This window comes from Panthera uncia (genome assembly GCF_023721935.1).
Source record: "Panthera uncia isolate 11264 chromosome C1 unlocalized genomic scaffold, Puncia_PCG_1.0 HiC_scaffold_4, whole genome shotgun sequence".
NCBI lineage: Eukaryota > Metazoa > Chordata > Mammalia > Carnivora > Felidae > Panthera > Panthera uncia.
In genome coordinates, this window is record NW_026057585.1 from 77,668,399 (window position 1) to 77,777,667 (window position 109,269).

At 42.9% G+C, this 109,269-nt stretch overlaps 3 protein-coding genes across 6 annotated transcripts; all 3 read left to right on the forward strand.

Moving 5' to 3' along the window:
• Positions 1 to 35,773: 35,773 nt before the first annotated feature.
• On the forward strand, positions 35,774 to 67,187 carry CLSPN (claspin). Its single transcript, XM_049617529.1, has 25 exons — positions 35,774 to 35,903; positions 39,168 to 39,276; positions 39,794 to 40,239; positions 41,027 to 41,188; positions 42,930 to 43,007; positions 44,191 to 44,263; positions 45,043 to 45,151; positions 45,336 to 45,913; positions 51,254 to 51,445; positions 53,529 to 53,752; positions 54,691 to 54,869; positions 54,967 to 55,031; positions 55,598 to 55,797; positions 56,128 to 56,282; positions 56,865 to 57,091; positions 57,910 to 58,021; positions 59,871 to 59,952; positions 60,170 to 60,267; positions 63,042 to 63,206; positions 63,311 to 63,432; positions 63,676 to 63,803; positions 64,120 to 64,222; positions 64,942 to 65,024; positions 65,289 to 65,450; positions 65,759 to 67,187. Exons 1-25 carry the CDS (start codon positions 35,880 to 35,882, stop codon positions 65,867 to 65,869), a joined length of 3,987 nt encoding a protein of 1,328 aa, XP_049473486.1. The 5' UTR covers positions 35,774 to 35,879; the 3' UTR covers positions 65,870 to 67,187.
• Positions 58,290 to 58,813, forward strand: LOC125912786 (ATP synthase F(0) complex subunit C1, mitochondrial-like). Its single transcript, XM_049617528.1, has one exon. It carries the CDS (start codon positions 58,321 to 58,323, stop codon positions 58,654 to 58,656), a length of 336 nt encoding a protein of 111 aa, XP_049473485.1. The 5' UTR covers positions 58,290 to 58,320; the 3' UTR covers positions 58,657 to 58,813.
• A 13,920-nt stretch (positions 67,188 to 81,107) lies between the features above and the next one.
• CC1H1orf216 (chromosome C1 C1orf216 homolog) lies at positions 81,108 to 104,991 on the forward strand. 4 transcript variants are annotated; one of them, XR_007454829.1, is made up of 4 exons: positions 81,108 to 81,190; positions 83,613 to 85,514; positions 88,271 to 88,476; positions 104,947 to 104,991. XR_007454829.1 is itself a non-coding variant. In XM_049617531.1 (3 exons), the coding sequence occupies exon 2, from the start codon at positions 83,618 to 83,620 to the stop codon at positions 84,302 to 84,304; it is 687 nt and encodes a 228-aa protein (XP_049473488.1). In that variant the 5' UTR covers positions 81,108 to 81,190; positions 83,613 to 83,617; the 3' UTR covers positions 84,305 to 84,306; positions 84,891 to 85,587. The 4 variants fall into 4 exon arrangements, 2 of the variants coding, with proteins under 2 accessions (XP_049473488.1, XP_049473487.1); XR_007454830.1 differs by lacking the exons at positions 88,271 to 88,476; positions 104,947 to 104,991 and having other exon boundaries at positions 83,613 to 85,099; positions 85,335 to 85,587; XM_049617531.1 differs by lacking the exons at positions 88,271 to 88,476; positions 104,947 to 104,991 and having other exon boundaries at positions 83,613 to 84,306; positions 84,891 to 85,587.
• Positions 104,992 to 109,269: the final 4,278 nt, after the last annotated feature.

Sequence of the window (109,269 nt, forward strand, 5' to 3'; positions counted from 1 at the left end):
CGGCCCAGGGTCCCGGCTCGCGGAGGGGGCGTGCGCGGCCCCGGGCGCCGGGGGCGGGGGCGGGCGCGCGCCCGGAGGGGGCAGTGCCCCGAGGAAGTGTCGGATGCGCGCATGCCCGCCCGCACTGCCCTGTCGTCCAGGGCGGCCAGGCCCTGGACCTGGCTTCGCGCCGTGGTCCCAGAGCCACCCGGCAAACAGTGCCCCGCAAAAGACCGGGATTCCAGAGCCCACTGATACGCAGACACAGTTCTTTACTTCTGGGGGTGGTAAGTGTCCTATGATTCACGTCAGGCACCTCTCCTTCCTCTCACCTCGGACCCCTTCTTTCTCCTCTGTCTCCTCTTTCTCCACTGTCCTGGGACAGAGAACACCAGGGTAGCACAGATGCAGTACTTTTCCTCCATTGCTTCATCTTAATCACACTCCCAAGTTGCCCTCCCCATGCAGCCCGAAAGCACCCGGGAATGGACCATGATGCATGGTGCATTCTCTTGCTGGCCCCCCACCCCAAGCACCTCTGGTCAGCAAGTCTCCTCGTAGCAGCCAAGAGCCAAGGGAGCAACACCCAGTCCAGGGCAACATGGCCAGCCCAGCAGGACCAGCGCCTTTGGGGCCTTTAGCTGGAACTTTGAGTTGGATGGAGAGCACAGCACTTACAGGCCGAGAAGCAGTTTCTAGCCAGCAGAATGAGGGAGCCGTCCGCTCACCCTAAAAAGATACAATGTGTATGTGCTGTATTAGCTTGCTAGGGCTGCCATCACAAAGTACCACAGACTGAGTGGCTTCAACACTTAAGTTAATTTTCTCCCAGTTCTGGAGGCTGGATGTCCAAGATCAAGGATTGGTTTCTTCTGAGATCTCTCCTTTTTGCTTGTAGATGACCGTCTTCTCGTTTTCTTCACATGGTCTTCCCTCTGTATATGTCTATGTCAAAATGCCCTCTTCCTGTAAGGACACCAGTCGGGCTGGATTAGGGCCCAATTTACAGACTTCGTTTTAACTTAATTACCCCTTTAAAGACCTTATCTCCAAATACAGTCACATTCTGAGATAGTACGGGTAAGGATTTCAACATATGAATTTTGAGGGGAACACGGGTCAGCTCATAACATGTAAAATGAGATATTCATTTGAGCACCTACCATGTGCAGCCAGCCAACCAGGTAACTATCACATGGAATGATTAAAAATGTTAGGGGCACACCATGGCCAGGCACTGTATTGTGGCCTTTATGCGTCATTTAATCTTCACAACCACCTATAAGGTAGGTATTTTTAAGGAAGGTATTTGTACAGATGAGGGAACTGAAGCTCAGGGAAGATAAGGAAGTCAGTGTCTGCATCATATGATGCGGCAGTGGAGGATGGAAAAATTGGAATTCTAAATTCTGCGTTCTAGTTCTAGCTGCTTCCATCCCTGACTGGCTATGGAAGTGGAACTTTTAATTGAGTGACTAGATTTTACAGTAACTGATAACGTACGTATTCCAAGTTCTTTCCATAGCCCCATGCTACTTCTCTGCTAAACCAGATATTAACTGGAAACAGTAATAGAAGACGGCAAGTTTAAAGACGAGGAAGTGTTCACTAAATAAGCAGACTGGTTTACAGTTAATATAGGATTAGAGGATAAGAGGATAAGAAAAACCAACTGGAGGTCAGTCTTTGAGTTAAAGCTAGTAGCCACCTCCCTTTTTCTCCATTCCAGGCTAAATTCCTCCCATAGTTTAAACAGTGCTGGTGGCTTCCAGCCTGAGTTGGGGCTGACGTTCCCTCTTGCATTTCCTAACAAATTTCCCCCACGTTCTATTTGATACCCCAAGCAAAGACAATATAGCTTGTTTCCTGTACCAAAAATAGCCTCGGAAACCAAAGTGTGAAATGTATTGACCCTTTAGTTTCGGTTGGAGCTGCAAAACCTCAATCCCTGTGTCTCAGTCTGTCATTCTTGACCACCCTGATCATCTACATTCTCATTTCCAAACTCACTCTCTCACCCACTGCTCCCTTTCCCAAGACCCTTCTGACTGAGCCCTCCCACACCAAAAGTCTGTAGTCAGTAACTCCCCTGAGCCTTGGCCTGTTCAGCAAGCCCTCCCTCCACTTCCTGCTGTGGCTCAGAATAAGCCAGGCCCCAAAATACCACTTCCCCCTCAGCTCTTTCTGATGGTGGTTACTCATTCTCCCACACCCCACACATCTATAGGATAGGGTGGGGGGTGGGTAGAGAATTTGCCCCCACTGCCCCAAACCTTGAATTTTCATTCTCATATTAAAACCACTTGCTGGGCACCTGGGTGCCTCAGTCGGTTAAGTGTCCAACTCTCGATTCAGCTCAGGTCATGGTCTCACGGTTCAAAGGATCAAGTCCTGAGTTGGGGTTTGGATTCTCTCTCTCTCTCTCTCTCTCTCTCTCTCTCTCTCTCTCAAATAAATAAATAAATAAAGATTTTAAAAACAAAACAAATGAACAAAGAAACTTGCCATTTCGCCTAACCACCATAGGGCCTCCCTTAGTAGTATAATTAATTTAGCTGCTGGTTTTATGTTCAGTCCAGGATTAGCTACCATTATTATAAATCCTTGAAGGCAGGGTTTAAGCCTTATTTGGGTATTCAGGTTTGTGTCTCTGTTGCTTAACACATTATCTGGCACCAAGTGCCTACTCAGGGAAATTTATGGGATGAATGAATGAATGAATGAATGATCAAGTAATATATAAACAGCAGGAGCTAGACATAATCCAATGGAGGAGCCTCAATGAAAACCTCTGGGTGAACTTCCAGCTTCTTCAGAGCACATATTTTCAAATCTCATGATCCTGGGTTCAAATCTCAGTGCAACAACATACTAGCTCCAAGTACCTGGGACAGTCCCTTCACCTACTGCTAAAGGAGTCAGTAAGGAGGAAGTTAAATCATATATGAGCATGTTCCTGTGTGTCTGGCACAGAGTAAGTCCCCAATAGTCACTAATGTTTTCTTCCCTTCCTTCCCAACCCACCCACTCCCTGCTCAGCTAAAAGCTGCTCCCTGCCACTGTCTCCCTGTCCTTTGAGAGACAGAGAACCCAAGGTCTCAGCTCAGTCCAAGAGAGGGGAGCAAAACTGTCAGGGACTGAGCATCTTTACACATCTTGTACCTGGGCCACCAGAGGACAGGGACTTGGCTCACCCATCCCAGGGTGAGAGCCAGAACATTCTCACTCGAGGTTTATGAATGAAACTAAACCTCTCAAGTGTGTCAATGCTCCCCTGAGACCAGATCGAGCCAGAGGAAGCCTTGCTAGTGGACACTGTCAGAAGGCAGGGCTCCAGCCCACAGCACTGCTTGTGACACTCCAACCCTTGTCTGAGCCGCTGCTCTCTTTTGATGTTTTGACTCCCTGGCCTCTCCTCACAGAACACTCCACAAGTCTGGAGCTTAGAAGTTGGGGAGGAGCTTCTTGGCAATTGATCAAGGGCTTTCATTCTTCTTTAGCTGGGGAACCCCTTATTCAAACAAAGATCTCAAGTGGGAGCTGAAGTGGAGCCACTTGGCTGAGGAGAGGAACCTGCATTGGACACTACTGAACCAGATAGCTTGCCAAGAGACACCACCTGGCATCCAAATGGAATTTCTGCCCACCTGCTCCTCCTCCATTGGCAGCCTTTTGCATTTTTTTTATTGGGATAAAATTCACATACTATAAAATTTGCCATTTTAAAGTAAAATTCAGTGGTTTTTAGTGTATTCACAAGGTTGTGCAATCATCACCACTATTTAATTCCAGCACATTTTCATCATCCAAAAAGAAACCCTATACCCGTTAGGAGTCACTCCCCCTTCCTTCCTCTCCCCAGCCCCTGGCAACCACTAATTTACTTTCTGTCTATGGATTTTCCTGTTCTGGACATTGCATATAAATGGAATCATACAATATGTGCTCTTTTGAATCTAGTCTCTTTCACTTACCATAGTGTTTTCAAGGTTTATCCATGTATCAATACTTCATTGCCTTTAAGGAAAATCTGTATTTCAAAGAACCTTTCTCTGCAGTAGATTTTGCACAGTTACACTTGAAAATTGTTAACTTTTTTGGCAGCTCAATAGGAAAGTTCAACTTTTTTTTTTCACGTAAACTGCTCGCTTATTAGCATTGGTACTGCAACATAACAGTTTCCAGAAGATATGCTGAGCTGCACAGAGGTGGCAGAATGAGGCAAGGCTCAGGTGCATGAATGCTGGGCTCCCATTTCTTCCACCTGTTCTTGTAGTTGTCCCACTTGGTTGAGAAGCCCTGGGTCAGGCTGACCTTCATGTCAGGCATCCGAGAACTCAACATTTTAAACATGGTTGCACTGGAAAAGTTGACAAGACTTTTACTTCGCACTTAAAAATATGTATAAATGTACATAAGACAAACCTAATAAGCATGACCTGGGGAAATGGTCAGAAGTTGTGTTGTGTTTTTGGCTTTGAGAGTAACAAGTGACTAGAATCTGCCATAGCAACAGGCTTTAAAAAGACCCTTAAAAAGACACTGTCTCAACCATGGTGTTAGCACCAGCCAGCTCTCGGTACATTTGCTAGCTTGTAGTTTTCTAGGACTGAGTAAACTTCTTTAAAAAGTGGGGGGTCTGGTTTGTAACTTTCCTTGTACTTAATTTGGTCATAGTCTTTTCCACAAACCACCATCTACTTTGTGAACACTCATCTTTTACTTGGTAAATTATGAACTGGTATAAATTTGTATAGTTCATGTATATTGATTGTGGCAAAGTTGGAAATATTTCTGAATTTTGGATTGGAAATTTTTCTTCTCTTTATAATAAATTGTTTCTTATCTTGGCATTAAAAATACTTCATTGCTTTTAATGCTGAATAATATTCCATTGTATGTATGCACCATATTTTGTTGATTTATTCATCAGTTGATGGACATTTGGATTGTTTTCATTTTTTGGCTATAATAATGCTGCTATGAACACCCGTTACAAGTTTTTATATGGATATGTATAAGTTTTATGTAGATATATAAATTTTCAATTCTTCTGGGTATGTACCTAGGAGTAGAATTGCTGGGTTATATGATACCTGTATGTTTGACTTTTTGAGGAAATGTTTTCCACAGTGGCTACACTATTTTATATTCCCATCAGAAATAAGTGAGAGCTCTAATTCTCCACATTCTTGCCAATATTTGTTATTTTCACATTTAAAAAATTATACCTATCTTTGTGGGTAGGAAGTAGTATCTCATTGTGTATTTGGTTTGTGTTTCCCTAAGGAGTAATGGCATTGAGCATCTGTTTATGTGCTTATGGGCCATTTGTATAACTTCTTTGGAGAAATGTTGATTCAAATCTTCTTTTTTTAACTGAGTTATTTATCTTTCTTCTTATTGAGTTGTAGGAGTCCTTTATACATTTTAAGCTTAAAAAAATTTTTTTTAATGTTTATTCATCTCTGAGAGACAGAGACAGAGCATGAGAAGGGAGGGGCAGAGAAATAGAGAGATATAGAATCTGAAGCAGGCTCCAGGCTGTGAACTGTCAGCACAGAGCCCGACATGGGGCTCAAACCCACAAACCGAACTGTGAGATCATGACATGAGCCAAAGTCAGATGCTTAACCGACTGAGCCACGCAGGCACCCCTAGATCTTTTTTTTAAGTCTGTTTATTTTGAGAGAGAGAAAGGGTGCATGTGCACATGTGCAGGGGAGGGACAGGAAGAAAGTGAGAGAGAGAATCCCAAGCAGGCTCTGTGCTGTCAGCACAGAGCGCAATGCAGGGGTCAAACTCACAAACCTTGAGATCATGACCTGAGCCAAAATTAAAAGTCAGATACTTAATCGACTGAGCCACCTAGGCACCCCTATACATTTTAGATCTAAATCCCTTATCAAATATATGATTTCCAAAACTTTTCTCCCATATTGTGGGATGTCATTGCATTCTCTTTTATGGTGTTCACAGAAGTTTTTAATTTAGACAAAGTCCAATTTTTCTTTGATTGCTTGTGCTTTTTTGTTATCATATCTAAGAAACCTAATCTAAAGTCATGAAGATTTATTCCTATGTTGTCTTTTAAGTGTTTTAGAGTTTTAGCTCTTACATTTAGGACTTTGATCTCTTTGGAGTTTACTTTTGTATATGGTGGGAGGTAGGGTTGAAATTCTTTCTTTTGCATGTGGACACCCAGTTGGTCAAGTACTATTTGTTTAAGACTGTTCTTTCCCTCATGGTCTAGCACCCTAGTCAAAATCAATCAAATGCAAATGTAGGGGTTTATTTTGGGGGATTTCAATTCTATTTTGTCAATCTTTGTGTTTTGTTATGCTAGTATCACACTGTCTTGATTACTGTAGCTTTGTAGTTTGGAAATCAGGAAGTGTCAGTCCTCCAACTTTGTTCTTTTTCAAGATTGTTTTGGCTCTTCTGGGTCTCATACATTTCCAGATGAAATTTAGGATCAGCTTGTCCACATCTGCAAAAAAAAAAAAAAAAGCAGTTGGAATTTTGATAGGGATTGCATTCAATATGTAGATTAATTTGGGGATTATTGCCATTTTAATAATATTAAATCATCTAATCCATTAACAAAGGATATATTTTCATTTATTTAGGCCTTCTTTAATTTCTTTCAACAGTATTTTGTAGTTTTCAGAGTGAAAATTTTATACTTATTTGGTTGATTTTACTCCTATTTTATTCTAGTGTAAGTGGAATTGTCTTCTTAATTTCATTCTTGGATTACTCATTGCTAATGTGTAGAAATACAATTGAGGGGCAGGGACCTGGCTGGCTCAGTCAGAAGAGCGTGTGACTCTTGATCGTGGGGTCATGAGTTTGAGCCCTATGTCAGGTGTAGTGACTACTTAAAATAAATAAAATTTTACAAAAGAAATACAATTTATTTTTATATTAATCTTATGCCTACAACCTTACAGAGTTTGTTTATTGCCTCTAGCAGTTAATTTGTGTTGGGGGGGGAATTTTTTAGCATCTTCTATATATAAGATCATGTTATCTGCAAATAGAGATAGTTTTACTTTCTCTTTTCCAATATGGATGCTTTCTCTTTTATATTCTTGCTTAATTGCCCTAAACCTCTAGTACAATGTTGAATAGAAGTGGCTTTTTTTTTTTTTCAACAAACTGATGGTTACCAGAAGGGAGGTGGGTGGGGAGATGGGGGAAATAGGTGATGGGGATGAAGGAGTGCACTTGTTTTGATGAGCTTTGGGTATTGTATAGAAATGTTGAATCACTATATTGTACACCTGAAACTAATATTACACTGTATACTAACTGGAATTTGAATAAAAACTTTTTTAAAAAGTTGCCCTCTTTTCTATTTTGCAGGCAGCTTTCTACATATTCATGGTCTAGGGCCAGGAATAGAGAGACTTGGCAACTATATTTGATCTTGCCATCTCTGTCAATGAGCTGGCATAGCTACCAAGGAGAGCAGAACATGAGGCTTTGACAAACAAATCAGTTAATATGCTTGCTTTTACTCTCAGCCTTTATTTCCCCTACACTTTTGAACTGGGACATTTGACTTTGTTTCACTCTCTTCTTTAAGATGAAATAAAGGGAATGAATTAGGGAATTCAGATTTGAATTTCAGTTCTATATTGTAATTCTCAAATTTCAAGTCTATAGGCCACCTGACATTGAGTAAGTCACCTTACCTCTCTGAGCCTCAGCTTTCTCATCTGTGAAACGGAGATGACACTAACTGTTTCATAGGGTTATTTAGAGGATCAAAGAAGATAATGAATGGAAAGCACCTCACACAGTGCCTGGCACTTAGGGCTCAAAAAATGCCCAATCCTTTTGACTTTCTCCCCAGCCCTGAACAAGCCTTCTTTAACCTACAAGTTGGGAAAAATTATTAATTTATTATTTTTTAATGTTTATTTTTGAGAGAGAGAGAGAGAGAGAGAGAGAGAGAGATGGACAGAGCATGAGCAGGGGAGGGGCAGAGAGAGAGGGAGACACAGAATCTGAAGCAGGCTCCGAGCTGTCAACACAGCCGGATGCGGGGCTCGAACTCCCAAAATGGGGAACTGTGACCTGAGCTGGAGTTGGACGCTCTACCAACTGAGCCACCCAGGCACCCTAAAAATTATTAATTTAAAAAAGACTTTTCTAATGCCTAGACTTATCCAAAGGGAGGGGTTTTCAGGAAGTAGTGAGCTCCAGACTCTGAGAGTATTGAAGCAAGTTTGAAATGATGAAAAGGTAAGGTCAGATGGCTTTTATGGTTCTTTAGAGTCTATTAAGTTAATATGAAAATATTCATTGACTTATATGTTACTGAGGTTTTTTTTAAAGTTTATTTATTTATTTTGAGAGAGAGAGGGAAAGCACAGTTGGGGGAGGGGCAGAGAGAGAGAGGGAGAGAGAGAATCTGAAGAAGAATCTGTCAGTGCAGAGCCCAATGTGGGGCTCAAACTCACGAACTATGAGATAATGACCTGAGCTGAAGTTGGACACTTAACTGACTGAGCCACCCAAGTGCCCTGACTTACATGTTACTGAGTTTTTTAGCAACTATTTATTGAGTATTTGCCATATGCCAAACCCTAGGTGGGCTAGGTAATGAAGACACAAGGATGAGCCAGAATAGCAGGCTTCCCTAGACTATTCATGCAGCTCATTGTCTAGAAGTGAGACTAACAATGAAAAGAAAATAAACCAAAAGAATAAGATAATTACAAATCATGACAAGAGTTGTAGAATAAATAAAGAAAATGAGATAAAGTACCTAGGGGAGACCATTTTAGAGAAAGGAGGAAGGGATAGCCTCTCTGACACAGTGACATTTCAGCTGAGAACTTGTGGTGGTTTTAAAATATGGCCACAAATGCTTTGACCTTTCACCTATTAAGAGGTGGGGTCTGTGCCGCCTCCCTTTGAATATGAGCATGCTTGTGACCACTTTGACCAACAGAGAACTGCAGAATTTTTTTTTTATTTTTTTTTAACATTTATTTATTTTTGAGACAGAGAGAGACAGAGCATGAACGGGGGAGGGTCAGAGAGAGAGGGAGACACAGAATCTGAAGCAGGCTCCAGGCTCTGAGCTGTCAGCACAGAGCCTGACGCGGGGCTCGAACTCATGGACTGCGAGATCATGACCTGAGCCGAAGTCGGCCGCTTAACCGACTGAGCCACCCAGGCGCCCCAAGAACTGCAGAATTGATGCCATGTAGCTTCCATGGCCAGGTCATAAGCGGTCATGCAGTTTGTACCTTGCTTGTTGGAGCCCTGTCTCATAGCCCAGAGCTGCTATACAGGAAGTCTGACTACCCTGAGGCCATCACGTCGGAGAGGCCATGTGTAGGTGTTCCAGTTGACTGTCCCAGCTAACACCAGCTTTCTAGGTATTCCTGCTGAAGTGCCAGACATAAGTAAAAAACCCTTCAGATGATTCCAGCTACCTGCCATTTGAGTCACTCCTATCTATTTGAGTCTTGCTACATGAGGCTCCAGAATACAGAAAAACATTTCCACTATTATTTCTTTTCTTTTTTAAGTAAATTTTATGTCCAATGTGGGGTTTGAACTCACAACCCTGAGATCAAGAGTTGCATGCTATATTGACTGAGCCAGCCAGGTGCCCTCCACTGTTATTTTGCTGAATTTTTGACCCATAGAATTCATGAACATAATAGAATGGTTGCCTTTTTTTAAAAAATTGAGATAGAATTGGCATAGAACATTATATTAGTTTTAGGTGTACAACATGTTTTCAATATTTGTATATATTGCAAAATAATCACCACAATAAGTCTATTTAACATCTGTGACCACACATTGTTACAACTTTTTTCTTGTGATGAGAACTTTTAAGATCTACTCCCTTAGCAACTTTCAAATATATAGTATAATGTTATTTGTTATTTATTTATTTATTTGAGAGAGAGCGTGTGCACATAAGCAGAGAGAAGGGTCGAGAAAGAGAGAAAATCTTAAGCAGGTTCCACACTCCTCATGGAGCCTAATGTGGGACTCGATCCCATGATCCTGGGATCATGACCTGAGCCAAAATCAAGAGTCATATCTTCAACCAACTGAGCCACCCAGGTGCCTCTAAATATACAGTATAATATTATTAACTGTAATCACCATGCTGCACATTATATCCTCAGGACTTATTTATTTTATAAATGGGATTTGGGACCTTTTGACCCCCTTCACCCATTTCACACTCCTCCCTAACTCCTGCCTCTGGCAAGCACCAATCTATCTATTCTCTGTATCTAGAGTTTCTTGTTTTTGTTTGTCTGACTGTTTTAGATGCCACATATAAGTGAAATCATACAGTATTTGTCCTTCTGACTTATTTCACTTAGCATAATGCCCTCAAGGTCCATCCATGTTATTGCAAATAGCAAGATTTTTTATAGGCTGAATAATATTCCACTGTATATATACACAACACATTTTCTTTATTCATTCATCCATCAATGGACACTTAGATTGCTTCCATTTTTTTTTAACGTTTATTTATTTTTGAGACAGAGAGAGACAGAGCATGAACGGGGGAGGGTCAGAGAGAGGGAGACACAGAATCTGAAACAGGCTCCAGGCTCTGAGCTGTCAGCACAGAGCCCGACGCGGGGCTCGAACTCACGGACCGCAAGATCATGACCTGAGCCGAAGTCGGCCGCTTAACCGACTGAGCCACCCAGGCGCCCCTAGATTGCTTCCATTTCTTGACGATTATAAATAATGCTGCAATGAATGTGAAGGTGTGTGTGCATATATCTTTTTGAGTTAGTGTTTTCATTTCCTTCAGATAAATACCCAAAAGTGGGTTTGCTGGATTGTATATTTCTACTTTTAATTTTTTGAGTAACCTCATTACTGGTTTCCCTAATGGCTGCACCAATTTGCATTCCCACAACAGTGCACAAAGTTTTACTTTTCTCCACATCCTCACCAACACTTGTTATGAAATGGTTGTTTCATTATGCCATTAACTTTTGGGGTGATTTGATACCCAGCCATAGATAACTATGACAGCAACAGATAAGTCTCTTTTCCTTTCCTTTCCCAACTCTAAATCTCATTCCTACAAGTAAAAATGAGTGAAGACATGACCTAAGGGTTGTAAAGAGAAGGAGGAAAAGGAAGACAGTAAAGATCAGAGGAAAATGTAAAATGTGGAGGAAGAAGTTGAGGAGGAACATGAGGAGGAAGAGGAAGAGCATGAAGAGGAAAGAATAGGAGGAAGAAAAACCCCTACAATATCAAAGCAATGTGTGGGGTGGGGGTGGTGGTAGAGAGAAGACAATTAAATTCTCTTCTTGAAGCTGTAGCTAGTGGGAAATATTGAAGGAAGGAACCCTGCCTCATTTATTTCTGCATCCTTAATATTTAGCACATGGCATAAGACCTTTGTACTTGTAGGCTGGGACAATTAACTGGAGCATCTACACACAGCCTCTCCAGCATGGTGGCCTCAGGATAATCAGATTTCTGACATAGCTGCTCAGAGCTCCCACACAGTGTTCCAGTGAGCAAAGTGGAAGCTGCATGGCCTTTTATGACTCGGCCTCAGAAGTCATATAGTTCCACCATATTCTATTGGCCAAAGTGGTCACAAGCCCACTCATATTCAAGGAGAGGGGATGTAGACCCTACCTCTCAGTGAAAATGATGTCAAAGAATTTATTGTTATACTTTAAAATCATCATAGTAGCCATGGTTAAGTAGCTTGGAGGGAGAGGAAGAAAACTGAATGCTAGGAGATTAGAGATGTTTTAGTGCCTAGCTTCTCTTCTAGTTAGCTTGTCTGGGAAAGGAAGATATTCTACTAAAATGAGAGGGGAAGGAGTACCTGGCTGGATCAGTCATATAGCATGTGACTCTTGATCTTGGGGTTGTGAGTTCGAGTCCTATGTTGGGCTTAGAGCTTAAAAAAAAAAAAAAGTCCTATTTTGGATCTGTTTAATTTGAAATTCCAATTAGCTACCTGAAAGGGGCTGTCAAAGAGGCAATAGTATATTGAAGTCTGGAGTTTAGAGGCCTGGTCTGGGCTGAAGATATAAAGTTGGAAGCCAATTTAAAGAGGATTACTCACTGGACATTTGTTAAAGATGGAAGGTAGATTTTATTCAAGACTATTGCAACAAGGGAGAGAGTCTGAGGTCAACTTTGAATACAGCAAAGACAGCCCGGGATTTACAGCCAATGAAAGTATGGGGGTCAATTTTACTAAGAGGAGGCATCAAGGGTAGGGGGATTCTTGATAAACTGGATTAACAGGATTCTTGCTAAAGACAAGCCTAGGACTTAGACAAAAGTGTGATATGAGAACTTGATCAGGTATCAGGGGTAGGAGGATTGTCACTAAACTGATTTAGCAGTATTCTTGCTAAAACTAGGCAGGCTGAGAATAGGGCCCAAGGATGAGGCCTAGTCAAAAGAGGATTCAGAAGAGACTGTCTAAATCTTGATCAAGGATAGAGTCTTTGTCAGCCATCAGGTGTTGAAAACCAAACTACTTGGAGGGGCAGCTGGCTCAGTGGATGGAGCATTCGACTCTTGGTCTGGGGGTTATAAGCTCAAGCCCCACGATGGGCATAGAACTTACTTAAAAAATGAAAGGAAAGGAAAGAAAATAAGAGAAAGAAGAGAAGAGGAAAAGAAAAAAGAAAAGAAAAGAAAAGAAAAAAGAAAAGAAAGAAAACCACTGGAACTGGATGAGATCACCAAAGGAGTGAGAAGACAAGAAGGCAGAGAATGGAGTTCTGAGTCACTCCAAGATTTAGAGGTTGGCTTAACAAGAAGCAGCAAAGGAGACTGAAAAGCATCAGCCAATGAGGTAGGAGCAAATGAGGAGAGTGGTATATTATCAAGCTAAGAAAAGGTGTTTCAAGAAGGAAGTGGTTAACCGTGTTAAAAACTTCATAGAGGTCAATTAAGATGAGAACAAAAGAGAAGTGAATTTGGCAAACTAGAGGTTAATGATAGCTTTGACAAGAGCAATTTCAGTGGAGTGCAGAGGCTAAAAAGTTGGTTGGATCATTATCAAAGGTTAAGAAGCAGAGAAAGCAACTATAGACAACCTTTCCATAAGTTTTGTTATGAGTAGGAGTAAGTGGAATGTTAGCTAAAGTGAGATATGCTGTCAAGGGCGTGTTTTGCTTGTATTTATGTGTATTTTAAGATGAGAGGTCCTCAGGCATATGAATTTGGTGATGGAAATGATCCAGTAGAGAAGGAGAAATTGATGATACAGCAGAGAGAAGGAATTTGACCCTTGGGAAAGCAGAAGGATGTAGGATAAGAGTGTAGGCCCAGGTGAAAAAGCAAAGAATATGGATTGTAATACAGATCAGAACAGTTGGTAGAGGGGTGCCTGGGTGGCTCAGTTGGTTAAGCCTCCAACTCTTGATTTCGGCTCAGTTCATGATCTGGCAGTTTGTTAGTCCGAGCCCTGTATTGGGCTCCACACTGAGAGTGCAAAGCCTGCTTGGGATTCTCTCTCTTCCCCTTCCCGCTCACACACATGCACACACACTCTCTCCAAATAAATAAATAAACTTTTTAAAAAGTTAAAAAAAAAAAAAAAAAGAAACGTTGGTAGATTAGGTGGGAGGAGGATGAATCTCAATGAATTACAAATTAAAGTCATATGAAAGTGAAGGGGGATCAGGTATGTTGAAGGTTTGAAGGGAGAAGAAAAGGTCATATTGGACAGTGGGAAAGCAAAACTATCAGCGGAATATTGCAGAATTGCTGGACTGTACTGAGTCTCATTTAAGGTTTGTAGTCAGAAATTTCATTTGAAAAACAAACTCCAGTTTCTGCAGCCATGGACTACTCAGTTAGTTGGGTTTAGGAGGATTTGGAGTTCTGTCAGTGAGTGTAATGAAGAGAAAGTGACAAGAGAATTACGAGTATTTACAATATTGTGATTGCAATGATGTACCATGGAATCTAGAGTGGAAAAGAACATGAGGAGAGTGGGATAATTACTGACAAGTGATGATGTTGATGGATCAGGGGACTCCATGAGGTTCTGATTCAACACTAGGAGATGTATATTGATTTCATTCTCTACATAGTGGAATAAAGGAGAAAAGTCATACAATTATCCCAAGAGATGCTGAAAAAGCATTCAGTAAAATCCCACACTCCTGTTAACACACACACACACACACACACACACACACACACACACACACAACTATTAGTAAGCTGGGAATAGAAGGAAACTTTCTTTTTTTTATTATTAAAAAAATTTTAATGTTTATTTTTAAGAGAGAGAGAGAGCACACACACACACACACACACAAACACACAAGCAAGTGGGGGAGGGGCAGAGAGAGAGGGAGGGAGACACAGAATCCGAAGCAGGCTCCACTTGCTGAGCTGTCAGCACAGAGCCCGATGTGGGGCTCAAACCCACCAACCACAAGATCATGACCTGAGCCGAAGTCGGACAATTAACTGACTGAGCCACATAGGCGCCCCAAGAAGGAGATTTTCTTTTTTTTTTTTTTTAATTTTTTTTTTTCAACATTTTTTATTTATTTTTGGGACAGAGAGAGACAGAGCATGAACGGGGGAGGGGCAGAGAGAGAGGGAGACACAGAATCGGAAACAGGCTCCAGGCTCCGAGCCATCAGCCCAGAGCCTGACGCGGGGCTCGAACTCACGGACCGCGAGATCGTGACCTGGCTGAAGTCGGACGCTCAACCGACTGCGCCACCCAGGCGCCCCAAGAAGGAGATTTTCTAAATGAGTTAGTAAATATAACTAAATGAGTTTACATATGAAGCACTTTCAACAGTAACTATCACAAATATATGGTAACTTGTGCTATTGTTATTATCTTTCCACAATGTGATGAAAAGTATCTACCAGAAACCAAAGGCAAACATTATACTTATAGTGGAGGTTTCCCATAAAATGACCTCTATAAAGGCAATCATCCAGAGTTAAATAGGTATGTAAATATTATATACAGACATATTCTATTAAATCAAATGCTTAATATTAAATGCAGGTGCCTCCTATTAAGTTGAACATGTTACTGTAATATGCACAAACTGTGTTAATCATTTAAGGAAGGGGTTTAAAGAGTAACTAAGAAAGTATTTGGGCAGGTCCTTAGTCTACATGAAACTCGCCTCAAGTCAACTGTTAACATCTTGTTCCTCTGGTTAGGACGTTTCTATGGGACCAAGGGGAGTCAGCTGCAGAATATCTCTTCTATGATGTCTTGCTATCTGTTGAAGAAAGCAACTCTAAGTCAACAATTTGTTTAGATGATACATTCATGCTTCTGATAATTGAGTCTACCTACAAAATTACCTATCACAATAAAAATGACAAACCCCACTAAAGAACAAGAAAAGCATGCCAATGATCATCTCTACTAGTCAATATCATATTGGAGTACTTAACTATTGCTGAGAGACAAGAAAAGATGAGGTATAAAAATTGGAAAAAAGACACAATACAAGCATTTTTTAATTAAAAAAATTTTAATATTTATTTATTTTTGAGTGACAGAGAGAGACAGAGTATGAGAGGTGGAGGGGCAGAGAGAGAGGGAGACACAGAATCCAAAGCAGGCTCCAGGCTCCGAGCTGTCAGCACAGAGCCAGATGCAGGGCCCAAACCTATGAACCAAGAGATCATGCCCTGAGCCAGTGTTGGAGGCTTAACTGACTGAGCCACCCAGGTGCTCCAATACAAGCATTATTTCAAGATGAGAGATAGTGCCTACAAAATCTAAGTGAACCAACTGAAAAATAATTAGAATTAATAAAAGAGTTAATAATATGGTTATATATACAATTATCATATAGAAATCAGTAGCTTTTCTATAGACTAACATTAATTTATTAGAATATGTCACAGAAAAGAAGAAATTCACAATTGTTGCAAAATCTATAAAGAATCAAGAAATAAACTTAGCAAGAAATGTGAAAGTTCTATATGAATAAAATTATGAAGTTTTACTATAAGATATAAAAGAATATCCAAATAAATAAAGAAATATGGAACACCACTTATTTTAAAGATGCCATTACTGGGTGCCTGGGTGGCTCAGTCAGTTAAGTGTCTGACTTTGGCTAAGGTCATGATCTCACAGTTCTTGGGTTTGAGCCCCACATCAGGCTCTCTGCTGTTAGCACAGAACCTGCTTCGGATCCTCTGTCCCCCTCTCTTTCTGCCCCTCCCCTGCTCATGGTCTCAGTCTCTCAAAATAAATAAATAAACTTAAAAAATTAAAATACCATTACTACTCAAATTAATCTGTTTTTTAAAACGAAATTTGGACTCTTATGTGGATCCTGAGAAACTTAACAGAAACCCATGGGGGAGGGGAAGGAAAAAAAGAAAAAAAAAAAAAAAAGAGGTTAGAGTGGGAGAGAGAGCCAAAGCATAAGAGACTCTTAAAAACTGAGAACAAACTGAGGGTTGATGGGGGGGTGGGAGGGAGGGTAGGGTAGGTGATGGGCATTGAAGAGGGCATCTTTTGGGATGATGCCTTTTGGGATCCACTTTAATGGATAAAGTGTCTAAGACCAGATTCTTTCCTCCACCCATCTATTTATTGGAATTTTTGTAAGTTAAAAAAAGTGTTTATTGGGGCCTCTGGGTGGCTTAGTTGGTTAATTGTCCGATTTTGGCTCAGGTCATGATCTCGCAGTTCGTGAGTTTGAGCCCCGCTTTGGGCTCTGTGCTGACAGCTCAGAGCCTGGAGCCTGCTTTGGATTCTGTGTCTCCCCCTCTCTCTGCCCCTCCCGTGCTCATGCTTTGTCTCTCTCTGTCTCTCAATAATAAATAAATGTTAAAAATTTTTTTAAGTGTTTATTTATTTATTCTGAGAGACAGACAGAGGCAGAGAGAGAGGGAGAGAGAGAATCCCAAGCAGGCTCTGCACTGTCAGCTTGGGAGCCCAACTTGGGGCTTGATCCCACGAACCCACGAGATCATGACCTGAGCCAACACCAAGAGTTGGTTGCCTAACCGACTAAGCCACTCAGGCATCCCTATCTATTGGAATTTAGTATATGAAAAAGGTGGCATTTCAAATTAGAGGGGAAAACAATGGCTGTAACAAATATTGGGACAACTGGCTATCCATTCAGGAAAAATAATATGCTCCAAGCGTTCTTCACACCACACACAAAAATAAATTCCTGTTTGATTAAAACAGATAAACCTCAAACACAAAGTAATAGTGCAAGCTATAGAGTATTTCTAAATTTGGGGGGTGGGTGGGTAGGAAAGGCATTCTTAAACATTTTGTTTACATGAAAAATGAAAACTTCTCACACACAAAAATACCATATAATTAACTATAAAGTTCTCCTACAAATTCATAAGACTGACAATACAGTAGAAAAATTAGCAACTCACAGAAGAAATACAAATGCTAACAAATATGAAAACATGTGCAATTATTAGCAATGAGAAAAGCAAAGTACAGGGGTGCCTGGGTCGCTTAGTCAGTTAAGAATCTGACTCTTGATCTCAGCTCAGGTCTTGACCTCAGGGTTGTGAATTCAAGCCCTCTTGGGCATGGAGCCTACTTAAAAGAGAGAGAGAGAGAGAAAAGCAAAGTACAAAAATGAGATATTTTAGACATCCCTAGCTTGAAAAATATTTTAAAAATAGATTACATCTAGTTGGTAAGAGTGAGGGAAATTAATATTCTCAAACAGTGTTGGAGGGATTGTAAATTGGGACAGCTCTTTTGGAAGGTACTCAGTGTTTATCAAAATTTAATCGTGCCTTCCCTTAAATCCTTAATTCCATTCTTGTTCTCTGTTTTGATAAACGTGAGCTTCTGTACACACATAATGTACAAAGATGTTTATTCATTATAGCATTGATTGCAAAAGGAAAAAATAGAAACAACCTTAACATTCATCAAAGGGAATTGTTAAAAAGTGGGTTACAGTTATATAATAGAATAATAAGTAACAATTAAAATGTATGAGATACATCTACATGTATTAGCATTAAAGGATCTCTAAAGTTTATTCTTTTTAAAATATATATATATTTACTTATTTAGTTAGAGAGAGAGAACCCTTGTAAGAGCGGGGTAGGGGCAGAGAGAGAGAGAGGGAGAGAGAATCCCAAGTAGGTTCCTAGCCTCCAGCACAGAGCCAGACCCAGGGGCTCTATCCCATGAACCCAGAGATCATGACCTGAGCCAAGATCAAGAGTCAGGTGCTTAAAAAAAGAAAAAAAAAAAAAAAAAGAATCAGGTGCTCAACTGACTCAGCACCCAGTCACTCTTATCTAAAATATATTATTAAGGTGAAAAAAATCCAGTTGCAGAATTAGATGCACAATATGATCTTGTTAGTATAAAATGTAATATGTACTTGTATTTGCACAACTATAAATGCACAGAAAAATGTCAGTGTAGTCGTGCATTGAAGAAAAAGTTTTCAGACATTAGACTGAGTGGATGTCCAGGGTTGCCTCTGCGAGAGAGCCAGCAGCAGCACCAGCCTGCATATAGCCTTTATTTCATATTTTATTATATAGAAGTATCAAAGAATATCAAAGCAAGGGAAGAGAACACAAAGGATTTTAGACATTAGCCAGACATACATCTGGTGGCTACATGAAGGCATGAAGGGAATGCGTGTGGTTTCGAGGAATGCCAGGGAGTTATAGCAGATGTTGTAGCTAAACTGTCCTTTGGGGGATCGTGGGGCTCTGTAGCTCATAATGCTATTTCATTCGACAGCCTTGAGACCAGAACATTGCTTATGTTTCAGCTGTTACTGCATTTACCTTCCAGGACTTACAATACACTCTCTAGAAATAACTCCACAGGTCAGGAATTAAATGTACACATAAAGTGTTAATAGTGATTACCTCTAATGAGAGAATTAGGAGGTAGCTAAAGAGGACTATACATTTTATTCTATATATACTCCTATTTTCATAGAATGTTTAAAATAAAGGCAATGTATTCATATAGTATTTGCATAAAACTAAAATAAAGAGTAATAAAATGAAAGATAATTATAGAAAGTTTGGAACATAAAGAGAAACATCCTTTTTTTTAAAGTTTATTTATTATTTTGAGAGAGAGAGAGAGCAGGGGAAGGGCAGAGAGAGAGGAAGTGAGAGAATCCGAAGCAGGCTCTGCACCAGCAGTACTGAGCCTGATGAGGAGCTCGAACTCACAAACTGTAAGATCATGACCTGAGCTGAAACCAAGAGTTACGCTTAGCTGGTTGAGCCATCCAGGCACCCTGAGAAATATCCTTTATAATCTCTCATCTAAAATCAGAATGGAAATTTTATTCAAGTAGTCTATGCCTGTTGTTTAAATGTTCCATACCTCTACATCTCAAGAGTCTTGTTCCCCAAAGGCAACCATTTTCAACTCTTTTGGGTGTTTATTTGGATATTTACTACCGTATTTTGAAGTAATGTGCTTAGAATAATGTTCGATTAATCAGTAAAGCTATCTAATGACTACTGTGGAAGATGTGAATTTAATGCTGTTATCTATATCGCCTTCCCTCCTTCCATTTTCCCAATAGTTATATTACATTTTTTGTTAAAATTTTGCCTTGTTTTTTTCACTACAGAATAAAGCATCCAAGATTCCCCACTCTCTGTCTCTCTTACCTATCTACTGAAAATTAGTTCATGAAAAAAGACGATGTTTCAAACTAGAGGGACTGGAGGTTGAGAGAAATAATGGAGAGGTTGGTAAACTTTCAGCCATAAGATGAATAAGGTCTAATAAACGTGATGATTATCATTAATAACACTGTGTTACATAATTAAAATTTGCTAGGGACACCTGGGTGGCTCAGTTGGTTAAGTGTGCGACTTCAGCTCAGGTCATGATCTGGTGGTTCTTGAGTTTGAGCCCCGCGCTGCATTCTGTGCTGACAGCTCGGAGCGTGGAGCCTGCTTGGAATTCTGTGTCTCTCTTTCTCTCTGTGCCCCTCCCCCTCCAGGCTCCGAGCTGTCAGCACAGAGCCCAACACTGGGGCTCAAACCCATGAACCATGAGATCATGACCTGAGCTGAAGTCGGATGCTTAACCAACTGAGCTGCCCAGGTGTCCCTATTAATATTTATTAATAAATTGACATTTATTAAGATGAGGAAGACTTTGGCAGGTGCAGATTCTTGAAGGGAACACCAGTAGTACATTTTGAACACATTAGTTTTGAGAAGCCTATTAGGTCACCAAGTGGAGAGGTTGAGTAGACATAGAGATACACAGTCTTTACTGAGGGAAGAGATTGGTCTAGAGATATACATTTGGGAATCAACAGAAAATAGACATTATTTAAAGCCATGAGGCTGGATAATATCACTAAAGGAGTGTGTGTAGATGGAGAAGAAAAGAGATTCTGAGACTGGTAGGACCCCAGCACTGTCGCATTTAAAGGTCAAGGAAATGAGGAAGACTCAGCAGAGGAGATTGAGAAGAAATGGCCAACGAGGTATGAGGAAAAGAAGGGTGTGTGAAATCCAAGAAACGAAGGAAGGCAAGTATTAGTCCTTTATTTTTGTTTGTTTTAGTCTCCTTCATTTATTTTGGAGGCTTTCATCAAATGTCTGCTGATCCTTTTTGTCCATTCACATTGAAGAGTCAGGTATTAAAAGGTTGATTTGAATTCTGTATCCACGTGGGGAATTTGTCATTTGGTGGCTTTCCTGATAGAAGCTACAACTTAGGTCTCTGAGGCTGTTCAGTCTCTCTAGAGAAAATTTCCCTATTTTCAAACCTAGGGAGGGATGAACCTAACCACCAAATAAGGAGACTGGGAGATGGGGAGAGAGTAGACAGAGAAGCATGTTTTCTCTTTTTCAGTATATACTACAATGAGTTTCCTTTCTTCTAGTAAGGCTCCTCTCTGGTTCAATTGCTCTGCAGACTAACCCTCTAGACTCCTGCCAGGGAGGGGCTGTCATTTCACAGGTACAAGATTGTAGATGGACCTGAAGGGCTGATGGGTCATAGAGACTTTTGTCCAGTTCTCTTGTCTTCAATCCATTCTTCTCCCTGGGTCTTTCTTCCTGGGTTTCTGGGTCCTCTAGTACTGAGCTTAGCTGGCGTTCTGTGGCAGGAAATGCCTTGCTTCTCATTAGCACCACCTCTGCAGACACTTGGTATGCAGCTTTCTCAGCCCTGCTAATTTTTCCACTTGGCTTTCCATCTTCTTATCCTCTGATGCCTCCTCTCCCACTCTCTTTATCCTTGTGGGTTTATTCTGGTCTTATTCACTTGCTGTCATTTTTGTGGGGCTCCAAGAAGGAGAAGAGATAAACATATGTGTTCAAACTACCAGTTCTCAACAACAGTATTTTGAGATCACCAAATGCGTAGCAATTTTCTAAGTTCTGGGACCAGAATTTTAGGAGAGATGTGAATTCTTCCCTGGAGAAGCCACATTCTTTCGAGTTCTTGGTACCTCTGGTCTTCCAGAGTATCTCTTGTTTTCTTTTTTTCCAGAGGCTAGAACAGGGCCAGAAGTATTTCGGCCTGGCCCATCCATCTATTTTCCAACTACCTGACTGTGATGACATTTCCTACTTGCCAAGGGGCCAACTCAGGTCAACTCCTCCAGGTTGTCAAGCCTTCTACGTTCATAATATCTACACATGAGGAATATACATACAACTATATTAAATCCTAAAAGTGATGATGGTCATAAAAAGGATTCTCCAAGCTATATGGGGGAAATATTTGGAAACTTTGGGCAGAGAGTATGTATATGGAGTGGGTAGTGGTGATCTGGGCCACAAATTTAATTTATAGTGTTGCCCACATAATATGGTCTTAGGTTGAGACTAGTCTTTCTATATCCATTACATCATTCCATTTTATTGTTTAATGATAGTGAAAAGAATTAGCATTTATTTAGTGCCTAATGCATGTCAGTCTGAACATATACCATTTCATTTAATCATGATTTCATTTGGGGAAAACTGAATTTGAGAAAAGGGGAGTAACTTTCCTGCAGTTACACAGCTAATAAGTGGTAGAGCCAGCATTGGAACGAGGATCTCTCTGATGTCCGTACCCAGGCTTGTTCCCTCTGACTCCTGCCTCACCTCGCCTATAATAATAACCCCATATTCCTGTCTCCAGTATTTTTCTTCTCAGTCCATTCTTTAGACTGTAGAAAGCTGGGGGCGCCTGGGTGGCGCAGTCGGTTAAGCGTCCGACTTCAGCCAGGTCACGATCTCACGGTCCGTGAGTTCGAGCCCCGAGTCAGGCTCTGGGCTGATGGCTCGGAGCCTGGAGCCTGTTTCCGATTCTGTGTCTCCCTCTCTCTCTGCCCCTCCCCCGTTCATGCTATGTCTCTCTCTGTCCCAAAAATAAATTAAAAAACGTTGAAAAAAAAAATTTAGACTGTAGAAAGCTGAACTTCCTGAAACACATTTTACCTTGACTTAACATTGGTTGACTTCTCTTTGGTAATGCAGGTCCAAATTGTTTGGTATTTAATGGTGGCAAGAATCAATTTGTTATGTAATCTTGGGCAAATCATCTTCCATTCCATACTGACCCAAGCCAATTTAATCACTTATTAATTATATCATATTAATAAACTACTAATTATTGAGTGGGGTTTTTTTTTTTTTTTGGTTGTTATTGTTGCAAGGATGAGGGACAGATAGTAGCCTTCACAGTAAGAGATGGGCCACATGTGCCTTCCTCAAATCGTACCATCAAGTGGTATGTTATAATGAAAGCAAGTTTCAGACTAAAATCTGCTACTTACTCAAATATTTATTAACAAGCAAGCAAAACCAGTCATACAACTTGTTAGCTCGCTGAAGTCGTAGCTCCTGATCTTTTTAGACACTTTGCCAAGCACTTCGCATGAAAGGTTTACTTTAAGTAAATAAGACAATATTCTAGGAGCAGAATTTATCTAAACCTGCTAGTCAGAATCAGGTAACAGAATCCCCCACTAAATGGGAAGAAAAGGATTGAATAAGTCCTAGGCCATAACATCACTCTAAAAGAACCTAGTTGTTGGGGGCACTAGATTCTTACATTTTGGTTAGGCCAGGGTGGGATTGCTTGTACAATATAATGCTTCAACCCAAATCACATATCTTGATGCCACTCATTTCACCGATGAAAAACTGTATCTAACATCTAACCATATTTAACAGCTTTCTAGTGCTGATTGGAGATAAAGATAGTTGACTTCTTATAACTGCTATTGGAATGTAGACTATTGATTAGAATTTCACAGATACTAACCACTCCTAAAGTGTATTTCTTATTAGGATACTTCATTATTAATAGCTTCCAAGGTTTACCCTAAAACTATTAATATACATGCATATCAAACTTTCTAGCCTGAATTATTTTAACACCTATTAACATATATCATATTTTAATTTTTTTTAACGTTTATTTATTTTTGAGACAGAGAGAGACAGAGCATGAACGGGGGAGGGTCAGAGAGAGGGAGACACAGAATCTGAAACGGGCTCCAGGCTCTGAGCTGTTAGCACAGAGCCCGACGCGGGGCTTGAACTCACGGACCGCGAGATCATGACCTGAGCCGAAGTCGGCCGCTTAACCTACTGAGCCACCCAGGCGCCCCAACGTATATCATATTTTATATTAAATACTATATTATAGTCAATTACAGACATAACACTTTCTCTAGAGTTCAGTTTATTGGCATGAGGAGATAGGATGAAATGACTTCTAAAGTTTCTTCTATGATTCTATAAATAGAATTTAATGCAGTTGGAAGGATCTGGGTTAGGATCAAGAAAAGACTTATTGATAGTCGGTAGAGGGTCATCAGCATGAAACTTCTTTTCTAGAACACTGTCATGTTTTTTTCAAAGGATTTATTTTTCTAAAATTGCAACTCTTCTCCTTAGCTCTCAACCAAACCTGTCATCTTTAACCCCCCCTCCCCGTAATAAGCTTTTTAAAATTGAGGTATAATTGGGGTGCCTGGGTGGCTCAGTCAGTTAAGCATCCAACTCTTGATTTCAGCTCAGGTCACAATCTCATGGTTCATGGGATCGAGCCCCATGTTAGCCTCTGCACTGACAGCACAAAGCCTGCTTGGGATTCTCCCTCTCTCTCTCTTTCTGCCTCTCCCCCACTCATGCTCTTTCTCTCCCTCTCAAAATAAATAAACATTAAAAAAATTGTGGTATAATTGACATATAACATATTAGTTTCAGGTATACAGTGTTATGATTCAATATTTGTATTGAATTGTTATTGTATTCAATATTTGCTGTTGACCTTTGATCAATAGGAGTTTGAACTGTGTGGGTCCACCTATATGCGCATTTTTTACAGTAGGGTACTCTAAATGTATTTTCTCTTATGATTTTCTTAATAACATTTTCTTTTCTCTAGCTTTATTGTAAGGATATTGTACATAATACATATACAAAATATGTGTTGGTGGGCTATTTATGTTATTGGTGAGGCTTCTCTGGTCAGCAGTGGGCTAATAGTAGTCAAGTTTTGGGGGAGTCAAAAGTCATATGTGGATTTTCAACTGCATGTGAGGGTAAGCACCCCTAACCCTCCACATTGTTCAGAGGGCAGCTGTATATTTTGAATTGATCACCATGGTCTGTCATCATGCATAGTTACAATTTTTTTTCTTGTGGTGAGAACTTTTAAGATCTACTCTCTTGGGCCACCTGGGTGGCTCAGTTGGTTGAGAGTCAGACTTTGGCTCAGGTCATGATCTTGTGAGTTCGAGCCCCACATTGGCTCTCTGCTGTCAGCCTGTCTGCACAGAGCCCACTTCAGATCCTCTGTCCCCCTCTCTCTGCCCCTCCTCCACCTCCCTGCTTGCAATCTCCAGCACCCCCCCCCAAAAAAAAGATCTACGCTCTTAGCAACTTTTGTATATGCAATACAGTATTGTCAACTATACTCACTGTGATGCACATTACATTCCCAAGACTTATTTATTTTATAACTGGAAGTTTGTACCTTTTGACTCCCTTCACCCATTTCATACACCTTCCACTCTTCCTCCCCCATGTTGGGCAAATACCCATCTGTTCCCTGTATCTATGAGATCTATGAATTTGTTTTTTTAGATTCCACATAAAAGTGAGATCATATGTTATTTATTTTTCTCTGTCTGACTTTTTTCACTTAGCATTATGCCCTGAAGGTCCACCCATGTTGTTGCAAATGGCAACATTTTATTCTTTTTTATGGCCGAATAATATCCCATTGTGTGTGTATGTATGTATATTCCATTTTTTAAATCTATTCATTCATCAACGGAGACTTAGGTTGCTTCCTTATCTTGGCTATTCTAAATAATTCTGGGGGTGCATATATCTTTTCAAGTTAGAGCCGAAATCAAGTTAGTGTTTTCATCTTCTTCAGCTGAATACTCAGAAGTGGAGTTGCTGGATCATATGGTAGTTCTGTTTTTAATTTTTTGAGGAAGTGGCTGCACCAACAGTGCACAAAGTTTCCCTTTTTTCCCACATCTTCACAAACACTTGTTGTTTCTTGCTTTCGTGATAAAAGAAATCTTTTTGTGTTTTTGATAATAATCATTTTAACAGGGGTGACATGATATTTCATTGTGGTTTGATTTGCATTTCCCTGATAGTTAGTGATATTGAGTATCTTTTCATGTATCTATTGGTCATTGTATGCCTTCTTTGGAAGAATTTCAATTCAGAGTCTCTGCTTACTTTTTTTTTTAAATTTCAATTTCAATTTATTTTTAAAGTAATCTCTATACCCAAGGTGGGGCTGGAACTCACAACCTGGAGGTCAAGAGTCTCATGTTCTATCAACTGAGCCAGCCAGGCACACTTCTCTGCTCATTTTTTTTAATGTCTTTTTTTTGGGGGGGGAGGGGGTGACTTTTTTATTATTATATTATTTTTTTAACTTTACATCCAAGTTAGTTAGCATATAATGCAATAATGATTTCAGGAGTAGAATCCAGTGATTCATCCCCTACATATAACACCCAGTGCTCATCCCAACAAGTGTCTTCCTTAATGCCCCTTACCCATTTAGCCCATCTCTCCACCCACAACCCCTCCAACAATGCTGTTTGTTCTCCATATTTAAGTCTCTTATGTTTTGTCCCCCTCCCTGTTTTTGCATTATTTTTGCTTCCCTTCCCCTACGTTCATCTGTTTTGTATCTTAAATTCCACATATGAGTGAAGTAATGTAATATTTATCTTTCTCTGACTGACTTATTTCATTCAGCATAATACACTCTGGTTCCATCCATGTTGTTGTAAATGGCAAGATTTCATTCTTTTTGATTGCCTAGTAATACTCCATTGTATAAATATACCACATCTTCTTTATCCATTCATCTGTTGGTGGACATTTGGGCTCTTTCCATGCTTTGGCTATTGTCGATAGCACTGCTATAAACATTGGGGTGCATGTGTCCCTTCAAAATAGCACACCTGTATATCCTTTGGATAAATACTTAGTAGTGTGATTGCTGGGTCATAGGGTAGTTCTATTTTTAATTTTTTGAGGAACCTCCAGACTGTTTTCCAGAGTGGCAGCACCAGTTTACATTTCCACCTCTCTGCTCAATTTTAAATCAGTTTGTTTTGTTTTGTTTTTATATTGAATTGTATCAGTTATTATATATTTTGGATATTAACCCCTTGTAGATATATGATTTGCAAATATTTTATACCATTTAGTAATTTGCCTTTTTGTCTTGTTGATGGTTTCCTTGGCTGTGCAGAAGCTTTTTAGTTTGATATCATCCCACTTCTTCGTTTTTTTCTTTTGTTGCCTTTGGTTTTGGTGTCAAATCCAAAAAATCATCACCAAAAAACAATGTCAAAGAGCTTACTGACTATAATTTCTTCTAGGAGTTTTATGGTTTCTTATATTCCAATCTTTGATCCATTTTGAGTTAATTTTTGTGTGTGGTATAAGATAGTGGTTCAGTTTCATTCTTCTCATGTGGCTGTCCAGTTTTCCTAACACTATTTATTTATTAAAAAATGTTTTTTAATCCTAATACTATTTATTAAAGAGATTGTCCTTTCTTGTTGTTATATTCTTGGCTCCTTTCTTGTAAGTTAATTTGCCATCTATTCACAGGTTTCTTTCTTTTTTCTATTTTAACTTTTTTTTTTTTTTTTTTTTTTATTTAAGCTTTATGCCCAACACAGGGGTTGAACTTACCATCCCAAGATCAAGAGTCACATGCTCTACTGACTGAGCCAGCCAGGTGCCCCATTTGTAGGTTTATTTCTGAGCTCTCTATCCTGTTACATTCATCTATGTGTCTGTTTTTATGCCAATACTATACTGTTTTGATTATGATAGCTTTATAATATAGTTTGAAACCAGGGAGAGTGATGTTTCCAGCTTTGTTTTTTCTCAAGATTGCTTTAGCTATTCAGGGTCTACTCTCTAACCCTTTATCATCCGTTATTTCTCTTCCAAAACATTCATCACTGACATTATATACTTATTTATTTGTTTATTATCTATCTTCTACTACAAGAATATCATCCCTGTAACAGCAGAAACTTTGTTTAAAATTGTATTTTCTATGCCTGGCTCATGGAGGTCAGGAGGTAAGAGCTTGTTTCAATTATTCCAAACTCTACTAAAAGGTAGTCCCACGTTTATTCACCCATGATTCTGTAATTTGGCGAGGCTTAGTTAATCAGTTCTTTTCTTGGTGTCATCTTTGGTTGCTCACATGGTTGCGTTCATCTAGAGGCTCAATACGGCTGGATGATCCAAGATGGTCAAGTCTAGCAGTTAACTACTGTCCAAAATGCCTTGATTCTCCTCTCTTTGACCCATACAACAAGATACCTTGGGTTTCTTAAATGGGTGTCACAGTATTCTAACATAATGATAGTAAAAGCTGCAAAGCTCCTTAAAGTTTAGTCTCAGAAGCTATATATACAATGTTACTTTCACTATATTTTTGTTCATCACTGCAGGTAACAAAGACAGCCTTGTTACAAGGACAGATTTAAGAGACCCGAGAGACCTGAGAATTAGATGGCAGAGGATACAAAGAGCTGTGATTATTCTAGCAATCCATCACAATGATCAATAAAGCTTTGTGGAGTAAATGAACAACTGTCTAAAGTTCCATGCTGCATATTCAAGGTCTGCTGTGATCCCGCTTCCCAGAGCACAGATTTCATATCTTTCCCATAGCACTTATCACAATCTGCTCTGTAATTTATTTGTGTGTGTGGTTTATCCTTGCATATATATTCCGTGTATCTAGCAGGTATTCAGGCTCCAAAAAGACACTGTAGATCCTTCTTGAGTTGAATTTAATTCAGCAATCTCGACATTCTATTTCCTACCTTCCATTCCATCATTATGAAGTCACGGGTTAAACAATTCTCTGAAAATCTTACCATCATTCCTGTCTCAGTGCTGTTACCCGTTCCATCTTCCTTACCTAAAATATTCTCCTTTGGGGTACCTGGCTGGCTTAGTCAGTGGAGCATGGGACTCTTGATCTCAGGGTTATTAAACTCCAGCCCCACGTCTGCAGAGATTATTTAAATTTAAAAATTTTTTAAAAAAGTATTTAAATTTAAATTTAAAAATTATTTAAATTTTAAAAATTAAAAAAAAATTAAAAAAAAATCATGGGGTGCCTGGGTGGCTCAGTCGGTTAAGTCGGTCCAACTTTGGCTCAGGTCATGATCTTGAGGTCTGTGGGTTCAAGCCCCGCATTGGGCTCTGTGCTGACAGCTCAGAGCCTGGAGCCTGCTTCAGATTCTGTGTCTCCTTCTCTCTCTGACCCTCCCACGCACATTCTCTCTCTCTCTCTCTCTCTCTCTCTCAAAAATAAATAAATAAACATCAAAAAAATTTTTAAATAAAATCTTAAAAAAACCTCAAACTCTCCATCTTCCTCTATGCTTATTTCAGTGTTTCTCACTGACATTAGCAATGTTGGCCCTACCCTCTAGATTCTGGTAAACGTGGGGTCATTATGACAACTGTGATAAATCCCCTGGTTGAATATCACTAATAAAACCATCCTTTGGGCTTATAGTAGGAACAATGTTATTTTGTCTCTCCAGTACCACCTCCTGTCTTAGGAAGTGTTCCTTCTCCAACTATATTGTGCTTGAAGGATTTGCTATATTCCTATAAGATTCTGCCCTTCTAGGTGCAGTCGAACTACCTGACATGTCTGAAGTAGGCATTAGCCTTCCCATAAGTAAGTACTGAAATTTAATAGAAAATAGGAGTGGAGCAGATCCCTTTTATCCTTCTGTGATGGAATCCCCGTCCCTAGACATACACATAGGGGTCTAGTCTTCCTAAACTGGTTGAGGAATATGTGATTGAGGTATAATTGACCAAGTGCTGAGGATGCTGATGTCCAAATAAACACTCTTGGCATCACCGAGCCATTAAGTCTATAGGGCTTTAGGGGAGGGTTGGGTCATGAAAATACTTGGGTTTCTGCGAAAAATGAAGCCAAAGCCTGAGGAAAAAAGACTGAATAAAGCAGGGCAGAGGAATTTTTCTTACACATTTTCCCACCCTGGGTAGGTAGCCAGAAAGGAAAAGAAAATTAAGGAAAAGATATATGAATGGAACACAAAAAGCTGCTGAGTTGAGGTTCTGGATACTGCACGGATAGCAGTTTGGAAATGGAATAGAGAGATGGGCCTGTGCCTGGGGAGCACCTCTTCAGTCACCAAGAAAGCTAAGAGAGAGAGCTCCAGTTTGGATAATGTGTCAACAGGGATCACCTAGGAAGGGGAAACCTTTTATTCTACATTTTAACCAAGCTTTTGTGCCAAGATAAACTGAGCCTGTATTTGGAATTAATTGCCTATATTCTCAATTTTGATGAGTTGCACCATAATTGGTCACTCACCAATCCAGAAACCTGAGAGTCACCAGAGTTCCATGAGTCTACTGTCGCTCGCCCCTCAAGATAAATTATTCAACAAGCTCTCCTCTGTTTTGCCTCCTTTCTTCCTCCATCCGTCTCCTCCTCTCCATTGTTACTACCATTGACCTAGTTCAGATCCCTATAATCTTCCACCTAGACAACTGGTCTTCCTGCCTCCAGTCTAATCCCCTTCCAATCCAGCCTTCATACCCTGCCAGAATAATCTTTCTCAAACATATATCTAGCCATGTTTCTCTCCTTCTTAACACTCCCCACCCCCAGCTGCCTAGTTCATATTGTCTAAAAACTAAAGTCTAAGCATAGCACTCCAGACTTTTTGTTCCCTGTTTAACTTTCAGCCTTCATTCGGGCCATTTCCCCCCTCCCCCCAACACATACCCTGAGCTCCAGTCATACTGACCTACTTTCAGTTCCCCAAACACAACATGCTTTATCAAGCCCCTACACATACCTGAAATGCCTTCTCCTCTCTGTACTAGCCTAGAGAACTCCAGTCCATCTTTGAAACTCAGTTCAGGAGTCCTTTCCCCCTGGCTTACCCCAGGCAAAGTCAGTTGCCTTTCTCGGGGCCCCACAGCTACTTACACACACTTCTACTATTACACACGTGTATTTATTTGCCTCTCTCCAACCAGCAATGGGAGTTCTCTGAGAACAAGACTGAATTTTATTTATCTTTGTATTCTCCATGTTTAGAATAGGCTCAAAATAGATGCTTAAGGTCTGTTGAAAGAGTGGATGAATATTTGATAGGTACTTGAGCTTGCCAAAAGTTGCAGTAAAGGACCTTCTACATACAAAAATAGTTGATGGTGTGAATGCTGCCATGCCTTGGGAAAAGGCCCTGATATTTTTTAGGCCACAGTATTTTAATCATTCATTCAACAATTACTTAGTAAGCACCCATTATGTGTCAGGTCCTGTGTCATTTTTATTTATTTATTTATTTATTTAACATTTATTATTATTATTATTTTTAAATGTTTATTTATTTTTGAGACAGAGAGAGACAGAGCATGAACGGGGGAGGGTCAGAGAGAGAGGGAGACACAGAATCTGAAGCAGGCTCCAGGCTCTGAGCTGTCAGCACAGAGCCGGACGCGGGGCTAGAACCCACAAACTGTGAGATCATGACCTGAGCCAAAGTCGGACACTTAACCAACTGAGCCACCCAGGTGCCCCAACATTTATTTATTTTTGAGAGACAGAGAGATGCAGAGCACGAGCAGGGGCGGGGGAGAGAGAGAGGGAGATACAGAATCTGAAGCAGACTCAGGAGCTCTGAGCTGTTTGTTAGCACAGAGCCCAACGTGGGGCTCGAACTCACGAGCTGCGAGACCATGATCTGAGCTGAAGTCGGATGCTCAACCAACTGAGCCACCCAGGCTCCAAGTCCTGTGCCCCAAGTCCTGTGCCAGTTTTAAAGGTCAGGGGTACTTACATTAAGCCAGAAAAATAGCCCTTGGCCTTTTAGCAGGGCACCCTCCAGGGGAAGATTTAAACTGGAATTACGGTATGAAATTATTTTTGAAAGAAGATTCTTTAAAAAGAATGATGAAATTATCTCACCACACCAAGGAAAAATTTAAACAACTCTTTGAATAATTTTAAAATGAAAAAAAAAATTTTTTTTTTTTTTTAGAATAGAGTGGCTACAGGCAATAGATAGAATGACATGACTGAGGCCTGCCACATGGTGGCAGTGTTTCTCCAGGGATAAAGATTTAGCTGCCTAGGACTTTAGAAAAAGCAAGCCATTTCTCACACTTAACTCCAGAGGAATAGTAGTACTAAAATTTAACATGGGAGGCTTTCTCAGTGTTCAGAAAGAGTGAAAGAAAACATATAATTTAATCAACTGTTCCCTCTAAACTTTCATAAGCCTTTGGAAACTGCTTTTGTTTGTCTGCCAGTGAGCGATTATAAATACAACCTTCAAATAGGCTGACCACGTTAAATCCTGTGACTTATTTTTTCATGGATATGTAATGTCAGGATTCCTTTTTTATTTTTTCATTTTATTGTTTTTTTAAGTCTATCCATTTATTTTGGAAGAGAGAGAAGAGAGTGCACATGCACGAGCAGGGGAGGGGCAGAGAGAGAATCTCAAGCAGGCTTCACAGCATCAGCACAGAGCCCGATGCGGGGCTCAGTCCCATGAAGCAGGAGATAATGACCCGAGCTGAGATCAAGAGTCAGACACTCAACTGACTGAGCCACCCAGGTGCCCCAGAATTCCTTTTATTTTTATAATGTTTATTTATTTATTTTTGAGAAAGAGAGCACAAGTGGGGGAGGGGCAAAGAGGCAGAAGGAGACACAGAATCTGAAGCAGGCTCCAGGCTCTGAGTTGTCAGTGCAGAGCCCAACACTTAACCAACTGAGCCACCCAGGTGCCCCCAGAATTCCTTTTTTTATATTGATTTCATGTGACATAAGGATAGATACTAGTAGTGTCTAATTTCTATGACCAGATTAGGTGTGGTCAGTACTGCAAAGTATTTCCTGTAGACATACTTCCTGGTGATCTGCCACTTAAATCCATTTGAAATTCAGTCTGATCTGATTGGATTGGATTCAGTGTTTTCTACTTAAATATAATGAAAGCAAGGCTCTGAGAAGCTAAATGACTTACCTAGGTTTACAAAGCCATTTCTTGGACAGGTTTAGGCTAATCTCTGCAAAGTGAACACCCCAGAGCTTTCTCTTGCTGCTATTTATCAACTTCATAAACAGAGCTTGTTGGATGATAAACCTTGAGAGTCAAAGGAGAGAGAAGAGTCAAAGTGACTCCCAGGTTTCTAAATTGGTGAATGATGGATTATGGTGCCAACCACCAAAATTGAAACTGTAGATTGTTAATTCCAAATACAGACTCACTTTAGATTAGCACAGTTAATAAATAGAATAAAAGGTTTCCCTTTCCTAGCTCACTCATTCCACTCATTGTCCAAATCAGAACTCTCTTTTTATGTTTTTCTGGTGGCTGAATAGGTGTTTTTCAAAGAGAACAAAATGCTAATTAGTTCTGAAAATGCTAATATCAGGACTATTATCTCAATTACTCACTTCCAAAGAGAGTTCAAGAATAATATACTTGTTGGGGTGCCTGGGTGGCTCAGTCGATTAAGCATCTCGCTGATTTTGGCTCAGGTCATGATTTTACAGTTAGAGAGATCAAGCCCAGCATCAGGCTCTGTACTGACAGAGTGGAGCCTGCTTGAGATTCTCTCCCTCTCACTCTGTCCCTCCCCCACTCTCTCTCTCTCTCTCTCACTCTCTCAAAATAAATAAATACACATTAAAAAAAGAATAATATTATAATTGTCAAGTGATCAAGTTAGTTCAACAAATATTGACTGATTTCCTTACAATGAGCCAGATATGTTCTTTTTTTAAAATTTTTTTTAACATTTATTCATTTTTGAGAGACAGAGAGAGGCAGATCATGAGCAGGGGAGGAGAGAGAGAGAGAGAGAGAGAGAGAGAGAGAGAGAGAGAGATGCAGAATCTGAAGGAGGCTCCAGGCTCTGAGCTGTTTGGTAGCACAGAGCCCAACATGGGGCTCGAACTCACGAACTGCGAGACCATGACCTGAGCTGAAGTCAGGCGCTCAACTGACTGAGCCACCCAGGAGCCCCAGCCAGATATGTTCTAAGCCCTTGCTTCTCAAAAAAGCATGGTCACCATACCAGCAGCACTAGCATCATCTGTGAACTTGTTGGAAATGCAAATTCTTTGGCCTCACATCAGACATAATGAATCAGTAACTCTGAGAGTAGGGTTTAACAATCTTTTTTACTAGCCCTTCAGATCATTCTGATGCATGCCCAAGTTTGAGAATGACTATTCTAGATAGGATATGGTGTTAAAGGAAACAAAGTGCTTGTCCTCTTGGAGCAACAATATACAAATAGCTAAAAATAAAATTGCAGGGATGCCTGGATGGCTCAGTGAGTTAAGCATTGGACTCTTGATTTCAGTTCAGAAAATGATCTCAAGGTTCTTGGATTCAAGCCCCGTGTGGCATTCTGTGCTGACAGCCCACATCCTGCTTGAGATTCTCTCTCTCTGCCCCTCCTATCCACCCCTCTCAAAATAAATAAATAAACATTTAAATAAAATAAAATTGCAGCAGAGGTGTTATTGGGGAAACCAGAACATGGGATAGAGGGAGAATGTAGAGGGGACTCAGTCAAGGTCTCTCTGAAGAGTTTGAGCTCTGGAGTCAGACTGAGCAGGATATGAATATTGGCTCCACCAGTTACTAGCGTTTTTAAAAGTTAGTTTCCTGCTAAAATGGAGATAGTAGTATTACTTACCTTATAAATTTACTCTGGGGGCGCCTGGGTGGCTCAGTCGGTTGAGCATCCGACTTCGGCTCAGGTCATGATCTCATGGTCTGTGAGTTTGAGCCCCACGTCGGGCTCTGTGCTGACAGCTCAGAGCCTGGAGCCTGCTTTGGATTCTGTGTCTCCCTCTCTCTCTGCCCCTCCCCCGTTCATGCTCTGTCTCTCTCTGTCAAAAATAAATAAACATTAAAAATTTTTTTTTTAATTTACTCTGAAGATTAAATAAGATGTTTGCAAAATTCTTGCAACTGTTTTTGTCACAGGGTAAGTAAGCCCCTGATAAATATTAGCCCTCCAAATATGAAGGAGGAGCACTATGACGGATATTTGTAAATCATCAATGTAGCAATTAATAGTAAAGTGGATGAAAACGTGGCTAGACAGATGCGAGAGAAGAGGGTGGAAAATGGGATCTTGTTGGTGTGGCAAAAGTGGGTTGGGAAGTGGTGAGGAGGTAAAGAAAGATGAAGAAAGAGAACTTTTATCTGAACCCAACTAAAGCTGGAAACTTGGAAGAGGAGGCCAGTGGATAAGGTAATTATCCTGGTTTGCCTGGAACTGATTTTCTTGGGAGATGGGATTTTCATTGCTAAAACTGGGAAAGTCCTGGGAAAATAGGGATGAGTTGGTTACCCCACAAGTGGATAGGATCACGAGAATGAAGTGGGGATGGTAACTACCATGCCTTTCTTTCTTGGTGCCCTCTGATCTTCTCCCTATAGTAATCTTGTAAAGTACTTTCCAGGGGCTTGATTGAACCAGGAGCCAGAGGGCAAGGGAGCTTGGGTAATGCAGTGGGGAGAAGTCATCCTTTGCTGGACAGAGCAGGATAAGGAAAGACAGAGAATGGACCTGGAGGGGCAAAAAGATAGTAACTAGCAAAATGACAAGAGATTAGAATTGTTTGGGATTAGTCTGACTCCAGACCTTTTATTCTTTTTCCTGTCTTGTCCAAAAAGTCTAGAAATGGTATGGGTGCATGTTTTCTGCATCCTCAAATTAAATTTAAGTAAAATTATAAAGGTTATCCAAGGATATTCTTTGGTATCCGAGCAGCCCACAAAACTTGTCTGTTTGTTCAGTGGCATGAATGCTATGTACAAGGAGGAAGTAGGATCTAGCTGCTCCAGGGATGGAGGTCCTGGAGAAAATCCCCACAGGTGCCTTCGGTTGCCCTGGGATCTTCTCCCAGCTCACCTCCATCCAGCCCAGAAGGCTTACTCCTCACACTGCGCTGTGGCAAGGGTCAAAGGTCAAAGGCCACCACTCTCCTGGTACCGCCTTGCGAAGCCAGAGGGCCCCGACCGCCTGGCAGCCAGGAGAATCTCAGCCTCACTTAGGTTCAATAGACGAGAGGAACAGAGACCCGCCAACCCTACCCAGATTACAGTCTCCGGGCTCGTCAAAGGTGCTTCGTGATTGGTAGGACGGCATGGGGGCGTGGCCTCATGTAGAAACCCTCCTCCGGATTGGTGCAAATCGGCAGGGCGGGGCCTCCACTCTGGCTGGGCGCGAAACCTCGAACGGTGTTGCCGGGCTGGAGACCGCGGGAGCGGCTGCGCTCCGGCTAAGGGACCAGGAGACCCGCTCCGTCACAAGCGAAGCGCTAGGAAGCCGGAGTCATGACGGGCGAAGTACTTTCTGAGGTGGGTTCGTGCACTTGCCGCCATCCGCGGCTGCGGAGGCCTGGCTCCGAGGGGCGGGTTGGGGTAGGGGTCGAGTCGGGCGGAGCGGGTCGCGGAAGCTGGGAGGACTACAGCTCCCGGCGGCACCGTGGCGGCGCGGCGCGCGGCCGGGCCTGGCGGGATGGCCCCTGGGGCTCGCGACTCTGGCGGTCCGGTCCCGCGGTGGACTTCCCGCGCCTCGGTGAGCTAGGCGGCGTCGCTTCTGGTCCCTTCCGCGCGCGCAGCTGGCCGCCCAGCAGTTCCTCAGCCGGCCACGCCCGCCCACCTCCCCTTTGGCGCGTTTCCTGCCGCCGGAGTTCTTCCTTGTCCAGCTCCCCAAAAGAGGAAGGCCTGGGCAGACCCGGGCCGCTGGGATGCGGGGCGGGGTTCTCCGGAAATGGACGGCGGCAGTCTTTGGGAGTTCGGAATTGGATCTACAAAGGGCCTGTGAGGTCATCCAACGCGACCCCGAAAGAAGTAGGAGTGTCGGACCCTCTCGGCTTGTGGCTTGATTGCTGGCAGGATTGGGCATAGAAGCATCTGTTTCCAGAACCCTGTTCTTTTCTGGGGCGGGGACTAGTGTGGGACACTAGCCTTGGGAGCAAAATTTAAGAGGGCTCCCCAAACTCAGTAATTAAGATAATATTTTAATGCAATTTTTAAAAATAAAAGTTAAAGCAAAAATTCCATTATATGGTTTGGAACAAAATATAAAACTTTTAAATAAAGACAAGATCTGACCCTGCGCTTGCACTACTCCACTTCAGGTGCCTATAATCCTGGCCCTGGTTCCAATAAAACTTTATTTACAAAAGTAGTAGGCTGACCTCATGAGCCATGATTTGCCAGTTTGATTTTTTGTTTGTTTGTTTGTTTTTAATGTTGTACTATTATCTCAATTCCAGGGGTTTTTCAGACTTGACTCTGTTCTTGCCCTGTTCCTGGCCCTGACTGTGGCAGATACTGCTAAAAATTGCATAGAAGAAAGTGATTAAAGCATGTATTGAGTTATGTGGTTATCTAAACTCAGTTTCCACATCCACAAAGAATCTTACTGCTTCAGGTGTTGGGAGAATCATCAGCACATATGTGATGATCCTCAATGATTCCTTAATACCTGTTATCTTTGGTTATTATTTTAGTAATTATACCAAACATTTAAAACAATTTAATAGTTGTTAGAGAAGCCATTAGGGTGAGTAATGCTCGACTACATTACAGATGTTAATATCTGCCCCCCTATTAAGTCAAGTCAGAGCCCTAAGAACACCAGGGATGTAGGAGACCTGGCCTCTAGGGTCAGCCTGGTCACTTGACTGGTCATGTCACCTAACACACCCATCCTACTTATACTTTTTACTTGTGATTTTTTTTTTTTAAATGTTGTATTTATTTTTGAGAGCCGGGGTGGGGGGCAGGGGCAGAGAGAGACAGAGATACAGACTCCAAAGCAGGCTCCACACTATTAGCACAGAGCTCTGTGCAGGTCTGGAACCCAGGAACTGTGAAATCATGACCTGAGCCAAAGTCAGAAGCTTAACCCACTGAGCCACCTAGGCACCTCTACTTGTGACCTTTAAAATGGTTTTATTTGAGGGGCGCCTGGGTGGCTTAGTTGAGCATCTGACGTAGGCTCAGGTCATGATCTCACTGTTTGTGGGTCTGAGCCCCACATCAGGCTCTGTGCTGACAGCTCACAGCCTGGAGCCTGCTTTGGATTCTGTGTCTCCCTCTCTCTCTGCCCCTCCCCCACTAGCACTCTGCCTCTCTCTCTTAAAAATAAATAAAAACATTAGAGAAAGACAAATATATGACTTTGGTAATATGTGGAATTTAAGATACAAACCAGATGAACATAAGGGAAGGGAAGCAAAAATAATATAAAAACAGGGACGGGGACAAAACATAAGAGACAAACGTAGAGATCAAACTGAGGCTTGTTGGAGGAGTTATGGGTTGGGGGATGGACTGGGCAAGGAGCATTAAGGAAGACACTTGTTGGGATGAGCACTGGGTGTTATATGTAGGGGATGAATCACTGGATTCTACTCCTGGAATCATTACTACACTATATGCTAACTAACTTGGATGTAAATTAAAAAAAATAAATAAAATAAACATTAAAAAACATTTTAATGGTTTTATTTGGAAATTTTCAAACATATGCAAATGTAGAAAGGCTGTATAATGAACCTATCACCTAACTTAAATAGTTATCAAATCATGCCAATCATGTTTCATTTATAGCTCATCCACTTTCACCCTCACTGGATTATTTGGAGGCAAATTCCAGATATCATTGCATCCAAAAATATTTCTTTATGCATCTCTAAAAGATAAGGGCTTTCCAAAACAGGTAACACAAATATTACCACACCTAAAAATCTTAGAATTATTACTTAATACTAAATAGATAGTGTTCAGATTTCATTGACTCAGATGTATACTTTCTGTTTATTTATTTTGTTTTAGAAAGAGAGAGAAAGAAGTCATGAGCTGGGGAAAGGGGCAGAGAGAAAGAGAGAGAATCTCAAGTAGGCTCCACACAGCGTGGAGCCCAACACAGGGCTCAATCCCATAACCCTGGGATCACTGCCTGAGTTGAAATCAAGAATCGGATGCTTAACCAACTGAGCCACCCAGGTGCTCTGTTTATTTGAGTCAGGATCCAAAGTCTGCATATTGCATGGGATGCCTGGCTGGCTTAGTAGAGTATGGGACTCTTGATCTCTGGGTTGTGAGTTCTAGCCCCACGTTGGATGTAGAGATTACTTAAACAAAATTAAAAACAAAAACAAAATGTGCATACTGCAGTTGTTGATATGTGTGTGTATGTGTGTATGTATCTTAACTCTATATAGGTCCCCCTTCCTCTCTTTCTCCTTTTCTCTTGAAGTTCATTCCAAAAGTAACACACGGTTTGTCCTATAGATTTTTTTTTCACATCAGGATTGCAATTCTGTGATGTTATTTAACATGTCATTTGGATACACTGAGAAGCAGTTCAAACAGAAAATGTGTAATAAATGCTTGATTCTTTTTATGTACCATTACTCAAAATGAATCATTGCTTCTATAGTATCCTTCAAAGGTGAACAGTGAATTTTTGTGTTTTTCTTTGTCCAGTAATTCTTAATGTTATCCCTTCATTTCAGCCTGCTGATCCTATGATGATTTGTGTATCATTATGTACTCAGAGCTTTCTGTCACCACCTGGTTAATGCAAAGTGTGTTCTCATTTTCTAGGTTCATCTAGAAATCAATGATCCAAAACTTATCGCACAGGAAGAACCTGATAGTCCTTCAGACAGTGGACAAGGCAGCTGTGGAACAATTGTGCCCTTGAGTGATGGAGGTTTGTAATAGTAATTTTATTTTTAGAAATAGAATGTGGGGGCCTGGGTTATAAGTGGATTGGATTAATTTCATTATTCTCTTGATTCTTTAAATTATTAATGCCTAGCCTTATTGTTTGTCTTATTTATTATAAAAGCAAAATTATAGTGCATATACTCTTTTGAAATTAACCATTTCTATTATTAAATGTGTAAAATATCTAGAAGCTACCACATTGCATGGTTGAAGGCATTCATCCTTTAATAAATGATTTTTAACACCTACCAAAAGAATTAGAACAACTTTACACTTTGTAAATATATATAATTACATTTCTCAGTAAGAGACATTTCCAGGGAAAATGGTTCTTAAAACCTATTTTTAGATTTGCTTTGCTACAATCAGTTCTTACTGGTAGTTACATAATTTCACAAGGTGACACAGCAGTTGGGTAATTGGATGTTTTTTAGGAGTAGTGGGACCAGGAGGAGGACAAAATAATAGTAGATCTCTGAAAAAAATTATGTTTTCTCCAGATTCAGATGAAGAGATATTTGTGAGTAAGAAATTGAAAAGCAGGAAGCTGCTACAAGACAGTGATTCTGAAAGAGAGGACACAAATGCTTTTCCAGAGAAAACTTACGACAGTGTTGAGGAGGAAAATAAAGAGAACTTATATGCCAGAAAAAATGGAAAAGTCAGAAGGATTTACAAAACTCTGGCAGACAGTGCTGGAAGTGACATTGAGGAGTCTTTGTATCAGGAAAATCTTGAAACCCAGGTGACACCTTCCTTAGAGCTGAGTCTCCAATCTGAAAACTCTGTGGACTTTACAGTTGACAGAAAGATTTCCAAAAAACCCAAACATGATAAAGAAAGAATGGAAGGAAAAGCAAAAGTAAAATCAAAGAGAAGACTTGAGAAAGAGGAAAAAAAGATGGAAAAAATCAGGCGGCTAAAAAAGAAGGAAACAAAAAATGAGGTATATTTAAAAGAATGAATTTGTTCTTTTTCTGTTTTTTATTTTATTTTGAGAGAGAGAGAGAGACAGAGTGCGAACCAGGAAGAGGCAGACAGGGAGATACAGAATCTGAAGCAGGCTCCAGGCTCTGAGCTGTCAGCACAGAGCCTGACGCACGGCTCAAACTCACAGACAATGAAATCGTGACCTGAGCCAAAGTCCGATGCTTAACTGACTGAGTCATCCAGGTGCCCCTAAATTTGTTCTTTCTAAGGCAGATTAACATCTTAGAAAAAATTGCTTTTAGTTCTTGAGGTTTCTGCACTTAGAATATAGCTTCAAGTTGATTGGTTTGTATTGCGAGTAATGAGGTATGTAATTTAAAACTTGTTGGTCTCATTCTCCGTAAATGGATTTCTGATTTTCTCTGCAAGCACATGGAGTGCTGCTTGTTATCTGATGAAAATGAACTTTCAGAGGAGTATTTTTTTAGGCATCCATAAGTCAGAAGTCTTGTTTGCTAACTAGAAAAAAACATCTTTTTATAAACTAGCTGTTTGATAAGTATTTGAGTTTTTTAAAAAAAATATTTACTTTTTACTAAGTTGGTTTTGGACAGTGGCATAAAATCACAGCATGGACTTCAAAAGATGGCTGTGGGTAGGAACCAGGGAGAATGTTCTAAAATGCCAAATATTTGTCTACTGATACATTATGGGCTTTTTATGGCCTGGTCCAAATTACCTTATGATGTGAAATATTGGAGTTTGGGTGATTGGATTTTGCTTTGTCTTTATGCATTGTCCAGGAAGATGATGTGAAACAGCCATTTAATGATAGTGGCTGTCTTCTTGTGGATAAAGACCTTTTTGAAACTGGATTGGAGGAAGAAAATAACTCTGCATTAGAAGACGAAGAGTCATTAGAATCGATAAGGGCAGCTGTGAAAAACAAAGTAAAAAAGCACAAGGCAAGTAAAAGATGATTGCAAAAGAGCTAACCCACTGCTCCTAACCTTTGCTTTATTTTCTCTTTCTTTTTTTAAATGTTTTTTAATGTTTATTTTTGAGATACAGACAGAGCACAAGTAGGGGAGGGGCAGAGAAAGAGGGAGACAGAATCTGAAGCAGGCTCCAGGCTCTAGCTGTCCACACAAGGGCCCGACTCAGGGCTTGAATTCACGGACCGCAAGTTCATTGACCTGAGTTGAAGTTGGACACCCAGCTGACTGAGTCACCCAGAAGCCCCTTCTTTATTTTCTGATTTACTATTGGAACCATTTTTTTTTTAATGTTTATTTATTTTTGAGACAGAGAGAGACAGAGCATGAATGGGGGAGGGTCAGAGAGAGGGAGACACAGAATCTGAAGCAGGCTCCAGGCTCCGAGCTGTCAGCACAGAGCCCCATGCGGGGCTTGAACTCACGGACTGTGAGATATGACCTGAGCCGAAGTCGGATGCTTACCCGACTGAGCCACCCAGGCGCCCCTGGAACCATTTTTTTTTTTTTTAAGAGAGAGCACGTGAGCAAGGGAGAGGAGAGAGGGGCAGAAGGAGAGAGAGAGAGAGGGAGAGAGAATCGTAACCAGGTGCTGAGCCCAACACAAGCCTCGATCCAACAACCCTGGAATCTGTGCCGAAATCAAGAGCTAGACACTCAACCGACTGAGCCACCCAGGCACCCTTAAACTTTTTTTTTTTAATGTTTATTTATTTTTGAGAGAGAGAGACAGAGCACAAGTGGGGGAGGGGCAGAGAGAGGAGACACAGAATCTGAAGCAGGCTCCTGACTTTGAGCTGTCAGCACAGAGCCTGATGGTGGGGCTCGAACTCATGAACCATGAGATCATGCCCTGAGCCAAAGTTGTCATTTTTAACTCCAGAAAAACATGTGGCAATTGATTTCAGTTTTTTGGCTGTTAATTTTAGAATCAGGCAATGCAAGTGATAGACATGCTAACTTGTATGGAAACTAGTATTTTAATTGCCCTCATCGGAATGTTAGGGGGAAAAAGTAAGATACTTTATATTGTGTAAGAAGCAGGTAAGTAATGGGACAGAGGTATACATTTTATAATCCTGTGGCCTCTAAGAAATGAACCTAAAGTGTTTCTGGAGGGGTATCAAAGAACAGCAGTCAAAACCTCATTGTCCTGAGTGTTTGGAAGCACAGTTGTTCTTGCTAAGATTACCTTTAGCTCCCTGGGAGTCATTGTCCCTCCTTAGGGAAACATGAAATAAAGAAGTATGAGAAATTAGGGCCCAACCTTGACTTGAGATAGCAAATTTTTTTCTAGGCATTATAGGATGCTGTATGTTTAAAACTTTCTATTTGATAATTACTGACTTTTTATTAACATAGCATGATGTGATGTTGGGGTACAAAAGCAGTCTTTTTTTTTTTTTATTTTTTTTATTTTTTTTTTTAACGTTTATTTATTTTGGAGACAGAGACAGAGCATGAACGGGGGAGGGTCAGAGAGAGAGGGAGACACAGAATCTGAAACAGGCTCCAGGCTCTGAGCTGTCAGCACAGAGCCCGACACGGGGCCCGAACTCACGGACCGCGAGATCATGACCTGAGCCGAAGTCAGCCGCTTAACCGACTGAGCCACCCAGGCGCCCCCAAAAGCAGTCTTTTGAGTAAGCAACGTCTCTTATTTCGGTTTAATTTTTGTCCGTATTTTTCAACTTGTAATCTTCTCTTTTAGAAAAAAGAGCTGTCTTTGGAGAGTGGGGTCTATTCATTTGAAGAAGAAACTGAGTTATCGAAAGGCACCATACGGAAGGTGGGATAGAGCTCTGTATGTTGTCATGTTGGTTTCTTTCCCCAGGAGATTGTGGATTTCTGAGGGATAAATGTTTTATCAAGTCTATCATATTTTCCTGGTACCCATGGTATTGCTTTGTGTACAGTAGGGACACAGATATGGATTGTATTGAATTCAATGTGATATGCAAATAAATGCTCTCCCTGTGTTTATTTTTTAATTTACTTGTTTAAATTCAAGTTAGGGGCGCCTGGGTGGCTTGGTCGGTTAAGCGTCCGACTTCAGCTCAGGTCATGATCTCACAGTCCGTGAGTTCGAGCCCCGCGTTGGGCTCTGTGCTGGCCGCTCAGAGCCTGGAGCCTGTTTCAGATTCTGTGTCTCCCTCTCTCTCTGCCCCTCCCCCGCTCATGCGCTGTCTCTCTCTGTCTCAAAAATAAATAAACGTTAAAAAAAAAAATAAATGAAAAAAAATAAAAAATATTCAAGTTAGTTGACATATAGTGTAGTATTGGTTTTAGGAGTAGAACCCTGTGATTCATCATTCATATTATAACACCCAGTTCTCATCCCAACAAGTACCCTCCTTAATACTCTTCACCTATTTAGCCCATCCCCCACCCACCTCTTCTCTAGCAACCTTCAGTTCTCTGTATTTAAGAGTCTTATGGTTTGCTCCCTCTCTGTTTTTATCTTATTTTTCCTTCCCTTCCCCTATGTTCATCTGTTGTGTTTCTTAAATTCCACATATGAGTGAAATCATATATTTGTCTTTTTCTGCCTGACTTATTTTGCTTAGCATAATACAGTCTAGTTCCATCTATGTTGTTTCAAATGGCAAGATTTCATTCTTTTTGATTGCCAAGTAATATTCCATTGTGTGTGTACATTGTGTATACATGTAAATACACACACACATATATATACACACCACATCTTTATCCATTCATCAGTCAGTGGACATTTGGGCTCTTTTCATAATTTGGCTATTGTTGATAGCACTACTATAAACATTGGGGTATGTGTGCCCCTTTGAATCAGCATTTTTGTTATATCCTTTGGATAAATATTTAGTAGTTTATATTGTACTGAATTCATTAGTGCTTACTTTTCCCTCTCCTCTTTTCGTGGAGAGGGCAAACTCTTGAAGGATGAATGTCTTTCTGGATAATAGCATTAACATAGTCTCTTTGTTTTCTTTAAGGAACGGAAGGCAGCCAAATTAAGTAAGGAAGCGTTAAAAAAACTGCACAGTGAAACTCAGCGCCTTATTCGAGGTAATATAAACCAGTACAGTAACTTTGTGGCAAATCACAATATTTCTTTGTAAGCTCCACTTGGATATTGGGGAATTTTGTTTTTTTTAATATTCTTAATATAAATTATAATACCAAGTTTAAAATTGATCTTGGTGAATGGCCATTGTTCTAAAGCCTCTGGAACATAAGTATAAAGTGAGAAAATTTCCAGAACTGTATTAGTGCTAAGGAGGGAGGGTTTTTTTAATGTTTTTCTGTGGATCAGCTGTATCAGGATTTGGGAGCTTTTCAAATGTGTAAGGTGTTAGGTTCCACAGAAATTTTGATTCAGTAGGCCTGAAGTGGGGTCTAAGAATCTGTATTTTTTATTTTTTAAATGTTTGTTTATTTTTGAGAGAGAGAGACAGCATGATCAGGGGAGGGGCAAAGAGAGGGAGAGACAGATGATCAGAAGCGGGCTCAGCACTGATAGCAGAGAGCCTGACAGGGGGCTTAAACCCACAAACCACGAGGTCATGACCTGAGTCCAAGTCGGTCACCCAACCAACAGAGCTACCCAGGTGCCCCAAGGATCTGTATTTTTTAAAAACTTCCTGGATCAGTTTAATTTCACAACTAGGTTTAAAAGCCACTGGTCTCCAGGGAGTTCTTTTGTAGTTAGATCCTGTCTTTATTAAAGCCAGGATTGTTTTCTGTTTCTGGTGATGGCTTTCACTGTGCTGTTTAGTTGACTGAACATGAAGTGACATTTCAGAATATACAGTATGTGTATTTGCTTGTTTTGTTCCATTTTGTAGAATCTGCACTTAATCTTCCATATCATATGCCAGAGAATAAAACCATTCATGATTTCTTCAAACGTAAACCTCGGCCCACTTGCCAGGGAAATGCCATGGCGCTACTGAAGTAAGAATTCTCTTTCCTTGAGATTATAATTTTTGTAAATTTTCAGTTTTGTAGCAAACATCTGATGTAAGAAAGTTCAGATTCCTCAGTCTCTTAAAACTGTTATAATGGATTCATTATGTGCTGAGATGAGAGTTTCACACTTAGGATAATTTTCAACTTGAGCTTATTTTCCCCTCTCTAGGTCATCTAAGTATCAATCAAACCATCACAAAGAAACCGTAGACACTGTAAATACAAGTGAGATGAATAATGGCCACCATAACAAAGATTCTGAGCAGACAGTGTGTGTGGGACATGAACTGGAAATTAACGCACTCCCTGCAGTTTCAAAGGAACCCCAGATCACTACTGGATCAGGGGAATCTTGTAGTAAGGATATGATGGGAAGTGAAGAGCTAGAAATTCAGGAGAAACAGAAGCAGGGTGATGGCAGACCTCCACCTGAGGACAGCTCAGTGGCACATCAGGAATCCAGCTTCCTCAGGAATGAGGACAATGAGGTGTGTCAGGCTGGAGGGCTTATGGCACCTGAACCGCGTGCCCTGGAGGGAGAAGAAGGCCTGAAAAGAACAGAAGAAGCAGATGAGAAGGTGGAAGAGCCCAGGCAGCAAACTAAATCAGTAGTTGTGCCACCTGAAAAAGCAAGGAGGTTCACTCTGGATAGACTTAAGCAACTGGGAGTAGATGTTTCCATTAAACCTCGGTTGGGTGCTGATGAAGACTCCTTTGTGATACTTGAAGAACCTGAAACCAACAGAGGTAATCCTTTGAGTTGTGGGGAGCCTCCAGAGTGATTTGTTCTGGCAGCTTTTTGTTATTTGCTACTATTTGGGGATACGGAACATAGGAGAAACCAATAACTGCACACATGAGCTTACTCTATAGATACCCAGATGTGGGTACAATTCTATTTAGATAAATTTGGCAGGGCATCAGGATGTCCTCAACCTTGTTTAAAATAGAAGCCTATTGATAGGTTAACATACAAAAGAAGTACATTGCTGTCGCGTTATTGTATGACATTCAAAAAAGCATTATTCATGTTTTTACTGTTAAAGGAAAACATTTTGGTTCAGTAAATTGTCTGCAAAACTGAATTTCTTTTTTCCCCACGTCATTTAAGAAATACTAAACTATCCACGACATGCAAGGTGCTGTAGGGCATACCAAGAGAAATGTTATATTTATCGTACATTTAAGGTACTTACACTCTTGTAGGGGAGATAATAAGTATGCAAATAACAGTAATACAAGAGAGAAAGTGGAAAGTGACTTCTATAATGAGCATGTATCACTGATAATTGGAAAAATTAAATGAAGAAAAGGGAAAAATAGTCTCTGCTGAAAGAAACATTTAGAATAAAGTGCTATGGCAGTTTAGAGGAAGGATAAGTTTCTCCCAATAGGTGGTTAAAAGAAGGCTTAAAGTGTAGGTGGATGTAATTACTTGTTCACTGCCTTTCCCTTTATACTTTGAATAGGGATCTTCTGGCTTGTTCCCTACTCTATCACCGGTGCTTCCGCAGAGGATGACACATTGTAGGCATTTATACTGGATGAGTGATGAATGAATGAATGATCCTTCAAGACAGAGCTCAAGTATTACCATATTAGGTAGACTTCCTGACTAGTAGATAGAATTGGATATTCTCTCCTCTGCATTGAGGCAGTTTGGCATGATAATTAAGAGCTTAGGCTCTGTAGCAAGAGCAAGGTTTGAATCTGGGTTGTGCTATTTACTGTTTAACTTTGAATATGCTATTTGACCTCTCTGAGCCACCTTTTTAAAAATTTTTTCTTTAAAGGATATCTGGTTCATAGGGCTATAGTGAACATCTGTTGAAATCATGCATAGAAATGGATAACATAAAGAAGCATTCAAATGCTTGCTCCTACTTATGTTATTAGTGAAATTATTTGTATTAAAACTATAAGAGCTTATGGTTGGTGGGTGCTCTGTTATCCACAGTATCTGGTGTGTAAAATATGCTCAGTGAGTCTTTGTTGATTGAATGGGTGGGCTTTGTGGAAGTGGAGAGAAGGACATTCTTGGAAGGGACAGAAAGAGTTCTGCATGGTATTATTGGAAGGATGTTATAAATCCATTTGACCAGAATAGGAGATGGGTTGGAAGGGTTGTTAACAGAACTAGCATAGATCCATTAGCAGAGAAATAGGAGATTTTTAAGTTTATTTATTTATTTATTTTGAGAGAGAAAGCACACAGCGGGGGCAAAGAGAGGGGGACAGAGGATCTGAAATGGGCTCAGAGAGAGAATCCCAAGCAGGCTCCATGCTGTCAGCGCAGAGCCCAGCAACAGAGCTCGATCTCATAAACCATAAAATCATGACCTGAGCTGAAATCAAGAGGCGGTCACTTAACTGACTGACCCACCCAGGTGCCCTGAGATTTTTTTTTTTTTTTAATATTTATTTTTTGGGAGACTGCAAGCAGAGGAGGAGCACAGAGAGGGGGACAGAAGATCTGAAGTGGGCTTGTGCTGACAGGCTGACAGCAGTGAGCCTGACGGCGGGGCTCAAACTCGTGAACCGTAAGATCATGACCTGAGCTGAAGTCAGATGCTCAACCGACTGAACCACCCAGGTGCCCCCCCAAGATTTTTTTTTGTCTGAAACTCAATGTTCTTTAAATAGTCCTGAACTGAGACAGGAAAGAGAAGAAACCTTTTTTTGAGTACCTACTGTATTAGACACTGATAGATTCTTTATTATTGTTCTTAATTCTCATGGCTGCAGGTATTACTTTGCAATGAAGAGATGGAGGCTTGGAGAGGCCGGGTAATTGTTCCAATATTACACTTGGCTTATATAGGGAACTAGCACAGTGCCTGGCACATAGTAGGCATTTGTTTTTAACTCAGAATATGTTTTCCTTCAGAAATAGTATTTGACATGAAAGTTGGGTTTCCAGACCAGTCAGTTCCATAATATGTATGAAGTTAGGATCAACTTTTATTTATTTGTGTAATAAACTTTCATTTAGCATGGTGTTAGATGCTGTGTATATAAGACATAGTCCCTGCTGTCAAGGAAATTAGAGTCTAATAGGAGTGAAAGACAGGCAAACAGGCCATTACACGACTGTGTATACCCTGAGCCTAGAGAAAGGGTACCTCACTTGGAGTACCTCGTGGGGAGTCAGGGAGGCTTCTGAAAGGACCTGATACCTGAGCTGACTCTTGAAAGCTGAATAGGAGATACCAAGGTAGAGAAATGGCTTGCTTGGTGGAGGGAACAGACCCACAAAAGACCCAACAGAGGCAAGAGAAAACACAAGGTATCCTGATGAGGTAGGGTGAAGATTGCAAGGATTTTGGGAATGGGTAACTAGTGAGGCCAGATCATGCAAGGCTTTTAGGCCATGCTAAGAGCTTGGACTTTTGCCTTTTGTTAGTAGAGGACCACTGAAAAATTTTTAGCAAAAGAAATGACCCAATCAGATATTCATTTTTGGGACAATCTAGCAGCTAGTATGGTGGACACATTGGAAGGGGTTAAGAGTAAAAGCAGTAGAAAGACCTTAATTTCCTTAATATCACATGGAGTAAGGTTTCCATGAGAAAAATGCATATAGATCCAAACTCCGGGGTACCAGAAATATATTACTTCTGTTTCCTGCAATAGTGTAGGGAAAGTCTCTGTCCTCAATTCCTCTACTTTCTGGACAAAGAACAATGGGAATGAGAACAGTTTTAGATTCAGGCTGCTGATGGACACTGAGCTGGAGCAGAGACTTTTCACTTAGAGAGGACATGAAAGGAGCTAGCCAAAGACTGTTGGACGGAGAGGAGCCTGAACAGAGATCCTAGGATGAGGAGGGAGATGGTTGAGCAGTATAGTAAAAGGCAAGAAGTAGCAATATAGTAAAAGGCAAAAGTAGGTGCTGTGGTGCATTGGGGATGAAGAGCTTTTAGGGCCTGGCTTTCTCCATAAGAATGAAGGCAACCCCTCTGCCTCACTATCATTTTAGGTCCCAAGTAAATCTTCTTCCACATCCATTTCTTTTATTCTTTTGGTGCCAATAATGACTTGCCTATTTCTGTTCCCTTTCCACTGCCACTACCCATTGCTTCCAGCCTTACTGAACTGCTATAAAAGAGGATACAGACCTACATCTTCTCTCCTTGCACTTTTGTTTGTGATATAAACATACTATCCTTTGGTGTTGGATTTTTTGCTACTAATAAAGTTAGAGAGGGGTGCCTGGGTGGCTCAGTCAGTTAAGCATCCAACTTCGGCTCAGGTCATGATCTCGTGGTTCTTGAGTTTGAGCCCCGCGTCTGGCTCTGTGCTGACAGCTCAGAGCCTGGAGCCTGCTTCAGATTCTGTGTCTCCCTCTCTCTCTGCCCCTCCCCTGCTCATGCTCTGTCTCTCTATCTCAAAAATAAAATACACATTAAAAAAAAAAAAAAAAAAAAACGTTAGGGACTCAGAATGGAAAGGCTTCCTTCCAGTCCTATCCCCTTCTAGGGCAGGAAAAACCACAACTAGTTTTGCTAACCACAAAACTACTACAATATGATTTGAGGGCATTTTTTAAGAAAAAGAACCAAACTTGGAGTGTCCTGGACATTTTATGGAAGAGAAGGCATCCCTCAACCCCGAAGGAATCTTTTCTCTTCATTACTGTCTCTCTCTTAAAACAGAGCTCACTGTGGTGTGATGCAAACAGAGGCGTGATGGTGCCCAGTAGCAGCTAGCTGAGGGAGAAAGGAGAAGGAAATTTTGAACTATATAGCATTGGAGAAGAGGGGATAGAGCTCCTGTTGCCGTTTGACCACTGAACTTACCGCTCCTGGTATATGTATATTCCCCTTTGTATGCAAGTTGGGTGTGTGGTTCAGAGGCCACCTGTAAGTGGAATTTCCTTTCTGGTTATACTAGTATAACAGTTTCACCAACATGAGTTACATCACTGGATTGATTGCCATTTTTTTTCCCCCTTTTTAAATTGACCTTGCTCATATTAGTAAGATTACTATTAAATAGTGAAATGTTCAAAATAAGAAAATTTTTAAAAAGAGGCTGAAACCTATGAAAAATTAAGCCATTGAATGATTGGTAATTATGGTGTTTGTTCCACCAGCATAATACTTTTTTTTTTTTTTTTAAGAATTGCACACATTTAGAAACTTCAGTTGTAAATGTCTACCCTAAAATGATTTTTGAAGTATATAGAGGTAGAATAATTGTAACATTTCATTAGTTTGGGTTAAGCTACGTGAATTGGATATAGGTGTTAGTAGCAAAGGAGTTTTTGGTGTTTTGGGGCATTTTTCTTCCCCCTCCAACTTTGTTGAGCTTAAAAACTGATTATTAACTGGAATCTTTTTTTTTTTATTATTTTAAATTTATTTATTTAAATTCAAGTTAGTTAACATACGGTGTAGTAGTGGTTTCAGGAGTGGAACCCAGTGATTCATCAGTTACATATGACACCCAGTGCTTATCCCAATACGTGCCCTCCTTAATGCCCATCACCTATTTAGCCCATCCCCCCCCCCTTTACCTCCTCTCTAGCAACCTTCAGTTTGCTCTCTGTATTTAAGAGTCTCTTATGGTTTGCCTCCCTGTTTTTATCTTATTTTTCCTTCCCTTCCCCTATGTTCATCTGTTGTGTTTCTTCAATTCCACATATGAGTGAAATCATATTTGTCTTTCTCTGCCTGACTTCTATTGCTTAGCATAATACATTCTAGTTCCATCCATGTTGTTGCAAATAGCAAGATTTCATTCTTTTTGATTGCCAAGTAATATTCCACTGTGTGTGTATATGTATGTATACATTGTGTGTGTGTGTACATTGTGTATACATGAAAATACACCCATATACACACCATATCTTTATCCATTCATCAGTCGATGGACATTTGGGCATTTTCCATAATTTGGCTATTGTTGATAACACTGCTATGAACATTGGGGTGCATGTGCCCCTTCGAATCAGCAGTTTTGTATCCTTTGGATAAATAACTAGTACAATTGCTGGGTCGTAGAGTAGTTCTATTCTTAACTGGAATCTTAAAGGAAAGAGTTCAAGCATGGCACACTGACATACTGGTTGGTGTTTGGATCTAGAACTGGAAGCCTTGAAACAGCGTTTCTGGAAGCATGCTAATCCAGCAGTGAAACCCAGGGCTGGTCAGAAGATGAATGTGAACATCATAGTGAAAGGCGTGGGCACTGATGGAAAGGAAGAGCTAAAGGCAGATGTGGTACCTGTGACTTTGGCAGCTGAGAAGCTGGATGGAGCAAGCCACACAAAACCAGGTATTTGAGTGCATGTTTTCGTTTGCGTGCTTTATGCTTTGTACACTGGCAGGTCTTTATGGCTACCGAAGACCCTATAGTGAAAAGTTCTAGAATCTTTTTCCTTGGGCAGTTTGAAGATTGGATAGCAGTACCTCTGGCATGACTCACATGTAGCATTGCTTAGATGTGGGAGGTGATAAGATGACTATTTCCAATAGTTTTTGTCTTATTAAAAAACAGTAAATGTCTGTTGTAGAAAATATATAGAATAAAAAAAAAAACTTCTGTGATCCTCTATCAGAGACACCTTCTATAATTATATTGTGTATCCTTTTAATCTCTTTGCATAGGTGTATATATATGTTTTTAAAAACAAACGGGCGCCTGGGTGGCTCAGTCAGTTAAGCTTCTGACTTCGGCTCAGGTCATGATCTTGTGCTTTGTGAGTTTAAACCCCACATTGGGCTTGTGCTAACAGCTCAGAGCCTGGAGCCCACTTCAGATTCTGTCTGTCTGTCTGTCTGTCTCTCTCTCTGTCTCTGCCCTCCCTGACTTGTGCTCTGTCTCTCTCTCTCTCTCAAAAATAAACCTTAAAAACATTTTTTTTAAACAAACAATAATGCAATCATATTGTACATTCTGCTTTGTAATCTGCCTTTTTGTTTTAACAATGTCTGTTGTTCCCAGATGTCTGTTGTACTTTGAAAGTACAAGTGACAGGGGCGCCTGGGTGGCTCAGTCGGTTAAGCATCTGAGTTTGACTCAGGTCATCATCTCATGGTTCTTGAGTATGAGCCCCACATCGGGCTCTCTGCTGTCAGGGCAGAGTGCACTTCAGATCTTCTGTCTCCCTCTCTCTCTGCCCCTCTCCCCCTCATGCTGTCCCTCTCTCTCTCAAAACTAAACATTAAAATAAAAGTATAAATAATATATCACATAGAAAATGGAGACACTGAGGAAAAAGTATGAAATGAAAAATTAGTCTTCCTAAAGGCAACTGTTAATTTCTTGTGTGTCCTTGGAAGAAAATTCATATGTGTACACCATTGTGGGTGTGGGCATGAGAGAGAGAGAGACAGACAGACAGACAGACATTGGATACTTACTTTCTGCTAGGCATTGCTCTAGGTGCTTTACTGTGAATAACATTAGTATTCTTATTTTATATAGGAGAAAACTGATATATAAAGAATTTAGACAACTTACTCAGGTTTGCACAGCTCATAAGTAGTAGAACCAGTAGCCTAATCCAGACCTCCTAACTTCAGAGTTCGGATACACATTATATTGCTTTTGAGTTTTTTAACAGCTGCATAATATTCCTTTGTGAGACTGTATGACTCTTGATCTTGAGGTTGTGAGTTTAAGCTGCACGTTGGGTGTAGAGAGTACCTAAAAATGAAACCTTTAAGAAAGGAAAAAAGAAATGAGGTTAAGTGTTACTTTTAATTTGTTCACTAACCATGTATGTTCAATTTTTCTGTGAACTACCAGGTCATATTCTTTGCCCATTTTACTTTTGAGTTGTTTCTTTTTTTCTTTAAAAAAATTTTTTTAATGTTTATTTATTTTTGAGAGAGAGAGCGTGAAAGCAGGGAGGGGCAGAGAAAGAGGGAGACAGAGATCAGAAGCAGGCTCTGTGCTTACAGCAGACAGCCTGATGCAGGGCTTGAACTCATGAACCGTGAGATCATGACCTGAGACAAAGTCAAAGCCAGATGCTTAACCGACTGAGCCACCCAGGTGCCCCTTCTTTTTTTCTTTAATATAGGTATATTTATCAAGGTTGTCCTTCATGGCTTCTGGGCCAGAGACTTTCAGAGTCCTACTCTTGCACCCCATTTTTGTCCTCTTTAATAACTTTTATAATCTCTGTGTAGTATATTATCTCAGAGTGTAGAACATAACTATGAAAAGTTAGTTCTCTTTAGTTCATAATAATCCTTATTTGTTAAGGTAACACCCTCGAGTAATAAGGTCTCGGATTTTCCTTTTGGGATGTAACTGGAACACTCCTGGGGTTGTCTGAAGTGCACACTTCCATTACTGCAGGAGGTAGTTGGTCGTTATGTCTAAAGCATTTTTTCCTGTTTCTGTTCAGGTGAAAAGCTTCAGGTGCTGAAAGCTAAGCTGCAGGAAGCAATGAAACTCCGTAGGCTTGAGGAGCGCCGAAAGCGCCAAGCATTATTTAAGTTAGATAATGAAGATGGATTTGAAGAAGAGGAAGAGGAGGAAGAAATGACAGATGAGTCTGAGGAAGATGGAGAAGAGGAGGAAGAAGGAGATCTAGAGGAAGAAGAGGAGGAAGAAGAAGGCAATCAGGAGGTTTCTGACAATTATTTCATTTTGTTATTTGTTTAGGATGGATAAGGGAAAGAGAAAATCAGATTTGAATAAGAGTAAGGTAAAGTAAGGTAAGCACATTCAATTGTATAAGAGATTTTAGGGGCAGAGATGGTGTAAGTAACTCACAGGTACCGAAGTCTTTGCATTCAGTTCTGTTAGCACCTCTAGATACCAGCAGTTCCCAGAGGCCTAGCCTTAGCTTCTACCTGTTGGTCTACTCACTGAAATAGAAGGCTAAAATGGAAATGGCTTTGTATTAATAGATGCCTTTATCTTTGATGTTTATTTAAGTTTTCTCTATTCAGAATGAAAAGCAGTCTCAACCTTGGTCAGGTTGAGGTCTGGAATAAATTCTCAGGCAGGCTGAGACCTTCCTGAGTTAATTTCTTTCTCGGTTGAGGAGGAAATTTATAAAAGGGCTCTTGCCGTTGTTCTATACTATTGTCTTCTGCCTAGGGTAGATGATGATGAAGTTTTTGGTAGATAAAAGGAAGACCCCCCCTTGTTTGAACTCTGCAGTCATTTGAAAGAGTTGGTTCATATTTACCCCTGGGTAAAGAAGAGGAAAGCAATGGCTGAACCACGTAGCATGTCATACTCTAGGTTTGGTTTAAGGCCACTAGTTGTCCTGCATCCTCAGGCTAGTTATTTAACCTCTCATTGCCTCAGTAAAATGATAATTCGGTCTTTTTTCAGTCTTGTAGCACTTTGGGGAGGGTAAAATGTAAAAAAGTACAAAAGAGCTCTAGAAGTGTCAGGGAAAGTTATGTTAATGATGATGGTCAGACCAAGTCTCCTTTGGGTTTACCTTTTCAGATTTACGATGTGACCTATAACCAAGCAGCCATGCATGATGCTAACGACATATTTGCTTTTAAATTTTTTTACTTTGGTTTTGGGTGGCATGATTGATGAAGGTTGCAGAATTCCTTCTCAGTAGTGAAGAAATAGAAACCAAAGATGAGAAAGAAATGGATAAAGAAAACAGTGATGGCAGTAGTGAAATTGGCAAGTCAGTTGGCCTTCTCTCTGTCCCCAAACCTCTGTCATCTGATTCTACCTTACTTCTATTTAAGGACAACTCTTCCAAGATGGGGTAAGTAATTCTCTTTAGGGAAAGATAAGATTCCCTTGGGTTTGCCCCTCTTGTTAGAAGCAGAAGCAGATAAACAATTTACCTTCTTATTTTGTAGTTACTTTCCTAGTGAAGAAAAATCAGAAACAGATGAAATCTCAGGCAAAAGGCCTAGCAAACTGGGTAAGTAGTGACTCTTGTGCCGAACTTGACTTTTCTTATCTCCTCTAGCTTTGATACTTAAGGACAATTCCATAAGATTCCATTTTTTTGAGCTCTAGTGGACTTCACTCTTACTTGTGGCGATGAAAGGAACTTATGAATTAGAACAATTTTCTTGATTCTGTTTTGGAAAACTTACATTCAGTTTCTTTGTTATTGACCATGGACACATACTAGGTCCTTAGTAGTGTGTGTTGAATGAGTGAACCATGAAACATTTCAATCATATGTAGATGAACAGAAGATGTATACATGATTGGATAATGGAAAGAGTGATTATAGGCATTAGGCAGGGTGAGACAAAGATGGGAACTTTCAGGGGTCACTTAGCTCAGAGTGGTAAATCTTGATTGTATAATGCTATCTCAGTACTATAATTTACCTTTAACTTCATGTTTTAGAACATAGAACTTGAGAGATTTGCCTATGGATGTTACCTGATAGCTTTACATTCTCAATTCTTCTTCCTAAACAAATCCACCTTATTTCTGGAATCATGTACTTAAAAATGATTTCTCTTTCTTTAGATGAAGATGATTCATGCTCATTGCTAACAAAGGAGAGCAGCCACAATAGCAGCTTTGAGCTGATTGGCTCCACGATTCCGTCCTATCAGCCTTGCAACAGACAAACAGGCCGTGGGACCAGTTTTCTCCCCACAGCAGGAGGATTCAGATCTCCTTCCCCTGGGCTATTTCGAGCCAGTTTGGTCAGCTCAGCTTCTAAGGTAAGATGGTGATGGTTTTCTAATCTCCTCCCCCTTTTGCTTCCCACACTGCTAAATAAAGTGTGTCCAAGCCAACCAACTCCCACTACATTATGTATGTTCAATTTAAAGAATCCACCCCCTTTGTGTATTAAAAACAATCCTCATCCAATGTTCTTACATTCTTGAAGGTATTTTTCTTTATGCTTCCCTTGGCTATGCATTGTCCTCCTCAACTGCAATTGCCTTAGAGTAGATGAAATACTGCAAATAGCAACTTCTGTTGTTGTCATGACAGTGAATGACAATTATAAAATGTTTTGTTTTTGTTTGGTTTTGTTTTGGTGCCAGAGTTCAGGAAAGCTGTCTGAGCCTTCACTTCCCATAGAGGATTCCCAGGATCTGTATAACGCCTCCCCAGAGCCTAAGACACTTTTCCTGGGAGCAGGAGACTTCCAGTTCTGTTTAGAAGATGACACTCAGAGCCAACTGTTGGATGCAGATGGGTAGGTAGTTTTATGTTTCTGTGGGTGGGATGGTGCTGGGTACTGCTTAATTTTGTTTAAAAATAAAGTAAGCTTCTGTCACTCCATCTGTGCTTTCTCTTCTGAGAAAGAGAAGGTGTACAGACCATTAGTATTACATTCTGCAAGTCTGAAGAAAATCTCTCCAGAAAATAAAATGTAAATAGTCCTAGCTACCATTCTGATCCTTCGATCTCTGCTTTACTTGAAATGCACAGCTCCTGTAAGGGCATCAATCTTCCTGTATCCATTCTGCTGCGTGTAGGCTTGTTGTGTGGAATTGAGAATGGAGACACCCATGGCACGTTACATGGACATAACACCAAGTTCTATTCTGGCACCGTCTGAAGCCAAAAATTATCCTTTACCCTTACCTTTCGAATATCATTTATTCTTTAATTAAACTCCCTCCCATTTTAGATTATCCTAAGGCTTCAGTTTGAATCCTCTGTCTTCTGGTTTGGGATTCAGCTTCTAAGTTCAGTTTTAGAAACATCAAAATTTTTCACACACTACTTTGTTTTTTCCCTAGGGAATTTCTTATATTCTTCATTGTGCTTGTAGGTTCTTAAATGTTAGAAACCACAGGAATCAGTACCAATCTCTGAAGCCTCGATTGCCATTGGCCAGTATGGATGAGAATGCCATGGATGCTAACATGGACGAACTATTGGATCTGTGCACTGGAAAGTTCACATCTCAAGCTGAAAAAACTCTGTCCAGGAAGAGTGACAAGAAAGAGAACCTGGAAGAACTTCTGAATCTTTGTTCAGGAAAATTCACTTCTCAGGGTAAATATCCAACAGAGAGTATCAGGCTCTCCATAGCCAAATATCTTAAGTCAGTGTCCTTGAAAAGAAGCCTGTTACTCTTGGGTGAAGAGTTCACAGAAAACAGGGCTATGATGGATTCTTACGTGCGGGTTGAATTCTTAGCTTCCTGATATTTAGAGCCCTTACTTTCTTAAGGTGGTAAAATGTCAACTTAAGACTGCTTTAGCTTTTGGTACACCTGGGTGGTTCATTTGGTTGAGTGTCCAACTCTTGATTTTGGCTCAAGTCATGATCTCACGGTTCGTGAGGTCTGGCTTTGTGCTGACAGGTTGCAGCCTGCTTGGGATTCTCTGTCTCTCCCTCTTTCTCTGCCCTTCCCCTGCTTGCATGTGTGCTCTCTCTCTCTCTCTCTCTCTCTCTCTCTCTCTCTCTCTCTCAAAATAAATAAATAAACATTAAATTAAAAAAAGACTGCTCTAGCTTTTGCCATGTGATTTCTCATTTATGGCTAATATGTATGCAAAGCTTTGAACAGTGTTGGTGTGTAGTAAATTTCATACAAATGCTTACTTGTTTCCACCTGTATGCTCCTTTTTCCCCAATGCTAGAATGTTAGCTATGTGGGAGCTGGGAGTTTTGTTTTGTTCACTACTGTATCCCTGGTGCCTGGCACATAGTAAGTACTAAATAAGGATTTGTTGAATGAATGGATGGTGAGCTCTTTTTGGCAAGCTTACCTTATAACTGTATTGAGCTGGCATGTCTTTAGATGGCTGGGGAAAGAGGATAAAGCTGTTATTTCTTGGTGACAAATCTTTTTCATTGTTGTGATATAGATGCCTCTACTCTGGCTCCATCAGAGTTAAATAAGCAAGAAAAGGAGAACAGTTTGGGTGATCCCATGGAAGAAGCCCTTGCTCTTTGCTCAGGCTCTTTCCCCACAGACAGGTGAGTCTCAGTGATTGGAGGGAACTTCAGAAGGCCCAGTCGTCTGGTAAAATCCTGGGGTCCACAGTAATGAGTCATCTTAGGAGCTTCATATCCTGTCCGAGAGTCTTGCAGTGTGTTTGAGTCTTGTTTGCAAAGTAAGGAAATTACAGTGCTTTCATTTAGTTGGTGGAGAACAGGGTTAAAAAAGGCAAGCATAGAAACCTAAAGGTAAAGCTGGGAGGCAGACAGTGTAGACCACCGGGTGCTGCCTATTCTTCCAGCTCTGATCTGCTGTTGTAACGGGTCTAATCAGGCCTATGTCTGCCTTCTCCTTGAGCAGGCCAGTGATCCCATCTACACAGTCATCCTACAGCAGCTCCCCACTCCAGGTTGCCCAGTGGGAGTTCCAGACCAGTGTTGTTTCCTGGGACATTGACACAGTAGCCAAGTTTATTGGCGCTGGGGCTGCCACAGTTAGTGTGGCTGGCTCAGGGGCTGGCACCAGAACGGCATTTGGCAGTTTGATCATTGGCTATGCCAGGAACCCATCTCTGAAGCAGCAGTTCTTCTATGCCATTCTGGGCTTTGGTGTGTCTGAGGGCATGGGGTTCTTCTGTCTGATAGTCGCTTTCCTCATCCTCTTTGCCATGTGAGGGTCCATGGGGGTCACCTACCTGTCCCTGCTGCTTTGACTTCAGGCCCTGCCTGGTGCTAAAAGTGTGCTAAGCTTTACCATTAAACAAAACATTTCTCTTAAAAAAAAAAAAAAAAAAAAAAAAGACAAGAATAAGCACATGAAAGTGTTCAACACTGATATTTAGGGAAATGCAAATCAAAACAATAAGATACTACCTCACATGCATTAGATGGCTACTATTAAAAAAAAAAACACCAACCAGAAAATAAGTAGTATTTGTGAGGATATGGAGATATTGGAGCCCTTACCCACTGCTGGTAGGAATATAAAATGTTGAAGCTGTTATGGAAATCAGAATGGCATTTCCTCAACTAAAAATAGAATATGATCCAGCAATTCCAAGTATATTCACAAAAGAAGTGAAAATCGGGGGGCGCCTGGGTGGCGCAGTCGGTTAAGCGTCCGACTTCAGCCAGGTCACGATCTCGCGGTCCGTGAGTTCGAGCCCCGCGTCAGGCTCTGGGCTGACGGCTCGGAGCCTGGAGCCTGTTTCCGATTCTGTGTCTCCCTCTCTCTCTGCCCCTCCCCCGTTCATGCTCTGTCTCTCTCTGTCCCAAAAATAAATAAAAAACGTTGAAAAAAAAAATTAAAAAAAAAAAAAGAAGTGAAAATCGGGTCTCAAGTGTTTGTACACCCATGTTCACAGTAGCATTATTCATCATAGTAAAAAAATGGAGATATCCCAAATGGATAAACAAAATGTGGTGGACACACAGGAATATTATTCAACCTTAAAAAGGAAGGAAATTCTGATACATGGGACAACATGGTTGAATCCTGAGGATATTATGGTAATTGAAATAAGCCAGTCCCCAAAATACAAATATTGTAGGATTCCACTTACATGAGGTACTTAGAGTTGTCAAATTCATAGAGGCAGAAAGTAGAAGGGTTGGATGCCAATTGGTGAGGGGAGGGAAGAGTGGAGAATTGTTGATTAAAGGGCATAGAGTTTCAGTTTTGAAAGATGAAAGGAGTTTTGGATGTTGGTTGGACAACAATGGGATTATGTTGTATGTTTTATTACAATTAAATTTGGCAAAGTATCTTATTTCCTATTTCTTAAAGAGATTGTTGGTGCTAATAAAATATTTTCAGTTCCTAAGTTGGCTGACTTCTTATTGTTTGGTTCCAACATCTTATTTATTAATTTCTTGATTTGCATTTTAGGGAAGAAGAAGAAGAAGGGGAAGAGGAAGAATTTGGAGACTTTCGGCTTGTCCCAAATGATAATGAGTTTGATAGCGATGAGGTGAGTTTGAAGGGTACAAAGTAATCATAACTGAACTCCATGTATTGCTGCTGTATGTTTTTTTTTCTAGTCTGAGTTCTTGAGAATTCTGTTTGTCATGTTAGCAGAAGCAGTTTCCTAGAATGAGACATTTGGGCAGAAATTTATAAATCCTGTTTTAGTTGAGGACACGTTTTATTCTGTTTAACTTTGTGTGTGATACTCTATGATTTTTCAGGATGAACGCAGTAACTCTGATAATGAACATCTGGCACTGGAAGACCATGAAGATGATGATGAAGAGCTAAAACAGTCTGAGAAGTTGAAAAGGCAAATGTAGGTGTTCTGTCCATTCCTTCCATTGCTAGAGAAAGTTCTAACAGTTAAATTGTAGCTTGCCACTGTTTTACCTATGTTTGCTTGGTTGTATTGCTTTTAGGCATTAACACAGATTAAATAAAACCCATTCATGTGATATCACTTGAGTATTCAGAGATGGTTACGTTCTCCTTAGTGATTTCTATACTAAATATCTCTAGTTCCTACTGCTATTTCTCACATGACATTGCTTCTAGACTCCTCATGTACTGGGTATTCTCTTTATCCTCAGGTGTGGTGTGACTACTGCTGTATGTAGTGCTACAACCACATCCCTTGTTCTGGATGCATACTGCTTGTAAAGTAACCAGGGATTATAAGAGCTGAGTCACGGTAGATCCTGAGGATCTAGTAGACAGCTAAAATTCCTGGGTCTTTTTTTTCCTCTGAATTACTGTCATTTCAGGTTTTCCTCATTCTAGTCTTGGGTAAATGGGTTCCCTGTTTATTTTTTTTAATGTTTTGCTGTTCTGATCATGAAAGTAAACCATTTATTTTATTTAAAAGAATACAAAAAGATATAAATAAAAAGTCATCTGTGTTCACCATCCAGAATATTTAATGAAAGTGTTGATGGTAGTTATTGCTTTGTAGCCATTTTTATGCATATATTTTCATATAGTTGATATCTGTGCAATTTTTTTATGTATAATTTTTCATCTTTTTTCCCCACTTAGGATATACATAAGCATTTCCCCATGATGTTAAAAGTTTTATAAAGACCATTTTAATAGGTAATCAGTATTATATTGTATGTGGATGACTTTTGGAATTCACATACAGGATATCATATTGATCCCTACTAGATTTAATTATTGTTTCTAGCCCATCATTCCATTCTATTAAGGTCAGTTTGGGGTTCTAATTTCTCACCTGTCAAGTTAACTATCTCATACAGCTTTGGGTCATCTATAGATTTTTCTACAGCAGTGGTTCTTTTTTTTTTTTTTAATGTTTATTTTTGAGAGAGAGAGAGGCAGAGTGTGAGTGGGGGAGGAGCAAAAAGAGAGGGAGACACAGAATTCGAAGCAGGCTCCAGGCTCTGAGCTGTTCACAGAGTCTGACACGGGACTTGAACTCACGAACCACGAGATTGTGACCTGAGCCAAAGGTTAGTCAGATGCTTAACTGACTGAGCCACCCAGGCACCCCTAAATTTTTTTATGTTTATTATTTTTGAGAGAGAGAGAGAAAGAGAGAGACAGAGTGTAAGCGGGGGAGGGGCAGAGAGAGAAGGACACACAGAATAGGAAGCAGGCTCGAGCCCAATGTGGGGCTTGAACTCACGAACCGGAAGATCATGACCTGAGCTGAGGGTGGACACTTAACTGACTGAGCCACCCAGGTGCCCCTAAGGTGGTTGTTCTTAAACCTTATTTAACTGTAGAGTCCTTTGTTCAAATGAAATCTTAGAAAGACAGCTAAAAGTTGAACAGCTCAAAGTGGGTAGATGGGAAGGTTGGGGAACTTAGTGTCTGGTAGCCCTTGAAGGAATTCCCTAGAAGCCTAGGATTTAGAGAAATTCAGTTTAAAAAAAAAATAACATAAGTCTTTAATAAAAATCAGCCTTCAGGGCGCTTGGGTGGTTCAGTCAGTTAAGTGTCCGACTCTTGACTTTGGCCTGGGTCATGATCTCATAGTTCGAGAGTTTGAGCCCTGCATCAGGCTCTGTGCTGACAGCGTGGAGCCTGCTTGGGATTCTCTCTCTCTCTCTCTCTCTCTCTCTCTCTCTCTCTACCTCTCTCTCTCTCTCTCTCTACCTCTCTCTCTCTCTCTCTCTGCCCCTCTCCTGCTTGCTCTCTATTGCTCTTAAAATAAATAAAAATAAACTTAAAAAAAATTAACCTTCAGAAAGCCATCAAACTTCTGACACTCATGACTGTAGATGGCAGTACTTTGAACCCAAAGTGAAAGCAGATTTGTTCTCAATGGGAACTGAAGTCACAAAAACTTACTAGTAGTGGCTTTGCTTACCAGTAACTCTGAGCCTCAGTCATGTCTCTAACTCGGGGGTCCAGATGTGGTAGCTGTAAGAGATCCCAGTCTATTACCTTTCTATTCCATACCATCTCTAGACTGTCTCCTAACACTGGTGAGCTTAAATACAGAACAGAATGATCCAAACTTTCCAGCAGTTATGTTTCAAATGTATAGAGGAGATTGGGAGTTCTGGCTTTAAAGAACCTGATTGAATCCAGGCTCTGCTGCCTCCTCGCTATGTGACTTTGGGTAATTTATTTACTCTCTGAATCTCAATTCATTCAACTGCAAATTAAAGGAAATAAAAGTACTCCCTCCTGAGATAATGCTATGATGCTTGTAAAGCACAGTTATTGGCACACAGTATATATTAAATGATAGACTTTAAGTATTATCAAAATGTATTATTATAAATTTAAGCTTATTATTATTAGAAGTGGCTCTGTGTTCTGCTTTTCTCATTACATCCATAATCTGTGTATGTATTCATTGTTGCATTTTCTTAAATTTTTTTAATGTTTATTTTTTTGAGAGGGAGAGACAGAGTATGAGCAGGGGAGGGGCAGAGAGAGAGGGAAACACAGAATATGAAGCAGGTTCCAGGCTCTGAGCTGTCAGCACAGAGCCTGACGTGGGGCTCGAACTCACGAACCGTGAGATCATGACCTGAGCAGAAGTTGGATGCTAAACTGACTGAACCACCCAGGCGCCCCTCATTATTGCATTTTCTAATCTTTAAAATTATTCTCTAGGAGATTGAAGAAATACCTGGAGGACGAGGCAGAAGTGTCAGGGAGTGATGTGGGAAGTGAAGATGAGTATGATGGGGAAGATATTGATGAATATGAACAGGAAGAAATTGATGAAGTACTTCCTTCTGATGAGGAGCTGCAGAATCAAATCAAGAAAATACACATGTCAGTATCCCAACAGGTCCTTCTGAGTAATGGGGTGTTTCTTAAGTCAGGCCCTACGATCAGCCGGAGTGGTCCTGGTTTTGTACACCATATTTTTCCTGCAGGAAAACGATGTTGGATGATGATAAGCGACAGCTACGTTTATACCAGGAGAGGTACCTTGCTGATGGGGATCTGCACAGTGATGGTCCTGGACGAATGAGGAAATTCCGATGGAAAAACATAGGTATCTTGGATGTTGCTGTTAGAAATAAATGGTACAATGTACATGTTTGTCCAGTTTAAGACTGTGAGTGGAAATCAAAACTGTAGCAGTCTATTGTGGAGGACCTGGCTAGAACTTACTTTCTATTAGTGAATGGGACGAGCTTGTATTGGTATATGGTAAATGATGAGTTCATTTGTGTCTGTCTGGCACCTTATCCTATGGGGATTGCAGAATGCTGATAGCCTTAACTGTTTGCTTTAGATGATGCTTCCCAGATGGACTTGTTCCACAGAGACTCTGATGATGATCAGATTGAAGAGCAGCTTGATGAGACAGAAGCCCATTGGAGGAAGGAAAGAATTGAAAGAGAGCAGTGGCTTCGAGACCAGGTAGGAAGTCTGCAGGAAAGTCGCCTATTCTGACTCTATAAGGAGGAAAAGACCCACTCACCTCGCTTGTCAGGATAGTTTTGAAATCTTGGGCAACTAACTTATTGCTGTCCCTTTTAATACTTGAATTTTCTTTTATGCTTTGAGAAGATTACCATGGGCAGTTCAATTCATGTTTGTTTGTCCAATATCAGTTTTTTGTCTAAATCAACAAAGGTTGCAAAAAGGAGAACAAATGATATCTCAGGTCCAGGCTATGCTAAATATTTCTGGAAGTGGTAGACTTCTTTTAATGTTGTCTGATTTTTATTTTCAGGCACAGCAGGGGAAAATTGCAGCTGAAGAAGAAGAAATTGGAGAAGACAGTCAGTTTATGATGCTAGCCAAGAAAGTTACAGCCAAAGCACTACAGAAAAATGGTGAGCTCTTGGTCCTCCTCTGTGTCCAGCCCCCTGGATTGTTGGTGTTGGAGCCTTGGAAGTGACTCCAACCTTTAGGGGCTGTTGCAGCTCAGGCATGGGCCTTTGTCCAATACTGTCTTAAAGAGGCACCTCAGAGATGGGAAAGACAGTGTTCTTGGATCTTAGACTATTTGACAGTGGACATTGTACTTGTGAGTATATGTAGCTGGTTTTATCTTCTAAGGCAGCTCAGAGTAGGAATTCTGGCTTTTTTTTTTTTTATTATTAATTTTTTTTTTTAATGTTTATTTATTTTTGAGAGAGAGAGACAGAGTGCGAGCAAGAGAGGGGCAGAGAGGGAGACACAGAATCCAAAGCAGGCTCCAGGCTCTGAGCTGTCAGCACAGAGCCTGATGTGGGGCTTGAACTCCTGAATGGTGAGATCATGACCTGAACCAAAGTCAGACACTTAACTGACTGAGCCACCCAGGCACCCTCAGAGCTGAGGCTTTTAAAGACTATTCCGTACTTTTGTCACTCTTGTTTTTTCTTATTACTGTTAATTATTTTTCGATATCCAACTTGGTTGTCTGTCTTCTTGGAGCCACTTAATATAGTTTAAAGTCACCATTATAAAATAATCAGAGTTCCTAAGCTTTAGTTTAGTTACAGGTTTCTTAGCTTGTTTAATTTACCTAGCTTTGCCCAGAACAAGCCTCTCTGTCTTTTCTTTTCAGCCAATTGCACTGTGGTTATTCAAGAACCAAAGTCTTTACTCAGAAATCCTTTTGAAGCCATCAGGCCAGAAAGTGCTCACCAGGTTGGTTGGGGACTTTGTTAACCTGATGTCATAATCTGCAAGTTTATATAGGTCCCGGTCAGGCTAAGGGAATACTCTATTGTCAAGGGGAGGGAGGTGGCTGCAGGAAATGAAAGTAGATGTCAAAGGAGTTTGCTGTTCCTTTTCTCCTTGAGTGGGGTAGGAATATGTCCCCTCAAGACCTGGGGGAGGCAGGGAAGGACTGACTTCTCATTCTTTCCTTGACACTTGGGATTTGATGCCAAACGACTCTTCTCTTTTCAGCTGAAGACAGGCTCACTGCTAAACCAGCCCAAAGCCGTGCTTCAGAAACTGGCTGCCCTCTCTGACCTCAACCCCAGTGCGCCCCGAAATTTAAGAAACTTTGTCTTCCACACACTTTCTCCTGTTAAGGCTGAGTCAGCGAAGGAATCATCTAAGCCTCAGGTAGGGAATTTGAGGACTTGTTTGGTGGCTCTCCACAGCAAGATTTATTTATTTATTTTTAAATAGAAAATATAGATATTTCTGACTTAAAGGCTTATGCTGCAGGGTTAATCTTGCACTCCCCATAAGGTACAAGAGGACTGCTACCCCCAGTAGGTAATCAGCTTTGAAACTTTCCTGGAAAGTTTATATTTCTTTCTTTTTTCCTAAACATCCATGATTTAACTATGAGTTCCTAAAGAGCTAATTGAAGGTAAGTACTTGTATGAGGGTCTTGAGCTGATCCTGATTCTTTCTCTGCTCTCTAGGTAAGGAGAAGGGGTCCATCTTTAATGACATCCCCTTCACCTAAGCGCCTCAAAACAGATGATAGTACTTCAGGATTGAAGCAAAGCATCTTCAGATACTTGGAAAGCTAACACCATCAGGGTTGATGGCACCTATGTTGAGACTGCTTGAGAAGTTTCTGGCATTGAAGGTTGGAATCGATGTTCATGTGGATGATCCCTGCCCCCCTTCCTTCATAATCAGTGCATTAAGATTATGGACAGAGATTCCAGTTCTTTCCACTGCATGGCTCTGGAAATCTTTTTCCTTTCCTAGTATTATTTCCTGGGTTAGCCACTAATCTTAATTCTGCAGTGTTTACAACAATAACTCATGGGTACTTGCGTGAAGGCTCACTTCCTCCATTATATATTTGACATTTTGTCCTAGCAGCCTCCTGGGTTGATAGGGGTGGTTAGAGGAGGTTAGGTGTGAAAGGTGTGGTTAGAGGAGGAGAAGGAGAAGAAAAAATGTGTCATTACAGAAAAAAACAGAAAACAGTGAATGTTGACACCAGAATGAATCCTTCACACCCTAAGACGTGTACCATGGTGACCTGGACTCTGTGAAAGAGAGCCTTCTTAGAGGACCTGGGAACTAATAGATGGCCTTTATATTTGTCTTGCCCCTTCTATTTTCCTGCATGCATCTTCCCTAGGCAGCCTCAACTTGCCAATTAACATTTGCTTCCCTTATAATAAGGACTCAGTTGGTCCCCAGTCAGAAAGATCTTGGCCCTAATTTTCTGGACTACAAGGATAAAGATAAAGGGTTACACCCAGTGTCTGTCCACATTACATATCTGATGGGGAGTGCAGAGAGCTCTCTCCTGGGACTAAATTCTCAACGTGCAACAATGTTGCTCAAGGACCTCCTTTCTCATAGTGACACACACAAAAATATAACTATTATTTATCGCATTCAGCTGGGTTTATTACATTGCCCTGACCAGAGGACAATTTAATCTGTCATTACTTATTTAGAAAGAAGACCACTATGGAGTTTATAATCAAAATATTGTTGAACGTAATTCCCCCCACTCCCAATTTTCCCTGAACAATCATGAGGCTCTTAGAACTTTAGGCAGATCTTTTCCCCCCTTAGAACTGAGTGTCACTGCTGCTTTGGAAAAACGTTCCATGTGAATACTGTGGTTTCAGTGACAGGAGCTGGACTTGAGAAATTGGATGAATTGTGCCAGTTTTTTATTGGCAAATGGGAAACACCAATTTAATTGCTGGAATTAGGGTATAGGTTTTCTATAATTGTTTCTAATACACAAGATGCTGACTTTGAGAGAATTTGTATATTTGTAATCTTTTAATGGGGAAAATGTATATAAAGATGTTTTAATATGTATGTAGTGTTTCAATAAATCTCAATGCCTGAAGGCAGGGTTTGCTATCCAGATTGGGTGCTCATTCTTAGGTCAGTCCCTGTGTAATATCGAGCATTGTTTTCAGGCTGCCTCCCTCCCAGGGAAGCCCTCTGGGTCTAGAGAGAGAGGCTGGGCAGTTGTCCCTCCCTGACCTCTCAGCTTAATTGATCATATTCACTCCCAAAGTGGTTTGGGTTCAGTACAGGTAAAGAGACTTTACATACATGGTACCTGTTGTTATAGCCCTCTGATTGGCAGCTGTGGGTCCAAAACGAGAGTTAATGCCCCTCCCTTTGAGCTTTTTTTTTTTTTTTTTTTTTTTTTTAAGAGAGAGCGAACACGTGAGTCGGGGAGAGGGGCGGAAGGAGGGAGAGAGAATCTCAAGGAGGCTCCATGCTCAGTGCAGAGCCTGACATAGGGCTTGATCCCACGACTCTGGGATCATGACCTGAGCCAAAATCAAGAGTTAAGATGCTCAACCACTCAGCTGACTGAGCCACCCAAGCGCACCCCTTTGAGCTCTTTAAACAGTGCCCAAGACAGGTAGCCTTTGCCTTGCAAAAGAACTGGGAAGGAGGGCTAGGTATTTCTCCCCTCTTGCTTTCTCATATCCTTTTTTGGCGGGGAGAGATGAAGAGGGTTGGAATTGATTGACCACTGAGGATAAGAAAAGCAGTGCATAAGAAATCTAGGGAGCGTATGGTTTCTGTTCTAGGCTCTGGAAAGAAAGCACTCTTTGGAGAAAGAAAAGTTGAGTCTTAATCACTAGGTGACTTTTTCCCATGCCAGTATAGTTGTTTAAGGCAAGCTAAGTCTTGACCTTGCTAACAAGATTGGAGCAGAGAGTTGCAACCTGACCCATATGCTTGTGCCCAAAACATTGAGCCATCAGCTTCAGCTATGTTCTAATGAAACCCCAGGGCCTGCTGTTATAGCTCCTGCTAGCACTCAGCTCAACTAGCTTGGAAATGGCATACCTGGAGGGGTGAGAGCCCATGCATCTGTGAGATAGATATGCTCAATGTCAGCCCTTTTGCCTCCTAGTTCCACACCATGGGGTAGGGACACATGGCATTTACTTCGCGTAAACAGGTCTTTGATCTCACTAATTCAGTCTACAGTTGCACAAACCATTCTAGGGCCTCTTCCATAAAGCATCAGGTTCTGTTCACCAAAGCACCATAGGGACAAGCTGCTCAGCTCCCTGTGCAATCCCCTCATCTCAACTGCTCCATAAACTGTACCCTTTGAGAATTTCTAATGGTTCAAACTGGACATTTTTGGTTTTTGTCTCCTGTACTTGTTTAATAACTCATGGGGCTTCCTGTCTTCAGACTTGTTTACCTAAGGATAGGGGAGAGTATTTCTGGGAAGAGTGTCATGCTATCTGATTATATCATATTTGAGATGGTATTCTGTCTTCTGCCTTGCATTCTTTTTTTGTTTTTTGGGTTTTTTTAGTGTAGATTTTATTTTTAAATAATTTTTACACCCAACGTAGAGTTCGAACTTACAACCCCGAGATCAAGAGGCACATGCTCTACCGACTGAGCCAGCCAGATGCCCCTCTACTCATTCCTTGACACATGGCCTGGAATGTAGTGTTGCCTGGTAAAGGTTGAATGAATACTAATACCACACCTTTCAGAGCCTCCATTTATATGCATAAAATGAGAATAGTAATTCATGCCTGTCTCAGAGTTACTGTGAGGCTTAAGTTGGAAAATATGTGAACGTATTATGCCAAGTGCTACTCTGCAAGCATAAATATGAAATTCCCGTTGTCACAATCATAATGTTTGTAGACAACTCGTTAAAAGGCCCCTTGTCTCATAAACATCTCAAATGTGTGATCTTAAAAAGCATCTTAAAAATGTGATCTTCCTTGGGGTGCCTGGCTGGCTCAGTCAATGGAGTATGCAACTTTTGATCTTGGGATTGTGAGTTTGAGTTCCATGTTGGGCCCAGAGCTTACTTTAAGGGGGAAAAATGTGATCTTCCTTCCTTCTAAAAATCTGCTCTTACTCCAGCATTCCTCATTCAGTAAACGGTACTTCATAAACCCAGTCACTCAGGCTAGAAACCTAAAAGGCATTCTTTTTTTTTTATTAAGTTATAAAAATTCTATTTCATTTTATCATTCCTTCAAATCTGAGTTGAAAAGATTTTCTTTTTAGTTGTTGTAATTGACATATAACATTATATTAGTTTTAGGTATACATTATAATGATTTGATATTTGTATATATTGTGAAATGATCACCATAGTAAGTCTAGTTAACATCTATGACCACACATAGTTACAAATTTTTTTTCTTGTGATAAGAACTTCTATGATCTACTCTCTTGGAAACTTTGAAGTATGCAATACCATATCATTAACTATAATCACCATGCTGAATATTACATGTCCGTGACTTATTTAATTTATAAGGCCGTTCTTTTTTTTTTTTTTTTTTTTGTGTTTTTTTTTTTTGAGAGAGAGAGGGCATGTGTGAGAGCTAGGGAGGGGCAGAGAGAGAATCTCAAGCAGGTTCTGCCCTGGGATCATGACCTGCGCCAAAATCAAAAGTTGGACACTTAACTGACTGAGCCACCCAGGTGGCCCCCCCACACACACACCCTTTCTTAAGATTTTATTTTTAGGGACGCCTATTCAGTTAAGCATCTGACTTCGGCTCAGGTCATGATCTCGCGATTCATGAATTGGAGCCTTGCATTGGGCTCTGTGCTGACAGCTCAGAGCCTGGAGCCTGCTTCAGATTCTGTGTCTCCCTCTCTCTCTGCCCCTCCCCCTTTCACGCTCTGTCTCTGTGTCTCAAAAATAAATAAATGTAAAAAAAAAAATTTTTTTAAGATTTTATTTTTAAATAATCTCTACATCCAACGTGGAATTTGAACTCATAGCCCCAAGATCAGGAGTCACGTGTTCCACCAACTGAGCCAGACGGGCACCCCTATAAGGGCATTCTTGATATCTCCTTCCTTCCAAAATCAACTCCTGTTATTTCTACTTCCAAATTGCACCTTGAATCACCTCTCTTCCGGCTTTGTAGCCAATGCCCTATTCCAAGTTTCCATAATTCTTGCCAGGGTACTGTGGTAGCCTCCTGATCTCTCTCCTAGTTTTGCTCCCCTTCCACTCAATCTATGCACAGCAGCCAGAGGGTAACCTTGGTATAAACATAAATTTGAGGATGCCATGTCCTCATTTAAAATCTTTCGATGTCTTCCGTTGCATTCGGAATGAAGTTCAAGCCTACAAGGCTTTGTCTCTCAACCTCCTTTCCACTCTTCTTCCACATCAGGGCCTTCCAGAGTGTTCTTCCTTTTTCCTGGCATGCCCTTCTCTCCACGCTTCATCTTTGTCTGGCTAATGTATAAATCTCCAGGTGTTAGCTTAGATCTAACTTCCCCTGAGAAGCCTTCCATTACCACCCCTTTTTTAATCAGTTTACCTCTGCTAGTTTTCCTTTTCTTTTGGATCTTTTATCACAGTTTGTCACCTTAATGTTTGTTTAGGTCTGCCTCCCCCATTAGACTAAATTCTGTAAAAACAGAGACCATATCTGTTTTGTCAAAAAATGGAAAGAGGTGCCTGGCTGGCTCACTCCATAAAGCATGCAACTTTTGATCTTAGCATTGTGAGTTCAAGCCCCATGTTAGGTGTAGAGATTAGTTAAAATCTTTAGGAGCACCTGGTGGCTCAGTCGGTTGAGTCTCATGGCTTGTGAATTTAAGCCCTGCATTGGGCTTTCTGCTGTCAGCATAGAGCCCACTTTGGATCCTCTGTCCCCTTCCCCTGCTTGAGCTCTCTCTCTCTCTCAAAAATAAACACTTAAAAAATAATAATAAATAATAAAATCTTAAAAAAAAAAAAAAGCATAGGTGGTGCCATACCTGGCATATAGAATTACTCAACAAATACTTACTGAGCAAGGAGTGATTTGAAGCCTGGAAGAGCTAATGGTGAAAAGCTTGGAGCTGAACTGCATACAAAGAAGCTTTTCAGTGTGGGATAGAATAGAGATGATAGCTGTGTGAAACCATAAATCCTTGTTCTGCAGCTTACAAGTGGCATGACCTTAGATAATTCATTCTCTGAACTTTTTTCCTCAACTGGAAAATGAGGCCAGAGTGAAATGGCTTGGTCTAGCTCACAGGGTTGTGGTTAGGATCAGAGGTACAAATTAATGTGAAATGGTTGAGTACATGTAAGAGGCTGCACTAATGCCCACTAGCCCACTGCTGAGGATGGGGTGAGGCTCATGCCTCATTATGATCTGCTGAGTGGGGAGAAGTCAAGCCTTGCCAGAGCCACCAGCCCATGCTGCCTGGGTTGGCTCTATGCTGGGACCGGTGGGAGTGGTTGGGATGGAAGCCAGCTGTGTACCTGGACACTCGCAGCAAGCTGGGGAAATAGGCGTGGCTTTATGGACAGCTGGTGTCACCTCAGACTTTACCTTTTGAGATGTAGGTGCTGATCTCTGTCCCTAGTAGTTGTATTGTCTGTCTGTACTATCCACGTCCTTCCCATCCCCTCTTCCTGTCCTCTCTTCTCTCACCTTAAAGGTTTTCATTTTCAGTTTATTGATCTAGTTCTTCCCTGTGGTGGGATACATAATGGGAAAAGGGGATTTGAAGTAGCTACAGCCTAAGGGTGATCAGAGGAAGCTATGGGGCTGAACACCTGGGTTCTTTCCCTTCATTTCAGAAAGAACCACAGTCTGTTGTTCTTGAAGGCTGGTGGGCTCTGGGTGGGGGTGAAGAGGCAGCTCCCAGCTGCAGGCTGGGGAATCGCTGGGCCCAGCCTAAGGGGTGGAAAGTGCTAGGGCAGGGTTGGGAGTGAGTCATGGTACATGTTTTTCAAACCCTGTCTTTCTCTCAGAGGCTGAGGAAAGGAAAAAAGCTGACTGCCCACCCCCTCTTTGTTTGTCTTGTCTAATTTAACTTATGTTATTTATCAAAAAGACAGGTTATTTGGAAAACCAGATGGACCCAGGCAAAAATCATCTGGATTTTCCAAATGTGAAAAATTAGGTTCTGGGGGCCCAGGAGGAAAGGCGTGTGTGTGTGTGTGTGTGTGTGTGTGTGTGTGTGTGGCTGTGAGGGGGTGAGGAGTATTGAGGGTACTTTGTTTCTCTGTAGTCAGACCCAGAAATTGCTCCATGATACCAAACTTCCCCCTCCCCACCTCATTTTCCTTCAAGTTCTTTATGATTGGAATCTAAATGAGAAAACTAAAATCTTTATGTTGCTGGCTTGGAGTGCTCAGAGAGCTCTCAACAATGAGAACCTGTCAGGGCTGTAATAGAACAGCAGCTGACAACTTTCTCTATCTCTCCAACCCTTACCTCCTACAAAATCGGGTTAGTGAGAGGTACAGGGTACAGAGAGGTTTTAGGAGCAGAAACCTCCAACTCTTGTCCCTTTAAGGTTATCCCCACATGATCACGCAGATCGGGAAGTTAGACATTAGGGGTAGAAGTCAGCCTTTCATGACTTTCTAATTATCAGATGGCCTAAGAACACTGGGGATTAAGAGTGGTCTATCCTTTAAATATCCAGGGAAGGAGGTAGTTCTGTAGCTACAACCAGGAATTTTTAAAGCCCATACTTGTTACCTCTGGGGAGAAACGTTGTTAGAAAGGAATTCAAACAAGAGGCCATGGAAGCAGGATTCCATGTGATAGAGAAAATACTCTGGCTAAAAGCAGAGAGAGAGAGAGAGAGAGAGAGCCATTTCTCTACATATACACATGCACACACACAGAACAGAGCCAAGACCTTTGTGGCCCGAAGAACCCTTGACAGCAGCAATAGCACTTGTCCCATTGTGTCAGTTTTTAAAGTGTTGCTGGACTGTGAAAGCCACTTAATAACTTGATCTCATCTGAATAATCTAAGTTAATACTAGCTTCACAGTTGTGAGGATTAAGAAAGAAAACCATTTGTAAAGTATCTCGCTCCAGGCCTGGCACTGGTAAACTTCAGTGAATGTTGAATGAATGAACCCATGAATTCAAGCATTAAGGCTCCCTTGACCATTTCCAAAGATCAGTTGCTTGAATAACAGACTTGTGGGCTGTCCCTACTGAGTCTGGAGCCTGAGGCATGATCTAACCATGCCACTCACTTAACACAAGTTTAGTGAGTATCTGTGATGTGTGGGGTAGAGCATGATGGGCTGCCCTGTTCCCCTTCGAGGAAGGCCTTGTTGGCCCAGTTGTTGGGAGCATTCTCTGCAGACAGCCTTCCATGGTCAGCCCCTTTGGGGATTGCCTCCGTAGCAGAGAACCCCTTGCCTGAGATCATGCCACTTTCCAGCATGGCCCTCATCCAATGACAGGAGTATAAAGGGCTGCCCATCTCAGCTCATTTGGGGATAATTCTGAAGGGCCATCCAACCTTTCAGAGTTCCCTGAGGGGTTGACTGAGGCTATCAGGGGCCTGAATGGTAGTTTAGCTTCTTTCTCCAACCTTCCACAGATACTGATCCCAAAGGCACTTAGTAATAAGTGTCCTGCATGCTAAAATGTCTCTGCATCTGCTTCCTGGGGTGTGCTAGTCCCGGTGGCCAAGGCTTTAGAACAGGGAAGGACAGACTCCAGTTTCCAGCAGGTTTCCAGCATTGGAGGTGTTGATACTGTCTTTTTATGCCCACCAGAGGGCAGCAGCAGCATAGCAGCTGCCCTCCCCACTCCTCGAAGTGGGCTCCCTGACTTCCCTCTGACTTCCCACCACTACTGTTCAGTATTAGGAGGATCACCTACCTCCCTTAGTGCATCTACCCTCCTGTCTAAGGGAAGAAAACTTTCTGAAATTCTCAAGGCTTTAGATTTTGTCAGTCTCAAACCACCCCCCTCCTGCCCAGCACCAAAGGCCAATCTGTCTTCCTGTTGCACCCCTTCCCCCTCTTCAGCTGGGCAAACCCCTTGCCCAGGATCTCCCACCTCCCCACACTTCCACCTGCAATAGATTTGTTTTCTGTGTGACAGGGTAATTATGAACTTGGGGCCAGGAGGCCCAGGGGCCAGTCTGAGGATGGTCACTTCAATCTGGTGCTCTCTGTTCTGCTAACATTATTGATTTTTAGTTTTATTTATTATGATGATTTTTTTTTTTTATCTGGCCCTGGTGACACATGAGGTGTGGAGGCTAGAAGTCAAAACAAATGTCACAATTCAGCTTCTTGAAACCACCTACCCACCTGACATTTTTTTCAAGATTTTTTTTTTTTTATTTAAGTTCAGTCTACACCCCCTCCAACGTGGGGCTTGAACTCATGCCCCCAAGATCAAGGGTCTCATGCTCTACCCTCAGTCAGGCGCCCCCTCCCCAACATATTTTTTAATCTACTGGTTTTAGCATCTCTGCTTAACTGTCTTCATTCTGTTCCCTCATCCCCAAAGTTTCTCCCAAAGATTGTAACAGGAATCAGAGCCAGGTGTGGCTGGAGGATGGGGGCTGGGGAAAGGCGTGGGGACAACATATAGGGTACCTTTTGTTAGCAGCCAATAACTCACCCAGCAAGCCTTTATGGCACCCCCTTTACTTGTCAGTTATTTCCAAGCTGAACCCCCAACTCCCTGCTGCTTTTTCATTCCTTCCCCTGGGGCAGTCCTGAGGTGGGTCAAGCTATGTGCCCTTTTTTTTTTTTTTTTTTTTTTCCTTTTTCTGCATCAGTTTCTCTGGCTGTGAAATGGGTTTGAGAAAAACCTGACCAGGAAGCTTTCTGAGACAGTGAGGTTGAGATTGGGTGGAGCCAATTCACAGAGCAAGGCCGCCTGAACTTCTGGCTACCAAAGGCCTCCCATAACATCATACTGCACTCTACTTGCTAGTGGGGAAGAGGAAGGGCAGGCTTTAGGCAAGACATTACAAGGGGGAGGGGGCACTCGGAACTGCTGTGATTGCCATGGGAATCAGCTGAGGCCACGGGCGATTTGTGGGGCCACGTTCCCCAAGCCTGTTTTCTCTGTGTGTGATGGGAGAATGAATAAATCATTGTTCAGGGGTGGGATGCAGCTGCCGGGCTCCACCCCTCGGCACATGCCCCGACTCCAGCTCCTCCATTGAGGACTGCTGGAGCAGAGAGGTTTATACACCCAGCTCCCCAAATCCTATTGAGGCCTCCCCCTCTGCACGAGCCGCCGGCTCCAAGCCCATTCAGCCTGGCCCTTTGTGTTGGGAGTTAAGTGGTTACATGTGGGGGGCACCCAGAAAGGACCTGTCAGGCCCTGAAAGGCTGTACTGATACGGTGCCCTCCTACTGATGAATGGGGTGGGTGGAGGAGTGGTGGGCGGCCAGAGGGTGCAGTGGGGGAGAGGGCATGGGGATTATGGAGCCCACAGAGGCAGCTGCTAGGAAGGGGGTGGAACAGGCACTCCCTTCTCTCAGTCCTCCTGATCAACTCTAGCTCACTCCCTCTGTTTTGGGCTGTAGAGTTTCCCACAGCCTCGGGATCTAAGATTTGTCTCTCTGGTCTCCTGGTGGAAGAGGCCATTTACCACTTGGGTGCACTGAGGAGAAAGAGTCTACACCACCTTTCATTCTCCAGCAGCTCCAAAACACCCGGTTGTTCCCTTTAGGGGAGGCAGGGATGGTGAGTGAAAGGATCTGTCTTCTAGGTTTTTGTGGTGCAGGGCATTTGAAATTGTGCCTTGACTGAGCTTTAAAAGCTTCCTGTGAGCCTCTTCAGGAGCCATTTATAGTGGAGGGCTCAGGGAGGAGACAAGATCTCAAGCTGGATATACTGCATAGATTTTGTTTGGGAAAAAAAAAAAAAAAGATTCCAAGGTTTAAAAAAAAAAAAAAAAAGCTTTAAAACTTCAGATTTGATATACCTCCCCCTCATTTTAACAGCTGAGAAAGCAGCCATATTGGGGGTGGGGAATGGACATGTCTTACCTAAAGTGATCACACAGCAATTTCTTTTTTTTAATTTTTAAGTTTATTTATTTATTTTGAGAGAGAGCACACGCACAAGCAGGGGAGGGACAGAGAGAGGGGAAGCGAGAATCCCAAGCAGGCTCTGCACTGTCAACCCAGAGCCCAACATGTGGCTCGAACTCACGAACCATGAGATCATGGCCTGAGCTGAAACCAAGAGTTGGATGCTTAACCGACTGAGCCACTCAGGTGCCCCAGCAATTTCTTGATAGAGGAGAGTGGCATTTTACCTTTAAAAGGCAGCAGGGAAATGGATGAACAAAACAAGTAGGTCACCAGCTTTGTAGGCCTTCTTTCCCAAGGTGAGCAAATTCTGGGGAATGATTTCCTTCTAATCTTCCTTAAGGACTCTCTGGTACATCAAAGGTCCTCCAGGGTTGTGCTTAGCCCTGGGAGTCCAGTGTTCACAATTACAATGTTCAAGGCATATTATCTTTATTTAATCTGGGAAGTTGAAAATGTTTTGATTTGCCTAAGTTTCCAAAGCCTTGTGGAGAAGTTGACAGATGATCTGAGCTCAGGGAAGGAGAAGAAAGCAGGTGGCAATATAGCTTGTCCTCCAGGACTAGACGCCTGTGCTTTGTTCTGACATGGAAGTTTTGGGGGCTTGCTCGGTTATTTCCCTGCTGCCCACAGGATGAAGCTCAAGCTCCTTGGAATGATGGTCAAAGCCTTTCACAACTGGGCCAACTTTATCCTCTAGCCTCATCTCTTACCTCCATTTCCCCTCAAGCTCCAGTCACCCTGGCCACACTCTGAACATACACATCACATACAGTCTCCTCTGCTTTCTCCTGCTTTCTCTGGGTGAGCTTCCATTCATCCTTTAAAGCCCCCTCTGTGAAGGCTTTCCTTACCCTCTTTTGTACTCATTGCTTTTTCCTTACAACTCTGTTGTAGGACCTATACATTGTATAGCCCACTCTTTTCTATTTCCCTTTCTAAACAGGGAGTTGCACAAGGCCACCACCAGCTCTGATCCTGCTCTGAATCCCCAACACAGCACCTGACCCAGAGTGAGCACTCTGTACTGAATGTGAGTGAATGGATAGGAAGGAATAATGTCTTTGAGGCTGAAACACCTTGATCCCACCCACCTCTTTCTTCCTGGAAGTACTGACATTGAGAAATTATCCACCTATAGAGGAAGGAACTCTTATGCCTGTCCTATTTCCTGGGGTAGAAATACCTCTCATCTCCCTTGTCTCCTTGTCTGACACTCTAGGCCCTTTAGCACCTAGCACTGGTTACTCATTGCTAGTCTCTCTTGGCTCTGACATCTGTCTGCCTGCCAGGATATCTACCCACTTCCCAGGGCTGGCCTATTTGGGCTGCTACTGGCCATCTCTAGTGATTTCTGTGTCCTTGCCAATTCAGTCTTTATAATCTATATAGCTGGGTAGGCACAGCCACAGACACCGCTCTACCTGGAATGACTGATTCCTTGGCATCCTGACTGCAGAAACTTCTGGTGAATGGATCACGGACATCTATACATCTGCTTGTCTGTGATCATGCAGACATGGACACCCCCACCTTCCTAGGGTTTTTTGTTCTCAAGGCTCCCAGCCTTCTGAAAATTATGGAGTGGCCAGGACCACTGTCTGAGCACTTACTGCATTAATTACACAGTGCTGGAGTATCCCACACAACTTTACCCTTGACTAAGAGAAGAGAGGCTACAACAATCTGATGCTGTGGGAATTCACTTGACTTCTCAGATATTAAGTTATTTAGAACTATGCCCATTTGTGTGCTGCCCTGCAGAGTACAAGAGGCTTTAAGTCAACAGTCAGTATATAATTCTTTGTCATTTGTAGCCAGAATCCATATGAAGAGGCAGAGATAGGTGTGGCGTGTTACGTGAGTATACCTAATGACGTTCTCGAAGAGTTTGCTTCCTGTTTCTGACATTCTAGCTTCTACAGGTCAGGAGGTTTCAGCGTCTTGGGAGAAATGATTATAATGTGGGAACACTGAGATGATTCCACTGCATTTCAAAGGAGGTCACAGTGTAAGCTGGATTGCTAATGGCTACCAAGGGGAAACAGAGATGCCACTCCTTAATGAGGGCTGAGAGGTATATGAGGGGGACCCCTGGGCCACTACCTTGTGCTCTTGTATTAATCAGGATTCTTTTGATTGCCAGCAAAGGAAATTCTACTCAAGGTGGGCTTGACAAAACAAGGGCCTTATTGGAAGTTATAGAAAGGCCTCAGGAAACAGGGACCAGAACATCACCAGGACTTCTGTCTTTTGTCTCTGCTTCTGTGTGTAAGCATCATTTACTCCCACTCCAAACTGACTTCCACTTGGCAGGGAATGTGGTTGCTAAAGCTCTGCCCATACATCTTCCCAGCTTTGTCTTCCTTTTATTTCAGAAAGTCCCAGAGAAGGGACTCACCTGGAGTGGGGTTCCTATGCCTGGACTCACGGGGCTCCCATTTGACCCACATGGTTAGAGCTGGGAGAGATGGAGTCCACAAGAGAGGCAGAGAGGAGCAGCTCTGGGCCCACCAAACAACTATCTGACATGGCTGTATGGCACAGGAAGACCTGCATAACTCTAGATCCCCCCAGGCTCAGAGCCTTTAGGAGTGAGGATTTGGGTCACCTCATTGGGTCACCTGTCTAAAGGCAAGGGGAACTTGCAATGGGTAAGGGAAAAAGGAAGACTAGTTAGGCTTCAGCATCTGATGTAGAAATGGGCCTGAGGTCTAAAAAAATAGCAAAAGCTGAAGTAGGGGACTGGGTAGCAGGGTGACTCAGTTGGTTAAGAATCTGACTCTTGGTTTCTACTCAGGTCATGATATCATGGTTTGTGAGTTCTAGCCCCACATCAGGTTCTGTGATGACAGTTTGGAGCCTGCTTGGGATTCTCTCTCCCTCGTTCTCTCTCTGTACCTCCCCTGCTCGCTGTCTCTCTCTAAATAAATAAACTTAAAAATTAAAAAAGATGGAGTAGGAGATAAAAGCAAAAGAAAGAGATGAGGGAAAGACAAGAGCATTTTAATTTTTTTAAATGTTTATTTATTCATTTATTCTTGAGAGTGATAGGGAAGCAGAACAGGGGGGTGGGGGGGTAGACCGAGAGGGTGACACAGAATCCAAAGCAGGCTCCAGGCTCTGAGCTGTCATCACAGAGCCTGATGCCGGACTTGAACTCATAAACTTCAGGATCATGACCTGAGCTGAAGTTGGACCCTTAACCAACTGAGCCACCCAGGCGCCCCAAGACAAGAGTATTTTAAAATGTTTTATGTTTCAAAGATGAAGCCATATTAGTTTTGTTTTATTTTGTTTTTAATGTGGGGAGGACATGAAGGAGGTATAGCCAATTGCTTGGTTTGCTTGGTAAAGTGGGGGTATGGAAGGGGCCTTCTAGAACCCTGAAGGCTAAATTTGTCCTCGTCTCCCTTCAAGGGCTACCTTAGGAAATTATTTAAGAAGCCCTAACTTTCCTAACACCTGCCAGTGCTTTCTTATCATTAGAGTCAGCACCAACTGCATCTCTATTCTCTCTGATTGCAAACTGAATCCCCAACCCTCCACTTTTCCTCCAAGGAAGAAGGGAGTGAGGAAGATCAGGCTTCGGTCAGTAGAAACTGAGAAGAGTTCACGGCACAGCCACTATGGAGCAGTTCTCTGAGGAAGGTGCCAGGGCCTGAGTGTAGGACATAAGGCCCGGTCCTGTCCCAGAGCAGATATTCTTTCTTTTTTTAAAACATAGCTTTCGGGGCACCTGGGTGGCTCAGTCGGTTAAGCGGCCGACTTCGGCTCAGGTCATGATCTCACCATCCGTGAGTTCGAGCCCGGCGTCAGGCTCTGTGCTGACAGCTCAGAGCCTGGAGCCTGTTTCAGATTCTGTGTCTCCCTCTCTCTGACCCTCCCCCGTTCATGCTCTGTCTCTCTTTGTCTCAAAAATAAATAAACGTTTAAAAAAAAAATGAAAAAAAAAAAAAGCTGCAGCCTTTGGATTAGGAAGGGCAGCCTTTATAAAATAAATAAATAAATAAATAAATAAATAAATAAATAAATAAATAAAACATAGCTTTCATGGGGGTGCCTGGGTGGCTCAGTCTCATCCCTACTCTTGATTTTGGCTCATGTCATGATCTCATGGTTGGTGAGAACAAGCACTGCATCGGGCTCTTCACTGACAGAGCAGAGCCTGCTTGGGATTCTCTCTCTCTCCCTGTCTCTCTCTGGCCTTCCTCCCTTGTTGTCTCTCAAAACAAATAAATTGAAAAAAAACAAAAAACATAGCTTTCATTAAGTGACCTTAATGAAACAAGCACAAAATGAATATATCATTTCAAATTGTGATAGATGCTCTGATGAAAAGGAACCAAGTGCCCTTGAGAAATATAAAAGGGGAAACTAATCTTGCCTAGGAGGTCAGAGGAGGTTTATCTGAGAAGAGAGCTGACATATGAGTAAGCTGAGAAGGGGAAGAGAATTTTAGGTAGAGGGAACCGTGTGTGCAAAAGTCGCGTGGCAGAACGGAGTGTGAGGCCCAGTTGCAGAGATGGAGGGCAAAGGATGAAGCTGGAGAGGTAGACAGGACAAGATGCTCAGAACCCCGTGGCCGCTGCCTCAAGGATTTACCCTGCAAGAGGGAAGCCATTTGAAAGGCTTAAAAGCAGGAGGATGGTGACATGATTAGATTTTCATTTTGAAAATGTCACCGTATCTGCAGTGACGCAAAGCGATCCGAGGGACCCAATGGATGCAGTGGGAAGATAAAACCCGACCCGGCAGGCCTCGGTCACGGCTGCAGGAGGCGGGGGAGTTGGTTCCGGCGCTCTGGCCGGACTAGCCTTTCGCTCGGCGGAACCCCGAACCGACCCACGTGGGCCCGGCCGCCCCGCCCCGTCTGCCGCGCTGACGCCGCCCGACTCCGCAGTCCGGGCCTGGGGCTGGGCGCGTCGCCGGGGGAGCCCAGCACCCCACGCCCGGCCCGCGTGGCCGCCCAGGCCAGGCCGAGACATCCCCCTCCCCCCCTCCAGCCTCCAGAGACGAGTTCCCGCCGCGGGGCCCGCGGGAGCAGAGCCAGCCGCGCCGGGGCGGGCGCGTCCAGGCAGTGAGTCCGGCAGGAGGGGAGGGTTGGGGGCCAGCCCCCCGGGACGGGGGGGCAAGCAGGGGATCCCAGCCTCCTCCGGGCTGCCCCCTGTGGGGAGCTTAGGAAAGCATGGTCTCTATCCTCTGTCTGCTGGAGGCGGAGGGATGGGGGGTTCCTCTCCCGCAGGGCTACGCAGGAAGGGAGGCGGCCTCCCCAACCCTTACAGAGCCATCTCCCCACCCCCGCCGCCTTACACACCCCGGGCCGACTGCGGATTAGCTTGGACGGAAGCCTGATCCTAGGGTGTCTGGGTTCCCATTTTACCATCTCTGAGAACCCTGTGAGCCTTAACACCTAAGCCGCTGCATCTCAGCTTCCCTCGCGGCCACTCCCAGTTTAAGAAAGAAAAAAAAAAAACAAACATTTGGGCCTGGAAGGTCTCCAAGACTGCCTAGCGGGATGGTAGTATGTAGGTCACTAAAGGACCGTCGCTACACCCCGAGGACTTTTGCCCACTACCACCTATAAAGACCTCCTAATCCCTGCTATACTTACACTATCCCTCACTCTTACTGATCCCCCATTTTTCTAATCCTTGTAATATGTAGTCAGTAGAAACCTCTTGTTAATTCAAACCCTAATTTTGGTAGAAATGGTTATTAGGGAGGAAAGAATGGTGTGATACGCCCTCCCTCTGGGGCCCCTGGATGGAGCAAGCTAGGGGAGGGGCACAAGATAGTAAACCCAGAGGGAAGAGGGCAAGGTCAGAAGAGAGGCTTGTCAATGGGGATGGGGACGGGGCGGGGCGGGGGTGGGGTTGCTCACTAGGGCAGAGGAGGTAACTGGAGCCATATCTTCTATCCCTGGGCCTGAGCAGTAGCCTCTCGCTACCGTTGGCTTTCTCTTTATGAGCATAGATAGCCCACTGCAGCCCCTCTCCCCCATTCACTCTCACAGCAACTATGTACTGACACCTGCTTAGTTCAGGAATATGACAGAGGATATATAGAGGAGCTCGGTATCTAGTCAGGAAGCCAAATGTATAAGCTGCTATTAGAAGATAGTCCCCAAACAAAACCAGAAACAACTAAATGCACAGTTACTGGCCATCAACTATGCACCAGGGTCAAGAAACAGATATGAACAAAACAGTGAGTACCAGTGCAGTGGGGACCCAGGGGAAGGCATAGTTAACTGTGCTTATTTATGTGTGCTGGGGCTGTGGGAAGAACTTCAGGAAGGCTTCAGAGAGGTGGGGATCAGACATCTGCGTTTTGAAGTACAAAAAGGAGTTTGCTGGGTGGAGAAGGGAGGAGTTTACAGGAGAGGGGAAGGGAAGGGTATTGTGGACCAAGGGAATTGTGTGAATAATGACACATTATTGACACAGAATAATGACACATTCTGAGATCTCTGAGAAATTTGGGATTCTGAGAGGGGCAGAGTGGCAAGAGGCAAGCCTGAAATGGGGAGCAGGGGTCAGCTGAAGCACAGCCTTGTAGGCCATGTTGAGGGTTAGCAGTTTAGGGAGGGCTCTCAGAGCTGTGACCAATCAAGGTTACATTTAAAAAAAATTTTTTTAATGTTTATTTTTGAGAGAGAGAGAGACAGACAGAACGTGAGTTGGGGAGGGGCAGAGAGAGAGGGAGACCCAGAATCCAAAGCAGGCTCCAGGCTCTGAGCCGTCAGCACAGAGCCCGACGTGGGGCTTAGGCCCACAAACTGCAAGATCATGACCTGAACTGAAGTCGGATCCTCAACCGACTGAGCCACCCAGGTGCCCCTCAAGTTTACATTTTTAACTGGAGGCACAGAGGTCAGAAAAGCCTGCAGCAGTCAGTCAGTAATCCCGGTAAGAAATGGCCTGAACCAAGTACAAGTGAGGGTTGACGTATATGCATACATACACAGGTTTTTAAGAGGAAGAATTGTCAGTGTTTTGTGGTCAATGAGATGGGGGAAGGAAGCAGAGTGAGGAGACCAGGATGCTCTCAGGTTTCTGGCTGCAGTGACTGAATGCAGGGTGGGCCATTTTTCTGAGGACACTGGAGAGGGAGAGCTGGTTGGGACATGTAGAATTTGGGGGGCCTATGGATGGTTGCAGAGTTGGATAGCAGTCGGATCTGGGCTGGAGACACATCTGAGAGTCACCAACACCTGATGGTTCTTGAAGCTATAGCAGAAGATTAGTTCATCTGGGAAGACGTGCACAGAATAAGGAGACAGCCTGCCTCGGAGGGCTGAGGGCAAACCCTATGCAGGAGACTGCGAATCAACAGAGAAGGAATAGGAATACCACAAAGGGAGGTGTTACCAGAGGGAAAGGGACTGAGAAGGAGCATCCAGCTCCTCCACACTGCCTTGCCCCCACAGCTAGGTTGCCACGACTTCAGGCACCCCACCCTATCCTGCTTTGACTCATTCTTCTGCTTCTCCTTTGCAGACCAGATGTTTGCCATCCAGCCAGGCGTAGCTGAGGGGGGCCAGTTCCTGGGGGGCCCACCTGGAGTATGTCAGCCTGAGCTCCAACCAGACAGCAACTCCAACTTCATGGCGAGTGCCAAAGATGCCAATGAGAATTGGCATGGGATGCCAGGCCAGGTGGAGCCCAGCCTGATGAGAGGCTCCTCTGAGTTGCCCTCTGACAACCAGGCCTTCCAGGCCCCTGGACTCCCTGATGGGGAGGTCCGCAGCCCACCAGAGGGGGCAGAAATCGCCGGAGCTGAGCTGGAGAAGATGAGCGGCGCCAGCACAGTCTGCTCCCCTCTGGAGGACAACGGCTATGCCAGCAGTTCCCTGAGCACCGACAGCCCCAGCAGCAGCCCTGAGCCTGTCTGTGGGACCCCTCGAGGCCCAGGCCCTCCAGATCCCCTTCTGCCCTCAGTGGCCCAGGCTGTGCAGCAGCTGCAGGCTCAGGAGCGCTACAAAGAGCAGGAAAAGGAGAAGCACCATGTGCACTTGGTGATGTACCGTCGCCTGGCCCTGCTGCAGTGGATCCGGGGCCTGCAGCACCAGTTGGTTGACCAGCAGACCCGTCTGCAGGAGAGCTTCGACACCATCCTAGACAACCGAAAGGAGCTTATCCGTTGTCTCCAACAGAGGGCGGTCCCATCCAGGCCCCAGGATCAGGGCTAAGGGTGTGCCTCCACAGGGGTGCAGGGGTACATGTATATATTTGTAGGCATGTGTGTGGTTGTGCACAAGTAAGTACATGATTATTGCTGGTATGAGTGCAGGTAAGCATGAGTATGTACGTGCTATCATGTAGGCAGGTCCAGGCGTGTGTGAATCAGCACCTGTGCATCAGCTTGTGTGTGTCATGCGTACACATGAGCTCACTGATGTGCAGGTCTGTGTGTGGGTGTGTACATATGTGTGTGTGTAGCATGTATGTAAGAGGGAGTATGTTTGTATATGTATGCATGAACCAGGTGTCCAACAGTGTGTATATATGTGCATGAGTGAGGATATATATGCAAAAGGTGTGTGTGTGTGCATATGAATGAGTTTGAGTGTGCAGGCTTGTGGTGGGTGTCTGTGAGTGAGCCCTTGTGTGTGCAGGCCTTTGTGTGCAAGTGCAGGCATGGGAAGGGTGTATTAGGAGCATGGATTTGCAGGCCGACTCACTAGCAGATGTGTGCAAATACATATTCAGTTGCGTATGTCGGGCATCCACACTCTGTGTTACCCATTGTCAATCCTAGCCTTTTTTTCTCCACAGGGTCCAATTGTTCCCTGGAGAGAGGGCTATCGTCATTTATCTGAGGGTTGTGCTGATCCACTCTCCTGGGACTTCCCAGGCCACCTCTCCTATTCCTTCCCCATCACTCCTCCCAGACTTTGCTCTGCTGAAGCTGTTGTCCCTGATGGTGGATTTGCTGTAGGAAGTGTGGTGGCTGCTCTGGCCTGCCATGGCTTTTTGAGCAATTGGTAGAGAATTAGTATGAGGGAGGGAAGCTGGGGGTGGTGATTGACACGTGGCAGGGATGGGGGATGGGATCAGAGAAGAAGATAAAGAGCTGTCCCTCTTGAACTCTGCCCTGGGGCACATGGGAGATGGGGATGGGGGAGATGATAAGGGAGATGATAACGGCAGAACCCTGTGAAGAATAGGAGAGTGGGAATTCTAAAATATCAGTTTGAAACAAACAACCCTTCTCCACAGCAAAGGAGCTGTTGCAGACCATATTGATTTCAGCTTCTGATGAAAGCGAATGTGTGCTTATAAGCTTGCAAGGAATCGGCATGGTATTCCAAGGCTGTTGGAAAAAAAAAAATCTGTTTCCTCTCTGTGCCTCTACTCGCTGTGCCTTTCTGGCTTTAGCAACACTGGACGTCAAATTAGGTTGGTCTGTTTTTTCTTAAATCAGGCTGTCTGGGCCCAGAGGAGCCACATTAACCTTTGGCGGGGGGTGGGGTGGGGGGGTGGGGGACAGTGAGTGTCAGCTCAGCCCAGCCTCTGGAAGCTCTTAGCATGTTGGGTCATAACCCCTTCCGTCACTGCATGGCCCTTTAAATGGGGGTTGACAGGCTAGAGCAGAGGCTCTGTGAAAAGGAGAGTGGTTGAATTTTGGGGAGAACCAAGGACTAAGGTAGCCAAGCTCTCTGCTTTGCCTCTGGAGCCATGAGGATACAAGATCCTGATGGGTGAGCAGTGGCATGACGCTTACTCTCCTTATCTGCAAAATGGGGGTGCTCTATCTGTAAAGAATTCTATCCCTGATGGGTGGGTAGGTGAAAGGTATAGGGAGTGAGGCTGAAGCAATGGTCCTGGGGCTTTTGTGTCTAGCCCTTGCATGTTGACTATGAACCTGGCTTCTGGACCAAGCCGTGGTGAATAAACTGGGGCAGAGAAATGCATTTCTTGAGTTTGTGTTTCTATTCTACCCATTGCCTGGTGGCCTCTTTTCCATACCGTCTGAGGTGCCCTTTTGGACTGGAAGCTGGGGGACAGATGTGGGGGAAGTCACTGGGGAGGAGATATTCAGCCTGCTGTGGCTGATGGGGCTGGCAAGAGGTTTCTCCTCAAGGGCCTCTCAGTCTGACAGGGGAGACTTGGCCTGAGAGCCCCGTATGGGATTGTTCTCATCCTGAGGCACCTTTGAGCCTGAAGATGGGGGGTGGGTAGGCATCGATTGTGAGGGATACATATGCTCCCCCCACACACTCCTATTCAACCCTGCCCTAGAGCCACCACTTCCCTGAAGGGTGCCCTGACTGCAAAACACTGAGTTAGGCTCCTCAGCTGGTTCTGACACATATGTGGTTATAATACATGTATATGACTTCAGATATTTGCTGTGACAATCTAGACTACACTTATTTTACATTGGTTTATATGATGACTTATTAATTAGTTTATCAAAAATTCATTATTTGTATAAAGAAAGGTTATCTATTGCTGCATGACCGATTACCCTCAAACTTAGGGACTTAAAACAATACTCATTTGTTATCTCATGATTTCTGTAGGTCAGGAATCTCTCACAAGGCTGTAAGCAAGGTGTTAATCCAGGGTCTGTGGTCTTATTTGTTGGGAACATTCAGTTCCTCAAGGGCCATTGGCTGGAGGTCACTTTCAGTTCCTTGCCATGTGGGTTCTCCCAACATGACAACTCACTTCATCAAAGCACGGCAGCCAAGAAAGTGATAGGGTACTAGCAAGACAGAGGTCATGATTTTCTGCAAACTACTCACAGAAAGAACAACCCCTCAATGTTGCCATATTCTATTGGTTAAAAGCAAGTTACTCAAAGAGAGGATATTATACAAGGCTGTAATTACTAGGACGAAGAGGCTATCTAACACAGAAGGCGTTTTTTTTTTTTTAAGAGAGAGCACATGCATGCACAGTGGGAGGGGTGGTGTGAGGTGAGGAGGGGAGAGGGAGGGAGGGAGAGAGAGAGAGAGAGAGAGAGAGAGAGAGAGAGAGAGAGAGAATCTTAACCAGGTTCCATGCCCAGAGCACAGCCTGACATGGGGCTCAATCTCATAACCCTGAGATCATGACTTGATCCAAAATCAAGAGTTGGATGCTAAATGGACTGAGCCACCCAGGTACCCCCACAGAAGCATTTTTTGATTGATTAAATAAGGGCATATTTTATGACTGTTTTTTAATCACACAAGTAAAAATTATGTTCTACTTATATAAATTGAAACATTTCAGAGAAATATAATGTCTCCCTGTACTTCTCCCCAAAAAGATGTATATTTTTAAACCTCACAAAGTGTACTTTTCACTGAAACAGCAACCCAAGGTATTAATAATTCTTGTCACCTTGACATTGGACATTTAAACAGTTGGACATTGAACATTGACATTGAAACGTTGACATTGGACATTGAAACAATATGGAACCAGTTTTAACAAATTCCACTTATTAAGAGATGTTGTTCTAGCAAAGAGCTATAGCTAAATTCAAACAATTGAAAACAAGTAAAAGGAAACCTCATTTAAAATGGAGTTGGAGGGCTCCTGGGTGGCTCAGTCAATTAAGCTTCAGACTTCGGCTTAGGTCATGATCTCATCACTCATGGGTTCGATCCCTGAGTCTGGACTCTGCACTGACAGCTCAGAGCCTGGAGCCTGCTTCAGATTCCGTGCCTCCTTTCTCTGATCCTCCTCCACTCATGCTCTGTGTGTCTCTCTCAAAAGTAAAAAAACATTAAAAAAAATTTTTTAAATGGAGTTGGGAGGCCAGAAGGGGGAGCTCTCACCCCTATCACTCCTAGTCAATTGCAGAACCAACAGGAAGGGACTACCTTGCATTCCAGACAGGAAGAACCCTATACTTTACTACCCAAGCTGGAGGAAGAAAGGTTTTCTCCTTGCCTGGCAACAGCCCAGCCAATGAGAGACTGTCATTACTCAGCTAGTGATGGCCTCTACACTTCAAACTCCCAGGTTACTCCAATGAATTTTTGTTTATAATAGCTCCTCCCAATCCCCCCCTTTCTTCTATAAAAGAGCATTCTTCTCCTTTGTTCTCAGACTTGCCTATGGTTTGCTGAAGCTTGCTTATTCTGAATTGCAATTCTTTGCTATCTCCAAATAAACCCATCTCTCCTGGTAAAGTAACTGACAGTTTTATTTTTAAGGTTAACAACTTTAACCATGGAGATTTCTAACAAGGAGACAACGTCAAGCTCTCAGAGCACAAGACAGTGAATTTTTAGAAGGGGCTCTTTCCTAAGTGTGTGAAGGCTCTTCTGAGCATAGCCAGCAGTTAAGAGCACAGACTCTGAAACCAGACCCCTGGATTTGGATGTTGGCACCATTGCTTTCTGTCTCTGTGACCCTTGGGGTAAGTCAATTACATTCTCTGTGCCTCAGTTTCCTCATCTTAAAAAATGGAGACAATAGTAGTAACCACCTCACAGGATTGTTGCAAAGATTAAATGAATATATAATAAATGAATATATAATATGCAAAATACTTAGAACTCCACTTGGTATATAGTAAACTGCATTAATGACAGTTATTATAAATAGTGCTTTTGTGATACACACTTAAAATTTTCATTAAAAAATCAAATTTTTCTGGGGCACCTGGGTGGCTCAGTCAGTTAAGTGACTTCGGCTCAGGTCATTATCTCACAGTTTGTGGATTCTAGCCCTGCATCGGGCTCTGTGCTGACAACTTGGCACATGGAGCCTGTTTCAGATTCTGTGTCTCCCTCTCACTCTCTGCCCCTCCCCCACTCACACTCTGTCCATCTCTCTCTCTCTCTCAAAAATAATAAAATAAAGATATATTAAAATCAAATTTTTCCTTAAGGAAATTCAATCTAAAATTTGAAAGTCATCTTTTAAAAAAAGCTTTTAGGGGCGCCTGGGTGGCGCAGTCGGTTAAGCGTCCGACTTCAGCCAGGTCACGATCTCGCGGTCCATGAGTTCGAGCCCCGCGTCAGGCTCTGGGCTGATGGCTTGGAGCCTGGAGCCTGTTTCCGATTCTGTGTCTCCCTCTCTCTCTGCCCCTCCCCCATTCATGCTCTGTCTCTCTCTGTCCCAAAAATAAATTAAAAACGTTGAAAAAAAAATTAAAAAAAAAATAAAATAAAAAAAGCTTTTAAAAATAAAGCTGCTTGGGCGCCTGGGTGGCTCAGTCAGTTACGCGTCCGACTTCAGCTCAGGTCACGATCTCACAGTTTGTGAGTTCGAGCCCCATGTTGGGCTCTGTGCTGACAGCTCAGAGCCTGGAGCCTGCTTCGGATTCTGTGTCTCCCTCTCTCTGCCCCTTCCCCACTTGCACTCTTTCTCTCTCAAAAATAAGTAAACGTTAAAAAAGAAAGAAAGAAAGAAAGAAAGAACGAACCTGGTTAAATAAATAAATAAATAAATGAAACTGAGGCAGGACTCCAGTGGCTGCTGTTGCCCATCAGCTATGCTGGAGCTGCTGACACCACTGCTATACTTCGTACATGGAGCAGGCAGGGTCCAGAGACTCTCTAGACTACCTCCGTCTCTTCACCTGTGGCAACTGTACAGCCTGAATGAGGAAATGAACCTGAAGATGTTTCATATGCATTAAAACACACAAGGCCTGGTGGAGCCCTCCTCTGCCCTTGAGCAGGTCTTGCCTGAACAGGCAGATGAGACTTGCATCCCAAAGACTAATGCACAAGCCACTCTAAGCCTAGGAGAGGGGAAACCTGGCTGGCCCTCTGTGCAGGTCTCTCAACCAGAGACTTCTTTATTGGGAGGTTATTTTAAATTATTTATTTATTTGAGAGAGAGGGAGAGAGAGAATCTTAAGCAGTCTCCACGCTTAGCACAGAGACTGACAGGGGTCTCCATCTCACAATTATGAGATCATGACCTGAATAGAAGTCAAGAGGGGGACACTTAACCAACTGAGCCACCCACGCACCCTGGGAGGTTGTTTTAAAATCATTGGGTGGGGATTGGTTAGTCCCTGGGACTGTGAGGGGAGTAGGGAAGGTTCATGCTCTAAGGAGGGGATTAGCCACCTTCCCCTTCCAGCCAGAATGGAAGCGGAGCAAGGAAGAATGGACTAGGAGCAAGGAAGTGTAACTAGGATTCTGGTGCTACCTGAGGAGTCCTGCTTAGTAAGAAGAAGGAGGGTTGAGATTGAGGCTGATAACCAGAGACCCACAGGGGCAGGGCACATAGCAGAAGCCTGAGCAGGCTCCAGGGACAGGATAAGGCATGGAAGGGATTGGCGGGGAGGGAACGCAGGGCTGGGTCCTCGGGGGAGAGAAGAAAGGGCTAGTTCCATGGAAAGCTTTTTCTCTCCTAGGAGAGAAATAGGTCATCTCCGGTAAGTGTGGCAGAGGGATTGGGATTAAAGCCTGGGGTACAGGGAGGCAGGGAGTGAACTTGGAACTGAAGAAGAGTGTAAAAATTGGGGGGCATAGGAGGCTTCAGAATGTGGTGGGTAGGCTCCCCAGCCTGGCTTATCAGGGCTGTGTGGTGGCTATCTCAAAGGAGATTGAATGCCCCCTCGTGGCAGCCTGTGACCTGTCTGCCAGCCTCTGTTTCCTATAAGCTTCATGGGGAAACCCATGCTTTGGGGTCTCCTAATCATGGGGTGAACAGGTGACAGGAACAGGAAAGTGATGAAATCTGTGAGCACCTGATCTAGGAAGGCTCCCTGAAGGAAGAAGTTCCTAGAGGATGAGTAGAAATTGAAGCAACAGAGGATAATGATTTCTAGTGTAGACTCGACCCGGATGTACTGGATCCTCCACTTACTAGCTGTGCCTCGCTTTTCTCAACTGTCAAATGGGGATAATTAGTACTTCTCTCATAGGATTGTGTGAGCGATAAATGAATTTACACATGTAAAGGGCTTACACCTGAGCCTGGCACAAAGACGCAGTCTGTAAACGTGAGCTGTTATTAGCTGACCAGCAGAGTATGGGGAGGCATCAGAGGTAGAAGAGGCAGCTGGGCCATTGTGCTGTATATTAAAAGCGTTGCTAAAGGACCTCCAATCCCAGACCCACGAGTTTAATGGAATGTTTGTTGGTGGCGAGGCCCATGAGATGGGGACGTTCTGGGGTCTGAGCCAGACCTCAAGTCCACTCGCATATACATGCCCACACCCACCAGGCGCCCCCAGACACAAGGGCACCAGACCCACACCTATGCACGAGCGCGCGCGCGCGCGCGCGCACACACACACACACACACACACACACACACGCAAATTCGCTCACACTCACAAATGCACACTTCCGGCCACAGACCCACATGCTCCCTCCTCCTCCCCCAACCTGTCTCAGAAATAAGACTGCACCCAACCTGGGAAGGTGTTCATACTCCTGCAGACCCCCGAGACTCTCCCAGCCTCAGCACCAGACAGCCAGAAATGTGTGTGTTTCCCCTGTCCAGGCCTGGAGGGTTCTCTGGCCAAGCCTTATTCTTGCCCTGCTCCTTCCCCAAACCCTTAAGCTTAGAACCGGTCGATCCTCTAATCGCTTCATTCTCATTTATCACCAGTAGATTTGAGAAGAGATTCATCTGGTTATGGGACTCACAGCCGGAACGGGGGAGGTGACGCGCGAAAAAGGCGGGGGGGGGGGGGGGGCGCGCCAATGGGGGGGGGGGGGGGGGGGGGGGGGGGGGGGGCGTGACCTTGCCACATAAGCGGGGGAGGGGGGTCAAGGTGGAGCTCCAGGGCTCCGCGCTGGGGAAGGAGAGGGCTGGAGGCCCGCGTTCAGCTGGTGTTCAGAGGCCGGGGCGGGGCTCGCCCCGCGAAAGGAGCAGACAAAGGGGCGGCCTCCCCGGAGCCCGGCGCCGCCCGGAGCCGGGGCTCGGCACAAAGCGGGGGGCGGGTGGGGCCGAGCCCGCCCCACGCGCCCGCGCGCCCCGGACTGCTGATCCGCACGACTGGGAGCGACGTTTCCTGCGCCTAATCCCAACAAGCATGAAAACGGCTCGGGCCGGCCCGCCAGCAGGCCCTTTGTCCCGGCTCCTCGCGGGACAGCTGCAGCCGGGGTCCCTCCCCCTCTTTGTGTCTCCTCCCGCGCCCCACTCCGCCCTCCCCACCTCAGCTGCCCGGACGGCCGCGAGCCTTCCAGGGTTTTCGCCTCGGGCACTTGGGCGCACAAAGGGGGGCAGCGCCCCTAATCTGGGGGAGGGGAGGATTAACCCCGGGGTCTGCAGGGAGGGGCGGGGCCGTGGGGGGCAGAGCAAAAAGGGGCTGCGGGGCGTGCCCCCCGCTTGGAGCGCAGGGGTGTGCAAGTGGGAACACAGGTGTGGGACCGGACCTGTGGGTGCGAGGGAGCAGGCTGGCTCTGCATGCTTCTTAGACTCCCCTAGCCAGCCCCTAGCAGTCAGTATTCAGACTGCTCTCAGGGCAAGAAACTCCCTTGATGCTCCCCTGGGCTGTCCTGGGACCTCTTCAATTCACTCTCCTCCTGGGATCTCTTCCACTGTGACTTCAGCCCCCCTCTCCCCCATCCTTGGGACTCCTTCCCCAACCTCTGTCTCCAGCTGGGCCTCTGCCTCCCACCCCACCTGCATATTCAGCTACTCACGGGACCGCTCCACCCAGATGCCCCATAGCACCTTAAACTTCCTTGTGTCCAAAACTGAGCCCATCTTCTTCCTACCCATAAACCTGCTCACTCCACTCAGTCATCTGGGACCCTCCTAGTCAGTCAACCTGACTGTCACCAAGTGCTGTGCTTGGTTTCCTAAGCACTTTTCCAGGCCACTTCTAGTCAGGCTCCCTCCCTTCCATTCACCACACAGCTCTGGAGTGGGCTTCTATAAGACTCCTCCAGCTTAAGACCTTTCGGAGACTCTCCAGTGACTTGACTTACTTAGCTTGGCTTGCAAGGCCTTCTCTGGTTCCTGCATGCCTGCTGGCCTGATCTTTCCCCAGGGTCTGATGTTCCGCAAATCTAGTCCGCAAAGACCTTCCTCAAGAGACTTGATGGAGATTTTTCCCTCTCAGGAAAGGGAATGAAATTGCTGGCTTAGCCTTGTTGCTCACAAGAACCATCCTTCAGTGCCCCAAAGTCCAGGGCACTACAGGGCAGTGGATGAGTCAGGGAAGCCAGGCTCTTCAAAGATGATGTATGCTGCTGGCCCAGCCTTACCCACACTGTGCCTGCCACATGGAGGACAACAGAGTTCCTTCCAAGCTGATGAGGTCCTGCTCTTCCTTGGGTTCTCTCTGGCCACTGCAGCTACAGAGGCCACTTCAGATGCTTGGATCCCCAGAGATGCTGGACATCCTCATCTCTGTCCCAGATCCCTCAGGATGGATCATATCCCTGGTAGACCTAGAACGCCACAGTCTGCAAGCATATCTGTGTCACTCTGCTCCTGTCACCATTGTCACCAGACAACTCCTCCCAGGCCCAGCCAGGAGCCTCCAAGGTACTCTTCATGTCCTCATCTTAGTCACAGACAGGAAATTCCTGCATTGAACATTACTGTCTACCATGTGCCAGACTCTCTGCTAGGCACCGGGGACCCAGATGAATCAGACAGTCCCAGCCTGCAGGGATTTCACAGTCTGTATCCAGGGAGACAGACTCAGACACGAGGAATCTAGAGTGCAGTGTGGTAAGTGCCAATAGACGTCTGTACACAGTGCTATGGAAGCACTTTCCAGAACATGGTCAATAGACAGGAAGTAAAAGATTACCACGATTGCTCCCTAGGTGGCTCAGTCGGTTAAGCATTTGACTTTGGCTCAGGTCATGATCTCACAGCACGTGTGTTCGGGCTCTGTGCTGACAGCTCGGAGCTTGGAATCTGCTTCAGATTCTCTATCTGCTCCTCCCCCACTCACATTCTGTCTCTGTCTCTCAAAAATAAATAAGCATTAAAAAATTAAAAAAAAAAAGATTACCATGATCAAAGGGACTTGGGAAACCCTGGGTTTAACCATGTTAACTGGACTTCTTTACTGGAAGACTCCTCTGGGTCTTTGCTGTGCCAGTATGTGTTGTTAGTTCCTGAGAGGAGAACACCGTATGAAAAGGGATTCTCAAACTTGTTTGAGTATGCAACCCTTTTCTCATGGATCATATTATATAGATTGAATGTTCCAGAGATCATATTTGGGAAGCACATTGCCATAGGAACCTAGAGAATGGAGAGACATTCTGTGTCTGAGGTGGAAAGAGGAATGAGGGAGGTAAGGGGGGGGGGGTCAAGAAAGAGTTCACAGAGGAGCTGGTGTCAATTTGGAGGATGAGTAAAAGTAGGTGAGGAAAAGAGCATCCTAGGAAAAGGGAAGGGGCCTTGCCCTGGGGAGGCAGGAGCCCAGGGCCTCTGAGGGTTCAGAAGCATGGCATTGTACGAGAGACAGAGGAGTCTTTTGGAGGCAGCAACTGCAACATGGGAAGGGGCTTTATCTGTGCAACTGTTATGAATGTTCACTCTCATCAGCTTGGCCTGAGACATCATATCACTTCCTGGGATGCTAGGCAGTATAATAAGGTCAATAAAATATCCCACTTGTCTGTGGGCCAGACATACCTCTGTCTTCAGGTACACCCAGGACCTTCACAGTTTGGGTGCATATGGGGTTGTAAGGGATGCAGACTGGGAACCCCAGAAGCCAGTCCTCTTTAAAGAGGAGTTCTGTACCAGGGTGGCTGGGCTTCATCATAGGAGCCTAGCAGACTCCTCTCAAAGGCCCTCCTTTGTGTTACTTGAATTTGGTTCTGTAGGAACCCAACACAGGCTCCCTCCAGAACATGCAGGTGTCTACAGATGGATATGTGTGTGTCCAGACTCCTGGGAAGAAGCCCAGAGCTTCTTTTCTCTGGTTGTTCTGGCAGCGTTCAATGCCATGCTCTCCCCAGTTTTATTCTTACTGTCCCCCTGCAGCCAGTGCCTCCTCTGACCATTAACCCCATGGTTTCCACCTCACTTCTCTACTGCAGCCCAAATCATTTCCCTAACAGCTACAAGAGAAAGAAGCAGCTGGAGGAGGAGAAGGGAGAGGAGGGGAAGGGGGAGGAGAAGAGCATGCCCCTAGTGCCCTTACTTTGTGCCAGGGCAGGCACTGTTCTTGGCACTTTACATGTGTTAACTCATCTCACGCTCACAATAACCACAGGAGAAAGATACTATTACCATCCCCATTTTGTGAATGAAGAAATTGAGGCCCAGGGGTGTTGAGCAACTTGCCTAAATTCACACAGTTGGTAGGAGGCAGAGACAGAATTCAAACCCAGACAGTGTGGCTGTAGGATCAGTGCCCTCACCCCCTCAAACTCCACACTGCCCCACCTCCATCCCCCACCTACCTCTGTGAATATCTTCATTTCATCCCACACATATCCCCACCCTAGTCTCCACACCCAAATGCCATTATTATTCTGTCCTGAGCACATTACTCCTACCCCACTTACTCCATGCCCAGTTTCATTCCATTCATCACCAGCACCCCATCAACCTTCCCATCTCTATTCCCGTTCTCTTCCCTGTACTCCTTAGGAAACTGGCTTTACAGTCTGTTCTCAAGTTCATTAGCCCTGTGACCAAGAGATAAATTCACTTAATCTTTTGGAGACTTAGTTTCCACATCTGTTAGAAGGGGGGAAAAGAAAGCAAGTTTCATCTACTTTACAGAATTATTGTTAAGTATTAAATAATGCTCTTGAGAGAGCTTTATAAATTGCAAAATATTTTACAGACCAATATGCTGTTTTTTTGTTAATTTGCCTTGATATTATTTTTCACCCTTTCTGGAAGCAAATGTTTTATTTCAGTAGTTGACCATTTGTTTTCTTTTTTAGTTTTACTTATTAAAAATTTTTAATGTTTATATACATATTTAATTTTTTAAATATTTTGTTATTTAAAATTTTTTTTTACATTTTATTTATTTTTGATAGAGAGAGAGCACAAGTGGGGGAGGGGCAGAGAGAGAGGGAGACACAGAATCCGAAGCAGGCTCCAGGCTCTGAGCTGTCAGCACAGAACTTGATGCGGGGCTTGAACTCACACACTGTGAGATCATGACCTGAGCCAAAGTCAGAGGATTAACCGATTGAGCCATCTAAGACCTCCCTGCCCCCTGCCCCGTTTTCTTTTTTAAATGTTTATTTATTTTGAGAAAAAGAGAGAGCACAGGAGAGGCAGAGAGAGAGAGAGAGAGGGAGAGAGAGAATCCCAGGCAGGCTCCATGCTGTCAGCACAGAGTCCAAAGTGAGGCTTGATCCCACGACTGTGAGATCATGACCTGAGCTGAAATCCAGATTTGGACCCTTAACTGACTGAGCCACTCAGGCACCCCAGTTGACCATTCGTTTTCTAAACAGTGACATTTTTGTACTGTTTTGAAATTAATTTTAATGGAGGCTACTGAAATGGTAGTCTTTATTGTTTGTGATTAATATTTTTTTAAAAGAAAAGGCTGCTTTTATTCACAAGGTTGGGAATACTTTCTACGGGAGGTTCCACTTTTAGTATTCCTAAAAATAGAATGATTGTGAATGAAGGTGCTATAGAACAGGATGGAAGGAGGTGAGATGGGAATGGGGAATGAGGACAGGGCAGTGGATGGGAATAGAGATAAAGAGCAGAGAAAGGTTATGGGTGAGAAAAGACTGGCCAACATGTTTCAGGCCATGTGCCATTTCTCTGTTATCCCATTTTGCAGGTAAATAAACAAAAGTTACTTTAGGTGCGTTCCTTTTCTGGCAGGACTGACATACCACTCCACATTCTCACATCCTCCCTCTAACCCAGACCAGGAAAAAACAAGGTTACAGACTCCTTACCTGAGAAACAGGCTCATCTGTACTCAGTAAGGTTCTGTAGGTTAGGGAGTATCCTCACCAATCCACCTGGGGCTAAGTTCTGTGAAACTGAGCAAGAGGAAAGGGGGGGAACTGCAATTGAAACAGAAGGGGGAGGGGAACGTGAAAGCAGATGTCTCCCTCATGGTACAGCTTTACAGGTAATGCTCTAGATATTTGAAACTTTTCTTCAACTCATTTATTTTATTTTTTTAAATAATCTCTACACCCAACATGAGGCTCAAACTAAGAGTCCATCCAAGAGATCAAGATTCAATTGCTCTTCTGACTGAGCCAGTCAGGCACCCCTAGAGTTAATGCTCTAAATGACTGTTTCCTCCTTCTTATGGGAAAATGGCGGGAAGGGAAGGTGCTACTTATTCTGCTTCCTGTGCCCAGAGTGCCTGGAAACCTCATACAGCCTCCCAGGACTCACAGACCACCTTACCCCTGAATTCCTTCCTATCCCCAAACTCACAGCTAGGAACAGACTCTTTTATTGATTTCCTGTCCCCTCCCCTTCAATTTGCCTCAGGAGCAATCATCACCTTCATCTCCATAATGAACTTCTTCATTTTTTTTTAATGCTAATTCATTCTTGAGAGAGAAAGAGAGGGGGACACAGAATCCAAAGCAGGCTCTAGGCTCTGAGCTGTCAGGACAGAGCCCAACGCAGGGCTTGAACCCACAAACTGCGAGATCATGACATGACCTGAAGTTGGACACTTAACCAACTGAGCCACCCAGGTGATCCTCCATAATGAAAACTTCTTTTATATGAGACACTCAGATACTCCCCTGATTCTTTTTGAAATTTTTAAATATTTCTTAAAATTTTATTTGAGAGAGAAAGAGAGCAAGTAGGGGAGAGGGGCAGAGGAAGAGAGAGAGAATCTCAAGCAGGCTTCATGCTCAACACAGGGGCCGATGTGGGGCTCGATGTGGGGCTCAGTGTAGGGCTCAGTGTGGGCTCCATCCCATGACACTGGGATCATGACCTGAGCTGAAATCAAGAGTTGGACACTGAACTAACTGAGCTACGCAGGCACCCATCCCCTAATTATTAATAAGATCTAGTTTGTGTGTGTGGGCATGCATGCATGCATATGCATTTTGGGGATGGTGAATCAGTGTATGCACTCATCTAACAGATGAGAAGACTGAGGTGGGGAGAGGAGAAGGCAGATTTTTTATGGCTCATTTGGAAATGACATTACCTTATTGAGACTTCCTTATTGAGACTTCTAGTACCTTGCCTCTTCATGATATTTAAGATTTTTCAAACCACTTCCAGTTCTGCTATTTGGCTATAGAGCAGGTGCAGTGTACCCCATTTTTCAGTGGTGGAGCTATAGCCAAGGACAAGCAGTGTTAACTGACCTTGTGACCTAATGAGTTCCTCACTGGTGAGGTGGGAATGGTTATGGTCCCTTTGGCCTTATAAACTCTTCCCAGAGAAGCATAACTACCCTCAGGAGTTCCTTACATTCTCTAAAGGGCGATCAGAATTCTGTAGTTTAGGGATGCCTGGGTGGCTCAGTTGGTTGAGCCTCCGATTTTGGCTCAGGTTGTGATCTGGTGGCTTGTGAGTTTGAGCCCCAAGGCAGTCTCTCTACCGACAGCTTAGAGCCTGGGGCCTGCTTCGGATTCTGTGTCTCTCTCTTTCTCTGCCCCTCCCCCACTCATGTTCTCTCTCTCGCGCTCTCTCTCTCAAAACCATTAAAAAATTTTGTAGTTTGTAGAACCCTTTCCCTCTATTTTCCCATTGTTTTCCCACGACTATACAGAGAAGTAGGCATTATGCTTTTTTATAGAAGAGGAAATACTCTGAGAGGTTAAGTGATTTGCGTAAGATCGTACACCTTGCATTGAAGCAAGGACCCTGCTCATTCAACTAATTACTCAAGCGCAGGTCTTGGTTGAATCCCACACAACAGCAGGGCAGGACTTACAGGAAAGGCTTGCGCATGCGTGCAGGGAGGGTTGCCAGCTCAGTGGGAGAGCCTTTGGCATTTGGATAATTCTTTGAGTGCACTGTTCTAGGCAATGCAGTGTCACACTTTAGCATCCCTGTCCCCAGAAATGAAATATGAATACGACTGCCTATACAATGATCGAGACGACAAAGACATCTGTCTCATATTTTTAAAAGCCTCCTAAAAGTGTGGTATTCCCCTTCCACCCCACCCCATCCGACCCCCAACCCTACCCCAGCCACTTAAAACCGCTTAGACACAGGGCGGGCTAGTGTCTCAGTTTTGGACCTCTCCCGCGGGCTTCCTCAGCAAGAAAGTGTCAAGAGTTACTGAGGCTTGAGTCCCAACTAGCCTCAGAAGCCTAAGGAGGCTGTTCCTTTAAGGAGGCTGATTCCCAGGACTAGGGTGGAGGTAGTGGAGATGGGGGGGGGGGTAGGATGGGGTGGTAGGAGGAGGGGAGGGAAAGGACCCCACCCCCAGTCCCTGCAGGCCTTACCTAATCGCCACACTCTGCATTATTACCCGCCTAACGCAGCGTGCTTTTAAATAAAATATGCAAAGATTTCCCTCTCAAATTATCTCCCCAGGCGAGCTAGCTCAACTCCAGCTTGTTAATGGAAAAAATGCAAATAGGGCCTCCCACCTCTCTCCTCCAGCCCTTAGGCTCTGGACAGCTAATGTAATTTCCTTCTTTTTGGGAATTTCTGTTTCCATTGAAACCATTTTTTAGGGGGGCAGGAGGGTTTTTCCCAGGTGCCATCCAAAGAGAGAGTCTAGAAGGGAGAGAACAGGTCAGGTAGAAGTTTGAGGAAGTCACTCTGCTAGGGAGCCAGGCTCTTTCGAAGCCTCATTTTTTTTCATCTGAGGTCTCAATTAGTCCCTCCTAAGGCTGCTCTGAGGCTGAAGGGCCGCAAAAGGCTGGGGCCTAGGGTAGGTGCAACTTTCCTGTTTAAACCTGCTTTGCTTGCTGGATACAGAGATGGAGAAAATAGATAGGGCTTCTGCCCTCATGAAGCTCACAGTCTAGCAGGAAAAAGCAAAAAGCAAAAAGCAAACCAAAACAACAACAAAAAACAACCAAACAACCAAAAACAAACAAACCCAGATCATTTAAAATTTTTAAAGCAGTTATAATACACCTTAAGCAACCAAAATCCATATCATCATCACAGTGAGGCAAATGGCCTCCACCTCCTGGTACGAAGCCTGGAGGACACACTGTCATCTAGGTAGCATTCTGCCAAAAGATGCGAACATGAGGGATGCAGAACCAGGAGCGAAACCATCAGACAAACCCCAACTCAGGCTAGGAAACATCGACATCATGAAAGAGAATTAACTTCCGGATTAAATGCAGTGCATGATTCTGGATCAGATACTAGATACGAAAAAAATTCTGTGAAGGACAGCATTGGGACATTTGGCAAAATGTGAATATGGATTGTATTATACATATTTTATCCTGTGTATCTCAAATTTCTTGAATATGATCAGTGTATTATGGTTACATAGAAGAATCTCCTTGTTTGGGTGAAATAAATGTGGAAATGTATAGGAATGGAAGATCATGGTTTTCACAAATTAGTCTCAGATGGCTCAGAGAACAAATGTGGCAAAATGCTAAAACTTGGTGAATTGGGCGAGAATTTTAGTGTTGCTCATTGAATTACTCTTGCAATTTTTAGGTAGGTTTGAAATTTTTCAAAATAAAAGGTTGAAAAAAGAAAATTATAATAGGTTTTAAAAAATATGATGATGATACCATAACTTTGATTTTTAAAATCCTTATCTTTTATTTACTTAAAAAAATTTAAAAAAAATTTTAATGTTTATTTATTTTTGAGAGAGACAGAAAGAGAATGCGAGTGGGTTAGGGGCAGAGAGAGAGGGAAACACAATCCCAAGCAGGCTCCAGGCTCTGAGCTGCAGCACAGAGCCCGATGTGGGGCTTGAACTCACAAGCTGTGAGATCATGACCTGATCCGAAGTCAGATGCTCAAATGACTGAGCCACCCAGACGCCCCTAAATCCTTATCTTTTAGAAGACACTTGCTAAATCAAACATTTTCAGATGAAATGAAATAATCTATATTACTTGCTTAAAAATAATTACAGGAGGAGGGAAGTAGTTGGGAGCTCAGGGGAAACCAGACGATGTGAATTGATAACTGAAGTTGTGTGGTGAGCATATCCTCTTTTGTTTTTCTTACATTTGAAATTTCTATCATAAAAATGTATTGTTGGGGCACCTGGGTGGCTCAGTCGGTTAAGCATCTGACTTCAGCTTGGGTCATGATTTCGTGTTTCATGAGTTCAAGCCCCGCATTGGGCTCTGTGCTGACAGGTCGGAGCCTGGAGCCTGCTTCGGATTCTGGGTCTCCCCCTTTCTCTGCCCCTCCCCTGCTTGTGCTCTCTCTCTCTGTCTCTCAAACAATGAATAAATGTTAAAACCACACTCAGATACCACCTCACGCCAGTCGGAGTGGCTAAAGTGAACAAATCAGGAGACTATAGATGCTGATGAGGATGTGGAGAAACGGGAACCCTCTTGTACTGTTGGTGGGAATGCAAACTGGTGCAGCCGCTCTGGAAAACAGTGTGGAGGTTCCTCAAAAAATTAAAAATAGATCTACCCTATAACCCAGCAATAGCACTGCTAGGAATTTACCCAAGGGATACAGGAGGCACTTGTACCCCCATGTTTATAGCATGGGGGTATATACGCAATGGAATACTACGTGGCAATGGGAAAGAATGAAATATGGCCTTTTGTAGCAACGTGGATGGAATTGGAGAGTGTTATGCTAAGTGAAATAAGTCATACAGAGAAAGACAGATACCATATGTTTTCACTCTTATGTGGATCCTGAGAAACTTAACAGAAGACCATGGGGGAGGGGCAGGAAAAAAAAAAGAAGAAAGGTTAGAGAGGGAGGGAGCCAAAACATAAGAGACTCTTAAAACCTGAGAACAAACTGAGGGTTGATGGGGGGTGGGAGGGAGGGGAGTGTGGGGGATGGGTATTGAGGTGGGCACCTGTTGGGATGAGCACTGAGTGTTGTATGGAAACCAATTTGACAATAAATTTCATATTTTAAAAAAACGAATAAATGTTAAAAAAAAACTTATTGTTGGGGTGCCTGGGTGGCTCAGTCAGTTAAGTATCCAACTCTTGATTTTGGCTCAGGTCATGATCTCAAAGTTCAAGGGTTCAAGCCCCACATCGGGCTCTGCTTGGGATTCTGTCTCCCTCTCTCTCTGTCCCTCCCCTACTTGCTCTCTATTTCTCAAAATAAATAAAAATAAACATAAAAAAGTCTTAAAAATTTTTAATGTTTATTTTTGAGAGAAAGAATGTGAGTAGGGGAGGGGCAGAGAGAGAGGGACACACAGAATCTGAAGCAGGCTCCAGGTTCTGAGTTGTCAGCACAGAGCCTGAGGCAGGGCTCGAACTTGTGAACTGCAAGATCATGACCTGAGTCAGGTTGGACACTTAACTGACTGAGCCACCCAGGCGCTCCTGTATTGTTTTTAAGAAAAGCAATTACAAGAAATGTGATGAGTGTCAGTAGAGAAGTACAGCTCTAGTAGGGGGACACAATCCAATCAATGGATTTGGAGCACGCTTTTTAGAAGGGGGAGTGGTTAAGCAGATTTTGAGGGCAGCCAACATAAGCAGGGGCAAGGTAGGAAAGAGCTGTCCAGGGCACTGTACAAAAGGTAGAAGAGTGAGACCCAGTGTGGTGGGGATTGTAGGATGTGAGGATAAGGCAAAGAGGAGGAGAAGCCAGGTGGAGAGAGGAGACAGATGAAGCTAGAGAGAACCAGGCCTGCCAAATATGGGCTTGGGTATTTATCCTGAGGCCAGTAGAGAGCTTAAAGCAGGGAAGTGACAAGATGGGATTTGCAGCCGAGAAAGACCACTCCAGTGCTTTGCGGGCTGATGAGAAAGGTGTGAGGCTGGAGACAGTTGGAAGTTGCTGTCCTGTAAGTTGGATCTGAATCACTTCCCTCCACCAAGACTTCCTGATCTTCCCAATTAAGGGATGAAGCTTGGGTGCCAGGTTTCAAACATGAAACCAACCTATCCCCAAAGCCCAGATGACTGTCTCCCATTACCAGTTCCCTTTGCCTCCACCATCAAGGGAAGCAGTATGGCTGATGGTTATGAGTTCAGACTCTGGGACCAGGCTGCCTGGATTAAAATTCCACTTCTGTCCTTTACTAGCTGATAACCTTGGGAAAATTTCTTTACCTCAACTTCTTCGTGTCTGAAGTAAGGATAATAATAATATTACTTAGTCATGGGGAAGTTGTGAGGATTAAATGCACTGATGTGTGTCAATTACTTAGAAGAGTTCCTGTCCTGCAGTGAAGACTCAGTAAGTCCTCTGTACCCAGGACTGTCCCAGGAGGATGCCAATGCATGGAAAGGGAAGAGAAAACAGGTTCTTTGTCCTCAAAGATCTCAGCTTTACTGGACAGATGGAACACAGATCGAAAAGCAGTATCAAATCACTGTACTATTGCTTTATTTACAATATTTTATACAGCTGGAAATGACCGAGGTCCATCAGTATGGGAATGGCTAAAGAAATTGTTACATCCAGTAATGGGAAAATTCCCATTTTATCACATTAGGTGAAATGCCAGAGGCAAAACTGCAAATGTCATGTGACTTTAGGCATATTTTAGAAAGAGTAGAGAGGAAAAAAAATTGAACCACACTGACATATTTATAGTGATCACCTCTAGATGGTGCTATTTGGGTGTGGTTGAATTTTTAAAAAAAGACGTTTCCAAAATATCTAATAATATGCATGAATTACTTTTATAATGGGAACATTTCAACTTTATTTTGTCAAAAAATTCCTTTTGGTTACAAATGAATAATGGTGAACATCATTAGCTGTCAGGAAAATGCAAATCAAACCACAATGAGATGTCACTTCACACCCACCAAGCATGGCTATAACCAAAACAACAGATAATAGCAAGTGTTGGTGAGGAGTGGAGAAATGGGACCCTTTGTGACCTTCTGGAGGGGATGTAATATGATGCAGCTGCTTGGAAAACAATCTGGCAATTCCTCAAAAGGTTCAAATGGAGTTACTATAATTCCACAACCAACTAATTTCACTCTTAGTACATATATTCCCAAGAGAATTGAAAACATACAGTCTCTCTCTCTCTCTCTCTCTCTCTCTCTCTCTCTCTCTCTCTCACACACACACACACACACACACACACACACACACACACACACACACACACAAAACATGTACAGGAATGTTCACAGCAGCATTTCCCATAATAGCCCAAAGTGGAAACAACCTTTAGAAAAAATCTGACTGAATAAATTTAAAGATCTAATTGGCTTTATTTAATGATTCATGAATTGGGCAGCATCTCATCTCAGCAGATAGAAAGGAGCTCCAAGGAGCTGTACAAAATGGAAAATTTTATAGGCAGAAGGAGGTGGGGTAAGAAGAAATTCTAGCTGAAACTGAAGTTAGGTTAGGTATTAAGTCTTGGTTGCTAATGCAGGCTTAGCACCAATGATGCCATTTTGAGCTTACTGTTTCTTTTTTAACAAACCCAAGTATCCTTCAACAGATGAATGGATAAACAAAATGTGGTATAACTATACAATGGAATATTACCTAGCAATAAAAAGAACTAAAGCGCTGATACATTTTTATTTATTATAGTTATATTACATTATATATTACCTTATATCATATCATATCATATCATATCATATCATATCATAAAATAATGCCATCAACTACAAAGTTGTAAACTAAGGTTGTGGGATTATCGATAGCTGGTGGTGACTCCATAATTATTGTGTAAGAGGGGTTTCAGGTAGCATTGTGGTGGAAGGCAGTAAATCTTGGAATTGCATTTCCATAGCACTTTATATACTAAGAAAATAATGTTGTCAATACCAAAAATGAGGAGGAGATTATGGTGAAAGAAGAGTAGCTAAAGATATCAGGAATGACTCTCTTTTCTCTAATACAATGACTCTTAGCATGTTGGTGTATTTCCTTTCAGATTGTTTCCCCAATCACATTTTCTACATCATCGCAACCATAATGTGTAAGTATGATAAATCCCAATTTTGTTTACTCAACTTTGCAGTAATCATTTTCCATGCTGTTACACTGACTATTTGACCATTATTTTTTTAAATTTTTAAAAAAATGTTTATTTATTTTTGAGAGGGAGAGAGAGTGTGCATGCGGGGGAAGGGCAGAGAGAGGGAGACAGAGGATCCTGAAGCAGTCTCAATGCTGTCAGTGGAGAGCCTTATGTGGGGCATGAACTCACAGAACTGTGAGATCAAGACCTGAGGTGAAGTCAGAGGCTTAACCAACTGAGCCACCCAGGTGCCCCTTGACCATTATTTTTAATGATTTTATAATGTTACATAGAACAAACCACAACATACTTAACTCATACCCTATTGTTAGATAATTAAGATGCTTCCAATTTTTTTACTCTAATGAATAATGCTATAATTAACATCTTTGTTCATATTTTCCCTCATAATTCAAACTAACAGTTAGGATTCCTAGAACAAAGGGTCTTTATTGCTCTTGAGAAATGAAGACATCTTTGCAAATTTAATAAATTCAAAATCACTAATTATTAGATATAATTGTATATGTAACTAACAAAATATACTCTATATTGGTATATATAATACAGTTAACAATATGTTATTAGAACTGTTATTTTAATTTTCCTCCTTTTCTCTTCCTTCCTTCCTAATTTCTGAGGAGGTTGAGTATCACTCTCTTTTTTTTTTTAACAGTATCCCAGTAAAGCTTTCATGCAGCACCTATTCTGTGGTAAGTGGCTCTTTCCCCTGAGTCTGTTGGAAGGTGATTGAAGTACTGTGCTATAACAAGGTTGTGAGGGCTTGGTGAGGGCTTGAGGCAGGTCCATGGGAGTGGGGAAGGAGGTGATGGGGATGAATTCAAGAGACTTTAGGCCAAGTCTAATATCCTTTATGAGGTATGTCAGTTGGATGTAGGGCAAAGGAGAGGGGAGATAACTGACTCAGACTTGACAAGCCTAAGAATTTGGTAATAACATGAGAGAGAACCCAGAAAAGGAGCAGGGGCAGTTCAGTCTGGGGCATATCAAGTTTGAGATACCCAAGGACGTCCAAGTGGGGGCTGGTGTAGCAGATACTGTGGTATGTCACCCAGATCCCTCTTTCAGGTCCAAAGCACTCATTCCCCCATCCTGGAAGTGTTGGTGACTGAGGGCTCTCAACTGAGTCCCAGTCTGTATTTGTACCTGTCCTCAGCTGATGAGGCCCAAAGTCACACTGCCTTCCTAGGCAATCAACATCAATGACTAACCAAAGTGGAGATATAAAGGTCAGGCCTCCTTGCTCAAGGCAGGACAAATATGAAGGCTGTCCAGATTCCCAAGCTCATTATGGGATTGGTGGTGGCTTTTGTTTTGACCATTCAGTTCCTTCATCTGCCCAATTATACTTCCTCCCCTCCCCCATTGATGCTGATACCGAGAGTACTCCCCCCAAAACTTCCTGCCTACAGATCTCCATTTTGGAGTCTGTTTTCAGGGAACCAATTCTACACAGTTGGAAATACATATCTGGGCTTGGGAGGAAAGTTTGTTTGTGTGAGAGAGATTTGGGGACCATTTGTCATAAGAAAGATGGTGGACATGGGGCTGTGGGGCGAGATAATGGAAGATGAGGGGCCCCCTGAGTCTTAGGGAATGAAGGCTTACACAGAAGGGCTGGGAAAAGGAAGAATAGATAGAGAAGAGAACAGAGGCACAACAATGTAAGGTGAAAACTGGTGTTTTCAGGAAGGGCAGCCAGTCAGGGCCTCTCGGAGTTTGACAGAGTCCAGGCTACTTTTATTTATTTGAGTGTATAGGTGCATTAAACATGTCTAATACCAAAACAATGTGCTTTAAATGTAGTATAACTTAAATGCTTCCAGTAATAAATTCATTATTTTAATTGTAGTATAAAAATATAACATCTGTGTATAATCTCGTTGGAAATAAAATTTTAAATACAAAATTCAGGCTCCTCATGCATATTAAGCCTGGGCCAAAAGTCTTTTGGCCACTGATTGTGCCACATTCCTCTGCACTAAGCCCTGCAGTCAGCAGAGGCTGACTTGGTCAGAAATTAGAAAACAAAAACAGAAAATAGCACATGTTTATGAGGATGTGGAGAAATTGTACTTTTTGTGCATTGCTGGTTAGAATGTAAAATGGTGAAGATGCTGTGGAAAATGGTATGACAATTCCTAAAAAATTAAACGTAAAATTACTATATGATCCAAAAATTTCATTTCTGGGTAAATGCCCAGAAGAACTGAAAGCAAGCATTCAAACATGTTCATAGCAATATTATTTTTTAAATTTCTTTTAATGTTTATTTATTTATTTTGAGGGAGTGGGGAAGGATATAGAGAGCAAGAGACAGAATTCCAGGCAGGCTCTTTGCTGTCAGTGCAGAGCCTGATGTAGGGCTCGATCTCACAGTTCGTGAGACCTGAGCTGAAATCAAGAGTCCGATGCTTAACCAACTGAGCCACCCAGGCGCCCCATAGCAACATTATTCACAGCTGCCAAAGGTGGAAGCAACTCAAGTGTCATCAATGATGAATTGATAAGCAAAATGTGATACATACATATAGTGGAATATTAATCAACCTTAAAAAGGAAGGAAATCCTGACACATGCTGTAGCATGGATGAACCTTGAGGACATCATGCTAGGTGAGAAAAGCCAGTGAACAAAGAACAAAAGCTGAATGATTCCCCTTATATAAAGTACTTAGGATAATCAAATTCAGAGGCAGAAAGTAGAATGATGGTTGCCAGAGACTGGGGGAGAGAGAGAAATGGGGAGTTATTATTTAATGAGTATAGGGTTTTATTTTGCAAGATGAAAAGAGAGTTCTAGAGATGGATGGTGGTGATGGTTGCACAACAGAGGGAATGTACTTAATGCCACAGAACTGTACCCTTAAAAATAGTTAAGATGGTGGGGCGCCTGGGTGGCTCGGTCGGTTAAGCGGTTGACTTCAGCTCAGGTCATGATCTCACAGACCGTGAGTTCGAGCCCCGCGTCAGGCTCTGGGCTGATGGCTCAGAGCCTGGAGCCTGCTTCCGATTCTGTGTCTCCCTCTCTGTCTGCCCCTCCCCTGTTCATGCTCTGTCTCTCTCTGTCTCAAAAATAAACATAAAAAAAAAATAGTTAAGATGGTAAATTTTTTGTTATGTATATTTTACCATACACGCAAAAGTGAACAAACAAACAAAAGTGATTGCCATGAGCTCCATTCTTGTGCATCTGTCGCTGACCACTGCCAGGGGTTCATCAGAGCCAAGTGACCTCATGCAATCCATAATCAGCAGCATCACAAGCAAGTGGCATAAGTTACGACCATCAGAGCTTAGGAGTGAAACTAACTCTGTAGGTGATGTGCTTTACAAGTCATGATTGAAAAATGAATTACTTGTGGTTGGTGACCAATAAAATAATGATCTTATACCCACTGCAAAAAAAATCTACAAGCAAAAATGCGGACAGCTTAAATCAAGTGTTGCAGGTACATGGACAGGGGCAAAGCCCAGGGGAGAAAGCAACCCCATTCCTTCTCAGGACTCTCTTTATCCCTCTTTACAACCTGTTTCCTGGGGGTCTTTTGTGTAAATGGAGTGAGAGCCAGCACAGAGCAAGCCTCTGGCTCTTTATTAAAGGTGTGTGTGTGTGTGTGTGTGTGTGTGTGTGTGTGTAAGTGTGTGTAAGAAGAGAGACCTGTGCTGAAAAATGAACGTGTCCTTTTTCCAATTTTCCCACAGCTCCCACCTCCCAGCCCTGCTCGTCTGTGCAGGTGGACCCCGGGGTTGTCATTAAATCTCCGTCTCTGACACCTCTGCAGCTTCCATGCCTGGGGCACCTCTGCGTCCCCTCTCCCTGCCCCTCCCCCCTCAGCTTCAGTTGCAAACCACCCCCCCACTACATCCCCAAAGCTGCCGCCTCCAGCCCCAGTGCCCCACCCTAGTGCCAGCCCTCAGAAGCAGCCCTTTACAAAGTAACTCCCCAGCTCCCTCCAACCTTGGCACTGAACCCCAAGATAACAGCAGGATGAGAGAGAGGAAGGAAAAAGAGGAGGAATACAGAGAACATAACCCAGTCTAGAAAGGTTGAGTTTAGGGAGGAGAATGAACCTGTCAGTCCAGCTATTTTATTTATTTGTTTGTTTGTTTATTTATTTATTTAACATTTCTTTTTTTTTTAATGTTTATTTATTTTAGAGAGAGAGAAACAGAAAGAGAGGGAGACACAATCCGAAGCAGGTTCCAGGCTCTG

Excerpts from the sequence above, each read along its gene's own strand:
- CLSPN (XM_049617529.1), top strand. The coding sequence starts at position 35,880 with ATGACGGGCGAAGTACTTTCTGAG. Across the intron at positions 45,914-51,253 it reads AGAACCTGAAACCAACAGAG|AACTGGAAGCCTTGAAACAG; the intron begins GTAATCCTTTGA and ends GTTTGGATCTAG. Across the intron at positions 63,433-63,675 it reads ATTCCGATGGAAAAACATAG|ATGATGCTTCCCAGATGGAC; the intron begins GTATCTTGGATG and ends TGTTTGCTTTAG.
- CC1H1orf216 (XM_049617530.1), top strand. The coding sequence starts at position 83,618 with ATGTTTGCCATCCAGCCAGGCGTAGCTGAGGGGGGCCAGTTCCTGGGG.
- LOC125912786 (XM_049617528.1), top strand. The coding sequence starts at position 58,321 with ATGTCTGCCTTCTCCTTGAGCAGGCCAGTGATCCCATCTACACAGTCA.